Source organism: Hypanus sabinus, chromosome 12 (assembly GCF_030144855.1).
Source record: "Hypanus sabinus isolate sHypSab1 chromosome 12, sHypSab1.hap1, whole genome shotgun sequence".
NCBI lineage: Eukaryota > Metazoa > Chordata > Chondrichthyes > Myliobatiformes > Dasyatidae > Hypanus > Hypanus sabinus.
Window position 1 is genome coordinate 23391770 of NC_082717.1, and position 144179 is coordinate 23535948.

General features: G+C 42.0%; 2 long non-coding RNA genes across 3 annotated transcripts; both read left to right on the plus strand.

Moving 5' to 3' along the window:
- The first annotated feature begins 11965 nt into the window (after positions 1–11965).
- On the plus strand, positions 11966–20136 carry LOC132402459 (uncharacterized). Its single transcript, XR_009514906.1, has 3 exons — positions 11966–12063; positions 13299–13384; positions 19923–20136. It is a non-coding gene; the product is annotated as an uncharacterized LOC132402459 (long non-coding RNA).
- An 11495-nt stretch (positions 20137–31631) lies between these two features.
- Positions 31632–87521, plus strand: LOC132402458 (uncharacterized). Of its 2 annotated transcripts, none has more exons than XR_009514904.1 (2): positions 31632–31687; positions 86960–87521. It is a non-coding gene; the product is annotated as an uncharacterized LOC132402458 (long non-coding RNA). The 2 variants fall into 2 exon arrangements; XR_009514905.1 differs by lacking the exon at positions 31632–31687 and adding an exon at positions 53923–54040.
- The last annotated feature ends 56658 nt before the right edge of the window (positions 87522–144179 follow it).

Consider the following 144179-nt stretch of genomic DNA (forward strand, 5'->3'; position numbering starts at 1 on the left):
ATCACAATCTGGTATTGGGGGCGGGGGAGGGGGCCACTGCACAGGATCAAAATAAGCTCTACAAAGTTGTGAACTCAGTCAGCTCCATTATGGACACCAGCCTCCCCGGCATCCAGGACACCTTCAAGCAGCGATGCCTCTTCAAGAAGCAAAATTGCTTCCAATTCACCAAGCCTCAGCGTTACATCCTCCACTTATATTCTTAATCTTCTCAAAATGAATGCTAACGTGGCATTTGCCATTCTTTCACCGACTTAACCTGCAAGTTAATCTTTAGGGAATATTGCATGAGGACTCTGAAATCTCTTTGCAGTTCTGATTTCTGAATTTTCTCCTTGTTTAGAATATCATTTTCATCTTTATTCCTTCTACCAAAGTGCCCGATAGTACACATCCCTACACAATATTCCATCTGCCACTTCTTTGACCATTCTCCTAATCTATGCCCATCTGCAGACTCTCTGCTTCCGGCTTCTTCAACACTGAATGCCCCAGCACCTGTTTTCATATTTCCTGCAAACGTGGCCACAAAGCTATCAGTCTCCTGTACCCAAATCAATGCCACATATCATTGAAAGAATCTGTCCTAACACTGCCACAGGTCCCACCTGACCTCGAAAAGAGCCCACAGTTGTCTCTCTGAAGCCTTCCCTCCTGCACCAGCTCCCTAACCACATATTCAACTGCACTATTCTTATTTTTTGGTGAAAGTAATTGTTGGGGTCCATCCATCTGCCCTGTCTCCTGCTGGGATTGGTGGGTAAGCTGCGGAGGGGTTGTAAGGGAGGTGTTCAGGATACTAGGGGCAGGGCCAGCCCTCATTTTTAATAAAGGAAAGTTTCAGGCCTCTTCCCTTCATGCCTTCCCTCCCCATGACCTCACAAAGGGAATTGTGATCTCACAGAGCTGATGGCCCTAGTAACAGCTGGAGAGGAGACGCACAGGACAGATGTTCTGGTGTGAGCCTGATGAGTGAGGGGCATCACTGAGCTACTCTCTATCCACCCCTGAACACAAACCAACTTGGAACCATAGAACCACAGAACATTACAGCACAGAAATAGGCCTTAGGGCCCTTCTTGGCTGTGCCGAGCCATTCTTCTGCCTAGTCCCACTGACCTGCACCTGGGCCATATCCCTCCATACACATCTCATTGAAAAATAGAAACATAGAAAATAGGTGCAGGAGTAGGGCATTCGGCCCTACAAGCCTGCACCTCCATTCAGTATGATCATGGCTGATCATCCAACTCAGAACCCTGTACCTGCTTTCTCTCCATACCCCCTGATCCCTTTAGCCACAAGGGCCATATCTAACTTCCTCTTAACTATTGCCTCATCCATGTACCTGTCCAAGTTTTTCTTAAATGTTAAAAGTGAGCCCACATTTACCACTTCATCTGGCAGCTCATTTCCCCTAATGTTCCCTTTAAACTATTCCCCCTTCACCCTTAACCCATGTCGTCTGGGTTTTTTCTCCCCTAGCCTCAGTGGAAAAAAGCCTGCTTGTTTTCACTCTATCTATAACCATCATAATTTTATATACCTCTATCAAATTTCCCCTCATTCTTCTACGCTCCAGGGAATAAAGTCCTAACCTATTCAACCTTTCTCTGTAATTCAGTTTCTCAAGTCCCAGGAACATCCTTGTAAACCCTCTCTGCACTCTTACAACCTTATTAATATCCTTCCTGTAATGTGGAGTCCAAAACTGCACACAATACTCCAAATTTGGCCTCACCAATTCCTTATACAATCTCACCATTACATTCCAACTCATATACTCAATACTTTGATTTATAAAGGCCAATGTACCAAAAGTTCTCTTTATGACCCTATCTACTTGTGACGCCACTTTTAGGGAATGATGTATCTGTACTCCCAGATCCCTCTGTTCTACTGCAGTCCTCAGTGTCCTACCATTTACCTTGTATGTTCTACCTTGGTTTGACCTTCCGAAGTGCAATACCTCACACTTGTCCACATTAAACTCCATCTGCCATTTTTCTGCCCATTCCTCCAACTGGTCCAATTCCCTCTGCAAGCTTTGAAAACCTTCCTCACTGTCCACTACACCTCCAATCTTTGTATCATCAGCAAATTTGCTGGTCCAATTTGCCACATTATCATCCAGATCATTGATATAGATGACAAGTAACAATGGACCCAGCACTGATCCCTGTGGCACACCACTAGTCACAGGCCTCCACTCAGAGCAGCAATCCTCCACTACCACTCTCTGGCTTCTCCCATTGAACCAATGTCTAATCCAATTCACTACCTCACCATGTATACCTAGCGACTGAATCTTCCTAACTAACCTCCCATGCGGGACCTTGTCAAAGGCCTTACTGAAGTCCATGTAGACAAAATCCACTGCCTTCCCTTCATCCACTTTCCTTGTAACCTCCTTGAAAAACTCTAACAGATTTGTTAAATATGACCTACCACGCACAAAGCCGTGTTGACTCTCCCTTATATGTCCCTGTTTATCTAAATACTTGTAGATCCTATCTCTTAGTAATCCTTCCAATAATTTACCTGCTACTGACGTCAAACTTACCGGCCTATAATTTCCCGGATTACTTTTAGAGCCTTTAACCTCAGACATTACTTTTTCCATGGGATGTTTTCTTATCACTGTGAAGACCCAACTGCAGCCTGCCAGACAACGGAGTAAAGGTGAGAGCAAGAGACAGGTTCTTGTAGCTGGAGCAAACTCTGCCTGGAGGTTGGTGGCTAGTCGTGTGCTGTGGCGATCTGTTCTGGCAGCCCAGCTCTTTGGGATTTTCATAAATGACTCAGATGTGGAAGGATGTGTTACTAAGTCTGCAGATGACAAACTCTTGAAGAGTGGATAGTGTAAAGGTTTGTCACAGGTTACAATTTGATAAAGACAGGATGTAGAGCTGGACTGAAATGTGGCAAATGGGGCTCATTACAGAAAAATGTTAAGTGTTTCACTTTGGAAGATCAAACTTAAAGGCAGAGTACAAGGTTACTGTCAGAATTGTCAGCAGTGTGGAGGAAGAGAAGGACTCTGGGTTCCAGGTCCACAGATCCCTCAGTTGACACATAAGTTGATAAGTGTGGTTAAGAAGGCAAATGGTATGCTGGTCATCTTTAGTCATGTCCACGAGTCATGTGGTAATGTTGCAACTTTATAGGACTCTGGTTAAAAGTATTTGTTTTGTTCTGGATGCCTCATTAGAGGAAGGATGTGAAAGCTTTAGAAGGACTGCAGAGTATATTTACCAGGATGTTGTTCAGATTAGACAATACATCTTATGAGGAAATGATAAGCAAGTGTGAGCTTTTCTTTTCTGAACGGTGGAAGATGAGAGGAAACTTTATAACACTTGTAAGAAGATAAGAGATAGTGTTCATAGCCAACAACTTTTCCCTGGGTTGCAATGCAGAGGACATCGTTTAATGGGAAATGTCAGAGGTAGGTGTCTGCACAGAGAGCTTGGTGTCTGAAACATACCATCGGGAGTGGTGGTAGTGAATGATACAAAAGGGGCATAAACTCTTCAATAGGCACAAGGATGTAAGAAAAATGGAGGGTTATGGATTGTGTAGGAGGGACGGTTTAGATTGATCATGGACGTTTAAATTTGTCCACAAGACATTGTGGCCTGAAGTGCCCATACTGAGCTGTACTGTTCTATGTTCTAATTCTCCCTCGGATGATATTACCCTCAACTTACACTAAGACATTTAGTTAACTGTGTTTATTGTGGCAAATATATTATGTATAGCTTATATTAATGTTTGTGTAATCTATGTTTTATTGTGATCGTCATGTATTGTATTGCTGTTGCAAAAAGCTAATTTTTCTGTCCTATTTACCCTGGTTATGTCTGCTCATGATGGTAAACCTTAATTTGAACTTGGTGCTGCAGAGATAGCAAACATATTGCAAACAATTTTCCAGGGTTCCTGTTTGCATGTTGCTGTAATGGTGAAACAGAGTGACTCACTGAGAAATTTCAGAGGGTGTTCAAGAACTGTTGGGTCTGGAGTCACGTATTGGCCAAACAAAGAGAGGACAGGGGGTCTTCTCACCTGAGAGACAAATGAACCTGATCTGTATTAACCCACTTGTTCCCTGGTCATTGTTACTATGGTGACTGGTGGTTGTTTTGCAAAATCTGGAACGAGAACTGACCTTACATTCTAGTGTGGTGATGTCATGAGGCATCACAATGGAAACCATGACAGTGGTGAGATGAGGGTCAGCTCCAGTTGGTAAAAGCCAGTGGACAAGGAAGGAACATTTTAGTTCAAAGAATCGTGAAACAGTCAAGTCTCCTGTGAGTGAGACAGAGGGGACAGTGGTCAGCAGCTAGAGGTCACCTCAGTGTGCTGAGTTCATTGGGGAGACCAAGCAGCCAAATAATTTACAGAATTAATTTCTTCAAACCTTGGCAGAAGTGAAACAGCGAGCAGTTGCATGAGTGGCCTGGGGTAGTGAGGAATCGATTATGAAGGAAAAACAGCGAATGAAAGAGAGACTGAGATGAGAGAACAATGAAGCCATGAGTGCGAAGAGGAAGTGAGAAAATGGGAGAGTAATTACAAAAATAGTTTTGTGTAAACATGTGAGAGAAGGGAGAGAAGGGAGAGAAGGGAGAGAAGGGAGAGAAGGGAGAGAAGGGAGAGAAGGGAGAGAAGGGAGAGAAGGGAGAGAAGGGAGAGAAGGGAGAGAAGGGAGAGAAGGGAGAGAAGGGAGAGAAGGGAGAGAAGGGATAAGAGAGTAGAGAGAGGACAGTTAAGTAGAGTGAGTGACCCAGAAACAGTAAGGGAATGAGAGCCAAGCCCACGTAAGGGGAGGGATTGAATGAAATCTTTACTTCATTTGGAGTTTGAAGAGATTTGGTATGTCAACAAATTCACTCAAAATCCTCTATAGATGTACTGTGGAGAGCATTTTGACAGGTTTCATCACTGTCTGGGATGGTGGGGGGTGGGGGTTGCTACAGCACAGGACTGGAAGAAGCTGCAAAGGATTGTAAATTTAGTCAGCTCCATCTTGGGTACTAGCCTACTAAGCAGCCAGGACATCTTCAGGAAGCAGTGTCTCAGAAAGGCAGCATCCATTATTAAGGACCTCCAGCATCCAGGGCATGCCCTTTTCTGACTGTTACCATCAGGTAGGAGGTACAGAAGCCTGAAGGCACTCACTCAGCGATTCAGGAACAGCTTCTTCCCCTCTGCCATCTGATCCCTAAATGGACATTGAACCCGTGAACAATACCTCACTTATTCATATACAGTAAGTCTCATGCTCTTGCACAAGGTTTGTATAGATATAACTGGACAAATATTTCTTTCTTCACTGCAGTCGCCCAATGTTGAATCAGAGAGGGATCCGGTCACTGCACAAGAGGAGTTTGGACAGGGCCAAATATGGAAGCTCTCTCACAGAGAAGCAAGTCCTGCTTCTCACTGAAGAGATTTCAAATTATATTATCATAAAATCATGGAGATTTACAACATAGAAGGAGATTGTTTGACACATCATGTCCATGTTAGCCACTAAAAATGCTATTTAGGCTAATCCTACTATACAGTTCACTTAGGTCATGGTTCTTCAGGAGCTTGTCAAAGTACTTTCTAAATGTGGTGAGATTTTCTACCTCTCTTGCCTTTTCACTCAAATGAACTGCACACTGGAGAACATTCTTTTATTCAACACCTTTGAATAAATTCCTTCTACCTTGTATCCAGGACAATGATTATTGATGTCCCTGCTGTTGGAAAGGGTTGTAAGCTGTTTATCTTGCTTCGGTCTCTCATAATGGAATATACCTTTGTTAAGTCTTCCCAGAAACTCTGATGTTCTAAAAGAAACACACACAGCCAAGGCAATGTCTCCTTATCACTAAAATGCTTCACTTTCGCATTAGTTGCCTCACAGATTCAGCCAACCTTCCCTCCACTTAATTGCTCGGTTTCCTAAGTCTCACTACAATATACAGTATATTATAAATTATACTATGGGGCTATGGAGCAGAAATTGTTAAGTAATGTCCCAAAATATCAAATTTGGCTATGGGAGTGACTGAGGCTGGCTTTATGCGTATAATTTATATAGAACCAACCTACTTTCACTGAATTTCTATGGAGAAATTATGCTGTATTTTTTCAGACAGAAGTTCCTTCAGTTTGTTGCTTCTGTGCTTTAAATAGAGCTTGTTTACACAGGAAAATGATTTTGTCTGCTGTGTATTGCGTTGTTTCCGGTGAGTCCACCATCAACCCCCACTCCCTGCTCACTGTCTCGCAGAATGTTGATAATATTTCTTGATTAGGTTACCAGGAGAAGGCAGGAGAATGGGTTTGAGAGGGATAATAAATCAGCCATGATCAGACTTGATGGAACGAGTGGGCTGCACCCATGTCTTTATAAATGCAATTATATAAAACCACAGATAAAATTAAGGTTCCTAGAAAGACTTCATGAGCAGACACACCTCCTGAAAAAGGATTGGGCACTTGCCTTCCAAACTACCTCAGCAAAAATTCAGAAACAGTTATCATCCTTCAACCATCAGGCTCCTGAACCAGCAACCTCTCACATCAACTCTGAACTGACACCACAACCGATGGACTCACTTCCAAAGACTCTACAGCTCATGGTCTCAGTATGATTTATCTATTTATTTGATTGTTTGTTTGTTTGTTTGTTTGTTTGTTTGTTTGTTTATTTATTTATTTATCTATTTATTTATTTATTTATTTATCTATCTATTTATCTATTTATCTATTTATTTATTTATTTATTTATTATTTTTGTATTTGTGCATTGGTTGCTTGCTAGTCTTTGTGAGTAGTTTTCCATTGTTTCTAGTGTTTTTGCTTTGTTCTACTGTGAACGCCTGTAAGAAAATGAATACCAGGGTAGTATATAGTGACATATATCTGTTTTGATGATAGATTTACTTTGTACTTTAAAAATGGGAAGTGGATGGTATTGAGGCCAGATTCAAGATTTTCTTTATTTTTAATGCTCAAGGGTTAATTGTCCCACGTGATGTGCCTGAGTGAGACAGTAGGATGTATTGTAAGATGAGGGAGTGGGAGAACATGATGAACAGTGAATGCACCAGTTGTGAATATTGTTTTGATATTACAGGTTAGACAATTAATATTTTCAGCAAAATGCATCACTGTGATGAATGATCCAAAACAATGTACAAGAGCAGCACCAATATGTTTTAGTGCATATTTAAACCACCTTGGTGAAGGTAATGAAGCATTTACAAATTATTTTATTGGATTCAACCATCATTGGTGAACCCAGCCTGAATTATTCATCCCTAATTGGCCTGGGGAAGGTGATGGTTCACCACCTCCTTTAATTCTAGTGAAGGTACTGCTATGGTGCTGCTTGGTCGGTAGTTAGACAATGAATTTACATCATTAGCAACACGCACAAAATGCTGGAGGAACTCGGCAGCTCTGGCAGTATCTATGAAAGGAAGTAAACAGTCAACATTTTGACATTATATTTCCAAGTTGGTAAAACGTGTGACTTGAAAGGGTTGAAATTTCCATTGGCCTGTGTTCCTTTACCATCTTGGTGGTTGATGCTATAGTTGGAAGGTAGCCTAAACTTGTAATTACTATCTTGTGTGCAGACAGGATACACTGCAGCTATGGTGACAGGGAAATGAATGATGAGAGTTGTGAATGGGGTGTATTTTCCTGGAGAGTTTTGAACATTTTGAATCTTTTTGGAAAAGACTAAGGGGTTATGAGGTGAGTGACCTAGCCTCTGATGTACTCTAAGAGCCACAACACTAATAAAATTGATCCAAGTAGGTCAGCTTTGATCAATGGTGACCTCAATAATGTTGATTATTGGAGATGTAATGTGGCCTTGAAGATGAAAGGCAAGCGCTAATGTTCTCCCTTGTTAAAGACTGTCATCGCCTTGTACTTCGTGTTTCACGAACACTATGATGACTAGAATATAAAAGCAAGGATGTATCATTGAGGCTTTATAAAGCACTGATGAGGCCTCACTTGGAGTATTGTGAGCAGTTTTTGGCCCCTTATCTTAGAAACAATGTGCTGACACCGGAGAGGGTTTAAAGGAGATCCATGAAAGTGATTTCAGGACTGAACGGCTTGTCATATGAAGAGTGTTTAATGGCTCTGAGCCTGTGTTCACTAGAATTCAGAAGAATGACGGCTGATCTCATTGAAACCGATCAAACAGTGAAAAGATTTGGTAGAGTGGATGTGGAGAGGATATTTCCTGTGGTGGGAGAGGCTAACACACAGCCTCAGTTTAGAGGGACATCCTTTTAGAATGGGGATGAGGAGGAATTTCTTTAGCTAGAAAATGCTGACTCTGTGGAACTCTTTGCCAAAGGTAGCTGTGGAGGCCAAGTCTTTATGTATATTGAAAGTAGAGGTTGATAGATTCTTTATTGGTCAGGACATGGAGGGATACATAGAGAAGGCAGGAGATTGGGGCCGAGGGGAAAATTGGATCAGCCATGATGAAATGGAGGAGCAGACTCAGTGGGCCAAATGGCCTTATTCTGCTCCTATGCATTATGGTCTTGTTGTCTATCTCTTTCTACTTGTTTGAATATTCCTCAATGTTGTTCAGATTTTTTCACCTTCAGTCTTCAGCTGCCTTGTTCTCTCATGAGCTGTTTGCAAGAAGCCTATATTCACATAGCTTTTGTTGATTGTGATCTGAGATGATGAGTGAAAGGAAGACAGATTTTTATCCTAACACCCTGTTAATGCAATGGATACTGACAACAGGTTTGTTCAATGTAAATCAGTGAAAAAAGACAAAATCTATTTAAAAAGATTTATTTTGAGATACAGTGTAAGACAGGCCCTTCCAGCCTAATGAGCTGCACCACCCAGCAGCACTAGTCTAGTCACAGTACAATTTATGATCCATTGGCTGCAAATTATCAGCTGGAATTTCAGTAAATATCCTTCGGAGGTCAGGAATAGAAAGGGCAAGCAGCTTCAAGTTCCTGAATTTCAACATCTCAGAGGATCTATCCTGAGCCCAACATATTGATGCTGTACAACAAATGGCTGTACTTCATCAGGAGTTTGAGGAGACTTGCAATGTCATAGAAACATAGAAAATAGGTGCAGGAGTGGGCCATTCGGCCCTTTGAGCCTGCACCGCCATTCAGTATGATCATGGCTGATCATCCAACTCAGAACCCTGTATCGCTTTCTCTCCATACCCCCGATCTCTTTAGCCACAAGGGCCATATCTAACTTCCTCTTAAATATAGCCAATGAACCCGCCTCAACTGTTTCCTGTGGCAGAGAGTTCCACAGATTCACCACTCTCTGTGTGAAGAAGTTTGTATACCAAAGACTCCAGCAAATTTCTACAGATGCACCATGGAGAGGATTTTGACTGGTTGCATCACTCCCTGTGGGGGGTTGGGGGTTATATGCACAAGGTTCTAAGAAGTGTCACGTACCCCCTGACCAGGTTAAAGAACCAACAGAAATGGAGCACGCACTGGAGTCTGGTAATGCTATAAAGTTTAGTGTTTATTAGTAAACTACTCAATACAGTACCATAAATGCAAATATATCAACTGGGTCAGCAATGATATACATAGGCTCTTTCAAACCTAGGGGTAAATGGATACAGTCTTACGATGATGAAGAGAGTTCAGTCCAGTTCAAGGTAGTTAGTTGAGTAATGTTGGAGAGAGAGAGAGAGAGGTGATGCCATCAATCTTCCTGCTGTCTTCTGAAGTCCTGTTGTGGTCACCGACTATGACCATGATACATATGACCATTCGTCAGTGGTGGAATTATCACCCAGGCAAGGATGGACACACGAATAATTCCCCACTGGTCGCACCTTTTCTCACTGTGAGCCACGGGTCGATTTCCCAAATCGTTCCTCCAAAACCCCACCTTCTTGTGGGTGCAACAAAGCTCGTTCAGTGTCCAAACTGTGTGTCTCGTGATCTGTCTCCCTGTGTAACAGCGGACCTGGGTTTTAACTCCACATGTTGGACACCAGCTGTCCATCAACCTGCTCTGCCCTCCTCTCTTTGCAAGAACTTTAACAAGCAGGCAAATGACCTCAGTGAAAGGTAAATAACTTTCAGAGAAACTGTAACATCAATCTTTTGAGCAGTTTCTGTCTCTCTCTCATTGCGCTGGACACCTCCCTCACTCTCTCTCAATAGCACCACAGTTCCTGGGGTCAATTCTGAACCCTGTTCCAAACTAGGGTTACCCATGACAAGCTGTAAATGCAGCCAACTCCATCATAGACACAAGGCTTCTCCACCATCATGAACATCATCATTTGCTGACCATGAAGTTCTAAACTTAAATGAAGACCTTAAGCCAATCTGAGAAAGATAGCTATAGGTACTATCTTTAAAGGAGATTACACTGTAACTAGCCAATCTTTGAATACAAATTCACTTTACTCGATGGCGAATTTAGCTGCCAATACCCACAATTTGACTGCTGGGTCCACCCTCCCTACCAAAAAAATATTTCAAGCTAACAAAGAAGTTTAAATACAGTTCATTTCCTTTCAGGGATACATGCTTGAATTCAAACAACATTCTTTAAACACAATTAAAACTCACAAATGATTTCTATCTTATGAAAGATTTCCAAATTACAAACCTTTTGTGAAAACACAAAGGATTTCCAAAACACAGGTGCATTTTCCACAAGCTACAATGACAAAACATCATGCCACCAATGAACTAATCGTTCGTCACAGTAAACAAAGACTGAGAAATGGATTCAACATCAACCTGTGTTTCTATTGCTGTTCATGATGTTCCCAGAACCAATCCTAATAAGCCTGAACTGATTTCTTGATTTGTATGTGCTCTTGCTACACTGGAGACTTCATACACATGGGATATTTTTCAGATACCTTTTAACATAAGCGGTCTAAAAGCGTCTGGAGCCAGCGATCCCAGGTATCCACAATTAATGGTGTGAAACCGACTCTTTAAGTATAGAAACATTCCAACTTATTAATAGATCAGCTGTTGATAAGCTAAATGATATTATCCAACACGTTTTCAAACATCTTTGAGCTAAATAGCTTAAGCAGCATTGTTTGTTTTGAAACAAGCTAAATAAAACTAGCCCATTGTCTTATATTACACCTCTTTATCAATTAGCACAAGTGCTTTGAGCCAACATCCTGCTCCAGTGACAGTGCTTGTTTGCAAAGCTGTGTTTTTAACTTTAAACTGAATACTGCCTGCCATTTATATTAAGAACTGAATACTGGCTCCTATTTATGGCCAGAAGGTAAAAAGGGATATTACATGGGACATAGAAAATCTATAGCACATTACAGGCCCTTTGGTCCACGATGTTGTGCCGACCATGTAACCTGCTCCAGAAGCTGCCTAGGATTTCCCTACCGCATAGCCCTCTATTTTCCTAAGCTCCATGTACCTATCTGAGAGTCTCTTAAAAGACCCTATTGTATTCACCTCTACCACCTTCGCTGGTAGTGCATTCCATGCACCCATCACTGTGTGAAAAACTTACCTCTGACATCCCCCTTGTACCTACTCCCAAGCACCTTAAAACTATGCCCTAATGTTAGCCATTTCAGCCCTGGGAAAAAGCCTCTCCAGCGCTATGGTGAAGGAGACAGAGTTCTGCACACTGCTTCCAAAATGCTCTCCCACCAAGTGATCTGACACCTGACCAGGTTCATGTCTCAATACCAGATCAAGTACAGCATCTGCTCTAGTTGGCTTATCTACATATTGCATTAGGAAACCTTCCTGAACACACCTAGCAAACTCCACTTAGTTGGAAGTTTAACTTATTAAAAAACAACACTTTGACTTTTATAAGTGACAGCTGCTGTTTTTAGAAAATGGACCTTGGCAAAATCAAGACTCCCTGACCCAAAGACTTTGAATATTCATCACACAGGAAGAAGGTACAGGAGATTGATAATACTCACTTAGTATTTCAGCAACAACTTCTTACCCTCTTCCATTGGATCTCTAAATGGTTCCTGACTTCATGAACATGACCTCTTTTGCAGTATGTAATTATTTTGTTTTTTATTGTAACTTATTTTTATGAGCACCTCTGGCCTGTGCAGGGTGCTGGAGAGTGTCAGATCCTTGGTTTCTCGAGCACCTAAATGTGTTAATTGTTGTTTTAATGAGAGTCATTAATCCCTTTTGTGCTTCCTGTTTACTCATGTTGCTAATTTCACTTGCACAGGTTTTCCACATTCTGTGATTATTTAAGCAGACTCTTGATTAACGCTTATTCCAGGGTCCTAGTTTTGAGAATGATACGTCTCTCGGTTTTGCTTTGCTGAGCAACAGATGTTTTGTTGGAACTCTTGTGAATAAACTCCAGTCACCATCTCCACAAGGTAGTCTGTATTTCCTCTGCACTTGTGTTCAATCATTGCCAGTGCACACTGTGACAAAAGGACTCACAATACAATGGACCCAATGGAGGTTGTGTAGTGTCATCTTAACATCAGTTGGCTTCTGAGTGTTGCTGGTCTACGTTCCATGGTTCTCTGATCTGTGTTCCAAGTTCACATTCTGAGCTTCCCTAGTCTACATTAAAGGCTTTTTCTAAGGTTTTCAATGTCATCTCCCGTGGCCCTCCGGGTTTCTGAGGGCTATTGGTTTACAAGATATATTCCATGTTTCTTAGGTTTATTCAACGTCTTAAGTTCCCCATGTCTGTCTAGACTTCTCTAGGTCTGCCTCGAGTTCCCCAGGTCTCATTGGGCTGTCAGGTGCTGGCCATAGAAAGGAGGACAAAGTTATGAGCTCCTCTGATCAGTGTGGGGAGCTAGGGAGCGTTGGGCACTGAGGTTTCCAGAACACCTGAATTTGTTATTTGTTGTTTTAACAAGAGACATTAATCCCTTTTGCGTTCTGTTGAATTTTGTTAAGTTAATTATAACAGTCATGGGTTGCTTTCTGTGATTATTTAAGCGGACTCCTGATTAGTGCTTACCACAGGTCCTAGTATGAGAATATTACATGTTATGGAGTCATTTTGCTGAGCCACTGAAATTTGCCAGAACTCTTATGATTAAACTCTGGTTGTTGTCTTCACACAGGAGTCTGTTTTTCCTCTGCACTTGGGTTCAGTCTTCGCCAGTGCACACTGTGACACTTACAGTAATTTTTAAAAAATATTGCATACTGTACAGAAACACTCACAAAATAACACATTTCACAACATACTGCATGTCATTGAAAAAAACTTGACGCTGATTCTGTTTCACTATCTTGCCCCTACAGACATATAACCATCCTACATTCCTCGTGGTGTCAGGAAATGTAGAGGTGTCTGGAACCAAACACAGAGCAGCAGGGACAACGTAACAGTGAGTGATCACTTTAATAATAAACTGCAAAATAATAAGCCTTTAGGGACCTCAAAACTAGAGAGAATGGATACACAGCCTGGCATGGTAACAAGATAACTGAAGGCTCGGAGCAACTGGTTAAGGCTGGCTGGTTTGATGGGTGAAAGAGGACTGTGGATGAGAGCTGGGTTCAAATAGGCTGCCGGTGATGAGATGGAAATGAGTGGCAGGTGACTCCTGTTTGCTGGGTGGAGAATAGGAGTTCCTACCTGTGCAGGCCTGACATTGAGATGTCTCAATCGTACTCAACACCACTAATGCTTAGTCTCCTCAGCAGTGGGATCCATTCACTAAACCTTGCTGCATCTCTTTCTCCTACTTTGCTGGTCATTAAAACAAAGTGATCTAAATGTCCTTGATCAACTATTTGGTCATCCATTCTAACATTTTTTAAGTTGGTTTGATATGTTTACAGTTACAGTTACTATGTAAATGCAGTATATAAATTTAAGTTGATTTTAGTAAGAGTAAGTTCCCTTAATGGGAGTTACAGAGCATGTGAACAGTATGGTTTAATAATTTAAATGGTACTGTATGTTAACTAAGCTGTCTATGGTGGGAAAGAGCTAATCAGCCATTTAAGACATGATAACAACAAGTTATTGAAGCAGTTGTTGTCAACAGATAGAATGTAAGTTTTCTTTTAAATGCTACACTAATTGCTCTCTTAAACCAAGTTCTCTAATGCTTGGCAAACACCTGCTAACAAGATGTAGTTAGGCATCACTAAGTAAGGCTCTAGGGCTTTAGGAAATATAAACATCGCTGTAACAGTTGCTGACTTGGATCACAGCCCTTCAGCATATGTAGCAACCTTCAGGCAAAGTAAATACAGATGGTGCTTCTGTCAGCCATCACTTAAACCTTTCAGATTACTTAAGAAAGAATAGTCTGCTGAGTGAATAACATGGAATGATTTAATTTTTAGCAAGTTAATGGAGACAGATGAAAGGTAAAAAAGACTATAGTGTTTGAACAAGAGTTGCATACTGCTGAATACAAATGTTGTGATAGGGAAGGCTATAGCTTAAGTGCTGAAAAATGGAATGGTTACCACAGACTTGCTGGACTGGAGGACCTGCCTCCATGCTGCACGACCCTCTGGTAAGCAAGTTGCAGGTGATGTAGACAAACAAGACAGGTGAATTTTTTTTTCAGAATATACTTTAATGTTTAAATGCACTTTCCACTGTTAGCAATTGATTGCTGGCTACCACAGAGTTGCTGAACAACAATAAAGAAATTAAGTCAGAATCAGAATCAGGTTTATTATCTCTGACATATAGGTTGTGAATTATGTTGTTTTGCAGCAGCAGATAATCAAGTCATAGAGAAGTACAACACAGAAACAGGCCCTTCAGCTCATTTAAAAAACCATTTAAAACTGCCTATTCTCATTGATCTGCACTGGCCCTCCACATCCCTACCATCCATGTACCTATCCAAACTTCTCTTAAATGTTGAAATTGAGCTTGCATTCACCACTTGTCCTGGCAGCTCATTCTACACTCTCACCACCCTCTGAGTAAAGAAGTTTCCCTTCATGTTCCCCTTAAATTTCTCTTCTTTTACCCTTAACTCATGACCTCCAGTTCTAGTCCCTATCTATACCCTTCATAATTTTGTTTACCTTTATTAAATCTGTCCTCAGTCTTCTACATTCTGAAGAATATAGTCCTAACCTGTTCAGTCTTTCCTTAAACTCAAGTTCTCCAGACCCAGCAATATCCTTGTAAGTTTTCTCTGTACCCTTTCCTTGTTTGTATCTTTCCTGTAGGTAGGCACACAATACTCCAAATCAGGCCTTATGCAAATTCAACATAACATCCCATCTTCTGTACTCAATACATCCATTTATGAAGGCCAATGTGCCAAAGGCTTTCTTTAAAACCCAATCTACCTGTGACACCACTTTCAATGGATTATGGACCTGTATTTCCAAATCTCTTTGTTCCACGACACTCCTCAATGCCTTTTAATTAAAAAAAAGGGGGCACATTCGCAAACTCCCACAGCCCCTGATGACTCTGTGATTTCAGTCTCTGAAGCCAAAGTGAGCCCATCCTTTAGGAGATTGAACCCACAGAGAGCATTGAACCCAGACAGGGAAGGTGGTCAAATACTAAAGACCTGTGCTGATCAAATGGCTGGAGTGTTCATTGTTATCTTTAAATTTCAAGTAGACTTCAATTATACTGATGGCCAAGAAGAATTTGGTAATCTGCCTCAATGATTATCATCCAGTAGTACTTACTTCCACAGTGATGAACTGTTTTGAGAGATTGATGACGAAGCATATCACCTCCTGCCTGAGAGGTGACTTGGATCCTCTCAAATTTGCCTACTCTTACTGCAGATCAAAAGTAGACGCCACTTCGTTTGTTCTTCACTCAATTGTGCAGCATCCATTCTTCAGGAGACTCTTCATTGACATTCACTACTATCATCCACTCATAACTAATCAATAAGCTTCAAGTCCTTGGCCTCAGTACTGCCGTGTGCATCTGGATCCTCAATTTCCTTACTTGCAAACCGCAGTCAGTTCAGATTGGCAACACCATCTCCTCCACAATCAATATCAGCATAGATGCACCACAAGGTTGTGTGCTTAGCCCCCCTGTACAACTTGCTTTATACTTATGATTGTGAGGCTGGGGACAGGTCCAAAGCCATATTTAAGTTTTCTGATGACACCACTGTTGTTGGCCCAAGCAAAAGTGCTGACAATCAGCATATAGGAGGGAAACTGAAAATCTGGCTCATTGCTGCCATAACAACAACCTCTCACTCAATGTCAGCAATATCAAGGAGATGATTATTGACTTCAGGAGGAGGAAATTAGAGATCCATGTGCCAGCTCCCATTAGGAAATCAAAGGTGGAGAGGATCAGCAACTTCAAATGCCTCAGTTTTATAATTTCAGATGATCTGTCCTGGGTCCAACACTAGGAAGAAATTAGGAAATTAGGAAATTAGAGCCATTAGGAAGAAATGTCTCTACATGTCATCTAAGATTCTGACAAACTTCTATATATGTGTGGTGAAGAGTATATTGACAGCTGGCATCACAGACTGGTATGGAAACACCAATGCCCTTTAAATGGGAAAATCTACAAGTAGTAGTAGATATAGCCCAGTCCATCATGGGTAAAGCACTCCCCATTATTGAACACATCTGCACAGACCACAGTTGCAGGAAAGTAGCATCTATCATCAAGGACTCCCCACTATCCAGCTGATGCTAACTTCTCATGGTTGCCATCAGGAAGAAGATACAGGAGCCTTAAATCCCACACTACCAGGTTTAGGAACAATTATTACTCTTCAACCATCAGCCTCTTGAACCAGAGGGGATACTTCACTAAACTTCACTCGCCCCATCATTGAACTGTCCCCATAGCCAATGAATTCACTTTCAAGGACCCTTCATCTGATATTCTTGATATTTATTGTTTATTAATTTATTACATCTTCTTTCTTTTTGTACTTATACAGTTCATTGCTTTTCAATTTTTTTTTGCACATTGGTTGTTGTCCACCCTGTTTGGTGAAGTCTTTCATTGATTCTATTGTATTTCTATTGTATTACTGTGATTGCCTACAAGAAAATGAATCTCAAGGGTATATATGGTGACATATATGTACAGTACTTTGTACTTTGGTCCAGCTTGCCCAAGTTTGTTCAAGATATCTAGCTGCACATTTAGCCCACGTCTCTTTAAACCTTTCCATTTTGTTGAAATGTTGTTCAAGCATTGTAATTGCACCTGCTCCACCACTTCTGCTGGCAGGTTTGAGTATCTTGATGTAGAGTTTGACTGAAATATTAACAATATTTCTCCTCCCATATTCTCCTCCCTTGGCCCTCTGTGGTCCTCTAGCAGACTGTTTCTTGCTCCCTCTAGTTTGAGTTTTCTCTCCTGATAACTCAAGTTCTCCAGGCAAGGCGACATCCTTGAGAATCATTTCTGCTCTCCCACTAGCTTATGTATAGTTCTATAGTTTCCTATAGCTTGGTGAGTGGAGCTGCACACAATATTCCAGATGCCATCTAACCAACAGACCACACAGCTGTAACATGACATCCTAAATCTTGTACCCAGTGCCCTATCTGATTAAGGTGAATCTGCCATAAACCTTCACCACCACTTTCGTCTACCCATTTTGCCATTTTCAGCAAACTTTACACTTCTGCAGCTCTATGGCTCTGATTTACAATGTTCCCCAAAGCTCTGTCTTTTAAGTTGAGTAACAAGTTGTGCCCTGGTTTAACTTCCCAAGGGGGGAGAATAAAATGGGATTACTGTAGAATCAGTGTAAAATGCGTAATTGATAGCATGGACTCAGTGCTGCCTTTTTAGCTTGCAGCCTGAGTTCTGGTAATTGAAACCTATAATTGAAGACTTCCTCATGATTAACAATGTTATTAAGGTTGTTAACTTTTAAGATCTAGACTGCAAGGATCCATTAAATAATTGATTTGTGTTTGGAAACTGGGTTGTTCATTAAGTGCTAAATTTCCTGATTGGTCTAGTTTGAATGCTCAAAACAAATTATTCAAAACAATACTGCACGTAAAAATTTCACACCTACACTTGGGTGTCTGGCACAATGTTACTTGTAACTCAGCAGTAACAGTTGTTAATCAATAACCATATAATTGTTGAATGAGTATAAAACCAGGCTCTTTGACCCATGAAGCACACTCTTACACAAACCTAGGCCAATTGCATTTGGTCTGCCTGCAGTCCCATTGACTTGGTCCAGATTCTCCCATCTACTTGTACATTGAAGGCAACTTGGTGCGTGTGACCAATCAACTTACCAATGTGAACATTCCTAGGATGTAGGAGGACAACAACATAGCTGAAGGAGCCTGCCAGGGTCACGGGGAGAACAAATAAACAGTTACATAGGCAGCAGCAGAGATTAGGAATGAACCTAGGTCCATGGAACTGTGAGACAACAGCACTACTAACTTCACCACTGTGCAGTCCCAGAAAAGGGCCATTCAGCCCATTTACTATATGCTGACTCCTTGTAGACTATTTAATTATGCTCTTGAGTGGAATGCCCTGCTAGTGGTGGTGGTAGAGGCAGATACATTAGGAGCATTTCAATAAACTCTTGCTAGACACATGGAAAATGGAGGGTTATGCAGAAGGGAAAGGCCAGATTGATCTTAAAGTAGGTTAAAAGGTCAGCACAGCATCATGGGCTCAAGAGCCTATACTGTTCTACGTTCTATGTCATATGTTCATTCCCCATCACTAGTCCAGTAGCCCATCAAGTTATTTCGCTTGAGTTCTTGTATCAAATGGTAAATGTAATGTGTTATCCCTGTGGAATTCTGCTTTGAAATAAATATTGTGTGGAAATGGAGAAGAGAATTGAAAATAAGTGCACACAGTTGGCTAGGCAGCATCTATGGAAAAAAGTAAACAGTCAACCTCTCAGGTCATGTCCCTTCTGTCCTGATGAAGGGCCTCAGTCCGAAATGTTGACTGCTTACTCTTTAGCATCAATGCTGCCTGACCTGCTAAGTTCCTCTACTATTATTTATGTGTTGCTATGGGCTTCCATCAGATTTTCTCACATAAAATGGACTCAACTCAGTTCTGCCATGATAGCCTCTTTCCAAAATATTTTCTGATTTAATGCAGCCAGAGAACAACCAAAAACCCATGGGAAATTGTATATTAAACAGTGAAAAATAATTTCAAGACTTTATAATAAGGATTACTTAGCTCGTGTCATACTGATTCGTTCAAGAAGAAACTATTTGTTAGAGTAACTTTAATAATGCCAGAGGGAGGGTAATTACTCAAAATGGTGCCGAATACAGCATCTGTGTTGCGAGCTTTGTACCAACTTTATAGTGTACTGTTAATTTTTGCAAGTTCCTTCACATTTCTTGTTCAAGAAGCTGATCAGCATATCAGATATGATAGGCTGGCTCTTCTGAACAGTGGGAAGATGGCATTTATCCACAACGTGCCGCCTTTCCTACACTAGGAATCCCTGCTTCCGTGACTCATCGGAAGCTCATTTATTACACTGCCGTTACCTCGGAAGTGGCGCTGGAGGGAAAGGAGAAGGGCAGGTGTCCTGGTGAGGCTGAGACAGCGTGCTAATCAGATGCTGCACCCTAGCACACTCCTGGGTAACATTCAGTCGCTGTGTGAACTGAGAACCAGAATCGCCTGTCAGCGGGAAACAAAGGAATGCTTGGTGGAGACCTGGTTGACAGAGGAGATACTGCATCATGTCATTGAGCCCTTGGTGTTCTCCCTGTCCTGGCAGGACAGGTGTAAAACCCTCTCTGGGAAGAGTAAGGGAGCTGGGGTATGCTTCATGGTCAATAATATGTGGTGAAACTTCTCAGAATGTGTATGCGCTCAAATAATTTTGTTCCCTGGATCTGGAGTACCTGGTTCTGCTGTGTAGACTTCTCTGGCTGCCTAGTTCATGCACAACTGTGTATATTCCGCTGCAGGCTGATACTGACCTGGCTCGCAAGGAACTGGATGAGACCATTAGCACCATGGAGACTGTACGCCCAGAGGCTGCCTTCATCGTCGCTGGAAACTTTAATAGAGTGTTGCAGTTTAAAGTCTCTCCAAAGTTTTGTCAACACATCCAGGTGAGCACACAGAGAGATAGCATACTCAATCACTACTACTCACCCTTCTGCAACGCTTTCAAAACGCTTCCTTATCCACCATTTGGGAAGTCGGATCACTCCTCCATCTTGCTTCTGCCGACATACAGGCAGAAGCTGAAACAGGAGGTGGCCATAGTTAAAACCGTCCACTGTTGGTGGGACCAATTGGTCGCCATGCTACAGGACTGCTTTGATGGTGTCAACTGGAATGACTTTCGTGATGTGGATGTCTCCAAGTTCACGGATGAGATCACGAGTTTCATCCAGAAATGCATAGAGAATGTTGTCACTCAAAAATCAGTCAGGGTCTATCCAAACAAGGAAGCTTGGATCAATAGTTCTGTGCGAGCAGCACTTATCATGCGACGCAGAGCTTACGCTGCCATCGCAGACTTCAGTGCTAAACGCAGCGGAGTTTCCAACATTGACGCCTGTCTCCCAGATGAGCTAAATTTTTTTTACACTCGATTCAACGTTGCCAACACTGAGCCCCTGAGGAGAGTTGTCGAAGTGACCTGCACCTTGGGCATCTCTGAGGCTGAGGTATGCAGGTCTTTCCAATGAGTGGACTGTCGCGAGGCCATGGGACTGGACGGCATCCCAGGGTGGACACTCAGGATGTGCGCAGCACAACTGGCAGATGTGTTTATAGGCATTTTTAACCTCTCTGTCCCCCAGTGTAGACTGCCATCCTGCTTCAAGACATCCACCATTGTTCCTGGACATCAAATGACCGAGGTAACATGTCTGAACGATGGGTGTCCTGTCACACTCACCTCAATAATAAGCAAATGCTTAGAGAGGCTGGTCAAGGACTACATCTGCAGCTTGCTACCACCCACACTGGAACCCCTACAATTTGCCTACCGACACAACTGATCGACAGACAACGTAACAGCCACCACTCTACACACCATCCTTATACATCTGGAGAAGAAGGATGCTCATGTGAGAATGCTATTCTTGGACTACAGTTCAGCGTTCAACACCATAATTCCCTACAGGCTTGTCAAAAAGCTCAGAGACTTTGGCCTTCACCCTGCCTTGTGCAGCTGAATCCTGGACTTCCTGTCAAATTACCGGCAGGTGGTAAGAGTGGGCTCCCTCAGCTCTGCCCCTCTGACCCTCAACACAGGTGCCCCTCAGAGCTGTGTCCTAAGTCCCTTGCTTTACTGTTTCGATACCCATGACTGTGTTACCACCCACAGCTCCAATCTGCTAATTAAATTTGCTGATGATACTACATTGATTGGCCTTATTTCAAATACTGGCTGTGTGGTGATAAAAGCACGACAGTGCCTCTTTCACCTCAGAGAGTTGAAAAAGTTTGGTATGAGTCTCCATATCCTAAGGACTTCCTACAGGGGCACAATTGAGAGCATCCTGACTGGCTGCATCACTGCCTGGTATAGGGACTGAACTTCCCTCAATCACAGGACTCTGCAGAGAGTGATGTGGACAGCCCAGTGCATCTGTAGATGTGAACTTCCCACTATTCAGGACATTTATAGAGAGACAGGTGCGTAAAAAGGGCCTGAAGGATCACTGGGGACCCGAGTCACCCCAATCACAAACTGTTCCCGCTGCTACCAACTGGGAAATGGTACCGCAGCATAAAAGCCAAGACCAGCATGCTCCAGGACAGCTTCTTCCACCAGGCCATCGGACTGATTAATTCATGCTGATACAATTGAATTTCTATGTTATATTGACTGCCCTGTTGTACATGCTATTTATAATAAATTACTATAAATTGCGCATTGCACATTTAGCCAGAGACATAGCGTAAAGATTTTTACTCGCCATGTATGTGAAGGACTTAAGAAATAAAATCAATTCAATTCAATTCAATTCAATTCAATTCAATGTGACTAATGGTGAAGTTGGTAAGGGAATTCAGAAGGTAGAGTTGTTGTACATTAAAATAATTATGAGATTCTTACAGCAGGAGGGGACGAGAAAAGAGACGGCAGAGTGAGTGAACAAACTGACCACAGCTCTGTGGTGCTGGGGATCATTCAAGTTAGGGGAGATGGAGGTGGAATTCAATCTAAAAATCTAAACTCCCCTGCGACTGTTGACCTAGATTTGTTTTTATGTGTACATAACACAACAGGACCATCGAATGATTAAACATAATATCAGAAATAAGAACAATGCCTTGATAAAGCTATTGGGGAGATCATTAAGTAAGTTCAGCTATTTCTATTATGTATGCAGAAGTGGAACATTATTGAGTGTACTGAATTATCATCTTTGTATTGAGTAAACAAAACCCAATAATTATCAAAAGCTAACAACACCTCTGTCTTTTCCGCACTTTTATAATAATCCTCTAGTTCCTAGTTTTGAAGGGACTATGCCTCACTGGAGCATTTAATGGTAGATGACTCTATTTAAGTGCTTACTGTATTGAAGTGAATGAATAGCATTCGGATATACTAATTCCGAGTAATCCCAAATGAGTCTACAATCCCAAATGTTTATTCTTTGTGCACACGCAGGACAGTGTTGCTGACTGTTCAACAGTGGAAGTCACTACAGGTAGTGGATGTGATGCCCTCATCCAACAGTCACATCTACTAACTTTCTGCAAAACTCACATTATGATAAAGAACAAGAATTGAGACTTACTTTGTTTTGCTTTGAGTTGATCAGCCGTTTCAGTCTATACTAAAATGTTGACCTAAATGTGCATATACATACAAACCATAAACCACAGTATAAAGATTAGATTTATTTATCACAGGTACATCAAAACGTACGGTGAAATGCATTATTTGCATCAACGATCAACACAGTCTAAATAAGCATCGGGGACAGCCCACAATTGTCATCATGCTTCTGGCATGCCCATGACTTATTAACCCTAACCTATACATCTTCGGAATGAGGGAGGAATCCAGAACAGCTGAAGGAAACCCACATGGTCAAGGGAAAACGTACAAACTTCTCACAGACAGCAGCTGCAATTGAACTCCAATTGCTGAATGCCGACACTGTAAGGGTGTTACACTAACCACTATGCTATTATGCCATGTGTGTGCATAACTACAGCACACAGTTGAAAGCAGACCCTAATTTTAATGCTGTGGTCAAGCTTACAGTCACCAGCTTTACCTCTGTTAACAGCTCTCTCCCCTGGAAATCAAAACCTACATTGGGATGAGCTCAAAGATCAAGATTGTTGTTCTGGAGCAGATGAACCATAGCACTGTCTGCATGGGAAACAAAACCAATCGCTGACTAGTCTTTACAGAAGAATATGTGGCACTAAGGCACGATTTCAGGAAAAATTGTCCAAAATTACTTCTCCCCCAGAATCACTGCGACACTGCTGTTTATACTAAGTGCATTTCACAAAGTTTTAAATTGCATTGGAGTTAATTAGTAACTGGAAGGCACCATATAAATGTCACCTTTTTCCCCCTGACTAAATCCTTTTGGTCTTGCTACTTTTTAATAACTTTACTATCTGTAATGATCTATTATTTCTGAATTTTGCTGAGCTATTTTGTAATTCAAGTAATCCATCATCAGAAATATTCACGCTTGTCACATATAATTGAACCGTAGGGAACTTGCTGTTATGCAGCACACACATACCCAAGTCAGTGCTATGCCGAACTATTACTTCCAAAAACAGAAATTTGGTATCTGGAAAACAATGGGTATATCTGGAAAACATTGAGGTGTAATTTATGCCTGTTTTACCTGGCCAATCACCAAAGCTTTTTTCTTTATACTAACTTTAATTTAGATCAGTAAGTAAAAGCTTCATACCCAAAGGTTCACATGAAACTTGTTATCTTTTGCTCTGACTTTCTCTCAGTCCAAGCTGTTGAACAAAAGGAATGTCAAGTATCCCAAAATTATGGCATTTTATTTCATTACCTCTTAAATCAATTATGTCCGGTGGTCATAAAGGAAAGAATGTGAGCAGCAAATTTTATGTGGCTTTAAAGTTCAAAGTTCATAGTAAATTTTATTTTCAAAGTATATCTATATCACCATATACAATCCTGAGATTCATTTTCCTGTGGTACTGCAGCTCCATAGAAAGTCAATGATGATTGTCGGTGTCCTCTTGTTTCTCCAGCAGTAGATGTGTTGTGTCACTGCTTTGAAGATCTGGCAAACCTATTCAGTTGGAGGTTTCAGTTGAAATCCTAGTAAAGTAACAGAGAACAGGATCACTGTATACACTGACTAGCACCAGGGCTCTGCCTCACTCTCTGACTCAGGAAGCCCAGCAAATATAATATAGTGCAGCAGAGTGTCTCAGTGGCTCACACCTCCAGCTACTCAGTTTCAGTCCTGACCCTGAGTGTGGTGTGTGTACATTCTCCCAATGAATACATGGATTTCCACCTGGAGGTCCCAGTATCCTTCCGCACCAAAGATTTGCTTGTTGGTAACTTAATTGGCTACCACAAGACTCCTCTTATTTAGCTGCATGGTGAAAGAATTGGGGAAGAGTCGTAGTTGAGTTTTGAAAGATCACTACTAATGCCTCCACAACCTCTTCAGCTACCTCCTTCTGAACCCCATAGTGAATCCATCTGGCCCAGGTGACATATATTTTCAAACCTTTCAGCTTCTGAAGCATCTTGTCTTTAGTAATAGTAACTACACTCACTTCTGAACCCCGAATATCTTGCATACTGCTAGTGCCTTTCACAGTGAAGATTGATGCAAAATACTGATTAAGTTGGCCTGCCATTTCTTTGTTCCCATTTCTATCTCTTCGTCATACTCTAGCACTCTGATATCCACTCTCAACTCTCTTTTATTCTTCATATATCTGAAAAAACTTCTTGTATCCTCTTTTATATTATTGACTATTTAATCTTTTCTCTCCTTATTGCCCATGTAGTTGCTTTCTGCTTTTTTTAAAAGCTTCCCAATCCTCTAACTTCTCACAAATTGTTGCTCTATTATATGCCCACTCTTTTGCTTTTATGCCGTCTTTGACCTTTTGTTGTTAGTCTTCCCTTTAGAATACTTCTTCATCTTTACTGGACTGGGCTGTATTGACTATTTTTTGTAGTTTTTTCTGTTCAAGGACATTGGTGTTTCCATACCAGGTTGTGCTGCAGCTAGTCAGTCAGTATACAATGTGTATCCTTGGATGTTAGGCTTCCAATTATGATCTTCTTACAGTCATGGCTGAGCGATGCCCTATCTACCAATCTCTAACTGCACTTCAAGAGTATCTGCCTTATTCTGTAAACTGTGTGCATTCAAATATAACATCTTCAGTCCTGTTTTATTTCTGATTTTGCTCCCATGTTACACTTCAACTCATTCCACTGAGTGCAATTTTGCTCTGTCTGCTTGTCCTTTCTCATAATCTCATGATACACTGTATCCTCAGCCCTGTTGCTCAGGTCCCCACCCTCCTGCCAAATTCATTTATACCTTCCCCTACCAATCCTCCCTGTATGGCTATCGGTCTGGCTGTTCTTCATGTGTAACACATCCTTTTTGTTCCGGTCGGAGCGTCCCCAGAAGAGACCCCAATGACCCAGAAATCTAAAACCCTGCTCCCTGCACCAATTTCTCAGCCATACAATCTGCCAAAACATCCTATTCTTACCCTCACTAGTGTGTGGCACAGGTGGCACAATCCAGAGATTACTACTCTTGAGGTCCTGCTTTTCAGGTTCTACTTAGCTCTCTAAGTTCCCTCATCAGGACCTCATTCCTTTTCCTAACTATGTCTTTAGTCACGTCAAGTCAACTTTTATTGTCATTTTGACCATAACTGCTGGTACAGTGCATAGTAAAAATGAGACAACGTTTTTCAGGACCATGGTGTTACATTGCACAGTACAAAAACTAGACTGAACTACGTAAAAAAAAACACAGAGAAATCTACACTAGACTACAGACCTACACAGGACTGCATAAAGTACACAAAAACAGTGCAGGCATTACAATAAATAATAAACAGGACAGTAGGGCAAGGTGTCAGTCCAGGCTTTGGGTATTGAGGACTCTGATAGCTTGGGGGAAGAAACTGTTACATAGTCTGGTCGTGAGAGCCCGAATGCTTCGGAGCCTTTTCCCAGACGGCAGGAGGAAGAAGAGATTGTATGAGGGGTGCATGGGGTCCTTCATAATGCTGTTTCCTTTGCAGGTGCAGTGTGTAGTGTAAATGTCCGTGATGGCAGGAAGAGAGACCCTGATGATCTTCTCAGCTGACCTCACTATCCGCTGCAGGGTCTTGCGATCCGAGATGGTGCAATTTCCGAACCAGGCAGTGATGCAGCTGCTCAGGATGCTCTCAATACAACCCCTGTAGAATGTGATGAGGATGGGGGGTGGGAGATGGATTTTCCTCAGCCTTCGCAAAAAGTAGAGACGCTGCTGGGCTTTCTTTGCTATGGAGCTGGTGTTGAGGGACCAGGTGAGATTCTCCATCAGGTGAACACCAAGAAATTTGGTGCTCTTTACGATCTCTACCGAGGAGCCGTCGATGTTCAGCGGGGAGTGGTCGCTCTGGGCCCTCCAGTACCAATATGTATAGTACCACATCTTCTGGCTGTTCACACTCTGCCTTTAAAATGCTGTGGACTTGATCTGAGACATCCCTGACCCAGGCACTATCCCAGTGTCTCACTCATGTCCAAGAAATCTCCTTTCTGCTACTCTAACTATGGCATCCCCTATTACTACTGCACTCCTCTTCTCCCCTCTTCCCTTCTGAGCTGTGGCTTCCCCCCTCCTAACAACAGTATCAAAAATTGTATACTTATTATTGAGGGGAACAGCCACAGGAGTACTCTGCACTGGCTGTCCATTTCCCTTCCCTCTCTTGACAGTCATTCAGGCTGCTGCCTCCTACAATTTAGGAGAGTCTACCTTCTTGTAATTACTATCTATCACTTCCTGGTTCTTCTGTATGAGCTGAGGTTCAGCCTGTTGCAGCTCTAGCTCCTTCACATCTCTAAGGAGCTGCAGCTTAATCAACTTCATACAGATTTAGTTAGGGAGAGTGGAGGTCTCCCAGAGTACCCACATCTTGCATGAAGAACATACCACTACACCGGGATCCATTCTTACCACAGTAGTTGTGTACTAATTAACAGAGGAGGAGAAACAAAAAAATACTAGAAACTTAGAGCCTTCACCTGTCCTTGCCTAAGGCAAAGCCTGGTCATTCCAACACTGGCCCACTCACATTATGGTCGCACCCGAAACATCCAGTCTACTTACACCTTTAAGTGACCCATCTACTAGAATATGATGATGTGGACTAATTAGGATGCTGGATAATCATTAGTGATTTTAACATAAGGTTTCTGCCAGAAACTGACATTTTCATCATTTCATGAAAAATTGAACAGACTAAAGTGCTTTTTTTGTAGATTAATAAGTATGAAAGATGACTTGAGGAAATCTTTAGGACAGGTAACAGCCTTGATGAGGCAGATGCAGAAAAAATATCTGAATTGGAAGGCACACCAAAATAAGCATTGTAAGTATAAAACAGACACCATAAATCCAATAATGAGACACAATAAATCACAGCTGCTGAAATCTGGACCAACAGACATCCTGCTTGAGGAACACAACAAATTGAGCAGCATCTGTGAGGAAAATGGAATTGTTAGTAATTTGGGTTGAAATCAAACATCAGGACTGTAATTTCAACAGGTAATTCAGAATAATATGTCTTTAACGAAGTGTTGATTTAATCCTGGACTTTATGCTATAGGAAAATTTGAAAGAGAGTATATAGAATCCATTATTGAGCATTGAAAGATGAAAAGCATGGAACTTTAGATGAAGGATAGAGTTAGAAGAAGCTTTAATAGGATATATTTAACCAGGTGACTGTTGAATATCATTTTTTATTGCTAAAAACAGCTGCCTGTGTCTTTAAGAGAAAATGGTGATGTCATTTTGTTTGGGTGAAGTAGAATGAAGAGTTGGCATGTTCTAGAAAGGATAACATTTGAATGCTTTTCCCAGGTTTGGTGAGGAAAGGTGAATAATGTTTGATAATTTCCATGTAAGTTCATTTTGTACTTGTTTGGAAATCTAGAATATCGATAATATGGCATGTTTTACATGTGGATGGTTTAGATTTTCATGAATAAATTGATCAGCGCTGGATTGTGTGATTGCGTGACATTCCTTATCAGCCTACTAGGTTAGTCTTTTTAGTAATTTTTATAAGATATTATATTGTAAAAGTTTGCTTGTCTTTCTTTATTGTTTCATGACTGTATGTGAGCATAACAGAGTGATGTAATCTAGCCTATGTGTGTTTGGAAGTTAAGCATGTGTGTGCCAAATGTGAATATATCTCTTAGATAAAACAAGATGTATTTATTCATGTTTTTGATGTTGTGTATAAAGTACAGGGTTGGTGGGATTCTAACAATGTTTGTATTTTTTGTAGAATTGCCACTACAGTGTTTTGTATATTTTGATTTAGTTATTTTCATATTGCATTCATAACAAGGATATAGTCCAAAGTTAAGTTGAGATTGTAATAGCGGGAACTGATTTTTAAAATTTATTTTGTTGATTTTTATTTTGATACCCTCTTTCTGCAATAAAACGTCAAAAACAGATAAAAGAATTTTAGACTCAAAAATGTATCTGTTGTCCTGCGTATGTATTTTCCCCCAGGCTACAAAAATATAAATGCAAACATGAGCAGATAGATCAAAAAAATCTTTTTTTGTACTATGGGAGCAATAAAACTATATATGATTATTTCACAATCTGTGCTTTTATTACTGGTTGGGGGATGTGAAGATTTATAAAAGAGAATAATAAGGCAATAAACACGCTTTAGATGAGAATTTTCCAAATATTGTCATAAATTACAGTAAGTACAAACATACTTATTGAAGTTATGTTTTAAAATATGATCGTAAAGTGTTAAAACTAATCACAGGCAGAAATTATTCATGGATGTTAGAAGATCTGGAAGATGAAGTCAGTGTGCCCAACTCCCACTGATGGCTATGGTTCTGACAAAGAGCAAATGTATTCAAATTCATCAGCTAATAACCTTAAAGATTTCATTTTAATCTTCTTTTTCATCAATTTGATCATATTTGAAACAGAAAATGCTGCTTCAATATTTTCTGTTTTTATTTAAGTACTCATTGTGCTTTGTTCTAGCCAAAAATATATAATGCCTCCAAAGAGCTAATAAGAACTGAGACATCACTGATGTTTCTCTGGTCGACGGAACACTTTACTACACCTGCTACTTTGTGTGAGTATTCAGTGTTCCCATGGCAGAGAGAATTACTGCCTGGTATGCACAGGATCAATAACAACTACAAAGAGTAGTATGAACTCGGCCAGCTTCGATATGGGCCCTAATCTCCCCAGCATCGAGGACACCTTCAAAAGACAGTGTCTCAAGGTGACGGCATCCATCATTAAGGATACCCCATTGCCCAGGACATACTCTCTTCTCATTACTACCATCAGAGAGGGGGTACAGAAGTCTGCAGTCATACAGTACACTCAGTGTTTTAGGAACAGCTTCTTCCTCTCTGCTGTCAGATTTCTGAATGGATGATGAACCAACCCATAATGATACTTAAATACTTTAGTTCTCTTTTACATTACTTACTTAATTTTTATATGTATTTTTCTTGCAGTAATTTTATGTATTGCACTGTACTGCCGTCGCAAAACAACATGTCACCAGCACTGATGCTGCCCTCACCTGTATCTCCTCCGTTTCCCAGATGTCCGCGCTTACCCCATGCTCCCACCTCCTCAACAAGGAAAGAGTTCATTTGTCCTCACCTGCCACGCCATGAACCTTTATATGCAGCACATCATTCTCTGCAACTACACTCATCTTCAATGGGATCCTACCACCAATCTCATCTCTACCTTTGCCCTCCCCATCTCTCCACTTTCCACGAGGATTTCTTCCTCCATGATTCCCTTGTCCATTTGTCCCAACCCCCATTTTCTCCCTGCTAGTGACCAAAATGCTACACCTGCCCATTTACTTCCTCCCTTGCCTCCATACAGGGCCCCAGACAGTCCTTCCAGGTGAGGCAATACTTCAGTTTCTAACCTGTTGGAGTCATCTACTGCATATGCTGCTCCTGGTGAGGCCTCCTCTGCGTTGTGAAACTCAATGGAAATCAGGGAATCACTTTATCGAGCACCTCTGCCCCATCTGCCAAGAGCAGAATTTCCTGGTGGCCAACCAGTGTAATTCCTATCCCCATTCCCTTTCTGACATGCCAGTCCACAGCCTCCTCTTTTGACAGGATGAAGCCACTTTCAGGGTGAAGGAGCACCACTTTATATTCTGTCTCGGTAGCTTCCAGCCTGATGGCATGAACATTGGCTTTCCCTTCCAGTAAAAATCTCCATCACCTCTTCCCTCTTTTTCTGTTCTCCACTTTTGCTTCTTAGTTCTTCTCCTCACTTGTCTATCACCACCCATTGGTGCCCTTCCTCCTTTCCTTTCCTCTATGGTTCACTCTCCTTTCCTATTAAGTTCCTTCTCAACCAGCCCTTTACCTTTCCCACCCATCTGGCTTTACTTTCATCTTTTAGCTACTTCCACTTTCCCCCACACTTTTACTCTGGCATCTTCCCCCTTCCTTTCCAGTCCTGATGAAGGATCTCGGCCTGAAACGCCGACTGTTTATTCATTTCCATGGATGCAGCCTGACCTGCTGAGTTCCTCCAGCAACTTGCGTGTGTTGCAACATTTGCAGGTTCTTGTGTTTATATTTCATGACATACATCAGAGATAATAAACCTGATTCTGATTCTGATTCAATGCTGAAGTGGGCTGAGACAGTCCAAGTTCACTCTGTGTCAGAAATTTCAGTTAGATAACATTCCATCAATCTGGTTAAATTCAAATTAATTGTGAAAGGACATTGTGCTAAAACCACTCCAATATCAATCCCATCTGTTCTCCCATATGTTTAAACTATCAGCATTCTTGAGATAAAAATTGCAAGATATAGAACCTTAATTATGAACATAGGAGAGCAAAGGGACATATCTGTTACAAGTTCATAAGTAGTAAGTAACAAATAAAATGCTTACTGAACCACGGCAAAGTAAGAGCACAGATCAAAATAGGTTTGAGATGACACTAGAGTGTAATTTGTTCAATTATTCTTTAAGGGCTGCATATAATTCCTCAATTCATGGCCTGAAAATGAGCACATTTATTAGTTTTAAAAAGTACCTCTGAAATTTCCCCTTCTAGCATCTTGTGTTAATATTAAATATATTCCCATTTCTTTTCATCTCCTACCATCTCTCAAACTTCACACAAGCTTGTTTTGCAGAATGGTTTGAGATAATTGAAAGTAATGAGCCCCTGAAGACAGAAAGCAATGACTGGGGTGGGAAGTAATTTAGCCTGATGACAGTAATGTTGAGGGTTTAAGGTTTAAGTATTGATTTGGATCGATCAATGCAGCTTCTCCTGGGCGAATGCTGAAAGACACCAATTAATAGAGAGCTGAGTTAATAGAGCACAGGAGGTTACTGTTTGTCAATGAGTAAATAGAAGATGGTAATACGCAGCAAAAATTCCTTACATTTTGACTTGCGATCGAGAAACAAAACAAGTAAGTGTTTTATCATTGGTGTTTGGAAAGCATGATTAGAAATAATTCATTACACTGCAGTACTTATCTACTAGTTATATAATAGCATAAACAGAAATTTTCAGCAAGGTTTTGACTCTCTTCCTGCCTACATGAAGGGAATTAAAGCATTCTAAAAATATCTTGTCTCTGTTCTGCTTTCTAACCCCAGAACATTAACTTAATTCAAAGGAAAGCAAGAAAGCCGAGAGGTATGAGTCTTAGTTTGTTCTTTACTTTAAGTGAGGTGTGCACGTATCAAGTGGAATGTCATAATGAATGGAACTCACTTTGTTACGTACCCCATAACTGGGTCACTTACCAGCAAAGATAGAGAGGTCCGTTGAAGTCTGATGGTACTATTTTTAACAGCATTTATTGATAAAATACACAAAAATAATATCAATGCAAACATACAGATAATATACGTCGTCAATACTAAATCTAAAAGCGCGGGTATAATAATAATCAATAAGAAATAGCTCTATTGTTGTCTAGGGGACAATGTATTGTCTGATGGAAATATAAAAGTCACTCAAGTTCATTCAAGCTGCAGGCTGCAGCCTTTGGTTGGAGTCAAAAGAGAGAGTTTAAACTTGCCCATTTCTTTTATGATGTCAATCCTTCGAGAGTCGGTGGGAGCCGATTTCTCGTTTGTTTTAGCTAAAGCTGTTCTTCCGTGGCAAGGCCCACCAATTCTGAGGCAAATGGAAAAGGACGCACGTGGACCTTCTACTGGCTTTCGCTATTTCATTGTTACAGGATTTCTAGCGTTTCTTCTGGTGCGTCTAAAGGGGTTGTTCCCACAGACCCTCTTTTATCCTGACTCACAGGGTCTCAGACGTCAATCAGGTTGGGGTGATGCAATCCCTCAACCAACCCCCCCTCAGTTCATTGCCTGGGGGTTTCGATCAATCGTACAGTACTCAATACACAATTCCGCCTCCAAGAGATAATGACCGTTATCCGTGGCTTTGTCTCTCGGAGGCCCAGGACACATTCCAAACATTGAGGAATCTGCGTGTCTCTCTCTCATTTCCTGGGTCTCCTGACCCGAATCAATTGCGATCCCGCGATTCTCAAACAGGAGGGGGCCATGGGCGTAACAACTTACTTTTACAAATAACCCATAGTGAATTATTTAAACAAACAACAATGCTTAATCAAACAATATATTTACAATATTACTAAAATAATCAATGCACAACATCTCTGATTTTATAATGTCACAGAGCACTACAGCACAAAATCACTCTTCTGTGATTTTGTAAGGTCACAGAATCATAGAGCACACAGAATCAGGACTTGTCTAAGATATAATCAAGAAAGTGGATGGTTGATTTTAAAGTTATCACTGAAAAAATACAATTTAGCATTAACAATATTTTGCAGAAAGGATCACAGCATTATTGCATTAAATCTATAGTGCAGTTCCTGAAGAATTCAAGGCTTTTTCATAGAATTTGATACAGGCATAAATATATAGTATTTAGATATCCTGACCCTCCCTCCAGTTCAGAAGGTGGTGGTTATGCACCTTAAAGCTGTTTGCCAACCACCATAAAACCTCAGAAGAAGAAGAAGCAGGCCCTTCTGTCCATCTAGTCTATGCCAGCCTGGTCTTTTGCCTAGTCTCATCTACCTCCTTGTTTTTGTCACTTTAAGTTCCCTATTTGAAATATTTGAAATATTGCTGGTGTTCTTTTAAGAGCAGCCAGTCAATTGAATTGAAACTAATTGGAGAAAAAAGGGTTTCCTTGGGAACAAAGCGATTGATTCTTTTAAGATCCATAGAGGGAGTGGAGGGGTGTCACTGCAGTTGGGTCTGAGGCATCTTTATTTTCTTAGCCTATGCAGTAGTTTACAGTAGATCTGAACCACAGTGTTTTTGACCTCCTTACTGATGCATTCACTGCAGAATTTTGTTGGGTGCACCCAAATTATAGTATGCTGATTTCTATCTCACTTATGCCTTTATTTTTGACTGGCTTCATGTGACCTCATAACCACATGTTGTGGTTGACTTTCAACTGCCCCTCAGTGCAGGAGACAACTAGTTATGAAAAATACATGTGATGGCCTTCTCAGCCACATGCAAAAACTGTGGATGGATAAATTGCAAAAAGCACTTCTTCAGGAAGGAATTAGTGATATGCGTATAAAGCATTTAAGATTTTTCTCTTGTTATAAAGTCATAAGGATAAGTGCCAGCATAAAGTATCTATTAATCCTATTACTCAGTGTGTGGCCTGTAAACTTCTGTGCTTCAAGTGCTCAGCTGAACACGTTTTAAATGTTCTTTGCTGTGTAATCAGAATCAAAATGAGGTTTAATATCACCAGCAAATATCGTGAAATTTGTTACAATGAAATACATGATAAATAACTACAGAGAAAATAAACTGATTTACATACGTATGTCCATTAAATAGTTGAGTTAAAATAAGTTGTGCAAAATGACAAAAATAAAAAGTAGTATTCATGGGTTCAACATCCGTTTAGAAATCGGATGGCAGAGAGGAAGAAGCTGTCCCTGAATCACTGAGTGTGTGCCTTCAGGCTCTGTACTCCTTCCCGACAGTAACAGTGTGAAGAGGGCATGTCCTGGGTGGTGAAGGTCCTTAATGATGGAAGCTGTCTTCCAAAGGCACCGCTCACCACTCCTTGAAGATGCCTAGGGAGGCTGATACCCTAGGATGATGGAGCTGACCAGTTTTACAAGTTTCTGCATTTTACTTGCACCTTGTGCAGTAGCACCACTCCCCCTCCCACCCCCCCCCCCCCCCCCCCGCCACCATAGGGTGATGCAGCCAGTCAGAATGCTCTGCACGGTACATTTGTAGAAGTTTTTGAGTGTTTTTAGTTGACAAATGAAAGCTCCTCAAACTCCTAATGAAATATAGCCACTGTCTTGCTTTCATTATAGCTGCATTGATATGTTGCTTCTAGGTTAAGTCTGCAGAGATATTGACTCCCAGGAACTTGAAATTGATCATGCTCTCCACTGCTGATCCCTCAGTTTGTGCTCCCTTGTTCTAATCTTCCTGAAGTCCACAATCAGCTTTTTGGTCTTGCTGACGTCGAGTCAAGGTTGTTGCTGCGATGCCACTAAACTAATTGATAAATCTCGCTCCTGTACACCCTTTCATCACCATCTGAAATTCTGCCAACCTGGTTAAATCATCAGCAAATCTGGATGCTGTTTCTGCCTGGAGGAGCAGTTTACCAGTATCTTACCTAAGCCATTCACAGTTTTGTATCCCTCAATCAGATCGCCCCATCCTCTCACCTCAGCTTACTCCGCTCCTTGCTGTGATGAATGAAGACTTTTATATCACCAGCTTCAGTGTCTCTCTGGTGTCTATGATCATCATCACAACAGCTGTGGCCTCAATGATATCTTCAGGGATTCTAGTGCATGTACACCAAATTCCCTCTGTTGTGTTGGCTTTCTCGCCATCTCATCTGCCAGTGACATCCTCGAGAGGACAAAAGACACTGCAAATGTTGGAATCTGGAATAATAATCAGAACACTGGATTAATACAGCAGCTTAGGCTGCCTCTCTGGAGTTGCAGGGTTTGAGTCAAGGCCATTGGATCATTGGTCCTGCCGTTGTCAAGTCATCGTTGTGTCAGAAGTGTGTCTGTACGATAGGAGGACTTGCCTTCTATCACACTCATCTCAGTGCTCGTTCTGAACTGCAACAAATTCCCAAACAGCAAACAAACTGCAGCTGAGGAAATGTGAAATAAAAATGGCCAGTGCTGGAAATACTCCACATGACAGCTTTACCCACTGAGTATTTCCAGCCCTGTCTGTGGACAGTGTAGTAACAAAGTATGATGCTTTACACGCCAGCATTTGGAAGATTAAGTTTTGATTCCCATTGCTGACTGTAAGGAGTTTGAATGTTTTTCCCATGACTGCTTGGATTTCCTCTGGGTGCTCCAGTTTGCTTCCTATGTTCCAAAAAAAGGTGTACAGGTTCTGGATAATAAGTTGTGCACTAACTATACTGGCAACTGAAGCATGGGACCACTTGTGGGCAACCCAGTGTAACTTTGGGCTGTGTTATTTGTTGATGCAGATAATGCATTTCACTGTAAGCTTTGATGTTTCAATGCACATGTGAGAAATAAAGCTAATCTTCAGTCTTTATTGCAACTAACTTCTTCCTTGATCTTTGAATGTTCTATTCTCTTCGTAGGTCTGTTTCTGTTCTTGTGAAAACCATTCTGGTTAATTTCTCATTGTCATTGAAAGGGTGCCAAAAAGATGGACATGGTTGTTACCAGGACAAGAACATTAGAAAGTTTAGAAAGCTTTTGACAAGAACATTAGAAAGCTTAGACAGTTTTTGACAAGAACAGGCCATTTGACCCAACAAATTTGCCAAATTCCTGTTTACATAGTGTGTTGATAAGTCAAGTTTAGAGTTGAAAGTCCCTCAGGTACTACTCCCAACTATACAACTAGGTAGTTTGTTACATATGTTTTCAACTTGCTTTGTAAAGAAATGCTTCCTGATGTTAGTCTGAAATCCCCCTTTAAACAGTCTCTACATATGGCCCCCTGTCCTTGATAATGGATTAATTCTGAAGTAGCACCTGGCATCCACCTTATTTATAGCCTTCATGATTTTGAACACTTCTATCACGTTTCCTCTCATTCTACATCTACTTAGGCCAAAGAAATGTAATTATTTATATCTTTATCCATAGCTCATTCCCTGCAGACCTGGAATGAGCTTAGTTGCCCTTCTCTGGACTCTCTCCAGTGCCTTCACGTTCCTCACACAATATGGAGACTAAATTGTACACAGTTTTCAAGATGTGGCCTCACACGTACATTATACAACTTAAGGTGAATGTCTCTAGACTTGAACTCCACTGAGTGCATTATATCTCCCAACATTCTGTTAGCCTTCCCAGTTGCTTCTGTGCATTATCCAGATGTTGATAGTAAGGTGTCTACCAGGATGCCCAAATCTTTCTCATATAACTATATAACCATATATGATGCACTTTTGAACTCAAGACACAGAAATATAGAAAACCTACAGTACAATACAGGCCCTTTGGCCCACAATGGTGTGCCAAATCTGTATTTACTTAAGAAAATACCTAGGGTTACCTATAGCCCTCTACTTAAGACCCCCTATTGTATACAAATACCTAACATTTCTACTGTATTTCCTATATGTAAAACTTCACACATACTTACATTAAATTTCATCAGCTATTTATCTGCTCACATCTGGGTTTTGCTTAGATCTAACTGTATTGATTCTGCTGCCTGAACGTTATCAGCCCATCTCCCTAATTTTGTCTCATCAGCAAACTTTACTAGTTTTATTTGTTATATGCTTACACGATCATTAATGTAAATTTATAACAGCAGCAGTCCCAAAACCGATCCCTGTGGAACCCCACTTTTAACTTCTTCTCAGTGTGAAAATGGTACTCTCACCAAAATTCATTGTTATCTGTTTTTGAGCCAGTTCTGCACCCATTTCCACACCTTAATATGAATTCCTACCTTCTATGATGTGATTCTTAACCTCAGTGGGATACCTTGTCAAAAGCCTTCTGAAAGTCCAGGTAAATGATATCGCATTACTCTATTGTTATCATAAATGCAGGTGAGTTGTAAGGAGAGGCCAGATAGTTTAGGGTTTTTTTTCTCTTGAGTGTAGGAGGCTGAGGAGTGACCTTAAAGAGGTTTATAAAATCATGAATGGCATATATAAGGTGTGTCGCCATAGTCCTTTCATCAGGTAGGGGAAGCTAGAGGGCAAAGGTTTAAACTGAGAGGGGAAGTTTTAAAAGGTTCCTCAGGGACAATTTCTTCACATTAAGGCAGGTGCATATATGGAATGAGTTACCAGAATTGGAGATACAGGTGAGTACATTTTTATGGCATTGAAAAGCCATTGAGACAAGTATCCGTATAGGAAAGATTCAGAGAGATATGGCCTATGCATGCAAGCTAGCTCAGTTTAGCAACTTGGATAGGATGGATGATTAAGGCTGAAGGGTCTTTTTTCCTATCCTGTATATCTCTATGACAACAGAGTTCTGGACTCAAGGGAAGAAAGATCAGAATCAGAATCAGAATCAGGTTTATTATCACCGGCATGTGACGTGGAATTCGTTAGCTTAGCAGCAGCAGTTCAATGAAATACATAATCTAGCAGAGAAAAAAAATTAAAAATCAAGTAAATCAATTATGTATATTGAATAGATTACAAAAAAGTGCAAAAATAGAAATACTGTATATTTGAAGAAAAGCGAGCTAGTGTCCAAAGCTTCAATGTCCATTTAGGAATCGGATGGCAGAGGGGAAGAAGCTGTTCCTGAATCACTGAGTGTGTGCCTTCAGGCTTCTGTACCTCCTACCTGATGGTAGCAGTGAGAAAAGGGCATGACCTGGATGCTGGAGGTCCTTAATAAAGGATGCTGCCTTTCTGAGGCACCGTTCCTTGAAGATGTCCTGGGTACCTTATCGGCTAGTACCCAAGATGGAGCTGACTAGATTTAAACCCGTCCATAGCAGACAGTGATGATGCAGCCTGTCAGAATGCTCTCCACAGTACAGCTATAGAAGTTTTTGAGTGTATTTGTTGACATACCAAATCTTTTCGAACTCCTAATGAAGTATAGCTGCTCACACAAAGTAGACTGCAGATGCTGTGGTCAAATCAAGACGTACAAAAAAGCTGGATGAACTCAGCAGGTCGAGCAGCATCCGTTGAAATGAGCAGTCAACGTTTCAGGTCGAGAGCCTTCGTCCTGCTGAATTCATCCAGTTTTTTGTATGTCTTGAAGTATAGCTGCTGTCTTGCCTTCTTTATAACTACATCGATATGTTGGGACCAGGTTAGATCCTCAGAGATTTTGACACCTAGGAACTTGGAGCTGCTCACTCTCTCCACTTCTGATCCCTCTATGAGGATTGGTTTGTGTTCCTTCAACTTACCCTTCCAGAATTCTACAATCAGCTCTTTCATCTTACTGACGTTGAGCGCCAGGTTATTGCTGTGGCACCACTTCACTAGTTGGCATATCTCACTCTTGTACACCCTCTTGTCACCGCCTGAGATTCTACCAACAATGGTTGTATCGTCAACAAGTTTATGGATGGTATTTGAGCTATGCCTTGCCACACTGTCATGGGTATACAGAGAGTAGAGCAGTGGGCTAAGCACACACCCCTGAGGTACACCATTGTTGATCATCAATAGTTGTGACTGCTTCTCCTTTTTTACCAAGTAATTTTACATTTCCTAATATTGATTGGCATTCTCTTAGCACAAACGGTTTAGATGGGCTGGAGTTTGTTAGGTGCATTCAGGAAGGTTTCCTAACGCAAGAAGCCAACACTGGGAGAGGCTGTACTTGATCTGGTATTGGGAAATGAACCTGGTCAGGTGTCAGATCTCTCGATGGGAGAGCATTTTAGAGGCAGTGACCACAACTCTCTCTTCTTCACCATAGCGTTTGGAAAAATATTGAATTGGGGTAGGGGGAAATATAATGCTATTAGGCAGAAATTTGGGAGCATAAATTGGGAACAGATGTTCTCAGGGAAATGCATGTAGAAATGTGGCAAATGTGCATGGCATTCCGCACAGTTATGTTCCACTGAGGCAGGGAAAGGATGGTAGGGTTTAAAAAGGATGTAGAAAATCTAGTTAAGAAGGAAAGAAAAGCTTACGAAAGTTACAAGTGCTGTTAGAGCTCCAGAAAATTACAAGGTTACGACAAAGGAACTTAAGAATGGAATTAGGAGAGCTAGAAGGTGAGCCTTGGTGAGCAGGATTACAGAAAACCCCAAGGCACTCTACAAGTATGTGAAAAGCAAGAGGATGAGCCGTGTGAGAATAGGACCAATCAGGTGTGATAGTGGAAACGTGTGAATGGAGTGGGAGGAGGTAGTGGAGGTACTTAATGAAATACTTTGCTTCAGTATTTACCAGGGAAAAAGATCTTGGCAAATGTTGGGTGACTTACAGCAGACTGAAACGCTTGAGCATATAGACATTAAGAAAGAGGATGTGCTGGAGCTTTTGAAAAGTATTAAGTTAGATAATTCACTAGGACTAGATGAGATATACCCTAGGCTACTGTGGGAAGCAGAGGAGGAGATTGCTGAGCCTCTTGTGATAATCTTTGCATCATCAATAGGGATGGGAGAAGTACCAGAGGACTGGAGGGTTGCAGATGTTGTTTCCTTGTTCACGAAAGGGAGTGGAGATAACTCAGTAAATTATAGATCAGTGAGTCTGATTTCAGTGATGGGCAAGTTGTTGGAGAAGATCCTGAGAGGCAGGATTATGAGGATTTGGAAAGAGTTAAACTGATCAGGGATAGTCAGCATGGCTTTGTCAAAGGCAGGTCATGCCTTACAAGCCTGATTGAATTCCTTGAAGATGTAACCAAACACATTGATAAAGGTAGAGCAGTGGATGTAGTGTATATGGATTTCAGTAAGGCATTTGATAAGGTTCCCCATGCAAGGCTTCTTCAGAAAGTAAGGAGGTATGGGATGCCTGGAGACCTTGCTTTGTGAATCCAGAATTGGCTTGCCAATAGAATGCAAAGGGTGGTTGTAGATTGTTCATATTCTGCATGGAGATCGGTGGCCAGTGGTATTCTGCAGGGATCTGTTCCAGGACATCTCCTCTTTGTGATTTTTCTCAATGACCTGGATGAAAAAGTAGAACAGTGGGTTAGCAAGTTTGCTGATGACACAAAGGTTGGTGGTGTTGTGGATAGACTGAGGATTGTCAGAGGTTACAGACAGCCATCGATAGGATGCAGAATTGGGCTGAGAAGTGACAGATGAACTTCAACCCAGTTAAGTTTGAAGTGGTTCAGTTCAGTAGGTCTAGTTTGAAGACAGCATATAATATAAATAGTAAGACTCTTGGCAGAGTGGAGGATCTGAGAGATCTTGGGGTCTGTGTCGATAGGACACTCAAAGCTGCTGCGCATGTTGACAGTGTTGCTAAGAAGGTGTATGGTGTTTTGGCATTCATCAAACATGGGATTGGGTTCAAGAGCCGTGAGGTAATGTTATATTTATATAAGACCTTTGTCAGATCTCACTTGGAGTACCGTGTTCATTTCTGTTCACAGTACAGGAAGGATGTGGATACTATAGAGAGAGTGCAGAGGAGATTTACAAGGATGTTGCCTGGATTGGAGAGTGTACCTTATGAGAATAGGTTGAGTGTACTTGACCTTTTCTCCTTTGGAGTGACAGAGGATGAGAGGTGACCTGATAAAGGTGTATAAGATGTTGAGGGGCATTGATTGTGTGGATAGCCAGAAGCTTTTTCCTGGGGCTGAAATGGCTAACATGAGAGGGCATAGATTTAAGGTCCTTGGAAATGGGTACCGAGGGTATGTCAGGGGTAAGTTCTTCACAGTGGTGGGTGTGTAGAAAGCACTGCCAGCGCCAGTGGAAATGGATACAATGGGGTCTTTTAAGAGCCTCTTAGGTGGGTACATGGATCATAAAAAAAATAGAGGACTATGCACTAGGGAAGTTCTAGGCATTCTAGAGTAGGTTACATGGTCCTGTAATGAGCTGCAGATTTCTATGTTCTATTTCAGCGTCTGTTGTAGTGACTAACAGGGAATTGTATTGTGATCTGCATGATGACAAAATGTAAGCCCTGTTTTTTGTTCTCAAGGATTTGATGGGGGAACAACCACCTGCATGTTTTGTCCAGGACCACAATAGAAGAAATTATGTTGACTGACGGTAGAATCGTGCCATAACAAAGGAAACTGGTTTGAAAGCTGAATCCAGGCCATTACATCTCTCTCCAGAAATACCTTCTTACCTGCTGAATCATTCATGCACTTTCCACTGTTATTTTTTAAAAGCAATCAGATAAAGCATTAATGTTCTGAAGTTTCATTGTACTGTTTTGATCCTCTATGTGCAGTGAGAAGCTCTGGATTAATCTGACTAGCAATGAGAGCTTGGTTTATTCACAGATTTTCTTAGCATGATATCAAAATGCTTCAGTTGTTCTGCAATGACCCAGTTGACCCAACATTAAATTGTTTATTATCTTCAAGGTTTTCTGTGGAATAATTATGTGAAACTCATATATCGAGTAGTTTACTTATGCATACTTTTCTTTTTTCCCACTATTAATCTCTATTCCAATATTTATGTTGATTTAAATGATGTCCCACTTTCAAATCTTCATTAGAATGATGGCATCTGGCTTCTGGCCAAGGTAAAAATTGCCTTTCCTGCTTTGCAGAATATCTTCGGAATTCTTTTGATATTAAAGTGTTTGGTAAATGAGAATGTTACATCGTCAGGAAGACCATGATCGCCCACATCATATGGCACAGCAGATAATGAACAAATGATACAGTAAGGGTAACCAGTTGCCTTGATATCCTACTTGGCTTTACAGTAAACCACAATGAATCTGTCCAGACACTCAAATCCAGTTTGAACTCTTTTGATTCAATTGAAAACCACGTTTACTCCAAAATATTCCGAAAAGATGGCTAGAAATTGTGACACAATGTGTGAGCGAAATAACTATCTTGATTTGACAAATGAACATACACTCAGAGAAGACTAGGATCAAACTGCTTTATTTACAAGATGTATCATGGGGTGCCCACCTCATGACCTTGCATTCCAAATAAGCAGTGGAAAGTTCCTTCTTATATACGGTATGGAAACAAGATGTTCATAATTTTAGTCTTAACCACACAAAAGAAAAAGTCAAATCAAGTCAGGTCAGGTCAGTTTTTATTGTCATTTCGACCATAACTGCTGGTACAGTACAGAGTAAAAACGAGACAACGTTTCTCAGGACCATGGTACTACATGAAACAGTACAAAAACTAGACTGAACTATGTAAAAAACAACACAGAAAAAAACTACACTAGGCTACAGACCTACTGAGGACTGCATAAAGTGCACAAAACAGTGCAGGCATTACAATAAGTAATAAACAAGACAATAGGCACAGTAGAGAGCAGTAAGTTGGTGTCAGTCCAGGCTCTGGGTATTGAGGAGTCTGATAGCTTGGGGGAAGAAACTGTTACATAGTCTGGTCGTGAGAGCCCGAATGCTTCGGTGCCTTTTCCCAGATGGCAGGAGGGAGAAGAGTTTGTATGAGGGGTGCGTGGGGTCCTTCATAATGCTGTTTGCTTTGTGGATGCAGCGGGTAGTGTAACTGTCTGTAATGGCGGGAAGAGAGACCCCGATGATTCTTCTCAGCTGACCTCACTATCCGCTGCAGGGTCTTGCGATCTGAGATGGTGCCATTTCCGAACCAGGCAGTGATGCAGCTGCTCAGGATGCTCTCAATACAATCCCTGTAGAATGTGATGAGGATGGGGGTGGGAGATGGACTTTCCTCAGCCTTCACAGAAAGTAGAGACACTGCTGGGCTTTCTTTGCAAAGGAGCTGGTGTTGAGGGACCAGGTGAGATTCTCCACCAGGTGAACACCAAGAAATTTGGTGCTCTTAACGATCTCTACCGAGGAGCCGCTGATGTTCAGTGGGGAGTGGTTGCTCCGTGCCCACCTGAAGTCAACAACCATCTCTTTTGTTTTGTTCACATTCAGAGACAGGTTGTTGGCTCTGCACCAGTCCGTTAGCTGTTGCACCTCCTCTCTGTCAGCTGACTCGTCATTCTTGCTGATGAGATCCACCACGGTCGTGTCATCTGTGAACTTGATGATGTGGTTCGAGCTGTGTGTTGCTGCACAGTCGTGGGTCAGATGCTCATCTGGTGCTCATCTCTGTGACATTGCTGTAATAATCTCAGGTGAGGTAAATAATCTCTGTGCCACTATTTTGTGGAATGCTTCACTTCTCTTAGTTTCCAAAGATTCTTATCCAATATAGACTCAGTAGCAATAAGCCAATTTTGTCAAAGAAAAGACAGATCCAAAGAATAAACCATAAAACAAAAAGTTATGAAAATGTTGTCAAGACTTGAGGTCCTCAGCTGGGAAGGAGAAATGGGCAAGCTAGGATTTTAATTCTTGGGGCAATCTTGTAGAGATATATCTCGCGTCAATACTTGCAATCTTTTTCCCAGGGAAAGGGAACAAAAAACTACAGGATATAGTATTACAGATATAAGAGGGGCAACTTCTTCATACAGAGGGTGCTGTGCATATGGATAAGTTACCAGAGAAAGTGGTTGGGACTGTTACGAACCCCGTAACTGGGTCACTTACCAGCAAAGATTGAGACATCCGTTGAAGTCTGATGATACTATTCTTAACAGTATTTATTAGTAAAAATACACAAAAATAATATCTATGCAAATATACAGATAATATACGTCATCAATACTAAGTCTAAAAGTGCGGGTATAATAATCAATAAGAAATAAGCTCTATCATTGTCTAGGGGATAATGTATTGTCCGATGGAAATATAAAGTTCACTCAGTTCATGCAGGCTGCAGCCAATGGGGACCGCTGTGTTGCAATGGTTGGAGAGAGAGAGAGAGATTTGGCAAAAAACTTGCCGTCTTTCCTTCTATGATTTCGATCCGTCAGGAGTCCCGTTGGTGTGGCTGTTCACTTGTGGCCTCTCCTTTAGCTAAATTGTTCTTCCGTGATGAGCCCGCCACCCTGGCAAGGGAGGACGCACACGAGCCCCCACTGGCTTTTGCTATAAACGCTGTCACTGGATTTCCAGCGTTTCTCCTGGTGCGTCTGAAGGGGTTGTTCCCCAGACCCTCTTTTATCTTTACTCATGGGGTCTCAGATGCCCACTCTGGTTGTCCCCTGAGGGGTTTCAATGAATAGTACAGTACTCAATACACAATTCCGTCTCCACGAGACAATAGCCATTATCAGTGGATCCGTTTCGCTGAGGTCAGGACACATTCCAAACCTTGTGTATTCTGGACATCTCTTTCTCATTTCCTGGGTCTCAGACCCAAATTAATAGTGATATTATGATTTTCAAAAGGGAGGGGGCGACTTTGTACCCTTCGGCCCCTCAGAGTTGCTTCACATTCAAAACACCCTCTTCCTTCTAAGATTTTTACCACATGTAAAAATTAATTAATACAGCATCTTACAGGATTTCAGAATCTAACACAATACAAAAGAGTTTTTTTTCACTACAGAGTAATACAGTTATACATTCAATTCAGCATCTAAACAGTTAGTGATTACATTGTCACTTCCTTTAATATCTTAACATCTTGTACCTTAATAAATTCTTGTAGCATCAGACTCCAATTTAATAACCACCTATTTTTTTATTCCCTTTTCTTCAGCAAACAAAAACTAAAGAGTTGTGATCTTAGCTTACGTGTATATTACAAAAGTTCATGCAAATACTAATCTTTATTTTACTTTCAAACTTAACAGTCAATCTTCCATGGGGATTGTCTTTATTATTCACATGCTTGTCGAAATCCCTTAAAACCAGATCCTGTTATTTAAAATGGCATCCCATTAACCCTCGCCCCTTTTCCAGTTAACTCCCATGTAGTTAGCTTGCGCACCAGTGTGGAATAGGCTTTTGCATGCTCCTTTCATAGGAGTTATTTTATCAACAATGTTTTCCAAAGGTAGCCCATTGGCTGAATCTCCACACAATTCTTTATTTTTAAGCAAGTCGTTAATTTTATCTTCAGGACCCTTCATTCTATTAGTTTTCAATTTAAGATTTGCAAGCGATCCCTCTTTGTCCAAAAAGCATTTCAAATTCTGCCTCTTCACAGCACATTCTTGAATAACAATAGCGTGTAGGGATGCCTTTACATTCCAAATCAACAGGCACCGTGTTAACAAGCCATTGTCCCTTCAGCCTGGTTGCTGCTTCTGACATCAATCCAGACTTTAAATTTTCTTCATTCAATTTAGGAACTACACTTTTCCCTTCTCCTTCAATAATAAGATTCACATCACCACCTTTTATCTCCTCACTAACTTTTAACACACCTTCGAACACAAAAAACTGGGAATTCTCACTTCCCTCTAGGACCATGGTTAACCCTTTCTTCACTGAACCACGTCCATCTGACCCACAAGGACTGCATTCCTTTTCAACTGAATCAAATACCTCAGACTTTTTCTGAGTTCCATTACTAGGTTCAGTACCACGTGCATCCACATATTGAACACACTCAAACGGGACATCTGCCTCTTCCAGGCTTTCAATACCCGTACCCTTTTCAAATTCTAAGTTCCCCTGATCCTCCCAGTTACTCTCTGGGCAACTCCCTTCTGGAGTAAACTCAACCTTTCGGGCTGAAACAACCTCATCTGCCACCCCAGCAGACTCCTTCAAGGTAATGGCATCCTTTTCATCTAGGACTGCCCTCATTTCATTATCGGGAACACCTTTAGAATTTTCAACTTCTTCAAAAAGTTCTGTCAAACCAGACAGATCATCCATGCCCAACCCTGGACCTTCTAACAGCCTTATCTTTCTCATTTTTACTCCGTGCCTCTATAAATCTCCTCCTGGCTAAGGGCAGGTCTACCTCCTTTCCCTTACTCTCACCTCCCAATTCTCCATTTTACCACCCTCTAACCCCTCTTGGTACAGCGTCGGTAAAAACGTCTCAGCCAAATCGATACTGGCCTCTTTCTCAGCTGCCTTTCTCGACATGCTGCGAGTGGTCGCGCATGCGGGATAGATCTTGGAATCTAGGGGCGGGTCCTCAACACTTACAGGCTGGCTTGTCAGCTCCATGGCCGACCAAATGTCACCACCAGCTAAATTGTTACCCAGAAGGAGGTTTACGTCAGTTCTTGGAAATTCTGATCACACCCCTATTTCAAATGGTCCAGATACCAGCTCACAATTTATAATGATCCTATGCAAAGGCACAGCTTCTGTCCCTTTTCCTATGCCTCTCAAAGCTACCTCTCCAGTCTCTGGACCAAAATCTGGTACCGTACTGTGAATCAGTGACAGCTCAGCTCCAGTGTCTCTCCAGATCTGCACTGGAACTGGTGTGTCTCCCTTTCACAGACACGGTTCCTTCTGAAATAAATTTCTCAGGCCCCTCTCGTATTCTGTCTACACCTGGGGCTTTCTCACTGATTTACTGATCACCACAATACATCCTGTAGGGACTGCTACTTTCCCTTTTCCTATCTCTTTCCTCGGAGCAAGGCACTTAGTTGCAATATGACCCACCTTTCCACAATTAAAACAGGTCAAGCCAGGAACCCTCCTGCCATCTTGTCTTTCCTCCTCCTTATTTTTACCACTAGCTACTGGCTGGATCTCTGCCTCAGCCGGCGGGCTTTCTCTACCATTCCCACGGTCTTTCTGGTAACTTTTATTTGAGGAAAACTTTGTCTTGTGGGTTAGGGCATATTCATCTGCGAACCTAGCAAATTCGGAGATGGACTTATTCGGCTTCTTGTTCAAATACATACAGATATCATCCGAAACACAACCTTTAAATTCCTCAATCAGAATTAACTCCCTGAGACACCAAAAATCCTGTTCCACCATTTCTGCTGCACATCAACGATCCAAGAGCACACCCTTCTCATAGGCAAACTCTGCATACGTCTGATTCCACACTTCCTTTAAATCTCTGAACTTTTGTCTATAGGCCTCAGGTACCAATTCATAGGTCCGAAGAATGGCCTCCTTTACTTTCTCATAATTCTCCGACTCCTCCTCCTCCATGGACAATGCCGCATATGCCCATTGTGCCTTCCCTTTTAATGCACTTTGTAACAACGCCACCCGCTGATCTCTGGGCCACTTCTGACTCACTGCCACCTTTTCAAAATGCAAGAAATAACTATCAACATCCAGCTCCTCGAACGGAGGTACTAACCTAAACTCCCGACTAACATTAAATCTCTCCTCTCGGTCTGACCCTTGAGCTCTTCGCTCTTGCCTTAACTTCTCCAGGTTCATCTCATGTTGCCTCTGTTTCTCCTTCTCCCCATACTCCCTGTCCTTTTCGGCTCTCTCCTCTTTTTTGGCCTTTTCCTTCTCTTTTTCAGCTGTTTTCAGCTGTTTTAACTTAATTTCATGTTCCAACCTTAATTTCTCCAACTCTAACTGAGCCGTCCCACTAGATGGTACCTTGTCAGGGATACTTTCCAATACCTCAACTGAAAACACATTCTTCACAATATAATACTGAGTTATGGCCCTCCACACCTCCCGCGTTTTCATCGACAACCTCACCTCTGCGAGATTTAGTCCTTTCGCAATATTTATCAAGTCTGAATTTGCGGCAGCCTCTAGCGCATCCAGAGTTGGGTTTTCTATAAATTCATCTACATCCATCTTTGCTGGTTTCCCATCTGGTTACCTGCGCAACCAGACTCACGTATGGACTAAAAAGCCTGATTTACTGGCCCTCCAATTTGGTATCAAATCCCGGATGAGCCCCCACATTGTTACGAACCCCGTAACTGGGTCACTTACCAGCAAAGATGGAGACTTCCGTTGAAGTCTGATGATACTATTCTTAACAGTATTTATTAGTAAAAATACACAAAAATAATATCAATGCAAAAATACAGATAATATACGTCGTCAATACTAAATCTAAAAGTGCGGGTATAATAATAATCAATAAGAAATAAGCTCTATCATTGTCTAGGGGATAATGTATTGTCCGATGGATATATAAAGTTCACTCAGTTCATGCAGACTGCAGCCACTGGGGACCGCTGTGTTGCAATGGTTGGAAAGAGAGAGAGATTTGGAGAAAAACTTGCCGGCTTTCCTTTTATGATTTCGATCCGTCAGGAGTCCTGTTGGTGTGGCCGTTCACTTGTGGCCTCTCCTTTAGCTAAACCGTTCTTCCGTGATGAGCCCGCCACCCTGGCAAGGGAGGACGCACACGAGCCCCCACTGGCTTTTGCTATAAACGCTGTCACTGGATTTCCAGCGTATCTCCTGGTGCGTCTGAAGGGGTTGTTCCCCAGACCCTCTTCTATCCTTACTCACGGGGTCTCAGATGTCAATCAGGTTGGGATGATGCAATCCCTCAACCAGACCACTCTGGTTGTCCCCTGAGGGGTTTCAATGAATGGTACAGTATTCAATACACAATTCCGTCTCCAAGAGACAATGGCCGTTATCAGTGGATCCGTTTCGCTGAGGTCAGGACACATTCCAAACCTTGTGTATTTTGGATGTCTCTCATTTCCTGGGTCTCAGACCCGAATTAATAGCGATCTTGCGATTCTCAAAAAGGAGGGGGTGACTTTGTACCCTTCGGCCCCTCAGAGTTGCTTCACATTCATAACAGTGTAGTGGTGTGCTACACGCAGCGCTAAAATTACGACACGGAGTTGGTAACTGCAGTCGAAGGAAAAAACTTTATTCAAAAACTTCAGCCTCACTTTTAAGCCTCTGTCAACCGGCCCCCCATGGCGCAGAGGCTCCAAAGCTCTGTGCTCGCAAACCTCCGTAGGCTATCTAATTGTGAGTCGGTTCGGATACGCCAGGAAATGGGTCACCACATAACCCCCCCCCCCCCCCCCAGAACCGGCGATACACCCCCCAATGTCCACAGTCTGGGCCAGAACCTGCTTGGGAGGTCGGCCTCTGCGCCGAGGTGCCGGAAACTTGGCCGGTTGCGCCAGGTCCACATGGGCCGGTTTGAGGCGGTCCACGGGGAAAACTTCCTCTTTCCCCCCAACGTCCAGCACGAACGTGGACCCGTTGTTCCGTAGCACCATAAACGGCCCCTCGTATGGCCGCTGCAGCGGCGGCCGATGCCCGCCCCTTCGTACAAACACAAACTTACAGTTCTGTAGGTCTTTGGGTACGCAGGTCGGGTGCCGCCCGTGCTGTGAAGTGGGTATGGGGGCCAGGTTACCGAGCTTCTCGCGTAGTCTGCCCAGGACTGCTGCGGGTTCTTCCTCTTGCCCCCTTGGGGCTGGCAGGAACTCCCCGGGGACGACCAGGGGCGCGCCGTATACCAACTCGGCCGATGAGACGTGCAGGTTGTCCTTGGGCGCTGTGCGAATGCCGAGTAGGACACAGGGAAGCTCGTCCACCCAGTTGGCTCCTCGCAGGCGGGCCATGAGGGCCGACTTCAGGTGACGGTGGAAACGCTCCACTAGCCCGTTCGACTGTGGGTGGTAGGCAGTTGTGTGGTGCAGCTGAGTCCCGAAAAGGCTGGCCATAGCTGACCACAGGCTGGAGGTGAACTGGGCGCCTCTGTCGGAGGTAATGTGGGCTGGTACACCAAAGCGAGATATCCAGGTGGCGATCAGGGCTCGGGCACAAGATTCGGAGGTGGTGTCGGTGAGCGGGACCGCCTCTGGCCATCTTGTGAACCGGTCCACGATAGTCAGGAGGTGCCATGCTCCGCGCGACACTGGCAGGGGGCCCACGATATCCACATGAATGTGGTCGAAACGCCGGTGGGCAGGATTGAACTGCTGCGGTGGGGCTTTGGTGTGCCGCTGCACCTTGGCCGTCTGGCAGTGCATGCACGTTTTGGCCCATTCACTGACCTGTTTGCGGAGTCCGTGCCAAACGAACCTGCTGGAAACCATCCGGACAGTTGTCTGGATGGAGGGATGCGCCAAGTTATGAATGGAGTCGAAAATGCGGCGCCGCCATGCTGTCGGGACGACTGGACGGGGCTGGCCGGTGGTGACGTCACAGAGTAGGGTCCTCTCACCTGGGCCCACGGGGAGGTCCTGGAGCTGCAAACCGGAGACTGCGGTTCTGTAACTTGGAATCTCCTCATCTGCCTGCTGTGCCTCTGCCAGTGCCTCAAAGTCTACCCCTTGGGAAAGGGCATGAACGGTAGGGCGAGAGAGCGCATCCGCCACGACATTGTCCTTACCCGAGACGTGCCGGACATCCGTCGTGTATTCAGAGATGTAGGACAGGTGGCGTTGCTGGCGGGACGACCAGGGGTCGGACGCTTTCGTAAACGCAAAGGTAAGTGGTTTGTGGTCCTTGAATGCGGTGAAGGGCCGACCTTCTAGGAAGTACCTGAAATGCCGGATTGCCAGGTAGAGCGCCAACAGTTCCCGGTCGAAAGCACTGTACTTAAGCTCGGGTGGTCGCAGGTGTTTGCTGAAAAACGCCAGAGGTTGCCAGCGACCTGCGATGAGCTGCTCCAGCACCCCACCGACTGCCGTGTTTGATGCGTCCACTGTGAGGGCGGTAGGGGCGTCCATTCTGGGATGTACTAGCATTGCGGCGTCCGCCAAAGCTTCCTTTGTTTGAACGAAAGCGGCGGCGGACTCCTCGTCCCAGGTAATGTCCTTGCTCGGACCCGACATCAGGGCTAACAGGGGGCGCATGATCCGGGCAGCTGAAGGGAGGAAGCGGCGGTAGAAATTGACCATACCTACGTATTCCTGAAGGCCTTTGATCGTGGTGGGTCAGGGGAAGTGGTGGACCGCATCTACCTTAGCGGGCAGAGGGGTTGCCCCGTCTTTAGTAATCCTGTGGCCCAGGAAGTCAATGGTATCGAGTCCGAACTGGCATTTGGCGCGGTTGATTGTAAGACCGTACTCACTCAGTCGAGCGCAGAGTTGACGGAGGTGGGACAGATGCTCCTGACGACTGCTGCTGGCTATGAGGATGTCATCCAAATAGATGAACGCGAAGTCCAGGTCCCGTCCCACCACGTCCATTAACCGCTGGAACGTCTGTGCGGCATTCTTCAGGCCGAATGGCATGCGGAGGAACTCGAAAAGGCCGAAAGGGGTGATGAGTGCCGTTTTGGGGACGTCGTCAGGATGCATCGGGATTTGATGGTACCTTCGGATGAGATCTACCTTGGAGAAGATCCGTGCGCCGTGCAGGTTTGCTGCAAAGTCCTGAATGTGCGGCACAGGGTAGCGGTCCGGTGTGGTAGCCTTGTTCAGCCTGCGGTAGTCGCCGCACGGTCTCCAGCCCCCCGTCGCTTTGGGCACCATGTGCAGGGGGGAGGCCCATGGGCTGTCGGACCGCCGGATGATCCCCAATTCCTCCATCCTCTTGAACTCCTCCTTTGCCAGTCGGAGCTTGTCTGGGGGAAGCCGCCGAGCGCGGGCGTGGGGGGGTGGTCCCTGGGTCGGGATGTGGTGCTGTACGCCGTGCCAGGGCATGGCCGCTGTGAACCGATGGGAACTCCGCCAGGACCCTGGTGAAGTCGTTGTCGGACAGCGTGATGGAGCCGAGGTGAGGGGCTGGCAACTGGGCTGCACCCAGGGAGAACGTCTGAAAGGTCTCGGAGTGTACCAGTCTCTTCCTGGGCAGGTCGACCAGTAGGCTGTCAGCCCGCAAAAAATCCGCACCCAGAAGCGGTTGGGCTACGGCGGCCAGTGTGAAGTCCCACGTGAACTGGCTGGAGCCGAACTGTAGCTGCACCTGACGGGTGCCATAGGTTCTTACTGTGCTGCCATTCACGGCCCTCAGGGGGGGACCCGGTGCCCTGCTGCGGGTGTCGTAACTCGTCGGAGGTAAAACACTGATCTCAGCCCCAGTATCGACCAAAAACTGGCATCCCGACCTTCTATCCCACACATACAGGAGGCTATCCCGATGGCCAGCCGCCGTAACCATCAGCGGCGGCTGGCCCTGGCGTTTCCCGGGAACTTGCAGGGCGGGCGACAACGGCGGGCTTCTGCGCCCCACCGCTGGTGGTAGAAGCACCAGTGTTCATTGGGCTTGGGGTTGGCGGGCTCTGTGGCCGGGCCTGGACTGGTTTGCTGCTGGGAGCGTGGCTGGGTGATCTGTGTGATGGACGCCCCGCTCACCTTTTTGGCGTTCCACAGCAAGTCCGCCCGGGCTGCCACCTTCCGGGGGTCACTGAAATCCGCGTCGGACAGCAGCAGGCGTATGTCCTCGGGCAGCTGCTCCAGGAATGCCTGCTCAAACATGAGGCATGTGTGTCAGTCGGCCAGAGACAACATCTCATTCATTAAAGCCGATGGAGGTCTGTCGCCCAAGCCGTCCAGGTGCAGTAAACAGGCAGCCCGCTCACGCTGTGAGAGTCCGAAAGTCCTGAGGAGCAGAGCTTTGAATTCTGTGTACTTGCCGTCTGCCGGGGGCGACTGTACGAACTCCGCGACCTGGGCCGCTGTGTCCTGGTCGAGGGAGCTCAGCATGTAGTAGTAGCGGGTGTCTTCTGAGGTGATCTGGCGAACGTGGAATTGTGCTTCGGCTTGCTGGAACCATAGGTCCGGGCGCTGTGTCCAGAAACCCGGCAGTTTCAACAAAACCGCATGAACAGAGGCGGCGTCGGTCATTTCTGGTCCAAAAATCGTTTGGACCGTCGGGGTCACCAATTGTAGCGGTGTGCTACACGCAGCGCTAAAATTACGACACGGAGTCGGTAACTGCAGTCGAAGGAAAAAACTTTATTCGAAAACTTCAGCCTCACTTTTAAGCCTCTGTCAACCGGCCCCCCATGGCACAGAGGCTCCAAAGCTCTGTGCTCGCAAACCCCCGTAGGCTATCTAATTGTGAGTCGGTTCGGATACGCCAGGAAATGGGTCGCCACAACAGGACAATATTTAAAAGATAAGCACATGGATAGGAAAGGTTTAGAGCTGCGGTTCCCAGATTGAGGTCCACAGAGCCCTTGGTTAATGGTAAGATTTCATGGCATTAAAAAAAGGCCTGGGACCCCTGGTTTAGAGGGATGTGGATGAAATGCAGGCAAATGTAACTAACTTAGGTGGACATCTTGGTGAGCATGGAAGAAGTTGGCTAAAGGATGTACAGTTGTTCCATGCTGTAGAACTCTATTACTGTATGATTCTATGTAAGGGTAGAAAGTGGAATATTCCTGGCATTCTGCATCCCCTTAATTCCAAAACTTCGCTCAGCCATGCATGTCACAATAACATAGTCCAAATTATATAATTTGAACTCAGTCACCCTTTTAAATTTGTAAGTCTCTTGTACATCCAAGTTCACAGGCTGCAAGGATAATGAAGACCATTTCTTTCATATGGCTTGCAAAGCTTGTTTGAAAAACTCAAATAACTTTAATCCAATTATTCACCATCAAAAGCTAATATTTATATAAGTGCAATATAACAAGATGTAAGTATCAACTCTAGATTATAAAAGCAAAAAATAAAGGAAATGTATACATCTTTTCGTGAAATCCTGCATGCAGAATAGAAAGGAAGCATTTGTGGAATTACACAAGCAAAGGTTAATTATTTTCTTGATAAAACCCAATGCATTTCTGCTTCTTTGCTACATAATATTCAAAGCAGAGTACTGCTAGTCTACAGAGAACACCTGCCAGATTTCACAAGAGAGTTATTTGAAAATGCTTTTATCTGCTTCTTTTCATTCACTCAAAAGTCACACACTCACTCAAGCTGCTCCTGCACCATCGGATTATCATGTATGTACTTCAGCTTTAATTGTACCAGCATGTTCTACAAAGAGCAATGATAGGCAATGGGGGTGGGGAAATCTCTGCTTTTATGCTCGGTCGCCTGTCATGGGAGAATGTCAGGAATGTGTCCGCGTTAAGGTTTGTGAACATAAGCACCAAAATTGAAGTCACAATGTTTGAGAAGCAAGGATGGGAAATGCTGAAGGACTCCACAAGTCAGGGAGCATGTGTGAAGAGAGAATCGGGGTTAATGCTTCAGGTTTCTGAAGGAGGTCAACAAACAGTGCTTTTATGCCTGCTGCATGTCAGTGATTCTCCTGAAGGAGGGGGTGTCTCTCAATCTTACGAACGAGTAAAGGTTGGCTGAAGGCGACATATCAGATTCTTACTTCTATGCGGGGAATTATTAAATACTTCTCTCATCCCTTTCAAATAGAAATTCCTTTTTTTATTCATTTGTGGAGTAAGACTGGTGAATCAGCCCTTTGTTAGCCTCCCTGATATGTTGCAATACCAATTTTTCCTTCATTCTTTTCCTTCTTCTATCTGTTCGTTCTTACTGTATTCAGCTTTCTTTTCCTTTTCCCATCTTCTTCCAATAACATTCCCATCTCCACTGAAGAAAGCTTTGCCCATCAATTCCTCACATTCAAAGCTATATTAGAATGAATGTCATAATTCAGAAGAGAAAATCAAATTCCTGATAGTCAGCGAGCTTCTATAAAATACGTAAGTGTCGCTGACAGAGACCTTACATTCAGACAGCAAGAAAGAAATTCTAGAAAAGTTATAAAGGTGAGATTAGCCATTAAAAACTGCTGTATAATTTTTAAAGAACAAAAGAACATAAGAAATAGGAGCAGGAGTAGGCCATCTGGCGCATCAAGCCTGCTCCACCATTCAGTAAGATCATGGCTGAACTGACAATGGACTCATCTCCATCTACCTACCTTTCCCCATAACTCTTAATTCCCCTACTATGCAAAAATCTATCCAACCTTATCTTAAATATATTTACTGAGGTAGCCTCCACTGCTTCATTGGGCAGAGAATTCCACAGATTCACCAGTCTCTGGGAAAAGCTCCCCTTCATCTCCATCCTAAATCTACTCCCCCGAATTTTGAGGCTCGTTCTAGCCTCATGTACCAGTGGAAACAACTTTCCTGCTTCTATCTTTTCTATCCCTTTCATTATTTTATGTTTCTACGAGATCTCCTCTCATCCTTTTGAATTCAATGAGTACAGTCCCCGGTGACTCAATCTCTCTTCATTGTCTAACCCTCTCATCTCTGGAATCAACCTGGTGAACCTCCTCTGCACTGTTTCCAAAGCTAGTATATCCTTTCTCAAGTAAGGAGACCACAACTGTGTGCAGTACTCCAGATATGGCCTCAGCAGTACCCTATATAGTTGCATTATAACTTCCCTGCACTAAAATTCAGTCATTTGAGCCAATAAGGCCAACATCCCACTTGCCTTCTTCATAGACTGCTGCACCTGCAAACCAACCTTTTGTGATTCATGCACAAGTACTCCCAAGTCCTTCTACACAGCAGCATGCTGCATTCTCTTAACATCAAAATAACAATCTGATCTTCCATTTTCCTTCCAAAATGGATGACCTCACATTTGCCAACATTCTACTCAATCTGCCAGACACTTGCCCACTCTCTGAACCTATCTATATCTCTCTGCAGACTCCCCATATCCTCTGCACAATTTGCTTTTACACTCAATTTAGTATCATCAGCAAATTACACATTCTAATTGTCAGTGTAGGTCGTGAACAGTTGTGGGCCCAGCACCAAACTCTGTGGCACACCACTCACCAATGACTGCCAACCAGGGAGACATCCATATATCCCAACTCAACACGCACAAAACTCAGCAGGCCAGGAAGCATCTAGGAAAAGAGCATAGTCAACGTTTCAGGCCGAAACCCTTCGGAAGGACTGAAGAAAAGTATCCCAACTCTCTGCTTTCTATTGGTATGGATCCATGCTGATACATCACCCCCAACTCTGTGCATCCTTATCCTTTGGATAAGTCCTTTTCGTGGCACCTCATCCAAAATCTTCTGGAAATCCAAGTAAATAATGTCCATCTGTTTCCCTCTATCCACAGCGCTTGTATCCTGAAAGAACTGCAGTACATTTGACAAACAGGACCTGCCTTTGCTGAATCCCTGCTGCATCTACATGAAGGATCTATTTCTTTCCAGATGCCTTGCTATTTCTGCTTTACTGATAGCTTCAAGCATATTCCCAACTACAGATGTTAAACTAATTCTTCACTCATTGCACTGAGAATCTTGCATTTGTCTACTCTCAAGGGCTGTGAATGCATGATCAATGTATACGTTTAGGATGAGATTGAAATATTACACAGGACAACACATTTCTTCAGAAGTTTTGCATCTCAATTTTTTTTGATTATGATAGACTTATATAAATTATAAACACAAATATAATTTCAGCCTACTTGTATCATTGAGGAATTTGGAGACACAAGAAATTAACTTTTATTGAATATAATGCATCTAATTGCATAATGGTTCTGATCTTTGTAATGGTTCAACATGTTTTGTTGATGATTTTCATTTGTGCTCAGTCTCTGAGGCTTCTTACTTAAGTGTCCAATTATAATCAGTCAGCATTGCTGGATTCCAAGTGCCCTGATACGATTTCCCCATGACCATAATATGATCACAATGACCACAAAACCTTTCACTATGCTTGTCACTGACACCATCAAGATTTGCAGGGAAGAATTCTAAATAGGAATGCAGAAAACAAATCTATAATGACATGCTGCACTTCATGGTTTGTGGGCAACATTTTAATTGACTTGAACTATGAATTGAAATAACAAATGTAGGTGATTTTAAAAAGAATGGTGCATGATGGGGAAATTCCATGCTGATTTTCATGATCAGCAGCTGAAAATCCATGAGATACACTGAAATATTCAGGAATCAAAATCTTGTCCAGTGATATTTGACACTGAGATAGCCGGGAGATTTGGGGTGAGACTACATTTTGCAAAACCCCACTCTCTATTTTGAAAGGTCTGTAGGAAGTTCGATGAGACTGCCTGGTAAACAGAATAGTTCAAGTTTCAGAAAGAGGTTAATTCTGCAGCTTGACATAGAAGGAGAATTGCTGATGTAATAGGAAAGCTGCTGTATTGTTTGGAATATCACAGCAGAGACATGGGCCTCACTGCCTCCAAAGAGGATGAGTCAGAGGCCTTGATATTGGACTTGTATCAGAGGAATATTTGGATCGGGAAGTCTGCCTCTGACAGGTGTCAGTTGTTTAGAAGGAGTTTTTTTTGTCTGAGCTAGGCCAAAGCAGTCACTCAATAAATATGCATTGAAACTGCTTTATCGAGGAATTAATTTTTTTATGTTTTCACATTGTTAAAGGGGGCATTGTATCCTCCTGGTACCTCCCATGATTTTGCTTCACAACTGAATTTTTTTCTTGGAAATGGAGGCAGCAGATGAGGGTTAAACAAGCAGTGCTAAATTCACCTTTCACTCCTGCACCTGAGAATAACAACTTTCAATGCCATACCTCCTTTAACACAATCTTAACATTGTGAAGATTTCTCAAGGCAATTCACAGCAGCGAAGGCAAACAAAATCTGATGATGGGTTATAGAGGGAAATCAAAGCTTTCGACAAGTCTTGGGCCTTTGCACCTCCCTTTGCAATTGGATCCTCGACTTCCTAACCGGAAGACCACAGCCTGTGTGGATTGGTGATAATATTTCCTTGTTGCTTGACTATAACACTAGTACACCTCAGGGGTGTGTGCTTAGGCCACTGCTTGACTCTCTCTATACCCATGACTGCGTGGCTAGGCATAGCTTAAATATCCATCTATAAATTTGCTGATGATACAACCATTGTTGGTAGAATCTCAGGTGGAGATGAGAGGGCGTACAGGAGTGAGATATGCCAACTAGTGGAGTGGTATCGTAGCAACAACCTGGCAGTCAATGTCAGTAAGATGAAAGAGCTGACTGTGGACTTCAGGAAATGTAAGATGAAGGAATACATACCAATCTTCATAGAAGAACCATAAGTGGAAAGAGTGAATAGTTTCAAGTTCCTGGGTGTCAAGATCTCAGAGGATCTAACCTGGTCCCAACATATCGATGTAGTTATAAAGAAGGCAAGACAATGATTATACTTCATTAGGAGTTTGAAGAGATTTGGTATGTCAACAAATAAACTCAAAAACTACTACAGATGACTGGGGAGAGCATTCTGACAGGCTGCATCACTGTCTGGTATGGGAGGGAGGTGTGTGGCTACTGCATAGGATTGAAAGAAGCTGCAGAAGGTTGTCAATTTAGTCAGCTCCGCCTTGGGCACCAGCCTATAAAATAGCCAGGACATCTTCAGGGAGCGGTGTCTCAGAAAGGCAGTGTCCATTATTAAGGACCTCCAGCACCCAGGGCATGCCTTTTTCTCACTGTTACCATCAGGTAGGAGGGACAGAAACCTGAAGACACACACTCAGTGATTCAGGAACAGCTGCTTTCCCCCTGCCAGCCAATTCCTAAATGGACATTGAACCTTTGAATTCTACCTCACTTGTTCAATATATATTATTTTTGTTTTTGAATGATTTTTAATCTCCAATATGCATATACTGTAATTGATTTACTTATTCTTTTTTCTTCTATATTATGTATTGCATTGAACAGCTGCTGCTAAGTAACAAGCTTGCTGTTGATAATAAACCTGATTCTGATTTACAGGGTGGTGGAGAAACAGGGAGATTAGAAGAGAAATGATGAGGGCTCAGAAGCTGGAGGCAAGGTTTCAGAGAAATGGAACTAGGAAAGCTGGAGATGCTGAACAGCCGAGAATCACAGGAGCTTGCCATTCTCAGTGGAACCAGAAGCAGTGGAAGCAGTGGAGATCCATGCACACTAAACAGGAAATTATAGGCCAGTTAGCCTGACTTCAGTGGGCGGCAAGCTATTAGAATTCATTATTAAGGATGACGTTTCAGAGGCGCACAACAAAACAAGTGGAAGTCAGCACGATTTCATTAAGGAGAAACCTGGCCTGTCAAATTTGTTGGAATTCTTTGAGGAAGTATGACAAGAATGATATTAGAGTGGAGAGAAGACTGGCTGACTAGCAGAAGGCAAAGAATGGGAATAAAAGGAGCCTTTGAGGTTGGCTGCTGGAGACAGGAGGTGCTCCAGAGAGGTCAGAGTTCATATTATACGTTAATGATCTGGATGATGGAATTGACGACTATGTGGCCAAGTCTGCGAAGGATACAAAGATAGATGGAGCAGGAGGAAACGGGGAGTCTGAAGAGATTAGGAGAATGGGCAAAGAAGTGGCAGATGTGATACAGTGTAGGGAGTATATAGTCATACACTTAGGCCGAAGGAATAAAGGTGTTGACTACTTTCTAAAAGGGGAGTGAATTCAGAAATGAGAGTTGTAAAAGGAACTGGGAATCCTCGTGTGGAAATCCTTAAAAGGTTAACTTGTAGATGGAGTCTGTGGTAAGGATGGTCAATGCAATGTTATTATTTTAAGAGGACTAGAACATAAAAGCAAGGATGTAAGGCTGAGATTTTGTAAGGCTCTTGGAGTTTTGTGAGCAGTTTTGAGCACCATATTGAAGAAAGAAAGCATTACAGAGGGTCCAGAGGAAGTTTACAAGAATAATCCCAGGAATGTAAATGTTAATGCACGAGAAGCATTTAATGGATCTGGGCCTGTTCTCACTAGAGTTTAGACAAATGGGGGAGTGAGGAATCACAGTGAAACTTACCAAATATTGAAAGACTTGGATAGAGTGGACATGGAAAGGATGTTCCCAACTATAGGGGGATCTAGGACCAGAGGGCAGAGCTCAGATAGAAGGGCAGCCCTTTAGAGCAGAGATGAGGAAGAATTGTTTTAGCCAAAGAGTGATAAGTCTGTAGAATTCATTGCTACAGAGTCCAAGTCATTGGGTACATTTAAAATGGAGATGGATAGGTTCTTGATGAGCAAGGGTATCAAAGGTTACATGGAGAAGACAAAAGAATGTAGTTGAGAGGAAGATCATACATAATCCAATGGTGGGGTAGACTCCATGTCAGTGGAGGAGGCAACTGGCATGTCACTGGAAGAGCCATACAGTTTACGGTTCAGAGGATCTACCTGCTACTGAAAGGCATCAGATTTGGAGCACCAAGACAATGTGCAGTGTAACAGTGGGTGATTGTCTTGGACAGTTCTCTTGCTGTTGGCCATTGATAACGTAAGATGCCACAGGACTGTTCCCCTTGTTTGGTGGCGAGGTTTGCGGCGTGGAAGCTGCATAGCCTCGGATGCAATGTGGACCAGGCCTCAAGCTGCAGGCTTGCCTTCTGCTGTAGGCCAGGTGAGAACGCGCCAGAGGCGGTGCAGCATGGGGGCTGGCCTCTGCTGTTGGTGCTACCCTCCAGTGTTCGGTCGGTGAAATGAGAGGCTGGATTGTGTGCATCTGCACACTGCCGGGAGACTGTATCATTGATTTTTCAGGATTTGTCACTCAGGGTCTTGGACTAAATATGTGTGTTTTTTTGCGTAACAATGTTTTTTTTTGCTCGCTCTTTTAAATGTGCTCCATATGTTTTACATCTTGGTCCCAGGGGAATGCTGTTTCTTTGTCTATATACATGAAAAGTTGAATGATGATTAAACTTGACTTGATTTGATTTTGATTTGACTCAATGGGTTAAATGGTCTAATTCTGCTATGACGTCCTGTGGTTTTACGGTCTTACACAAATTTTTTTCCAAGCGAACAATGATTAAAAAGCTTTTGCTCGTATATAAACAGCATAAATATTGGAGTGGGAAGGGCAAGAGTCAGATACTAGGGTGTACCCCTGTGGCTGCTCCTCTTGATAATAAGTACTCCTGGATGAGTACTGCTGAGGGGCAGGGGACAGCCTACCTGGGAGAAGCAAAAGTGGCCATGCCTCGGGCACAGATTCTTGCCCTGTGACTCAGAAGAGTAGGAAAAGGAAGAAGAAGGCAATAGTGATAGGGGACTCTATAGTCAGGGGGTCAGACAGGCGATTCTGTGGACGCAGGAAAGAAACTCAGAAGGTAGTTTGCCTCCCAGGTGCCAGGGTCCGGGATGTTTTCAGATCGCGTCCAAAATATCTGCAGTGGGAGGGAGAACAGCCAGGAGTTGTGGTACATATTGGTGCCAATGAAAAGGGAAGAGGTCCTGAAAACAGACTACAGAGTGTTAGGAAGGAAGTTGAGAAGCAGAACAGCAAAGGTAGTAATCTCGGGATTACTGCCTGTGCCATGTGACTGAGTATAGGAATAGAATGAGGTGGAGGATAAGTGCGTGGTTGAGGGATTGGAGCAGGGGACAGGGATTCAGATTTCTGGGTCATTGGGACCTCTTTTGGGGCAGGTGTGACCTGTACAAAAATGAGTGGTTGCACTTGAATCCAAGGGGGACCAATATCCTGGCGGGGAGATTTGCTAATCATACTGGGGAGAGTTTAAACTAGAATTGTTGGGGGGTGGGAACTGAACTGAAGGGACTGGGGAAGAAGTGGTTGGCTCACAAACAGAGAAAGCTTGGAGACAGTGTGTGAGGGAGGATTGGCAGGTGATAGAGAAGGGATGCACTCAGACCGACGAATTGAGATGTGTCTATCTTAACGCAAGGAGTATTGTGAACAAAGCGGATAAGCTTAGAGCGTGGATCAGTACTTGGAGATATAATGTGGTGGCCATTACAGAGACTTAGATGGCTCAGGGACAGGAATGGTTACTTCAAGTGCCGGATTTTAGATGTTTCAGACAGGACAGGGAGGGAGGCAAAAGAGGTGGGGGCTTGGCACTGTTGATCAGAGATAGGTCACGGCTGCAGAAAAGGTGGTCATCATGGATGGATTGTCTACAGAGTCTCTGTGGGTGGAGGTTAAGAACAGGAAGGGGTCAATAACCTTACCTGATGTGTTTTATAGGTGGCCCAATAGTAACAGGGATGTTGAGGAACAGATAGGGAAACAGATCCTGGAAAGTTGCAATAATAACAGAGTCGCCGTGATGGGAGACTTTAATTTCCGAAATATCAATTGGCATCTCCTTAGAGCAAGGGGTTTAAGTGGGGTAGAGTTTGTTAGGTGTGAAAGTTTCTTGACACAATATGTAGATCAGCCTACAAGAGGAGAGACTGTACTTGATTTGGTATTGGGAAAGGAACCTGGTCAAGTGTCAGATTTCTCAGTGGGAGAGCATTTTGGAGATAGTGATTATAGTTCTATCGCCTTTCCAATAGCATTGGAGAGAGATAGGAATAGACAAGTTAGAAAACATTTTATTGGAGTAAGGGGAATAATGAGGCTATCAGGTAGGAAATTGGAAACTTAAATTGGGAACAGATGTTCTCAGGGAAAAGTACAGAAGAAATGTGGCAAATATTCAGGGGATATTTGTGTGGAGTTCTGCACAAGTATGTTCCAATGAGACAGGGAAGTTATGCTAGGGTACAGGAACTGCGGTGTACAAAAGTTGTAATAAATCTAGTCACGAAGAACAGAAAAGTTTACAAAAGGTGCAGAGAGCTAGGTAATGTTAGAGATCTAGAAAATTATAGGCTAACAGGAAGGAGCTTAAGAGGGAAATTAGGAGAGCCAGAAGGGGCCATGAGAAGACCTTGGCAGGGAGGATTAAGGAAAACCCCAAGGCATTCTACAAGTATGTGAAGAACAAGAGGATAACATGTGAAAGAATAGGACCTATCAAGAGTGACAGTGGGAAAATGTGTATGGAACCGGAGGAAATAGCAAAGGTACTTAATGAATACTTTACTTCAGTATTCACTATGGAAAAGGATCTTGGTGATTGCAGTGATGACTTGCAGTGTACTGAAAAGCTTGAGCATGTAGATATTAAGAAAGAGGATGTGCTGGAGCTTTTGGAAAGCATCAAGTTGGATAAGTCACCAGGACCAGATGAGATGTACCCCAAGTTACTATGGGAGATGAGGGAGGAGCTTGCTGAGCCACTGGTGATGATCTTTGCATCATCAATGGGGATGGGAGAAGTTCCGGAGGATTGGACAGTTGCAGATGTTTATTCAAGAAAGGGAGTAGAGATAGCCCAGGAAATTATAGACCAGTGAGTCTTACTGCAGTGGTTGGTAAGTTGATGGAGAAGATCCTGAGAGGTAGGATTTATGAATATTTGGAGAGGTATAATATGACTAGGGATAGTCAGCATGACTTTGTCAAGGGCAGGTTGTGCCTTACGAGCCTGATTGAATTTTTTGAAGATGTGACTAAACACATTGATGAAGGAAGAGCAGTAGTTGTAGTGTATATATGTAGTGTATATGGATATCAGAAAAGCATTTGATAAGGTACCCCATATGAGGCTTATTGAGAAAATAAGGAGGCATGGGATCCAAGGGGACATTGCTTTGTGGATCCAGACCTGGCTTGCACACGGAAGACAAAGAGTGGTTGTAAATGGATCATATTCTGCATGAAGGTCAGTCAGCAGTGGTGTGCCTCAGGGATCTGTTCTGGGAACCTTACTCTTTGTGATTTTTATAAATGACCTGGATGAGAAAGTGGAGGGATGGGTTAGTAAATCTGCTGATGACACAAAGGTTGGGGGTGTTGTGGATAGTGTAGAGGGCTATCAGAATTTACAGCAGGTCATTGAAAGGATGCAAAACTGGGCTGAGAAGTGGCAGATGGAGTTCAACCTAGATAAGTGTGAAGTGGTTCATTTTGGTAAGTCAAATATGATGGCAGAATATAGTATTAATGGTAAAACTCTTGGCAGTGTGGAGGATCAGAGGGATCTTGGGGTTCGAGTCCATAGGATGCTCAAAGCAGCTATGCAGGTTAACCCTGTGGTTAAGAAAGCATACAGTGTATTGGCCTTCATCAATTGTGGAATTGAATTTAGGAGCCGAGAGATAATGCTGCAGCTGTATAGGACCCTGGTCAGACCCCACTTGGAGTACTGTGCTCAGTTCTGGTCACCTTACTACAGGAAGGATGTGAAAACCATAGAAAGGGTGCAGAGAAGATTTACAAAGATGTTGCCTGGATTGGGGAGCATGCCTTAGGAGAATAGGTTGAGGGAAATTGGTCTTTTCTCCTTGGAGCGAAGGAGGATAAAAGGTGACCTGGTAGAGGTGGATAAGATGATGAGAGGCATTGATCGTGTGGATAGTCAGAGGCTTTTTCCCAGGGCTGAAATTGCTGCCACAAGAGGACACCATTTTAAGGTGCTGGGGAGTAGATACAGAGGAGTTGTCAGGGGTAAGTTTTTTTATGCAGAGAGTGGTGAGTGCGTGGAATGGGCTGCTGGCAACGGTGGTGGAGGAAGATACGTTATGGTCTTTTAAGAGTCTTTTGGTTAGGTACATGGAGCTTTGCAAAATAGAGAGCTATGTGTAAGCCTAGTAATTTCTAAGGTAGGGACATGTTCGGCACAACTTTGTGGGCCAAAGGTCCTATATTGTGCTGTAGGTTTTTTATATTTCTAACTAGATGAGCTTTTACAGGAGACTTCATCTCTTGTAAGACACTATTCTCGTAAATGGGTAACACAAACTCTGCTACCTTCCCTATCTGAAGTTTGCTTTCCCGAAGCATCAGGTGAATGCAGCAGTCTTCCTCAAGTAGCACCAGAACATATTCAGAATGCACAATTTAGTGTTCCATTGGTAAAATTAAATTGTTTAATGTGACTTTGAATCAAATCATTTTATGTGCTGTTGTGATATTGGGAAAAAACAATGCTCAAATTATGACCCAACTAGAATCAAACATTGCTGCTTTAAAGAAGGACTTCATTTAGCTGAATATTTTAGTTTGCCTGCCTATTGAACTTCCCTCCCTTATTATCTGTCTCTATTACTTCACTGGTCCAATGAAGTTCATTGAAATCTCATGGAGGCACACGTATATTTCAACTGGATATATTACAGCCTTGCTGACAACACTGAGGCAAACAATTGCAGGCTTCACTGCTCTTCTCATTTGTATTTCTCCTAGACCATCTCCTATGTCTTTGTCCTTATTGTACCACTAGGATCAAGAACGTCTTCTGTCCCACTGTTATCTTAGTAAGTGAACCTGTTGTACAATAAGATGAACTATTGGCCTGTTATATTCTCGCACTTTACTGTTTCATTCGCTACACTTCCTCATTAGCTTTTATGTTATATTCTGTATTGTTATTATTTTACCTTGTTCTACCTCAAAGCACTGTGTAATACTTTGATCTGTATGAAAGACAAGTTTTTCAGCATAACTTGGTACACGTGACATTATAAACCCATATGTTGTCACAATATCACCTTTTTTTCACCCGGCATCATCATCAATTCATCTTTTCCACCCTCCAGTCTGTCACAGACCTTCCACTTTATGCACTCCTCCTCTTCTTTTCTCTAAATTTTAAATCTTCCTCATAGTTAGTTTTACCAGTTCTGATAAGAGAACATCAATAGGAAACTGCAAAGCCACTTTGACTTCTACAGACACTGCTGGTCCACTGTGTATTTTTTCCGTTTTATTTCAATTTACTGGGAATTGTAATATTTTTCTTTTGGATCACACTGATAAGATTTCCACTTAAGGCAGGGAGAGAGTGGGGAGGTTTGGAAGTGACACAGTGGCACAACTCAGAGAAGTGCTGTTTTACAGCTTCAATCAGCCAGCATTAATAATGTACTGTCTGTGAGAAGTTTGCATGCTCTCTCCCTGTGACTGTGTGTGTTTCCTTTGTGTGCCACAGTTTCCTTGCAGTTCCCAATGACATAAGATCATAAGACATAGGAGCAGAATTAGGCCTGCACCACCATTCTATCATGTCTAATTTATTATCCTCTCAAGCCCATTATTAATCAAGAACCTACTTTATTAACCTCTGCTTTAAATATACTCAATGACTTAGCCTCCACACCCATCTGTGGCAATGAATTCCACATATTCACCATCCTTTGGCTAAAGAAATTCTTCCTTATCTCTGTTCTAAACGGACATCCTTCTATTTTGAGGCTGTGCTTTCTGGCCTAGATTCACCCACTATAGGAAGCATCCTCTCCACATCCACTCTGTCTAGGACTTTCAATACTCAATTGGTTTCAATGAGATCGCCCCCCCTCCCCCCAGCCCTCCAGCCCTCATTTTTCTGAATGCCAAAGGACATCAAATGTGCCTCATACATGAACCCTTTCCTTACCAGAATCATTCCAGTGAACATCCTCTGGGCCCTCTCCAATGTCAACATAAAAATTCTCATATAAGGTGCTTAAAACTGCTTACATACTTGCTCTTATATTCTGGTCCTCTCCTCACCACTGACTCAACCTGCAAGTTAACCTTTAGGGAATCTTGCAAAATGACTCCTAAGTCCCTTTACACCTCTGATTTTTGAATTTTTCCCCCTTCAGAAAATAGTTTACACCTTTTTTTCCTTCTACCAAAATACATGACCATGCATTTCCCTACATTACATTCCATCTGTCACTTCCTTGCCCATTCTCTCAATCTGTCCAAGTCCTTCTGCAGACTCCCGGTTTCCTCAACATTACCTGCCCATCGACCTATCTTTGTATCGTACGCAAACTTGGTTACAAAGCAATCAATTCTGTCATCCAAATCTTTGACATCTAACTTGAAAAGAAACGTTCCCAACATGGACCCTTGTAGAACACCATATGTCACCAGCAGCCAACCAGAAAAGGCCTCCTTTATTCCGACTCATTATTCCCTGCCAGTCAGCCAATCTTCTATTGAGGTCAGTATCTTTCCTGTAATACCATGGGCTCTTATCTTGCTAAGCAGCTGCATGCGTGGCACCTTCTTAAAGGCCTTCTGAAAATTCAAGTAAATAACATCTACTGACTCTCCTTATCTACCTTCCCTGTTATTTCCTCAAAGAATTTCAAAAGATTTGTTTGGCAATATTACTTCATAAGGAAACCATGCTGATGGCCTACTTTATCATGCACATCCAAGTACCCTGAAACCTCATCCTTAATAATGGACTCCAACATCTTCCTAACCACTGAAGTCAGGCTAACCAGCCTATAATTTCCTTTCTTCTGCCTTCCTCCCTTTTTAGTGACATTTACAATTTTCCATTCCTCTGGAAACATTCCAGAATCTGGTGATTTTTGAAAGATCATTGCAAATGCTTCCACAATCTCTTCAGCCACCTCTTTTGGAACCATGTAGTCCATTTGGTCCAGATGACTTACCTACCTTCAGACCTTTTCAGCTTTCCAAGCACCTTCTCTTTAGCAACAGCAATTACATTCACTTCTGCCCCGAGACTCTTAAAATTTCTGGCATACTGCTAGTGCCTTCCAAGTGAAGACTGATGCAAAATACTTATTACATTTGCCTGCTATTTCTTTGTCCTCCATTACTAGCTATCTGGTATCATTTTCTGATATCCACTCTTTTACTCTTTACATATCTGGAAAACGTTCTGGTATCCTCTTTCATATTATTGGGTAGTTTACCTTCATACTTAATCTTTTCTCTGCTTATGTGCTTTTTTAGTTGTCTTCTGTTGGTATGTAAAAGCTTCCCAATCCTCTAACTTCCCACTATTTTTTGCTGTATTATATGCTCTAACTTTTGCTGTTATGCTGCCTTCAATTTCCTTGTCATACAGAGTTGACTAGTGCTCACTTTAGAATATGTCTTCATCTTTAGGAGGAGTCAATCCTGAACCTTCTGATTTGCTTCTAGAAACTCCAGACATTGATGTCCTACCATCATCCCTGCCGGTGCTTCTCTAATGCCTCTGTAATTTCCTTTATTCTGCTATAATACTGATACATCTGACTTAATCTTCTTCCTCTCAAACAATGGGGTGAATTCTATATTTAATATCCTTGCCTCCCAAGGGTTTCCTTTTCTTAATCAAATTTGGTTCATTACACAACACCCAATCCGCAATTGCCTTTTCCCTAGTGGGCTCAGCTACAAGCTGCTCTATTAAGCCATCTCGTATTCATTCGACAAATTCCCTCCCTTGGGATCCAGCACCAACCTGATGTTCCCAAACTACTGGCATATTGAAATCCCCCATCACTGTTGTAACTTAGCCTTTATTACATGCTTTTTCTATTTCTCATTGAAATTTATATCCCACATCTTGACTACTGTTTGGGCTACTGGAAATAATTCTCTTCAGGGTCTTATTAGCTTTTCAGTTTCTTAACTCTGCCCAGAGGATTCCACATTTTCCAAACCCATGGCTCCTCTTTCTAAGGATTTGATTTCATTTTTTTACCAACACAGCCATCCCACCTCCTCTGCTTATCTGCCTGCCCTTCTGATATAATGTGAATATTTGGATGCTAAGTTCCAGACTAGAATTTTCTTTCAGCTACATCTCAATAATGCCCAAAATTTCATACCTGCCAATTCTAATTGTGCTGCAAAATTATCTACCTTATTCTGTATATATGTTGATTGATAGACTTATTGGCTACTGTAAACTTCTTCTAGTGTTTTGGTGAATTGGTAAATTGGTACAATGTTGTCACGTGTTCCACAGCACAATGAAAAACTTGTTTTGCATACTGTTTATGCAGATCAATTCATTACGACCATGCATTGAGGCAACGCAAGGTAAAAGAGAGCATTGAATAAATTGTTACAGTTACAGAGAAAATGCAATTTAGGGAGACAATAAGGTCCAAGATCTTAACAAGGTAGCTTATGAGGTCAAGCGTCAATTTTGTTTTGTCCTTAGGTAGTGTTCAATAATCTTATAACAGCAAGATAAAAGCTGTTCTTGTACCTGGTGATATGACCTCTCAGGCTTTTGTATCTACTACCCAGTGGGGAGAGGAGAAGAGAGGACGGTAGCTGCTTCACCAAGGCAGCAAGAACCATAGTCAGAGTCCATGGAGGGGAGACGAGCAATCTGGGTGGAGTTGATGAGATGTGGGAAAAGGAAGAAAACATCACTAGTTTAATTTGATATAATTGTCAGTACCCCTACCATGTATTTTTCCAGAAGTCATTGAAGACTAGTGAAATCCCTATGCACTGGGATATACCCTCCCGGTATATAAGAAGGGTGGCAGCACTGACACTGGTAACTATAGACCAGAAAGCTTAATGTGTATTGTAGGTAAGACAATGGAAACATTAATAAAGAATGAGATGGAAAAGCAGCTTATAAGAACAGGCATGTTAACAGAAAGCCAGCATGGGTTGAAAAAAGGGAAAACATGTTTTACCAATATGCTGGAGTTCTACCAAGAGGCAACTGAAGTTTATGATAACAAGAGAGTGACTGATAAATTTATCTGGACTTTCAGAAGGCTTTTGACAAGGTGCCCACGGGAGGTTAATAAGCAAATTACTGGAAGTAGGGATTTAGGGTAAAGTGTGCCAATGGATGTGGAATTGGCCTAAAAGCAGAAAACAACAAGTCATGGTGGGAGTATCAGTTGCACACCTAGAAGATGTTAATTGGGGTTCTGCAGAGATCATTTTTGGAGCCACTGTTGTTTCCAATTTACATTAATGACTTGTTAAACACATAAGAAATAAAACGAGTCATGTTTTCTGATGAGACAAAATTAGTGGGTCGGGCTGATAAGGTTCAGACAGCAGAATCAATATAGTTAGATCTAAACAAAAAGAAGATAAATGGCAGATGAAATTTAATGTAAGTATGTGTAAAGCATTACATAGAGGAAGTAGAAATATCAGATACAATGGGGGGAGATCTGGAGTTAAAAAGTGCACTGTATGAGAAGAGCTTCGGCATCCTGGTGGACTCATCACTATCAACATCTCAACAATGCACAGAAGTGATTAGGAAGGCTAATAGAATGTTGGGAGATATAATGCTCTCAGTGTAGTTCAAGTCTAGAGACATTCTCCTTAAGTTTGTATAATGCGAGTGTGAGGCCACATCTTGAATACTCCTGACAAAGGGTCTCGGCCCGAAATGTCGACAGTGCTTCTCCTTACAGATGCTGCCTGACCACCAGCATTTTGTGTGTGTGTGTTGTCTGAATTTCTAGCATCTGCAGATTTCCTTGTGTTTGCCCCTGAACCCTGAACACTGTGTACAATCTGGTCTCCGTATTGTGTGAGGGATGTGAAGCTCAGGATAGAGTTCAGAGAAGGGCAACCAGACTCAGTCCAGGTCTGCAGGGTATGAGCTATGAATAAAGATAGAAATAATTACATTTCTTTAGCCTAAATAGACGTAGAATGAGAGGAGGCATGGTAGATGTTTTAAAAATCTTGAAGGGTGAAAGTGAAGTCGACGCCAGGTGCTTTTTCAAAATTAATCCATCATCAAGGGCAAGGGACCAAAGGTGTAGAATGGGTAAAGGGAGATTTCAGACTCACATCAGGAAGCAAGTTGTGGGTACCTGGTACAAACTACCTAGATATGTAGTTGAGAGTACTGCCTTAGAGATATTCAAACCTCAGCTCTGTAGTTATTTCTGTGAATTGGAATTTGACAAGCTTTGTTGGCAAAACATTTCTAATGTTCTCATGTGAAGACATGTGAGCTGGAAGGCTTGTTTCTGTGCTGGACTGATCTGTGGTCTATGTAAGCCCTACTTGTAAATGGGTGCTTGATGGTCAGTGCCAACTCAGTGGGTCTGAAGACCTTGCTTTTTTGCCATGCTCTATGACTCTACGATTCAGACTTCATCAGCTGGCACTGATGTCTTTTTGTCTTGTGCGTTGTTGTGTAAGCAATTTCCTTTGCAAGCATTCCTGGTGAAGCTTTATTGACTTGGAATTGCAATACACGAGTGACATTTATGGGACCTGACACATTCAATTTGATCACTTACCTGCCTTGAAGTTAAAGTAGTCTGAACATTGAATGATATTTGTGTTTCTGGTTCTGCTTAATCCATTTGAATAAAGTAGTTCAAAAGCAATTCAGCCCAGATCTCACTGAACTTGGGCTGCCTGTAATAGTCATCTGCAACATCCTTCATCCTAAGTTTGACTGATCAGTTGAGTAATAAAGCTTTGAGAGCCAGCAGGGAATGTATGTCACAGTGCAGTGATATGGGTGAGCCAGAACAAACCCAGCCAACAGAATTCTTCTGGAATCCTTTATCAATGGTCAAGACCTGTGGAAGAAAAACAAAAATGCAGATGCTGGAACTCTGCACATGTGCAAAGAGTTCACATTGAAGATACTTTGCCAAAAACAGTTATGTTGACTGTTAAACTTTTGTACACTTTCAAAATGTCCCTGACATTTGGAATCATACACACCAGATAAATATTATGCATATGCCACAATAATTCTCTTACTGTACCTGGGATAGTAAATGGCCATTGTGTGTTCTTCATGTCAGATGTTGGAGTCCTGGGAGACCCAGAGTCTCCCAGGGAACTACATCTGTGTGAAGTGCATCTGGCTGCAGCTCCTTGAAGATCGTGTTAGGGATCTGGAGCAATAAGCTGGATGACCTTCGTCTTGTATGGGAGAGTGAGGAGATAATTGATCAGAGTTACAGGGATGTAGTCACCTCGAAGTTGCAGGAGGCGAGCAGCTACGTAACTGTCAGGAGGAATGGAAATGTAAATAGGCAGTTAGAGCAGAGCACACCCGTGGTCATTCCCCTCAAAAATAAGTATACTGCTTTGGGTATTTTGTTGGGGATGACCTCCAGGAGAATGCCACAGCGACCAGGTTACAGACACAGTGCGTGGGTCTGTGGTGCAGAAGGGAAAGAGAGAGAAGAAGGCAGCGGTAGTGATAGGGGACTCAGTAGTGAGGGGAATAGACAGGAGACTCTGTGGACATGAATGGACACCCAAATGGTATGTTGCCTCCCAGGTGCCATAGTCAGGAATGTCTCAGGTCACATCCACAACATTTTGGAGAGGGAGAGAGCAGCCAGATGTCTTGGCACATACTGGTACCAATGACATAGGAAGGAAATGCAAAGAGGTCCTGAAAAGAGATTTTAGAGAGCTAGGAAGAAAGCTGAGGAGCAGGATCTCCAGGGTAGTAATTTCTGGATTTTTGTCTGTGCCACGCGCCAAAGAGGGTAGAAACAGGATGATTTGGCAGATAAATGTGTGGCTGAGAAGCTGGTGCAGGGGGTGGGACTTCACATTCTTGGCTTTTTGGAATCTCTTCAGGGGGATGTATGACCTGTTCAAAAGTGGCGGGTTGCATCTGAACTCGAGGGGACTAATATTTTCATGGGCAGGTTTGTTAGAGCTGCTGGGGAGGGTTTAAACTAATTTGGCAGGAGGGTGGGAACCAGAATGAAGGGACTCAGGATAGGAAGGATGGTAAAAAAGTAAAGGTAGTGTGCAGTCAGACTGTCAGGAAGGGCAGGCTGGTGATAGGACATAGTCGCAGCCAACAGAGTGAATATCAGTACTTTAGGGATGCAAAATCAAAAAGGGTAGCAAATACAGTACTCAAAGTGTTGTATGTCATTGCGCGAAGTATAAGAAATAAATTGGATCATCTTGTTTCACTATTACAGGATGATGTTGGGACCATCAAGGAATCATGGCTGAAGGATGGTTGTAGTTGGGAGCTGAATGTCCAAGGTTGCACATTGTATCAGAGGAATAGGAAAGTAGGCAGAGGGGGAGACATGGCTTTGCTGGAAAAGAATGGCATCAAATTAGCAAGTAAGATGTGACATAGGATCAGAAGATGTTGAATCCCTGTGGGTTGAGTTAAAGATCTGCAAGGGTAAAAGGACCCTTTTGGCAACTATATACAGGCCTCCCAACAGTGGCTGGGAGGCGGACCACAGATTTCAACAGGAAATAGAAAAGGCATGTCAAAAGGGAAATGTTATGATAGTCATGGAAGATTTTAGCATGCAGGTCAATTGGCGAAAATCAAGTTGGTAATGGATCTCAGCAGAGTAGGTTTGTTGAATGTCTAAGAGGTGGCTTATTAGAGCAGTTTGTCATTGAACCTACAGGGGGATCAGCTGTACTGGATTGGGTGTTAAGTAATGAACTGGAGGTGATTAGGGAGCATATGGTAAAAGAACCATTCGGAACCAGTGGCCACATTATGATTGAGTTTAACTTGAAATTTGATAGGGAGAAAGTAAAGTCTGATGTAGCAGTATTTCAGTGGACTAAGGGAAATTACAGTGGTATGAGAGAGGAGTTGGCCAAAGAAGATTGGAAGGAGTTGCTGGCAGGGATGTCAGCAGAGCAGCAATGATGTGCGTTTCTGAGAAAAATGAGGAAGGTGCAGGACATATGTATTCCAAAAGTGAAGAAATGCTCAAATGGCAAAATAGTACAACTGTGGGTGACAAGGGAAGTCAAAGCTAATGTAAAAACAAAAGAGAGGGCATACAGCAAAGCAAAAATTAGTGGAAGATAGAGGATTGGGAAGTTATTAAAAACCTACAGAGCAACTGAAAAATCATTAGAAGGGAAACGATGAAATATGAAAACAAATAATATCAAAGTGTATAGTAAAAGCTTTCTCAAGTCTGTAAAAGATAGAAGTGTGAATATAGGACTGCTAGAAAATTAGGCAGGAGAAATAGTTACAGGAGACAAGGAGATGGCTGATGAACTAAATGAGTATTTTGCATCAGTCTTCACTGTGGAAGACACTAGTAGTTTGCCAGATGTTGTATTGTGTGAAGGAAGAAAAGTAGGTGCAATTACTATTACAAGGGAGGTGCTCAAAAAGCTGAAAGGTCTAAAAGTACATGCCACCTGGACCAGATAAACTGCACCCTAGGGTGCTGAAAGAGATTGTGGTGGTATTAGAAATGATCTTTCAAAAATCATTGGACTCTGGTATGGTGTCAAAGGACTGGAAAATTGCAAATGTCACTCCACTCTTTAAGAAAGGAGGAAGGCAGCAGAAAGGAAATTATAGACCAGTTAGCCTGACCTCAGTGGTTAGGAAGATGTTAGAGTTAATTGTTAAGGATGAGGTGATGGAGTATTTGGTGACACAGGACAAGATAGTACAAAGTCAGCATGGTTTCCTTATGGGAAAATCCTGCCCGATGAACCTGTTGGAATTCTTTGAGAAGATTACAAGTATGATAGATAAAGGGATGCAGTGGATGTTGTATATTGGGACTTTCAGAAGGCGTTTGACAAGGCGCCACACATGAGGCTGCTTACCAAGTTAAGAGCCCATGGTATTACAGGAAAATTACTAGCATGGTTAGAGCATTGGCTGATTGGAAGAAGGCAGTGAGTAGGAATAAAAGGGTACTTCTCTGGTTGGTGGCCAGTGACTAGTGATGTTTTGCAAGGGTTGGTTTTGGAACCATTTCTTTTTATGTTGTAATTAAATGATTTAGATGATGGAATAGATGGCTTTGTTGCCAAGTTTGCAGATGATACGAAGATAGGTGGAAGGGCAGGTACTACTGAGGAAACAGGTAGGATGCAGAAGGACTTCGACAGATTAGGAAAATAGGCAAGTCAGTGACAAATGAAATATAGTGTTGGAAAATGCATGGTTATGCATTTTGTTAGTGGAAATAAATGTGCGAACTATTTTCTAAACAGGGAGAAAATCCAAAAATCTGAGACGCAAAGGGACTTGGAAATCATTGTGAGAAACACCCTAAAGGTTAAGTTGAATGTTGAGTTGGTGGTGCAGACGGCAAATGCAGTGCTAGCATTCATTTCAAGAGGTCTAAAATACAAGCGCAGGGATGTGGTTCTGAGGCTTTATAAGGCACTGATGAGGCCTCAGCTTGAGAATTGTCTACAGTTTTGGGCTCCTCATCTTAGAAGAGATGTGCTGATATTGGAGTAATGGGGGACAATGAAATGGCGGATGAACTGAGAAGTATTTTATATCAGTCTTCACTGTGGAAGACACTGGTAGTATGGTAGAAGTTCCGGGTGTCAGGGGGCATTATAGGGAGAAGGTTCTTGGGAAAATGAAAGGTCTGAAGGTAGATAAGTCACCTGGACCATATGGTGTACACCTCAGAGTCCTCAAAGATGTGGCTGAAGAAATTGTGGAGCTAATATTAGTGATGTTTCAAGGAACACTAGATTATGGAATGGTTCTGGAAGACTGGAAAATTGCATATGTCACTGCACTCTTCAAGAGGGGAGAGAGGCAGAAGAAAGGAAACTTTAGGCCAGTTAGTCTGTCCTCAGTGGTTGGGAAGATGTTGGATTAGGTTGTTAAAGATGAGGTATTAGAGTATTTGGAGGCACATGATAAAATAGGCCATAGTCAGCGTTGTTTCCTCAAGGGATGATCTTGCCTGATAGATCTGTTGGAAATCTTTGAAGAAATAAAATGCAGGATAGACAAAGGAGCTTGGATTGTTGTGCACTTGGAACTTCAGAAGGCCTTTGGCAAGGTGCCAGACATGACACTGCTTAACGAGCTATGGGCCAAGGTACTACAGGAAAGATATCTAGCATGGATAAAGCAATGGCTGACAGACAGGAGGCAAAGAGTGGGAATAAAGGGAGCCTTTTCTGTTTGGCAGCCGGTGACTAGTGATATTCCACAAGATTCTGTGTTGGGTCCAATTCTTTTTTCATTATACGTCAATGATTTTGATGATGGAATTAATCCTTTGCTGCAAAGTTTGCAGACAATACAAAGGTTGGTTGAAGGAGAGGCAGTTTTGAGGAAGTAGAAAGGCTACAGATGAACTTGGACAGATTAGGAGAATAGGGAAAGAAGTGGCAGATGGAATACAGTGTCAGGAAGTGTATGGTCATGCACTTTGGTAGAAGAAATGAAAGGTGTAATTATTTTCTAAATGGAGAGAAACTACAATAAACTGAGGTGCAAAGGGACTTAGGAGTCCTTGTGCAGGATTCCTTAAAGGTTAATTTACAGATTGAGTCTGTGGTGAGGAAGGCAAATGCATTCATTTCATTTGTGAGCAGTTTTGGGCCTTTTATATTAGAAAGGTTGTGCTGAAACAGGAGATCGTTCGAAGGAAGTTCACAGAAATGATTACAGGATAAAATGGCTTGTCATATGAAGGACATTTGATGGCTCTGGGTTGTATATACTAGATTCTGAAGAATGAGTGGTGTCCTAATTGAAACCTATCAAATGTGAAAGGCTTTGATAAAGTGGATGTGGAGAGGATGTTTACTATGGTGGAAGATTCTAAGACCAGAGGACACAAACTCAGAAGAGAGCGGTGTCCTTTTAGAATGGAGGTGAGGAGGAATTTCATGAGCCAGAGAGTAGCGAATCTGTGGAATCAATTGCCGCAGCCAACCAAGGAGGCCAAGTCTTTATGAATATTTAAGGCAGAGGTTGATAGGTTCTTGACTGGTCAGGGTATGAAGGGATACAGGGTGAAGGCAGGAGATTGGGACTGAGAGGAAAAAATGGATCCGCTATAGTGAAATAGCGGAGCAAACAATGGGTGGAATGGTCCAATATTGCTCCAATATCTTACGGTCTTAATATCGCCATTTTTGCATTAAATTTGAAATAAATGCTAAGTTCAACTTACAAAAGGAAAGACTTCCAGTTGATTGACTGCTTTGAGTGGTTATAGCATATTATTCAAATGTGTTGAAACATTTTTAAAAAGGCCATCAATGTGATTAGCTAAGAACCACAACAACTGTCCTTTACACATTATCAAACAGGAGAGAATCTGCAGTTGCTGGAAATGTGGAAGTCGAATCCGGATAAACTCTCAGAGACTATTTAAGCATAAACCCTTTATTCAAAGCCTCCGGGGCACTTCAGTTAGTCGCTTAAACAGGAGCAGTAACAGACAGCTTGGTCCACCAACTAACTGGCAGTTCCTCTTACAGAAAAGATATAGTAATTCACATACCCAGACACAAAACAGGCTGGAACCAGACTTATCTATGTGCATGACAGTACTGAGAGGCAAATTACAGAATAGATATAATGGCTCCCATACACAGAACAGGCTGGACGCGACTCCCTTGTCTACTCGTCCCCCCAATCCCTTCCCACCGATCTCCCTCCTGGCACTTATCCTTGTAAACGGAACAAGTGCTACACCTGCCCTTACACTTCCTCCCTCACCACCATTCAGGGCCCCAGACAGTTCTTCCAGGTGAGGCAACACTTCACCTGTGAGTCACCTGGTGTGGTATACTGCGTCCGGTGCTCCCGGTGTGACCTTTTATATATTGGAAAGAACGCATGCAGACTGGGAGTCCGTTTTGCTGAACACCTATGCTCGGTCCGCCAGAAAAAGCAGGATCTCCCAGTGGCCACACATTTTAATTCCATGTCCCATTCTCATTCTGATATGTCTATCCATGGCCTCCTCTACTGTCAAGATGAATCCAAACTCAGGTTGGAGGAACAACACCTTATATACCGGCTGGGTAGTCTCCAACCTGATGGCATGAACATTGACTTCTCTAACTTCTGTTAATGCCCCTCCTCCCCTTCTTACCCCATCCCTGACATATTTAGTTGTTTGCCTGTTCTCCATCTCCCTCTGGTGCTCCCCCCTTCTTTCCTTCTCCCGAGGCCTCCCGTCCCATGATCCTTTCCCTCCTCCAGCTCTGTATCACTTTCGCCAATCACCTTTCCAGCTCTTAGCTTCATCCCACCCCCTCTGGTCTTCTCCTATCATTTTGCATTTCCCCCTCCCCCCACTACTTTCAAATCTCTTACTATCTTTCCTTTCAGTTTGTCCTGACAAAGGGTCTCGGCCTGAAACATCGACATTGCTTCTCCCTATAGATGCTGCCTCACCTGCTGTGTTCTACCAGCATTTTGAGGGTGCATTCCATCTGGTCCAGGAGATTTATCTACCCTTAGACTATTCAGCTTCCTGAGTACTTTCTCTGTTGTAATTGTGACTGTGCATATTTCTCTTCCCTGACACCCTTGAATGTCTGGAATATTGCTTATGTCTTCCTCAGTGAAGACTGATGCAAAATACTCGTTCAGTTCCTCCGCCATCTCCTTATCTCCCATTACAATTTTTCCAGCATCATTTTCTATCAGTCCTATATCTACTCTCACCTGTCTTTTACTCTTTATATACTTGAAACAGCTTTTAGTATCCTCTTTGATATTATTTGCTAGCTTCTTTTCATAGTTCATCTTTTCCCTCTTAATTACCTTCTTAGTTTCCTTTTGTAAACTTTTAAAAACTTCCCAATTCTCTGTCTTCCCACTAATTTTTGCTTCCTTGTATGCCCTCTGCTTTGCTTTTACTTTGGCTTTGACTTCTTTTGTCAGCCACGGTTGCATCCTTTTTCCGTTCAAAAATTTCTCCTTCTTCTTTGGAATACATCTGTCTTGCAGCTTCCTCACTTCTTGCATAAACTCCTGCCACTGCTGCTCTACCGTTATTCCCGCTAGTGTCCCTTTCCAGTCAACCTTGGCCAGTTCCTCTCTCATGTCACTGTAATTTCCTTAACTCCACAGAAATACCGACACATTGGATTTTGGCTTCTCTTTCTCAAATTTCACGGTGAACTCAATCATGTTGTGATCACTGCCTCCTAAGAGTTCCTTCACTTCCATCTCTCTAATCACCTCTGGTTCATTGCACAACACCCAGTCCAGTACAGCCGTTCCCCTAGTGGGCTCAACAACAAGCTGTTCTAAAAAGCCATCTCGTAGACATTCTACAAAGTCTCTCTCTTGAGATCCAGTGCCGACCTGATTTTCTCAATCCACTCGCATGTTAAAATCCCCTACAACTATCATAACACTGCCCTTCTGGCAAGCCTTTTCTATTTCCTGTTGTAATTTGTAGTCCACATCACTGCAGCTGTTTGGAGTCCTGTAGATAACTGCCATCAGGGTCCTTTTACCCCTGCGATTTCTTAGCTCAACCCATAAAGATTCTGTACCTTCCGATTCTATGTCAACTCTTTCTAATGATTTAATATCATTTCTTACAATTAAAGCCACGCCACCCCCTCTACCTACTTGCCTATCCTTCTGATACACCGTGTATCCTGGGACATTCAGCTCCAGAGACATGCATCCTTTAGCTACGTCTCACTGATGGCCACAGTATCATATCTGCCAATCAGTAACTGTACAACAAGATCATCCACCTTATTCCTTATGCTGCGTGCATTGAAGTATAACACCTTAGGTCCAATATTTGGTACTTTTTGCATTGATTGCACTGCAACTCATCCCAATGGCTACAAATTTGCTCCATCACCTGCCTGTCCTTCCTGACATCCTTACTGCCCACTACCTGAGATTTATTTCTGTTTTCCCTATCCTCTGCTCCATCATTCTAGTTCCCATCCCCCTGCCAAATTAGTTTAAACCCTCCCTAACAGCTCTATTAAACCCTCCTGCCAGGATATTGGTCCCCCTAGGATTCAAGTGTAACCCGTCCTTTTTGTACAGGTCACACCTGCCCCAAAAGAGGTCCCAATGATCCAGAAACTTGAATCCCTGCCCCCTGCTCCAATCCCTCATCCACACATTTATCCTCCACCTCATTCCATTCCTACTCTCATTGTCGCGTGGCACAGGCAGTAATCCCGAGATTACTATCTTTGTGGTCTTTCTTCTCAACTGCCTTCCTAACTCCCTATATTCTCCTTTTAGGACCTCTTCCTTTTTCTTACCTATGTCATTGGTACCTATATGTACCACAACCCCGGCTCCTCACCCTCCCACTTCAGGGTATCTTGGACGCGATCAGAAACATCCCAGACCCTTGCACCAGGGAGGCAAACTACCATCTGGGTCTCCTGATCGCATCCACAGAATCGCCTATCTGACCCCCTAACTATCGAGTCCCCTATTACTACTGCCTTCCTCTTCCTTTCCCTAACCTTCTGAGCTACAGGGCCAGACTCTGTGCCGGAGAAACGGCCACTGTCACTTCCCCCGGGTCGGCTGTCCCCCCAACAGTACTCAAACAGGAGTACTTATTATCAAGGGGTACAGCCACTGGGGTACTCTCTAGTGCCTGTCTCATCCCCTTCCCCCTCCTAAACGTGACCCATCTGTCTGCCTCCCGAGGCCCCAGTGTGACCACCTGCCTGTAACTCCTCTCTATCAACTCCTCACTCTCCCTGACCAGGAGAAGGTCATCGAGCTGCAGCTCCAGTTCTCCAACACGGTCCCTTAGGAGCTGCAGCTCAGCACACCTGGTGTAGATGTGGACGTCCGGGAGGCTAGGAGACTCCAGGACCTCCCACATCCGACACCGAGAACAACAAGCTGCCCTCACACTCGTACTTCCGCTTTCCTCAAATAACAGGAAAAACTGGAACCTAAACCTACCTCGCCTCGCCCGCTTCCGCTGAAGCCCATTGAGCCAAAGCCCTTAAGCCTACACTCTGCTCCCGGCTCACTCCTCTGCCCGCGAACGACACTGCCCACTGTTTAAGGCCGAGTCCTTTTTAAATCTTCCCCGCTTCACTGCCCGACATCACACACCTGCGCAGTCCCTCCTCTCTTAACTCCGTTGAGAATAAGAGAAAGTCAAAATGGCTCCTGCCGCACTTCCCGTTCTGACCCTCCGACTTCCTTCTCCAAATGAAAAAAGGGAAGCATGGGACTTTATTTTTCAAGTTTTTCTGAACAAGAGTACAAGTAAATTGCAGCACTGATCAGGCAATTCAGATGAAGTGACTGCATTCATTGACATGAGCTCCATCCTCTGCTCATCTCTCCTTCCTCGTTGTGTAATATCCAGATTCTGCATACTTCCCTTAACTACTGCGTGCAGCAGCAAGTTCTACATCCTCACCACTCTCTGGAGGAAGAGATTTATTGGGAATTGCTGATTGCATTTGTTGATTAGAAAAGTCAATCGGCATGGAAACAATGCTACTGAGTCCCCAATGACTATCAGTTATCCACTGACTGACACTAATCTTACACTCATCCCATTTTGTTCTCCTCAGAAACAACAATGCAACAACACTCAGTGGCTACTTTATTGAGTACTGTGTCGCCCTTAAGGCATTTGTTTAGTTTATTATATTTTCGCTTTAGTAAATCGTTTGTAATCATTTTCTAGTTAAAGCTAAGGTTGTTGAAAGTAAATTCATTGTCTGTGATATATCGCGGCATGCGATGACGCCACACCCAGTTTTGCCGCGCCTTGTGGGAAAATACCGGTTTGCAGAAACGGGAAGGAGGGGGCTTGTGTGTGCAGGATCAGCGCTAGAAAAGTTTCTTTCTACGCACTAGAAACTTCATAGAAGCAACGCCGTAAGTTCATAAGATAATTGATATGTTGAAGTAAAAATTCTGTTAAAAGTAATGACGGTTGATAAAGTTTATGTTCTTTGTTATTTAAAGAGTTGTGGATAGTTTGTGTTGAAGTATTTAAAGCAGTTGATGGCATAGGTAGATTCTGACTGTATGTTGTACTTTAATGTAATATAGTTTGTTGTAGTTTTATTTTTCCAAGTATTTATGATGTAAATGTGATGCCAAGAAGGAAACAAATACTGTATATATTTTGTATTGTTTTATCAACAGTTTTTACCATACGTTAACGTGGAAGAGTGAACAGTAAACGGATAATCTTACTGGGATCGCGCCTCATTGACCAGTTTATACTTGGTGTTTAGTTCAGAGTTTTTACACATATGCGAGAACACTATAAGTACACCTGCTCGTCAATGCAAATATCTAATCAGCCAATCATGTGACAGCAACTCAATGCATAAAAGCATGTAGACATGGTCAAGAGGTTCAACTGTTGTTCAGACCAAACATCAGAATTAGGGAAGAAATGTGGTCTGAGTGACTTAGATGTGGAATGTTTATTGGTTCCAAATGAGGCAGTTTGAGTATCTCAGAAACTGCTGGTCTCCTTGAATTTTCACACGCAACAGTCTCTGGAGTTTACAGAGTCTGGTGCAAAACACAAAAAAGAGCATCCAGTGAACTGTAGTTCTATGGGTGACAATGTCTTGTTAATGAGAAAGTTCAGAAGAGAATGGCCAAACTGGGTCAAGCTGAGAGGAAGGTGACAGTAACTCAGATAACCAAGCTTTACAACAGTGATATACAGAAGAGCATCTTTGAATGCACAGCATTTCTAAGTTTGATATGGATGGGCTACTTTAGCAGAAGACCACAAACATACACTCTGTGGCCACTTTATTGGACACAGGAGTCATCTAATAAAGTAGCGACTGATAGTAATTCAAATGTATTAGGGGAAATCTACAGTGGCTAATTAGCCTACCAACCAACTTATAAAGTCAAGATTGGGGTGCTGGAGAACACCACATGATCACAGGAGAACAAGAAAATTCAAAACAAGAGAGCTCGGAGATTGGAATTAAGCTCAGGTAACTGGAGCTATGAGCCAGCAGCTCTACTATCTGCACTTTCATGTTCTCTTTGAATAAACATGCAAGAAGTTCAGCAGAAGAGAAATTTGCAGAAGTAGGATATGTAGAGGTGAGCCAGAGAGGTTTAGGTTGAAAAATCTATTGGTGGAGATCTTGGCAGGTAATGATCAACAATTGTTGGGTGTTTACATTCGGTGGTGATCCAAACTCTAAAGTTGGAGGAGAGCAGAGAATGCAGGAAACTGCAGAGAGTTGTGGACATAGCTCAACACTCACGAAAACCAACCTCCCATGAACTCTGTACACATTTCTTGCTGCCTCAGTAAAGTGGCCAACACAATCATAGACCCAACCTAGCCTAGGCATTCTCCTTTCCTGTCAGATCCTCCTTGCCATACTGGACAAAAGATGTCTACCTTGATATGGATTTGCATGTTATTGTATGCCTGTGGTACACATTCTCTGCAATGGCAATGCTTTATTTTGCATTCTGTTATTGTTTTTCCTTGTCCTTGGCATCAAAGTGTGACTTGAAAATGATGTCAGAAGTTTTAAAATCAAGATGTTTATTAACTGGGAAGCCAGATAAGACAGCAAGCACAGCAGAAAATAAATTGGATGATTGGATTAGAACATGGGTGGTTAGGATTTAGAATGACCTCCTATGGAAATTGGGACGAGGAGGGCCAGCACTGGGATTGTCAAGCTTAAGTGAAGCAATGAGCCTTTCAGCAAAGAAAGAGGTAAGTCAGTAACTGAGTCAGGTATGTTGCCCAGTTGGAAATAGGTTCTGCCTGCGATTGTGCTAATATGTGGTCTGAAGGGACTAGGCAGAATAACAATCCGGCATGAACTAGGTGAGCCAAAGGGCACGTTTCTGTGCTGCAGTGCATTATGACTCCATGATATATGACAACAAGATTATGAACTGACTGGTTTTGCCTCGTACAAATTCCAGAGAGAAACTGGCAAAAAAAAACAAATTGTTTCAGGGATCACAGACCGTGGCTTTGTTCTTTATCATATTTAGTAGAAGAAAATACCTGTTCATCCAGAACTAAATATCAGATGAACAGACTGCAAATTTTGAGATTGGGGCTGGTGATGAAGGAAGTTTTACATGGATAATTATGTATTCTGTGGAAGTAGGCTACACGGGTAATGCCATAGAAATATTATCCTGGAATCCAAAGATGCCGACCTCAATGGTCGGAACTTTATTATTTGATTGATATCATTGTTCCTTTTATGGTCACCAAAAATCTATACAGCACTTTATCATTGTTTGCATGGGTCATTAAATAAAGTGGATAATGTTGCACTGCAAATTCTGCCTATTCAAAATTTTGGTTAATGTTACTGCTTTGAAATTCAAAATAGGAAATAGAACATTCCAGCTTCAGTTAAGAAAGAAAATCTGGTTAAACATTTTGCAAAGACACAGGCTGATTGAAATACAAATCAAGACATGGTTGTGATTTATTATTAATTTAATGTAAGAGCATTGCAAGTAACTGATATTATCTGTGATGACATGTCCTTTTATTTTATGCTGGCAAAAAAAATAAGTTTGGAAGATTTTTTATGCAAAAGAAACATTCTTTGCAATGTTAGTTAGATAATCAGTCCAGGATAGATATACTTCAGGGTAGAGAGTCACTCACTGTCTTTTAACCAAAGTGGAATTATTCATGTACAGGGTCACAAGAGGCTGCAGAGGTTTATAGACTCAACCTGCACCATGATGGGCACAACACTGTCCACCATTGAGGACATCTTCAATAAAGCAAAGCCTCAAAAATGCAGCATCTATCATTAAGGACTCTCACCGTCTGGAAAGTACCCTCTTCCCATTACTTCCATCAGAGAGGAGGTACAGCAGCTGGAAGTCCCACACTCAACAACTTAGGAACAGGTTCTTCCCCACTAAGTCCATATTACTATCCTTGTTATTCCACTCTTTGAAATTTTTGAATGAATGAATGAATAAATGAAATCTTATAAACATAAGTACAAAAATAACAAAAAGCATCATTTTCAATAAGCTGAAGCTACAGCTTATTATGCCTACCCCTCTTACTTATACAAAAACATATTTAGTGTCAATCATCACATCAAAACAAAAAAATTTCATCATCTTTTAACACAAAATCAATTCCAAGTGTCATTTATTTACACTGCTCCCATTCATTTTAAATTGTGTATTTTATATTTGTTCATTAAATTATTTTTAAGTAATTTTTAAACTTGTTAAGTGTGGTACATGTTTTTAAATTCTTACAACTGTTCCATATATTCACCCCTCTGACTAATATACAATGATTTTTTTACATTTGTTCTTATCCTTTGTTTTGGAAATATACATGTTCCTCTCAAATCATGTTGACTTTCTCTCATTTTAAACAATCTTTGGATACTTTGTGGTAACTGTCCATTTTTAACTTTATACATATTTATGTATTATTTTAAAATCTACAAAATCTCTGAATTTTGAATCTACGAACCTCTCTGATGGTGGTGTCGGAAAAGAGGATGCTGTCCAAGTTGCCTGCCATCTTGGACAATGTCTCCCATCCACTCCACAATGTACTGGTTAGGCACAGGAGTACATTCAGCCAGAGACTCATTCCACCGAGATGCAACACTGAGCATCATAGGAAGTCATTCCTGCCTGTGGCCATCAAACTTCACAACTCCTCCCTCGGAGTGTCAGACACCCTGAGCCAATAGGCTGGTCTGGTACTTATTTCCACTTGGCATAATTTACTTATTATTATTTAATTGTTTACAGTTTTATATTGCTATATTTCTACACTATTCTTGGTTGGTGCAAGTGTAATGAAACCAAATTTCCCTCGGGATCAATAAAGTATGTCTGTCTGTTTAAAGTGTTTAGTTGAATTTAGTGGATTGGTTGGCTCATAATAACTTGTCTTATTTGCAATTTGAATGGCTTTCTTTTAGAGTAGAAAAATTGAGTTTGTATATGTTTTGTATGTATTTCCCCGTACCTCTACACAGTAAGTCATATATGGGACTATAAGTGAACAGTATAATGTATACAAAGATTCCTGATTTAAGAAATCTTGTGCTTTGTATTGCAATAGATTTTGACATTTTTGTTTTGACCTAATTTATATGTGGTTTCCAGCTTAATTTACTATCTATTACCACTCCTAAAATTTTTGTTTCAGATAGCTTATCAATTTCAACATTGTTTATTCTAAGTTTTCTCTGAGTTTGGTACACGGTTTCCACATTCTTTGAAATTTATAGATTTATGTATTTGCACCGTACAGCTGTCACAAAACAACATATGTCAATGATAATAAATCTGATTCTGACAAGAACATGAACATGCAGTGAATAGAAAAATACAGACCACGTACAGTCAGGTGGGATTAGTTTGGATTGGCATCATGGGTGTCATGGGCATCACGGTCTGAAGGGTATGTTCCTGTGCTGTATTAGTTCAAAATTCAAAGTAATTTTTTTGTCCAAGTACACATATTCACCATGTACAACCCTGAGATTCATTTTCTTATGGGCATTCACATTGAATACAAAGAAATAATAAATAATAACAACAATAATAAATAAGCAAAAAATATCAAGGACATGAGATGAAGAGCCCTTGAAAGTGAGTCCATAGGTTATTGGGACAGTTTAGTGTTGGGGTGAGTGAAGTTCTCCCCTCTAGTTCTAGAGCCTGATGGTTGAAGGTTTAGTGGTTCCTGAACCTTGTGGTCTGGATCCTTCAACTCCTGTTCCTGATGGCAGCATGCTTGAATGGTGGGAGTCCTTGATGATGGATGTTACTTTCCTGTAACAGTGCAAGTAGATGTGCCCTATGGTGTGGAGGGCTTTATCTGTGATGGACTGGGCCATCTCCACTACTCCTTATAGTTTTTTTGTTCAAGGACATTAAGTGTTTCCATACCAAGCTATGGAAGTAGAGGTGCTTCCGTGCTTTCTTCATAATTGTAAACGATCAATATACTCTCCACTGCAACTCTAATAGAAGTTTGTCAATGTTTTAGATGACATGTCAAATCTTTGTAAACTGCTAAGAAAGTAGAGGCGATACCTTACTTTCTTTGTAATGGCACTTCGTGCTGGGCCCAGGACAGATCCTTTGAAATGATAACACTGAGGGATCTGAAGCTGCTGACTGTCTGCACTTCTGATCCCCTAATAAGGAATTGCTCATGGACCTTTAGTTTCTTCATCCTGCAGTCAATAATCAGCTCCTTGGTCTTGAAGACATCGAGTAAAAGGTTGCTTTTGTGTCACTACTGAGCCAGATTTTCATCCTGTTTCCTATATGCTGATTTGCCACCCCCTTAGATTTGGCCCATGATGGTAGTGTTGTCATCAAATTTAATATGCAAATGGATCATGCTTAGCCACACAATCATAAATGTAAAGCGAGTAGTGCAGGGGCTAAACACAAAGCTTTGTGGTGTCTCTGTAGTGATAATGATTGTGGGGGAGATGTTATTGCTAATCACACTTGACTGGGATCTGCAAGTGAGGAAATCGAAGATCTATCTGCACAAGGTCTCTCTCCCCCTCTCTCTCTCCCTCACACTCTCTCTCTCCTTCCCTCCCACTCACTGTCTCTCTCTCTCTCTCTCTGCCTTTCAGACTGGATCCTGAACTTCTTGACAGAAAGGTGATCATCAGTCCATATTGGTAACACCATCCCTAGGTCCATCTCGCTGAGCACCAGCTCCCCCCAGGACTTCATCCTCCGTCCACTGCTGTCCATGCTCCTGACACATGAATGTACTGCAAGATCCAGTTCAGACTAACTGGTGACACAACAGTGGTTGGCCTCATCAAAAATGATGATGACATGGCTTACAGAGAGGAGGTTGAGCAGCTGGTGGAATGGTGCAAGCACAACAACAATGTGGACAAGAGCATCCAGATGATTGTGGACTTTAGGAAGCTGCAGATTGACCACTCCTCCCTGCACATAAGTGGCTCCTCTGGTGAGAGAGTTAGGAGCACCAGCTTCCTGTGAATGCATGTAATGGGGGGATCTCAGCTAGTCCTTTACTTTACTTTTATTGTCACTTTTACTTTTGATGTCCTTTACTTTAACATCACCTCTTTCGTCAAGAAGGCATAGCAGCATCTCCACTTTCTGTGGAGATTGAGGTGAGCTAGGCTCTCCCCCCCTCCCCTACCATTTTTTTTACAAGTGCATCATCGAGGGTGGTTGCATCATCATCGAGTACGGAAATCACGAGGTATCTGACTGCAAGTCCTTGCAAAGGATTGTGAAGCCTGCTGAGAGGATCAGGGTCTCTCTTCCACCCATCAGAGATATTTATCAGGAGAGTGCATCGACATTGATGCCCCCTATCCATCCAACAATCTCTTTGACAAATACCATCAGGAAGCTGATAAGACAAGAACTGTTAGGATGTGAAAGTTTCTTTCCCCAGGCCGTAGGATTACTGACCTCTCTGCCACCACCCAGGTCTCATCACATATGAAGCGCCAGTTGCATTATACTGTTTATTTTTTTAACTTGTGTTTAAATGCACCTTATTACTTGTTAACTTGTTTGTGGTAATATCATTTTACGTGTTGTGTGCGAGTTATATGGACTGTGTTGTGTACCTTGAGTGGAAGAACTTGTTTCATTTCATGTATACACGCGTAACATTGAATGGCAATAACCTCAATTTGAAAATGGAACTGTATGTTTTGGTGGGCATGCAACAAATAAAGCTAATCTTTAACCTCTGATGACATTGTGCGTACAGACTCATTTCCCAGGAAATGAAACATATAATTTTCAGCATTCTCTGTCAGGTCACGGATAGATCTTAAAGCTACCTAAAATTATGTGGCAATGTTCTGTGGGGGCAAAGGAATGGTCAACATTTTGGGTGGTATCCCTGCATCAAGTTTCACTCTCCCTCAAATGCTTCTCAGCCTTCTGAGTTCCTACAACAGATTTTTTGGTTGCCCCTGATTCCACCAGCTGCAATCTCTTGCGTCTCGATGCTTCAGGTGGGAATCTTTCTACCTGGAACTTGGCGGCAGAAAAGATAACCAATCATAGCTCAAAGGCAGAATGCCACGCTCCTCTTGATAAGGTGCCACACGGCAGCACTTTATATGGAGTTCTCAATTGGACTCCATTGCAACTCCACGTAAGGAAGGAGAATTGATCTGTAGGTGTACCGTGAAGTTAAAATGTTGTCCATTTAATGGCTTCGCAGGAAACGGTCCAGGTGAATATTCATCCCTGTTGATGAATCCACGCTGCTCTCTGATTAAATTGATTCCACCAGGCTGAAAATTCGCCAAGAAAGCTTCAGGTGAATTATAAGCATTTTCCCCATTTATCATCGCTGTCAACTGTTTATCGGGAAATCTGGAACTTGTTAAGCAACCTTGTCTGTTCTTGCCTAGCACGAGTGCGCTGTCAGGTTTATTTTGTATGCAAAAGAAATCCTTTCAGTGTGAACCGTCGATAAAAGAAGATTTAAGCCAAGGGAAAAATAACTGCATTTACAGTTCTGGCAGAGTCACGGATGACGGCTGGGGGGAGTCTCAATCTGAGACACCAAGAGAATCCGGAGCAAAGGAAAGAGAAGAAAAGTTTAACTGATGTGGAAGAACCCGAGGAGGACCTTGAGGTGAGTCAATAAACTCTTTACTGCTCGCGTCTTGCGTGGCGCCGTGAAATAGAATACACCTGGGTGAGCTACTGCCTGCTGCCGAGCCATTGATGAAGGTCAGCTGAGAATGGTTTGCAGATGACCACCCCCCACCCCGTTTAAAGTGAATCAAAGTGGTGATGTGTTATCACAGCTCCCACTGTTAATAGTAGAGACCAGTAATCGTTTCACTAAGATGCGGACGTGTTTGCTTGTTACCCGTCCATGACCAGTATTGTTGACAGCAAGTTATCACAAGTGTAAATTTGCCACAGTACTGGTGTGATCTTTGTTTGTTGTTGAGGGTGCTATTATTTAGTCTTTTTTATTTAAAGAGCGAGGTTCCTGACAACATACATAAAATACCGGAGGAACTCAGCAGGCCAGGCAGTATCTGTGGAAAGAGTACCGTTGGCGTTTCGGGCTGAGACCCTTTAGCAGTCCCTGAAGTCGTTTTGTAGATGGCGGGGGGAGGAATTGATTGGGAATTCCCTAAAACTAATGCAAGATACCTCTGTAAAAGTTACTGTCAGAACACCCTCGCAGCTTTTGACTATAAAGTCACTATAAAGCAGAAAACAGCTTTGTGTTGTAGCGGTAAAACCGCGTTCTCAATTTGTCAGAAAACCACGGAGTTACCTGCAGAGACTTGCTACCGAACTTTGCCGCACGTAGTTTGAAAGTATTAACGAATTAATTTCATACCCTTTCCTTTTTTCCCCCTGTTGTTCTCCAGCTGATACTTTCTCCTTTTTACTTAAAACGTAATTAAAGAGTGCATAGATGAAAAGAATTGAGTTTCATCATACATTATTCAATAGTGCAAAGACAGGCATGTATCAGTTTATATAAATGTCTCAAGGCCATGGAGTATTTTAAAGGAAAATGCAAGATTATAGACTCTATATACAGAACACACTATGAAGTGGAGATGTTATTCTTAACCATGACAGATGAACGCTTTAGAAACCACTATAAATGCTGAAAATTCAGGATTTTAAAAAATGCTGGAAGCAGTTGAAGGCACTCCAAGTAACATTTATTATCAGAGTAAGTGAATGTCACCACATATACAACGGAGATTCTTTTTTTCTGTAGGCATACTTAGTAAATCTATAGAACAGGAACTGTTAACTGTATACAAACTGTGCAAATGCAGATATAAATAATGATCATGAAATAACAATACAAGAGTCCTTAAATGAATGTAGCTGTTCCCTTTTGTTCAAGAGCCTGATGGTTGAGGGGTGGTAACTGATCTTGAACCTGGTAGTGCGAGTTCTGAGGCACCTGCACTTCTACCTGATGGCAGGTAAGCAGCTTTGATGGGTGCTGCTTTCCTGCGGCAGAGTTTCATGTCCGTGTGAACAATGGTTGGGAAGTTTTTACCTATGTTGTAATCGGTGGAATCTACGACCCTTTGTCGAATGTGTTGCTCAAAGGCGTCGTTGTTTCCATACTGGGCTGTAATGCAGCCGGTCAACACACTGTCTACCACACATCTACAGAGGTTTGCCAAAGTCTTCAATGACATGATAGAACTCCACAGATGCCTGAAGAAGTATAGGTGTTTCTTGGCAATAGTATTTATATGCTGGGTCCAGGACAGGTCCTCTTTGATGGTGATAACCCGGAATTTAAAGTTACTGACCGTCTCCACCTCTGATCCTCCAATGATTATGTCTCATGGACCTCTGGTTTTCCCCCTCCTGAAGTCTACAATCAGTTCCTTGGTCTTATTGACATTAACTGAGAGGCAGTTGTAATTACACCACTCAGCCAAAGTTTCATCTCCCTCCTGCATACTGATTCATCAGCCCCGTTGATATAGGCCACAACAGTGACGTCATCAGCAAACTTGTATATGGTGTTGGAGCTGTAATTAGCCTACAATCATTGATGTAAAGCAGATGGAGCAGAGGATTAAGCACACAGCCCTGTGATGCTTCTGTGTTGATGGATATTGTGAAGGAGATGCTTTTGCCGATCTGAGCTGGTTCACTAGGTAAAATGGACTAAAGAACTATGAATTACAAACTGTTAACTCTGTTTCTCTTTCCACAGAGCCTTTCTGACTTGTTGAGAGTTTCAAGCACTTTTTTATGTCTGTATACAAAGGATAATGAGCCCATTTTTCTTTTTTTTTTGTTAATGTGTTGGGACTCCTGGTATAAAGTGAATTGCAACTGTGCAGCCTTCTGCAATTTATTCTTTCAAATGGGCTGTACTTTCATCAATCATTCATCTGGTGCTATAGAGTTCTATGATTCTCCCCATTTTATTTTGCATTCACTATTTTTCTTACAACTACATCTCCTCAAATGATTTGAAATTGAATCTTTTTTTTCCCACTCTAATTGCTTTTAGCAGAAGTTAACAATATTGTTTGGCTACTATTTTGCTTACCATCTAACCATGGTAAATAGTACTACCATGGGTAAAGTGCTTGTGAATCTTTAATGGATATGCAGAAGATTTGTAGGGAGTTGCGTCAATAATCTATCATTGTATAAATAATAAAGAGACTTTGAAACAGGATGTGCTATCCCTCTGGGCTTTGCCATGTGTACCGGTGTTTGGTGTTTCCTATTGCTACTGTTCATTACTTAAATTCTTGAGAAATATTGTTTTTGCACTATTTTAAGATTAACATGGGAGATGTGTCCAGCAATTTCTTGGAACATAGACCATTACAGCATAGGTGCTGTGTGAACTTTTAACCTACTAAGATCAATCTAAACCTTCCCTCCATTTTTTCTGTCATCCATGTGCATATCTAAGAGTTTCTTAAATGTTCCCAATGTATCTGCCTCTAAAATCAACTTTCCATACAAGAAAAAATAAAATCACCAACATTCCCTTTATAATTTACTCCAATAACCTTAAAATTATGTGCCCTTGCGGTGGCCATTTCTGCCCTGGAACAAGGGTCTCAAGCTATCCACTTGATCAATGACTTTTATTATCTTGTACATTTCTATGAAGTCACCTCTCATCCTTCTTTGCACAACCTATCCTCATAAGACATGTTTTCTAGTTGAGGCAGTATCCTGGTACATCTCCTCTGTATCCTCTGAGGCTTCCACATCCTTCCTATAATGAAGCGACCAGAACTGAGCGCAATATTCTGTGTGACCTAACTAGGGTATTCTCTAGATGTAACACCAACAAATCACATAGCTTTTTAACCACCCTATCAACTTGTGCAGAAGCTTTGAGAGATCTCTGTTCATGGAGCCCTCTGTACTTTAGCACAAAGAATCCTACCATAAACACTCCCCAGACCACCCTCCCCTGTATTCTGCTTCTTGAATTTAGATCATATGACCAGAAGGTATAGAAACTGAATTGGGCCATTTGGCCTATCAAGTCTGCTCTGCCATTTCATCATGGCTGATCCAACTTTCCTCTCAGCCCCAATCTCCTGCCTTCTTCCCATATCCCTTCATGCTCTGACCAATCACGAATCTTCTCACCTTTGCCTTAAATATACATAAAGACTTGGCCTCCACAGCTGCCTGTGACAAAAAATTCTACAGATTCACCACTCTCTGGCTAAAGAAATTCCTCCTCATCTCCATTCTAAAAGGGCACCCCTCTGTTCTGAGGCTGTGTCCTCCAGTCTTAGACTCTCCCACCAAAGGAAACATCTTCTCCACATCCACTCCAGCAAAGCCTTTGGCCTTTCAATGAGGTCACCCCTCATTCTTCTAAATTCTAGTGAGTACAGGTCCAGAGCCATCAAACGCTTTTCATAAGGCAAGCCTTTCAATCCTGGAATCATTTTCATGAATCTCCTTTGAATTCTATCCAGCTTCAGGATATCCTTTCTAAGGTAGGGGACCCAAACCTGCTCCTAATCGTCCAAGTGAGGCCTCACCAGTGCTTTATAAACTTTCAACATTATATTCTTGCTTGTATATTCTAGTCCTCTTGAAATGAATGCTAACATTGCATTTGCCTTCCTCACCACAGACTCAACCTGCAAATTAACCTTTAGAGGATCCTGCACAGTGACTCCCATGTCCCTTTTGCATCAGTGTTTCTATCTTCATTTAGAAAATAGTCAATCCTTTCAATTCTTCTAGCAATGTGCCTGACTATACATTTCCCAGTACTGTATTCCATCTGCCATTCCATTACCCATTTTCCTAATTGAAGTCCTTTTGTAGCTTCTGTACTTTTTCAAAACTACCTGCTCCTCCACCTATTTCCATATCATCTGCAAACTTTGCAACAAAGCCATCAATTCCATCATCCAAATTATTGACATATAATGTATAAAGAACCGGTCATAAAACACAGACCCCTGTGAAACAGCAACTAGCCAGAAAAGGCTCCCTCTTTGCATGCTGCCAATCAGCCAATGCTTTGACCAAGCTTGAATTTGTACTGTAATACCATAGAATCATAGCTTGTTAAGTAGCCTTGTGTGGCAACCTGTCAAAGTCTTTTAGAAAACCCAAGTTTACAACATCAACTGATTCTCCTTTGTCTATTATTATTTCCTCAAAAAGGTTCCAAATTTCTCCGGCAGAATTTTCCTTTGAGGAAACCGTGGTGACTATGGCCTTTTTGTCAGTGCCTCCAAGTACCCAGGGACCTCATTCTTAATGATCAACTCCAATATCTTCCCAGCCACTGAGGTCAGACTAACTGGCCTCCTGTTTCCTTTCTTCTGCCTCTCTCCCTTCTTGAAGAGTGGAGTGACATTTTCAAATTAATGAATTCTGTTTTCTTAATTCAGATTTCTAATAACCTGGATCAACATTTTTTCCTTCAAATGAGATGAAAGGTGATTTTATAAAGCAAAGTGTTATCTGATTACATTTTGAAATGACCAACGCATTGACACTCTGTCCTATGGACCATATCAGCTCAAACTCATGTAAATAAAAATCTCTGGAGTTTGATGCAAATCAATAACAGAGTTGAGCATGGTGGTTTACCAGTATTACACAGACAGTGAATTAATAGCTCAGGAAATTTAGCCAAGTTCTCGGGGAATGATTTCAGCAAATTTGGCCTGATGTAAGTATTGTAGACTTATTCAAGAATGAGGTAATTTTCTTTGCTGTTGGGAAGCATTTGGCATCCTCTGTCTACAGTAAGTTCTATTTTTCTCCACTCTGCACTAACAAGATGCTGTCAAGTTAAGAAATGGAATGCAATTAGGAGAACGATTGAAGAGTTTGATAATGCAAAATTAGTTTGTGTTAAATCAAATTCTTTCTATAACAAAAAATGTTGTCTGTCATGTTTCAAATTTCTGGTTTTAACTGCTCTATCAAGAATAAGCAGTCAGTCAGTTCATGTGTACTGCAGTATTATCAGGTATTTGTTGAAATATAAAGCATAACCTTTGCACTTTTTTCCTTGGGCTCATTGAAATTGATTTCTGGCACCATTGTGGCATCATCCCCCCACCTTCCTTTTGAGCCCTGAAGAAGGGTTTTGGCCTGAAACATCAACCATTCATTCACTTCCATGGATTTTGCTTGACCTGCTGAATTCCTCTAGCATGTGTCTGTATTTCCAGCATCAGAATATCTGATGTTTCTGATACCACTGCTATGGATGGCAGCACTTGCTGCATACTGTTTGGATGCCTGATATAAACACTCATCTGTGGTGGAAAATTGAAACTGTCAAGAACATATATAACTGCATTGTGTGAAATTGCACTTTGCTATGGTAGCCAATGCAGCAATAATTACAAGTGTGAAATATCTTAATAGGATGAAGCAGCAGATATTGTGTAAGCTGGAGAAAGGAATACTGATTGTAATGTGGTATCAATAATTCATCAAGATATTTGATCTTTGATAATTCATCAAACTCGGTTCACAAAACGCCATGGAAATCTGACTATCCATGTTCACTTCCTTTCCAATTCCGAAGGACAGGAAATTGTTATGATTCAGTGTTTCTATTCGTTTTTAGATTATCTCCCTTTGAACTGATTTTCTTTCTATAGTTTGTAAAGACCTATTAAATTTATAATCGGGTAACAGTACAGCACAAGAGCACGCCCATGATATTGGAGTTGAGAATAGTTACTGATGAAACTAAACTTCTATGTGTACATATCATTCCATTTCCTGAATATTCATGAATCTATCTAAAAGCTTCCTAAATGCGACTAAATGCAACAGGGCTCAGGCCTTTGAGCAAGGAGTGACCTGATGTTTGCATGATTTAGATATTCAGCCAGGTGAACTGAAAAGGCAGGGTGTCGAGAGGTAAGGGTCAGCTGGTTTCAGTGGCTCCGAACTCCATGATGTTTTGCTCCACTGTGTAATGAACTGAGTCTGTGGGCTTGCTCCACTGCCGTGGGCTTCATGTCTGTGGGCTTGCTGTCATTCTGAATGCTGTTTGCTTGCTTTTGTTGTTTGCATGATTTGTTTTCCTCTCTGCACATTGGTTGTTTGGCTTTTTTAATGGGTTCTTTTGGGTTTCTTGACTTTTTAGCTGCCTGTAAGGAGACAGATCTCAAGGTTGTACGAGGGGTGATTTGTTAAGTTTGTGGCCTAAGGTAGAAGGAGTCAATTTTAGAAAACCTAGCACATTTATTTTTCAACATAGTCCCCGCCTACATTTACACACTTAGTCCAGCAGTTGTGGAGCATACGGATCTTGGATCTCCAGAAAGTGCCCACAACGGGTGATTGATAAGTTCGTGGCCTAAGGTAGGAGATGAGCTATACAGATCCCATTAAATGCACGTGCAGGTCAATTCCTTGAGTGATTATGCAGAAAGTTTGAAGTTAATAACTCATTCGGCTGATTGATAAGTTTGTGGCCTAAGGTAAGATGAGTTATTAACTTCAAACTTCCCTCATCACTCAAAGTTGACCTGCATATGCATGTAACAAGAGCTGTATAACTCATCTCCTTCTACATTGGGCCACAAACTTATCAATCACCCCTTGTATGATGTATTTGTAATTTGATGATAAATATACTTCAACTTTGCATGTGTTCTGTGTTTAAAAAAAACAAAATTTGCCCTGCACATCATCTTCAAGCTATCTCACATTAACCCTTTTCTTCAGAAAAAGAAAAGACTTTCACCATATACTGTATCCATATTCCTCATAATTTTATGAAATTCTATATTATCTCTTTCTTGGCCTTTGCTTGAGGGGAAAAAAAATCCAGATTTATTCAATTTCTGCTTGTAGCTCATGCCAGGAGGCTGCCTGGATTAGATGGTAAAACTTTTCTGCATTCTTTTCAAATCTTGTCCATGAATCCGTCAGTAAATGAGGGAAAATCTTTCAGTCACTATTCAATGCAAGCGGTGCCATTACCCTTGATGTTGGACTGAATTAAGAACACATTTGTTGAAAAGGTGAATTGTTAATTTTTTTTTGTCTAAAAGAGCACCTTGGCACTGTATGACTCAGATCTTTGTATGGTTGATGTGATAAAGGTTATGCAATTGATTTTTTTTCTTGTGACAGTTGTCGCTCCTTTTGGCTTTGTGCACACTGAGTCATCTTTTTGGCCATGATTAGAATGCTAGTTGAACTTTGTAGAATATTTTTGCCTGAAATGTCAAGCTGCTAATAATTCATCATGTGCTGTCAGCTTGATAGGCGTCACTTTAACCTTTGCAGATAAAGAATTGGTTGGATGGAAGAGTTTGAAAACTGGTACTTATGTTAAGTGGAGGTGTTTTGGCCTATTAATGCAACATGACACAGATTCCTGGAGACTGCCTCCATGACCACTCAGAATGAAAAAGGAACATTCACTGTGGCACTGACTCAAATTCATGAGTCAGATGGATACAGTACACCACCTCAAACCAACAAGAACCTGTGGTTCCCGCGTTAGCCCCCTCAGGCGTCTCGCAATCCACAGAAATAGTGGAAACAAGACCTCGTTGCACAAAGGAGACTATGTTGGTGAAGAAACTCTTTGAAATGTTTTCAGTGAGATTGGGGAGTGTGGTGCCTAGGCTGTGGAAAGACTGAAAATCTGAAACAGAGACACACAGAGAGATAGTTACACCCAAGGTGTAGGACTTGGGGAAACTGGATGACAGTCAGGAAGGGGAAAGGGGATAATGACCCAGTGCAGAATCCCTTAACAACAGGTATATCACTTTGGATACTATTGTTGGGGGAGGGGGGAGAAGAGGCCTGGCAGAGGAAAGTCTGAGCAGTTGGAAATCTGGCTCTAAGTTAGACTCCTGAAGGGAAGGCAGAAGAAGAGGCACTCTGTGGTGATGAGGGAACAGAAATGAGGTTCTGTGGACGAGAGCAAGATTCCCGGATAGTATGTTGCCTCCTGGATACGGGGTCTTGGACATCTCGGATCATGTCCTCAGCATTCTTAAGTGGAAGGGTGAATAGCCAGAGGTTGTGGTCCACATAAGTACCAATGACGTGGGTAGAAAGAGTGACAAAGTTCTGCAAAGGGAGTTGAGTGCTAAGTTAAAGGGCAGGATCTCCAGGGTTATGGTGTGAGGATTGCTGCTCATGCCACATGTTGGTGAGGCTAGATCAAGAAACGTTAACCAGTTTAATACATGGCTAAGGTGTTGGTGTAGGAGGGAGGGTATAAGATGTTTGGATCATTGGGTTCTCATCAGGGAGGATGGGAACTATACAGAAGAGTTGGTTTGCAGCTGTACTGGAGGAGTTTTAATACCCCGTTCGCGGGTACGGTGGGGTTCAAACTGGAATTGTAGGGGGATGAGAGCCAGAGTGGCAGAATATTTAGAGAGGTTGTGAAGACTGATGCTGGTAAGACCAGTAGAATTAAAAGGTTGAGTGTGATGCAACTAGTGTATGAGGTGTGTATATTTCAATGCAAAAAGTATAGAACAATACGGCACAGTACAGGCCCTTCGGCCCACAATGTTGTGCTGACCCTTAAACCCTGCCTCCCATATAACCCTCCCCCACCCTAAATTTCTCCATATACCTGTCTAGTAGTCTCTTAAATTTCACTAGTGTATCTGCCTCCACCACTGACTCGGGTAGTGCATTCCACACACTAACCACTCTCTGAATGAAAAACCTTCCTCTAAAATCCCCCTTGAACTTTCCTCTCCTTACTTTATGTAAGGGGGTTTCTTCTTGGTGTATGGGATTTTTTTTGTTACTGCGTATATTAATCAAAATGGCTTCTTTGCTTTGTTGAAAGTAGGAATGCTTCTTTGTTATAAGTGCTTTCTCTCGCAGTTTGTTTGGGTTAAAATGACTGATAATGAGAATTGTATTCATTTATTAACCAATTGGGATTAATGTTATTCTCCTGGGTCTGTAAATTAGTGTTGGCAGGCTTTTGGGGAGTTGGCATGAGGGGATGAGAGAGAGGACGCAGTTCTGTAAGCTGGGCGATGGAGTGGGCCCTGAGCGGGGGTTCGAGGCCAAGGTTTTCGGCAAGGAGAGGAGACGAAGACAGACGTGCCAGGAGTGCTTGGTTGATCACTTCGGGTGGTCCTGAGCTACGAGTTGAGGAGGTCTGAGTGGATCGAATGGTGGCCAGAAGACTTTGTAAATTGAGCTCCAACAGTTGTGCATGAAATGGTTTGGACTTTGATAAGTTTGGTGCCTTTATTTTCTTTTCCTTCATGTAGACTATTATTAATCACTTAGTTCTAGTAATATCTATAAAGTGTAATCATTTAATTGCATGTGGTGTACTGTCTGTTATTTGGTGGGGTGAGGACATCACACAGCATCCACACAAGCTGACTACCCAGTTTGGCGGGGACGAAGGCTGCTCTCCCTAGACCAGGGGTCGGCAACATTTACCACTGAAAGAGCCAATATGGACCCATTTCCCACAGAAAAGAAAACACTGGGAGCCACAAAACCTGTTTGACATTTAAAATGAAATAACACTGCATACAACAGTTTTTTTGCCTTTATGCTATGTATAAATGAACTATAATGTGTTGCATTTCTGAAATTGATGAACTCCTGCAGAGAAAATGAAATTACATTTCTGCATGCAACAAAAACATTTTGAACTCCGAAAAAAAGACGTTGGGTTGAAGGTTACTCCATAGTTAGCCTACCTTGGATCGAAGAATTAAAAGAAAGCGCGCACTGGCGGGTGTCAGGCATTGGCAGTGGTGATGTATATTAATAGCGATTTAAAAAAAAAACACGTTGTAGCGGTGTGCTACATGCAGTGCTAAAATAAAGACACTGCAGTCAAGGTAACTTTATTCGAACTAAACAGCCTTGTTTTAAAGCCTCCCTCAACCCGTCCCCGTGGGCGCGGATGCTCCAAAAGACATGTACTCACAAACCCCCGTAGGGTATCTCCCTTAGCCGGAACGGTGGCTAATTGTGAGCCGGTTTGGATGTGCCAGGAAATGGGGTCTCCACAACGTTTTTAGATTGTACAAGATCACCATAATCTTCAAATTTCGAATTACATTTCAAAAACTAACAAACCACAGGGAGCCGCAGCACAGAAATCAAAGAGCCACATGCGGCTCCGGAGCCGCAGGTTGCCGACCCCTGCCCTAGACGGAAGCGAGCTGAGCGAACCTGAGGTTTACCGGGGGCTACATTTTTATAAAGTCCGTCACAACTGTGTGTATTCATTCAGATTATGTATTGAGAAGCCCTCAATGTTGTGCTGACCCTCAAACCCTGCCTCTCACATAACCCCCATCTTAAATTCCTCCATATACCTGTCTAGTAGCCTCTTAAATTTCACTAGTGCATCTGCCTCCACCACTGACTCAGGCAGTGCATTCCATGCACAAACCACTCTCTGAGTAAAATAAAACCTTCCTCTAATATCCCCCTTGAACTTCCCTCCCCTTACCTTAAAGCCATGTCCTCTTGTACTGAGCAGTGGTGCCCTGGAGAAGAGATGCTGGCTGTCCACTCTATCTATTCCTCATAATCTCTTGTATACCTCTACCATGTCTCCTCTCATCCTCCTTCTCTCCAGAGAGTAAAGCCCTACCTCCCTTAATCTCTGTACCATTTCCAATGCTTCCATATCCTTCCTATAGTGAGGCAACCAGAACTGGACACAGTATTCCAAGAGTGGCCTAACCAGAGTTTTAGAGAGCTGCATCATTACCCCATGACTCTTAAAGTCTATCCCTTGACTTATGAAAGCTAGTACCCCATAAGCTTTCTTAACTGCCCTATCTACCTGTGAGGCAACTTTCAGGGATCTGTGGACATGTACCCCCAGATCTCTCTGCTCCTCCACACTACCAAGTATCCTATCATTTACTTTGTACTCTGCCTTGGAGTTTGTCCTTCCAAAGTGTACCAACTCACACTTCTCCGGGTTGAACTCCATCTGTCACTGCTCAGCCCACTTCTGCATCCTATCAATGTCTCCCTTCAATCTTCAACAATCCGGAACACGATCTACAACACCACCAACCTTTGTCTTCTGCAAACTTGCCAACCCACCCTTCTACCCCCACATCCAAGTCGTTAATAATAATCACGAAAAGTAAAGGTCCCAGAACCAATCCTTGTGGGACACCACTAGTCACAACCCTCCAATCTGAATGTACTTCCTCCACCACGACCCTCTGCTTTCTGCAAGCAAGCCAATTCTGAATCCAACTGGCCAAACTTCCCTGGATCCCATGCCTTCTGACTTTCTGAATAAGCCTACTGTATGGTGCCATGGGAATCATGGTGAACTCAGGGCATAGATCAACCCTTGGAAGGACTGGGCCGGCAGCTCAGTACCTTGGGGTTCCATTTTAAAAAAATTATTAGACATGACAGTGGGATGGATTAAAGAATGAGGAAGGGTGGTGTTAGTAATCAGGGAAAATGTCACTGCAGTTCTCCGAGGATAGACCAGTGAACTTGTCTGGTGAGGCTTGATGGGTGGAAGTGAAGAATAAGAAAGCTATGACCTCATTAATGGGGCTATGTTACAGACCACCTCACATTCCTAGGGATTTTGAGACTGTTGCAAGAAACATAAGGTTGTTATACCAGGTAATTTTTAACTTTCTACCCAACTGGATCTGGAATTGAGGAATGAGACAAAAGTTTGTGTAGGGGAACACTTTGCATCCAATGATCACAGTGCCATTAGTTTCAAAGTAAGCATGCAAAAAGATAGGTCTGGTCCATGGGTTGAGATTTTAAATTGGAGAAAGGCCAGTTTTGATGATATCATAAATGACCTGGGAAGTTTTGATTGGGACAGTGTGATTTCTGGCACAGGTGTACTTGATAAGAGGGAGGTTTTCAAAAGTGAGATTTTTGAGAGTCACAAAGCTTGCTTCTGTCTGTCAGAGTAAAAGATAAAAATAATAACTGTAGGGACCCTTGGTTTTCAAGAGATTTTGGGGCTCTGGTTAAGAGAAAAAAAGAGGTACATAGCAGGTATAGACAGGTAGGAAGAAATGCCAGGAATCACTTACGAAAGAAATCAGTAGGACTGAAAGAAGGCATGAACTTTGCCCTGGCAGACAAAGTAAAGAAAAATCCTAAGGGATTCTATGGATTTATTAAGAAGCAAAAGATTGCAAGGGACAAAATTGGTCCTCTGGAAGATCAAAATGGTTATCCATGCATGAAGCCCAAATAGATGGGGAAGATCTTAAATAATTCTTTTTACATTTGTATTTACTCAGATGACAGATACAGTAAATAGAGGTGAGGTAAAGCGGCAACAACTTCATGAACCCTATAAAGATTACAGAGGAAGAGGTGTTTGCAGTCCTGAGGCAAATCAGGGATGATAAATCTCCAGGACTGGACAATGTGTTCCCTTGTATCATACAGGAGGCAAGTGCAGAAATTGCTTGAGCAGAGCTATTTAAAACATCCTTAGCAACAGGAGAGGTACTGTTGTACCACTATTGAAGAAAGGCTTTAAACATAAACCAGAAAATTATAGGCTGCTGAGTCTGACATCAGTTGTGGGGAAAGTAATTGGAAGGTATTCTAAGAGACTAGATATTTAAGTATTTGGATAGATGTGGACTGATTAAGAATAGTCAGCATAGCTTTGTACATGGTAAGTCATGTCTAAACAATCTTCTAGAGCTTTCCAAGGAAATTAGCAGGAAAGTGGATGAAGGCAAGGCAGTGGATGTTGTCTGCGTGGACTTTAGCAAGGTGGTTGACAAGATCCTACATGGGAGGTTGGTCAAGAAGGTTCAGTCACTTGGCATTCAAGATCAGGTAGTAAATTTGATTAGACATTAGCTTTGTGGGAGAAGCCAGAGTGTGGTAGTAGATGATTGTCTCTCTCTGATTGGAGACCTGTGAATAGGGGTGTGTGACAGGAATCAGTGCTGGATCCATTGTTGTTTGTCCTCTATCCGGATGATGTGATAAACTGGATCAGCAAAGCGGATAACGTCAGGATTGGGGGATAGTGGACCACTAGAAAGAGCATCATGGATCTGGATGAGATGGAACAATGGGCTGAAAAATGGCAGATGGATTTTGATGCAGACAAGTGTGAGGTGTTGCACTCAACCATGGTAGGCTTTACACACTTAACGGTGAGGCACTGAGGAATGCAGTAGAACAAAGGGATTTGGGAGTACAGGTCTATTATTCATTGAAAGTGGCGTCAGAGTTTGATAGGGTTTTAAAGCTTTTGGCATGTTGAGCTTCATAAACCAATGTAATGAGTATAGGAGATGGGATGTCATGTTGAAGTTGCTTAAGACATTAGTAAGGTGGAGTTGTGATATTGTGTGCAGTTTTGGTCACTTACCTAAGGGAAATATAAATAAAGTTGCTGAGAATACAGAGAACATTTAAAAGGATATTGCTGGGTTTGGAGAATCTGAGTTCTATGGATAGTTTGAATAGGTTAGGATTTTATTCCTGGGAACATAGAAGATTGAAAGGAGATTTGACAGAGGTTTACAAAATTAAGAAGGATATGAGGTAAAAACCTTTACTGGGGTTGGATGGAACTACAAGTAGAGGTCATGGGTTAAAGGTGAAATGTGAAATGTTTCAGGGAAACATGGGGGGGGGGGAAATTTCCTTATTCAGAGGGCTGTGAGCATGTGGAATGAACTGCCAGTGTGTGATGCATGAAAGCTAGTTTTTGGAGTTTAAGGGTAGTTTGAATAGGTACATGGATTGTAGGGGTATGGAGGGCTATGGTCCCGGTCAAGGTTGATTGGAATAGGCAACTTAAATGGATTTGGCAAGGAATATATGGCCCAAAGGGCCTGTTTCTGTGCTATACTTTTCTGTGACTGTGTCTGTAAAAACTGAACTCTGGAATACTGAGCAGATCAGGTAGTATCTGTGAGGTAAGAGGCAGGAGGAGGAAGGAGGTAACATTTTGGGATGAGCCAGTTAAGTCCTGCAGACCAGAAGTTGCACATTGTCAGACAAGGATAGGATGGTGTATTATTGACAGAAAAGTGTTTTGTGGTCACTATTGCTATGTTTTGTAACTCTAAAATGTACACACGAGTTACTCCCATTCCTGTGTTTTTCTTTTGAAAAGTTTTAATTTAGCAATGTGTGCACAGAGGACAGAGTGTAATGACATGTGCCATTCAGATACTTTACATATAACCTGTAATGAGCCATTTAAAAAAAACAGACTGCTTAATCAACGGTATATTTACAATATTATTCATTTTTCCTTTCTTTATATCTTTACATCTGCTCAGCTAGGACAGTAAAGATGCCAGACAGGATAGCGAAATGCTCCTCTTGTGGGATGTGGGAAGGCAGGGAGCCCTCCAGTGTGCGAGAAGAGCATCCAGCTGCAGCTTCCAACAAACCATGTTAAGGAGATGGAGCTGGATGAACTCTGGATCATTCAGGAGGCTGATCGTTTGGACATATAGAGGGGTTGGTGTACACAAAGTGCAGGATACAGGAGACTGGGTGACAGTCAGGTAGGGGAACGTGGTTAAGGAGCCAGTGCAGAGTACACCTATGGCCATCCTACTCAACAACAGGTATATGACTTTGGATACTGTTGGAAGTAGGAAGTCAGAGTTCGGGTCTCTAGCACTGGGCGTGGCTCTACAGTTCAGAAGGCACGTTGTGATGATAGGCGATCCTTTTGTTAGGGGAATGGACAGTAGGTTTGTGGGCGAGAATGAGATTCATGGATGATATGTTGCCTCCTGGATGCCAGGGTCTGGGATATTTTAGATCGAGTCCTCAGCATTCTTAAGTGGGAGGGTGAACAGCTAGAGCTATGGTCCATGTGGGTACCAGTGACATGGGTAGGATGAGTGATGAGGTTTTGCATAGAGAGTTCAGGGAGTTGGGTGCTAAGTTAAAGGGCAGGACCTCCAGGGTTGTGATCTCAGGATTGCTACCCATGCCATGTGCTAGTGAGGCCAGAACTAGGAAGAGTATACAATTTAATACATGGCTGAGGAGTTGGTGAAGGAGGGATAGCGTACGATTTTTGGATCATTGGGCTCTCCTCCAGGGAATGTCAGACTTGTACTGGAGCGTAAGCTTGCAACTGAACCAGAGGCGGACTACTATACTAGCAGGAAGGTTTGTTAATGCTGTGCGGTGGGGTTTAAACTAGAGATGCAGGGGGATGGAACCAGAGTGCCAGAACCGTCAGTGGAGAGGCTGTGGAGGCAGATGGTAAGACCTCAGACAAAGTTAGGAATCAGAAGGTTGGGCAAGGTGTGACTAGTGTCCTGAGCTGCATATGTTTCAATGCAAGAGATATCATAGGGAAGGCAGATAATAGTGCTGAAGATGAGGTAGCTGGTTTACAAACAGATGATGTGTTGTGAGGAGAGGCTGTTGATAGGGCAAAATTGCGCTCAACAGGATGAGTTGCAACGTAAAATGCAAACAAAATTGAAAAGGGTGAATACAAGACTGAAGGTGTTGTATTTGAAAGTGTGCTGTATTTGGCATTGGGTAGATGGACTTTTAGCACATTTGCAGATTGAGTGTATGATGTTGTGGGCATCACTGAATCATGGCAGAAAGATTCTAGCTGGGAGCTTAATGTCCAAGGATCTGTATTGTATGAAAAGGAAGGCAGAGGGGGCAGAATTGCTCTGTTTGTTTTTATTAAAAAAAAGAAATGAAATTATTAGAAAGAGGTGACATAGGGTTGGAAGATGTTGAATCATTGTGGATAGAGTAAGGAACTGCAAGGGTTAAGAGACCCTGATGGAAGTTGTATACGGACCCCCAAGCAGTAGTAAAGATGTGGTCTACAAATTACAACATGAGACAGAAAATGCATACCAAAAGGGCAATGTCACAATAGACAGCGGTTTTCAATATGCAAGTAGATTGGGGGAAATCAGGTTGGTGCTGGATTCCAGGAGAGGGATTTTCTTGAGTGCCAATGAAGTGGCTTTTTAGAACTACTCATGGCTGAGCTTACTAGGGGATCACAAACAAGAGAAAAATCTGCAGGTGCTGGAAATCTGAGCAACACACACAAAATGCTGGAGGAACTCAAAAGGCCAGGCAACATCTTTGTGGTGAGGTGGGGGGGGGGGGGGGAAGAAAGTCCAGCTGACATTTCATGCTGAAACCCTTTGGCAAGACTAATGGTGAGAGAGTCTAAGGCCAGAGGGGACAGTCTCAGAATAGAGTGGCATCCTTTTAGAATGGCAATGAGGAGGAATTTCTTTAGCCGGAGAGTCATAAATCTGTGGAATTCTTTGCCACAGGCAGCTGTGGAGGCTAAAGCCTTAAGGCAGATAGATTCTTGATATGGGGAGAAGGCAGGAGATTGGAGATGCAAGGGAATTTGTATTGGCCTTTATGGGCCTAATGGTCTAATTCTGCTCTGATATCCTGTGGTCTTATTACAGAAATATTAAATAAGCAGCATCCATGACTCGCATAAACATGTTATTCCAGATGTATTAGAGTAAATAAATTGAAATTCCTTTGCTGCCAACTTGCGATTCCTGATTCAACGGTCCACACTTCTGGGAACGAGTTCAGACAATTGAGTGTCTTCCATTTGAACAATGTGTAAGCCAGAAATTGATGTCCAGGTCTGTTTATCTGAACAATGAGAAAGCCAAGGCAGAAATTAATGCCCAGTTCTGTCACTGACAGCCCAACAAACACCTTGATCCCCTGATTAACTTACTGACATTTTTTTGTAGAATATCAGGGTTGGTGAATGATTCTCAATAGGGAAATGGTGTGTTTACCAGAGGTGGCAGAGTCCTCACCTGTGTACTGCTTCAGTTGGGTAGCTGTAGAATATTAGACTATCAACTTCCTAGCTCTCTGCTTCATCCCTCCTCCTCCAAGTTTCTCTCTCCCCTACCCCACCCTTCAAATCTACTACTCAGCTTTTTAACTCCTGTCCTGCTGAAGGGATTTTTTCCATAGATGCTGCCTGGCTTGCTGAGTTCCTCCAGCATTTTGTGTTTATTACTTGGATTTCCAGCATCTGCAGATCTTCTCTTGTTTGTGTAGAATATTGTTTGTTCAATGCTTATCAGGAAATTCTACCCAGTGTAATAATAAAAAAAAATCACTTCTGGAGAACTGAAACAATATGAGTTTCTGTTCCTGGGCATACTCAACTTTCTGATGTTTGCAAGGAAACTTTGCTTCTTATTTAGTCATGCCTCCAGCATGTGCCAGAAGTCATACAAGCCCTTGGAGCATGCTCCAGACACTTCTAGTCAATGGCAGTCCGATATCTGATGGAACAGTTTAAATGACCATAAACTTCACCAGCTGTGGGTTCTTAACTCATCCAATCAATGAAGTGCCAGACAATAATCTTGGAAGGAAAACATGGACAACCATCAATCATGTGAGGACAAGCTGGGGCCGTTGTGACCTCCTGTACTACAAATGGAACAACTTGTCTTGTGACTCGGTCCATCCAAGTCTGACCATCCCCCACCAACTCGTGTTCTGTTCAGTGAGGATCCTACCTCGTAGCATCCGAAGCATTCTCACTGCCTCACCTGAAGCCATGGAAATGGAGCGCTAACCTTAAAGTCAAACCACAACTGAGTTTTTGATTTTAAAAAAAATTGTGCCTCCTGTGTAGTGTTCAGTAATATGAACAGTATTAACTTTATAAATACAGTGACACTCAGTAAATATTGACATACTGACATATCTCTTTATTACAGGGGCCACTTCAATTTATAAACCCTCTGTCAGCCTGCAGAGATATCCCATTTCTATTCAGAGATACAGCATGGTAACAGGCCTTTCCGGCCGAACGAGCCTTCACCGCCCGGTTACACTGATGTGACCAATTGACCAAGTTTAGAATGCAGAGGAAACCCATGCGGTCATGGTGAGAATGGACAAACTCCTTCGAGACAGTAGTGGGAATTGAACCTGGGCTGCTGGAACTGTAATACCGTTATGCTGCAAGAACCTCCATGCAGTCTATTTTCCAACTCCCCCACCCCCAGTATTGCACCTTGTGCCTAAATACAAGGTGCATTTTGGTTAATATTTAACATACTAACCTGCAGAGTGTTGGGATGTGATCAGAAACCTGGGCGGGAAAATCCCACGCAGTCACAGGGAGAACATACAAATTCTACACAATTGGGATAAACCTGACTGATGCAGAAGAATCTCTTGGCTGTGCCATTGTGTTGTCCATAGCTATTGAACCTATTCCTTTGATCATGAGAGACTCTGTAGGTGCTGGAAAGCCTGAGCAGCGCGCACACAATACTGGAGAAACTCAGCACGTCAGGTGGTATATGGGGAGGGGAATAAATAGTCTTGGGGCGACACCGTTCATCAGTTCTGAGTTCCTCCAGCACTTTGTTCTTTTTGTCATGTCTATTTCCACCCGGCTAAAACAACCTTTATTTTGCAGTTTGATAAGGGGAGTGAGTTTAGAGAGGATCTGGTATTAAAATTCTACTCTGACTGCAAGGTCCTATGAATACATGCAATAAAATGAACTGTTCAATTTTCACCAAGCCTTTCTGTGGTGTTTAGATCTACAAGTTAAATAAACGACCTCTTTAATTGATGAAATGGTGATGATAGCATTTAGGTAATTGAAGCAAGTCAAAGCATTCTTGGCTGGAATTGTCCTGAATTACGAACAAATGTTTTTGCATCTCTGGATCAAACTGAGTCGGAGTTAAACAGCTCGTGTATCTGCAGCCAGACAAATGTCATCAGGAGCTTCGACAGTGTGAAGTTGTGACTGTAGGCTGCGAGTGGGTCTGTTCCTCGGATGACATCTCCCAAAATGGAGATGGAATGTTGCACAACTTTGTAAATAATAAAATGGGTTCATACACAAAAAGAAGGGATCACATTTTAGACAGTTTTTTAAAATATTAGATCCATTGAAAAATTTGAAACAATAACAGCGGTTGCCAATAATGAATAACAGCTGACCTGAAATAAGCCCTATTTGATGGTCTGATGGGATTAATTTTTATCCACGGCAGCTTTTTTTTTTGCTTCTGTAAGAAGTCCGCGTTAGAAATACAAAAGAGCAGGAAAATCAAAAGGGGAAGTAAAAAGTGATTGAATCAAGATGGAAATCATGGCTGTTTTATTATTCTTCTTGACCCCATTATCCTGCCTTCTCTCAATAATGTTTGATGCCCTTACTAATCAAGAAGCTATCAACCTTCTCTACCCTGTGACGTGTCCTCCATGGCCATCTATGGCAATGAATTCCACGGATTCATCACCCTCCAGCTTAAGAAATTCCTCCTCGTCTATTCTAAATGAACATTTCCTCTATTCTGAGGCAATGCCCTCTTGTTTTGCCCCCACCCCTCCACTACTGGAAACTTCCTCTTTACATCAACTCTGTCCAGGCCATTTAGTATTTGATAGGTTACAATAAAATCTCCCATCTCTGTCTTCTACACTCCATCGAGTACAAGCCCAGAGAGTCATCAAACACTCCTCATATGTTAACTCTTTCATTCCCTGAACCATTCTTGTGAACCTCCTCTGGACCCTCTCCAATGACAGAACATCCTTCCTTAGATATGGGGACCCAAAACTGCCCACAATACTCCAAATGTGATCTGACCAACAGCTTGTAAAGTTTTGTATTCTAGTCCTCTCGAAATGAAAGCTAACCTTGCAGTTGCTTTCCTCACCTCTGACTCAACCTTTAGGGAATCCTGCATGAGGACTCCTGAGTCTTTTTGCACCTCTGATTTCTTAATTTTCTCCCCATTTAGAAAATACTCTGCACCTTTATTCCTTCTGCCAAAATGAATGACCATCCAGTTCTCTACGCTATACTCCATCTGCCACTTCATTGCCTATTCTCCTAATCTGCCCAAGTCCTTCTGCAGACTCCCTGCTTCCTCAACACTACCTGCCCCTCCACAAAGTCTTTAATTCCTAAGACCAGATGGCACAGCCTCAGATTAAAAGGATAACCTTTAGAGCTGAGATGAGGAGGAATTTGTATATCCTGAGGATGAGAAAGTGTGAAGTATATTGTCTCAGACAGCTGTGGAGGTAAAGTCATTGAGTATATTTAAAGGGGAGGTTGACACCATTACCAATGTTGAACCTATCAAGCATAGAGCCAGGTTTTGTAGACAGAATACAGAAGAAGATGGTGAATTGAAAAGTTTTCCCACTCCTCTTGAGACCATGATATTGGAGTAGAATTATGCTATTCAGTCCATAGTCTGGTCTGCCATTTGATCATGACTTACATAATTTCCTACCTGACCACACTCTGCTGCCTTCTTCCCATAACTTTTGACACCCTTGCTAATCAAGAACCTTCACAGCCATATGCAGCAATAGATTCCCCAGATTCACAATCCTCTGGCTAAAAATTTCCTTCTCAGCTCAGTTCAAAAGGTATGCCGTTCTATTCTGAGGCTGTGTTATCTGGTCCTAGACACTTTCTACATTGGAAATATCCTTTCTGCATCCACTCTAAGAACTCAATATTTGATCTTTCAGTAAAGTCCTTCCTCACATTTTCTAAACAGGCCCAGAACCAGCAAATGCTCCACATAAGTTAACTATTTAATTTTCAGGATCATTCTGTAACACTTCTCTAGACCCTCTCCAATGCCAGCACAGCTTGAATAGGAGACACAGAATTGCTCTCAATACTTAATAGGGGTATGGTCTGACCAATGCCTTATAAAGACTGAGCATTACATCCTTGCATTTATATTCTGGTCCTTTCATAAGGGATGCTAACATTGCATTTGCCTCCCTTACTACTGACTCAACCAACAAATTGACCCTTGTGGAATCCTGCTCCAGGACCAAACAGCACACACACAAAATGCTGGAGGAACTCAGCAGACCAGCCAGCATCTATGGAAAAGAGTACAGTCGATGTTTCGGGCTGAAAACCTTTGGTATGGTTTTGGCCAGAAATGTCAACTGTTCTCTCTTCCATAGACGCTGCCTGGCTTGCTGAGTTCCTCCAGCATTTTGTGTGTGTGTTGCTTGGATTTCCAGCAGCTGCAGCTTTTATCTTGTTTGTGCTAGAACTCCCAAGTACCTTTACACTCTAGATTTCTGAATTTTCTCCCCATTTAGATATCAATGCCTTTATTATTTCTTCCAAAGTGTGTGATCAGGATCTTTTCCTTCAATGTATTCCATCTGCTAATTCTCCAATTCTGTCCAGGGCAGCCGGAACTGTGATCTGAATATGTTTGGCAGCATGATGAATTTTTTTAGTCTAGTATTTAAAATCTAGATCAACAGTAGGAAAGTAGGCTACAACTGTACAATTTTTAATCAGATGTTGCCATATATGGTTGTTGCTGGAGAAAGAATAGCGCTTTCCTTTACTTTTTGATTCACTTATTCCTAATGGTCTCAAAACAGAATTGATATCATAAACACAAGAAAATCTGCAGGTCAAACAAGAGAAAATCTGAAAATGCTGGAAATCCAAGCAACACATACAAATTGCTGGAAGAACTTAGCAGGCCAGGTAGCATCTACGGAAAGGAATAAACAGTCGACATATCTGGCTGAGATCCTTGTTCAGGACTGAAAAGGAAGGGAATGATGCCAGAATAGAAAGATGGGGGGAATGGGAAGGAGACTAGTTTGTAGGTGATGGGTAAAACCAGGTGAGTGGGAAAGATCAAGGACTGGAGAAGAGAATTAATCTGATAGGAGAATGGATGACAGGAGGAAAGGAAGGAGGAGGAATCCTGGTGGAAGCATTTGGCAGGTGAGAAGAAGTAACACATCAGCATGGGGAATTTGTTTACTTGAAGGAGAAATCAATATTCTTGTTGAATCGGGTTGGAATACAAGGTGTTGCTCATCCACTCTGTGATCTGTCTGAACTTTTACATCATTTAAAGTGGTATCACCAGTGTTGAAAATGTATACAATTTTAATTTGTTTAATTTCACAAAAGCAACCCAGGTGGCAACACTTTTAAATGTGACCTGTTAAATGTGAATGTTCCCACAATATTGAGGTTGTTAGGCTGAAGAAATTGTTTACAGTTGAAGACCTATTCAAACAATAGGTCAAGATTCTAATGATTATACAAAAATGTTTTAAAATATTCTAACCTGATCTGGATATATTTGATTCAAGTTCCACTTTGTGCCAGGATCCTATCAGTCATCAAACTGAGGCAGACTAAATGCAATCTATCATCAATCATCCCTTCCTTTTCCATTCCCTTTGGTTTATACAATGCCATCTGTTATGTTTTGAAACATCAAAAGATCAAACTAATTCAAAGGGAGACAATGAGTTTATCTTCAAGTTTACTTCAAACAATGTATGCCTGTTTTGCGTGGTAACATGATGACATATTCAGTTAATGCATTTTTACATATAATTTATTAAACAACCAAGAATGTTCAATTAAACAATGTATGTACAAGATTACTCAAATGTTATCAAAACATAAATACACAACACGGGTCGGTGCTGGACCCGCAACTGTTTACCATTTACAATGATGATTTGGAAGTGGGGACTGAGTGTCGCAAAGCAAAATTTGCAAAATTGCCACTAAGCTGAGTGGAAAAGCAAATTGTACAGAGGATGTGGAGAGTCTGCAGAGAGATATAGATAGGTTAAGTGAGTGGGTCAAGGTCTGACAGATGGAATACAACGTTGGTAAATGCGAGATCATCCACTTTGGAAGGAATAATAGAAGAGCAGATCATTATTCAAATAGTGAAAGATTGCAGCATGCTGTTGTGCAGAGGGACTTGGCAGTGCTTGTGCATGAATCACAAAAATTTCGCTTGCAACAGGTTATTAAGAAGGCAAATGGAATGTTGGCCTTCATTGCTCAAGTGATTGAATGCAAGAGCAGCGACGTCATGCTGCAACTATACAGGGTAATGGTGAGACTGCACCTGGAGTACTGTGTGCAGTGCTGGTTTCCATACTTGAGGAAGGATAGACTGGCTTTGGAGACAGTGCAGAGGAGGTTCACCAGGTTGATCCCAGTGATGAAGGGGTTAACCTATGAGGAGAGATTGAGTCGCCTGGGACTGTACTCGCTGGAATTCAGAAGAATGAGAGGGTTCCTTATAGAAACATGCAAATTTTTGAAAGGGATAGATAAGATCGAAGTAGGAAAGTTGTTTCCATTGGTAGGTGAGACTAGAACTAGGGGACATCACCTCAAGGTTCAGGGAGGAAGATTTAGGATGGAGATGAGGAGAAACTGCATTTCCCAGAGAGTGGTGAATCTGTGGAATTCTTTGCCCAGGGAAGCAGTTGAGGCTTCTTCACTAAATATATTTAAGATACAGTTTGATAGATTTTTACATAGTAAGGAAATTGAGGGTTATGGGGGAAAGGCAGGTAGATGGAGCTGAGTTTATGGACAGATCAGCCATGATCTTATTGAATGGTGGGGTAGGTTCGATGGGCCGGATGGCCTACTCCTGCTCCTATTTCTTATGTTCAACACCTTCAGTTCTCTTGCTCAAATATTCTGTGTTATAATTCCTGATGTGGAAAAAATGGAATCAGGGGATCTGAGTACAGCCCCAATAATGGGCATATTTGTTAGTGGCTGGAAGATGTGGAGGGAATGTAGATGTGTGAATCTTTATGCCTTGTCCATAGAGACCTAATCCAGCAGGATATTTGAAATGAGCCATTTACTTCAGGTCTGAATCCCCAAAATATTGCAGTCGGCTGTAAAACAACATCAGGAGATAAGAATTATTGCTTTGAAGCAAGATCAAAGTCATTTAAGCTGTTTGGCTCATATCTACTAGTCCTGCAAAAGCAGAACAGGAATTAGGAAAACAAAAATTGGCAGAGTAGGCCTCAGGCATAAAATTGATGGACAGAAATTCCTACAGGGCTTGTTGACCTCTCTATCAGTCCTGAAACTAGAGAGCAGTGGAAGCTAGTTCTTAAATCTACTATTTCAGCTCATTGCACTATTGAAAGTTCAGAATAAAAGCAGAACTCTTATAATTTTTACCCTTTGTGCTTTTAGCTCTGATTGCTTTTGCTTCCTACCGTGTTCATTTTCTGTGTGAGGCAAGTTTTACATTATTATTTAAAATAGGTTTAGGTCTATTGTAGAAAGGGCATGTACAGTATATAACCGGTTGAAAGTGGGAAAGGAAATGTAAATGGCTGCTTTTACCCATGATAGAAACAAGCATCAGTACTTTAACCTTTTAAGTGCACTTGTTTAAGGTACTTGCTTAACATATCAGGCATAACATTTTTTAATAATCCATAGATTAGAGAACTGCACAACATTTCAGCGGCACATATTAAAATACACAATATTTTGTAGTTTAAGGCAAAATATAAATCTTTGAGGCACTTCCATTTTGAAAGATTGATGCTTCTTTTCAGCTTGTTCTACAGCTACCTGCCTCGAAGGATACTAGCAGCAGCTGTTCTAGGCATTTTTTAGTACAAGATGCAGCATGTGTATATGTTTGAATATCTTTCACTAGTATCAACGTATTCCTAAACTATTTTTAATTCTCAGGTTCTAGGATTAATTGTTAGACCCCCATTTCTACAAACCTTACTTTCCAAATTTTCTGCCATAATTAATTCTGCCTTCAACATTGAAGGCAAGTGGCAGAGCATAGCTGGAATGCCTCTGACAGATATTCTCTGCTGACGTTCTGGATCGTGCCCACACCAGCTGCGCATATCCTGCTCTTTTCAGAGTATTGGTGCTGAGCCCAACTGCAAAGGAACCCATCAGAGCTCTAGCTGCTGTTTGCTCACTTAGAAACCAGTCTGATGTCAAACATGACCCCCTGAAGCAAGAGCATGATCTTATAACCCACTGGGAGATGACATTTCATGGAGAGCTTGATATGATCATTCGGCCTCTTTCCTACAGAACTGACTATATTTCTTGTCCATGAATTCAGCGAAGCTCGTTATTTGGTTCTGGCCAGGTCCAACAATGATGTAATCACTATTTACCAGAAAATTCAACTAATCTATAAAAGTAGTTTCAAAGATAGAAACATGTTTGCACTAATTGACTTGTAACTAATTTATGTCAAGAGTTTGCAGATTTCCAAGGACAGAGTTTCAACTTCACTTAAAGACTGGGCTATCCAAGTTTTATGTTTTTTTTTAAGTGGATGACTTTTTCAATCAAGCAAGGTACAATGCTTGACAAATACTGCACACTATTTTTCTTCCATTTTTTAAGTAGTTCTTTGGTGTTGATTATCTGGTTTCCTTGTACTTGCCTATACAGTTACACACAGATATAGAAGGATTTTTCATTGTTATTTCTGTAACAATTGTTTTTGACCAGTCAGGGTTGTTACATACCTCGGGGGTATGACTGTCTTTTTGTGACTGTCTTATGAACATGATGTAATTGAATATCTTGTGAGCATGATGTAATTGTCTTGGGATGGTGGGGTGATTTTCCCACCAGTGTAAGGTCACATGATGTAATTTTCCCATCAGTGTGAAGTCATGTGATGGCCTGTTACAACAGGTATAAAATGGGAAAGCGCTGCTGTGACACAGGAGTTTTGTGTTGGTTGGTTCATCAGTTACTTCATTAGTTTTTAGTTTTGCTGCGTATGATGCACTTTTGTTTTAAAGTGGAGTTTTACTTTCTATTGTAAGGTAAAATCATTGTGCCGGCAATTTCTCCAGTTGCTGCCAGTTTTGTTTGGGGTATCTTTGATTTACTTTTATGGTCCAGGATTGGAGAGTGAAGAAAGAAGTGGGGAAAGTTGGTGTCGTTTGGCGGTTTTATGAAGGATCGATCTTATTGAATCTTCATTCAGGAATAGTGGTCTGCATCTGAGATAACCTCTGCAAGAGTAGGAATGTTTGGTGCAGTGTCCATCCTCCAGAATAAAAAGGTCAGTTCCTTTAAGCCATTTTATTTCCTTCATTGTGAATCCTTCGGAGAATGCATATTTTGTCTGGGATCAGCAGTAATGTCACATCATCAAGGAATTATTTACTTCAGGAAAGTCTCTCCTAATTGACTGTATAAATCACTTGAACTTTTGAATTTACCACCTTGAGACTGTGTTCGCATTTACCACTTTAAGAACTATTCCAGTGTTGCCGTATAGCAGTTAACTTCTGGTTAAGTTAGTCATTTGAATACTTTTTGCTATTGAGCAGAGCTTAATAAATGTTTGTTTATAAAACTTGTCTCAATTATTTATTCATTGTTGCTGGTCACATGACAGGGTTGTTAGCCCTGAGCTGAACCCCAGAACCTGGAGGACTGGTGGACCTTAGTCTGCCCTCTACCAGTTGACCTATTTGACATGGGTGACCTTACCAGGAATCAAAGAACAAGACCTGACTCCAGCCAACATCTCTCTCTGGGTCATTGAGGTGTGCAAGCCTCCAAACCCTACAATAAGATTGTCATGCTCTTAGAGGTGTTTTCTCTTGTGCTCTATGGTGGCAAAGGCTAATGTGGGAACTGCTTCAACATTGCCACAGGTGGGAGAGAAGGCACTCGATGGGATGGCAGGTTGTTCGTTCTGTCCACTGTCTGCCCTTCTGTATGTTCCAGACATGAGCCTGAGATCCCAGAGCTCATTGGGCATTTATGGGCTATGGTTTCAATAGAGAGGTTTTATTCTTTAGTGTTTCCTTTGGCTGCCTGATCTGTATACAATGTTGCTTGCTCAATGGAGCTCAGTGGAGTATAATTTCATGCCAATGTTGTTTCAGGAACTTACAAGTGATGTGTCCTGTCATTGAGCCAACTTAGCTGTTAATTATTGTTTTGGCACTGGAGGTGTTGTCTATGTTCATGTTGGTTGGCTGATGCTGTTGGTGGATATACCAATTAAACACCAGTCAGATTGCACATCTTTGCCTGCAGTAGGGTGTTAAATTCTCCTCTTGCCGAATGGTGTGACTGATGTAAAATTGTCTGCTCTCAATTGTTCTTAGCAGAGATCATCAGGTGGCGATTGATGCTCATTAGTACCATATGCAAAGTCAACCAAGCAATTTTTGACTTCAGGCCCATGACTGACTGTTTGCTATTAGCTTTAATTCCAACTTCTACCTAAAATTATCATCTTTTCCCCCATCAGCTACAAGACTTGTTGACTTGCTGCTTAATCTACAGATGCTATGGACATGGCAATTTTAATCAACACTGCACCTCAGTATCACATGTTAAAATGCACAAGATTTTGTAATATATGTAATTTTTTTGAGACACTTCCATTATAAATCTTGAAATTCCTGTTTTGTACATTTGATGCATCTTTTTGGCTTGTTCTGCAGATATCCACCTTGAAGGATGCTGGCAGGGGCCATTCTGGCCAATGATTCATTGCTACCTGATACTTTGTGGTGGTGAAATGAAAGCAGGAATTATTCCAATATGAAGGCATCAGCATGTTTCAGGATCAGCACATTTTAACCTATTTCAGATATGGTTAATTTTGGTTGAGTGGGTTCTAGTAGATTGATAGGAATGTAAGTGATAGAATTTTTTTTTGCTAAAGATTGTAATGAGGGCACCGCACTCTGATTTCAAGATGTGTTCTTCATCTTCAAAGGTCAACACTGTATGTGAATCATGGACAGTTTCATGGGCTTGCAGACCCCATCAGGTCCAGTGCACCACTTTCACAATCTCCATCAGCTCAGGCGCACCACAAGGTTGTGTGCTTAGCCCTCTGCTGTGCTCACTTTACACTTGACTATGTTTCTAAGTGCAGCTCCAATGCCGTATTCAAGTTTGTTGAAGACACCTCTGTCATAGGCCGAATCGAAGATTGTGTTGAATCAGCATATCGGAGGGAGATTGAAAATCTTTGAGTGGTGCCACAACATCCTGTTACTCAATGTCAGCTGATTATTGATGTGAGGAGGAGGGATCCGGACATCCATGAGCCAGTCCTCATCAGAGGTGGAGAGGGTCAGCAACTCTTAAATTCCTTGGTGTTATCATTTCTGAGGACCTGTTTTGGGCCCAGCCCATAAATGCAATTACAAATAAGGCAGAGACAATACCTCTACTTCCTTGGAGTTTGCCAAGATTTGGCATGACATCTAAAACTTTGAGAAACTTCTACAGATGTGTGGAGGAGAGTATATTGATTGGTTGCATTCCAGTCTGGTATGGAAACACCAGTGCCCTTGAATGAAAAATCCCACAAGAAGTAGTGAATATGGCCATCAAGAGTAAAGACCACCCCACCATTGAGCAGATTGAAACGGAGTGATGTTGCAGGAAAGCAGCATCTATGATTAGGGACCTCCACCACCCAGGTCATAGTCTCTTCTCAATGCTGCCACCATGAAGAAGGGACAAGAGCCCCAGGTCTCACACCACCAGGTTCAGGAACAGTTATTACCCTTCAACCACTGGGGTCTTGAACCAGAGGAGATGACTTCACTTGCCCCATCACTGAACTGTTCCCACAACCTATGGACACCTTCAAGGACTGTTCACATCACGTTCTTGATATCTATTCCTTATTTATTGTTATGATTGTTACTTTTTTGTATTTGTGTAGTTTGTTGTCATTTGCACTTTAGTTGGTAAGATTATTGGATTTACTGAGTATACCTAAAAGAGAATAAATCTCAGGGTTTTATTTGGTGTTAGACATGTTCTTTGATCTTTGAATTTCACTGGGATTGCCCTGTTGCTATCTGACTGATCCAGTTACACAGTTCTTTGGTGCTGAATATAAAACATGTTTTCTCAGAATCTTTGAAATCTATTACACAAAACAAATTGCTAAATTTGGTAGACCTGTCAAAGAAAATCCAGTACAGCTGCTAAAATAATCTAACATGTGCTACTCTATGAGCAGCTTGTGAATAATAGTGCCTTCCAGGCAAATTATGAGCTTGTGCTGGAGGAGCAATTTAGTCACAATACCTAATACTCAACTTCCAAAATTATATTCCCTTAATGTTAATCTGGAGACCTACCATGATATTACATGGTAGTGTAGTGGTTATCCCAATTGCTTTACAGCACCAGTGATCACTGATTCCCATCGCTGTCTGTAAGGAGTTTGAACATTCTCCCCGTGACAGTGTGGATTTCCTCTGTGTACTCTGGTTCCCTCCCACATTCCGAAGATGTACATATGACTTGGGTTTGTAAGTTGTGAATGTGTAAGTTGGCAGTGCAAGTGTAGTGACAATTCTGGGCAGTCACCAGCGCAATCCTTGCTGAGCTCATTTGATGCAAATAACACATTTCATCATATGTTTGGATGTAAATATGACAAATAAATTTAAACTCTTAAACTCTATCTCAGTGTAATGTAGTTTACTCGTAATGCTGTAGAGACAGCTGCAAATTCTGCCTTGTTATTATTCAATATTCAAATAGCAGGTACCGTGGAAGAGATGTGTAAAAACCACATGGTTTTTGTTGTCTTTAGTGAATAAAGTCCCATCAAAGAAATGTTGTAAACGTAATCAAACTTTCCAAATTTCATTTTGGATGACAAACTTAATGGATATGAATGACAAACATGAGAAAATCTGCAGAAGATGGAAATCCAAAGCAACGCACAAAATGCTGGAGGAACTCGGAAGGTCAGGCAGCATCTATGGAAAAGAGTAAATAGTCGACGGTCACTCGTTTTCCATAGATGCTACCTGGCCTGCTGAATTCCTTCTGCATTTTATGGATATGAATAAAGGGTCAGGAATGTTGTATGGATAGTTTGCTTAATAATAATGTCAAAGCTAAAGTGAAAACTAGCTTTGATTTAGATTAGTAACACTCTCAAAAAGCTGGAAGAACTCAGCAGGTCAGGCAGCGTCTATGGGGTGAATAAACAGTCAACGTTTCAGGCTGAGACTCTTAAGGGAGGGTTTCCAGCATCTGGAGAATTTTTTTAAAATTCGTGATTTAGATTAGTGAAGTTATTTCTTAAAATGAGACAAAAACATGCTCGTACTTAATGAACCCTCTAACAGTAATGACAGTGTTAGATTGTCAATCAAGTATTAAGATCTAAGGTAATGTGTAGTTCTCAGGGAAATGTAATCATTATGTAGAGTAGTGAAACAAAATTGGCTTAAGTAATTTTGGGAATGGATTTGCAAAATTACATTTGGAGAGGTTTCATGGAGCAATATATTAAAACATAACAAGGGGTTGACAGTTTTAGACCTAGAGAGAGGTCCTCTAATTAATCCTCTCATTGAGCTTACTAAGGATCACAATTTGATAAAACTTTATCAAAGAGAAAAATGCTATTTGGACAGAAACTTGAAGTGTCAATTTTGAAGAAAGCAAGTAATGTAGATGTAATATGTCTTTGGGAAATTTGTAGTTAGAATGCTAAGTTATGAACTTTTCAAACTGTATAATGTCTCTTTAGGTGTATTTTTGTTTTATTTAAAAAGATAAAGTTGATGATCAGAATCCTTTTCCCACAACAGGGAGAGTCTAAAACTGGAAGGCATAGGTTTAAGGTGAGAGATGACAAATTTAAAGAAAATGAGGGTAAAGTTTTCACACAGAGGATCATGGCTATATGGAAGAACTGTCAGAGGAGATGATGGGTAGTTACATAAAAGAGGAGTACAGAGATATATCACTAAAGCAGGCAAATTGGAAATGTTAAGGGGGGGGGGGGTGCGGGAGGTGGCTGAGATGAGAGATGGCCCGATTCAGAACACTGCTCCACAACTTGGCTCTGTGCTGAACTACGCTGAACAATGGGTTTCTCTTTGCAGACCAATTCAGAATGCTATTTGCTTGTGGTTATTGTCTGCATGATATGTTTTGTATCTCTGCACATTGGGTACTCAGCAGTCTTTTTTTTAATAGGTTCTTTTTTTTATGGGCATGGTGTGTTTTTATTCTTTGCACATTGGGTGTTCAATGGTCTTAAAATATAGGGTTTTTTTAATGTTTCTTTGTTTTGTGGCTGCCTGTCAGGAGACCAACTTCAAGGTTGTCTAATATATGCATACCTTGATAATAAATGTAGCTTTGAACTTTGAAATACATTAGTACACTCAAGTATCACTGTTGCCATGGATGAGATGGGCACAATGGTGCATTTCTATGTGATACAACTTTAACATTAATGCCGAGTACCAAGTGGACTTCTTGACTAGATTAGAAACTAAAAGGGTTCTTCATTCTGACATCGTTGTTTGAAAAAAAGAGCTAGAGTGTTCACTTGGTATGCCTATCCGAGCTGAAAGCGGTATCTTTTTATTAGTGAAAATGTGTTTCTTTCACATCTTGGAGAAAAAAAAATACTTCCACTGTGCTCTCAAGAAGCTACAAAAATTTTCAGATTGATGTGCATTTCAAGTGTAGTCAGGTGAAGGTGTATGAAGTGCAGCAACCACTGTGCATGTAACAAGCTGTCACAGGCAGAAGTATGACAGTGATCTGGTAACTCGATATGGTAATAGTTGAGAAGTAAATATTGGCCCAGATACTGGTGTTAACTCCCCTGCTTCTCTTCAGATCACTGCTGTGGAATCTTCTGTGTCCTCTTGAGAGATCAGTTTGATAGTTCATCTTTTTTCTTCATGAAGGTATCACTTCCTGAGTACTGTAACTACATGAACCTATCAGTCTAAGTTCTCATATTAAATTTTGGAGTGGGGTTTGAACCTGCAAGTCTCTGACTGGGACATGTTTGCTACTAATTGAGTCCTGATTTACCAAGCTTGCCTCCAAAAGTATAAAGAAGAAAATGGGCGCAGACCACAAAAAGAACATTGATATTAAGAAGAAATAAATTGCAAAATCTGAAAATAGAATCACTGGCGTTTGTCATGTAATTTGTTAGCTTTACGGCAGCAGTGCAATGTAATACAAGATAAATATAGGAAAAACTTGCAGTAAGTTCATGTTGCATATTTATTAAATAAATCAAAATAAGTAGTGCAAAAGCAGAAATTAAAAAGAAAAGTAATGAGGTAGTGTTCATGGACTCATGTCTATTTAGAAATTGGATGGTAGAGGGGAAGAAGCTGTTCATGAATTGCTGAATGTGTGCCTTCAGGCTTCTGTACCTCCTTCCTGATGGTAACAGTGAGAGGAGGGCATGTTCTGTGTGGTGGGGTTCGTTAATGGTGGACACCACCTTTTTAAGGCTCTGCTCCTTAATGATGTCTTTGATACCACAGATGCTAGTACCCATAATGGAGATGCCTAATTCTACAACACTCGGTGGGTCAGGTAGCATCTGTGGAAAGTGAAACCAAATTGATATTTTGGGTCAAAGATACTTCATCAGAAATGCTGAGTGTGTGGAATGTTTTCTTATTTTTAGATTTCTATTATTGGTGTTTAATTGAGAGGGTTGTTCAATGGCCTGAAATATTAGTTGTATTTTTCTGTTGACATTTGTTATAGAGTAGGGTGTTCTAAGAATTAGTATGTAACACATTCATCCCAGCAGAAAATGAAGATTGATTGTAAGTGGTTTATTATTGCTATGTGCACTGAGATGGGTAAAACAAAATGTTTTTTACTGTCAACCATACAGATTAGTTCAGAACATCAGCATATTGAGGTAGTACAAAGGTAAAAATGCAGTAACCATGCAGAATAGTAATAGAGGGATGGAGCAAGAGCAGGGCAGGTTGACAATAAAATGCAAGGGACATTAAATGGTAGATTGAGGTTGAGAGTTTATAATGGAGTGGTCTTTTCAAGAGTGGAACCACTAGCTCAGGGGCAGCAGTTATGTATCTTTTGCCCAATAAATGGGGGAGAAGTGACTGCCTGTCGGTGGTGAGTAGGGTTCCTGACGATGTTAGCTGCATTTGAGGCAGTGAAGCGTAGACAGAGACTATGGAGGGGTGGTTGATTTTTGCGATGGTCTAAACTGCATTGACTTGAGCAATTGCTATACAAAGCTGCGATGCCTTGAATAAACATCAATTGTCACTGCCTTTACTTGGCATTAGTGAGCAGTTTCTCAAATAATCTACAAAGGAATATACTTGTTATCAATCACTAATTGACCTTCTTGATGCACAGTAGCTGGGCACACAAAGATGCTCCCGTAGTATTGTGAGGACAATTCCTAAATTTAAAACTGACAATATTTTGAAGCCTATTCTACATCAGCAATGCTACAAATATGGATGGGTCCATTTTGGCAAGCTGATTGGCCTGCTTTAATATGGAATTCGAATACTTACAATTTAAGGATTTCTTTGTTCAGAGCTGGTGGTAGCTCTGTGCTGTGCAGATTTAAAAGTGGTCTATGACGTGAGTGATCTTGGTCTTTCCATGACCATGATTGCTCTTGGCAAATTTTTCTACAGAACTGGTTTGCTATTGCCGCCTTCTGGGCGGTGTCTTTACAAGATGGGTGACCCCAGCCATTATCAATACTCTCCAGAGTTTTGTCTGCCTGGCGTAGTTGGTCGCATAACCAGGACTTGTGATGTGCACCAGCTGCCCATATGAGCATCCACCACCTGCTCCTATGGCTGCATGTGACCCTGATCAGGGGGCTAAGCAGGTGCTACACCTTGGCTAAGGGTGAGCTGCAGGCTAACAGAGGGAAGGAGCACCTTGCATCTCCTTTAATAGAGGTATACTCCACTCCATAATCACCTTCTGCATAGAATAAGGTCCTTATCCCAAGTATATTTATGTACCCATCAATTTAAATCTCTGTCCCGTCTGCTGAGCTGATGGGAAAAGACAGCAATGAAGCACTCTACACATGTCGCCTCCTGTGTCAAATGCCTCACGGACTCCTTTGATGCAAGAGGAATTATTTTCTGAGAATCCCCAGAGAGAAGAAGTAATGTCAATCACAGCCATCTGGGAGCTCTCCAGGTAAATTAGTCCCAGTCTTCATTGCTGGCTACTTGCCTGGCACCATTGCAAGGACTTTGTCTGGTATGTTGAGGTTTGGAGATTACGGTCTCTTATTCACTGCCAGAATGGGCATTTGGCCAGAACTGCTGAAGTGGGTGAGTCCTTTTTAATGAGTCGAAAATCAGGACTGTTCTGCTTATCAGATCAGCTTGAACCCCAAGGATCTTGCTAGCCGATGAATAATCTCCAGGTCATTCCTACAATAATGCAATAAACATTGGTATATGATAACCTTACAACTGCATGGTTCAAATACAATGAAATTGGAGTATGTTTTAATGATTTTACGAATTTAATCTTTTATATTAGAATGTAAACTAATCTGAAGTAGCAGTAATAAATCTATGTCATTTTGTAACAATGGACAGTGTTGTGTAGCAGAAGACTTAAATTCACTTACTTATAAAAACCTGTACTTATCAATAAGAGCTACACACCAAGAATGTTTTGGCATTGTGTGGTGTTAAATAATGAGATGATAAGGAATCATTTTTAACACATTGAGTGTAAGGAGACAATATTCTTGAGGATTGATGTAGAGTTAGAACTGAACTAAGATCGAGGTTGTTGTAGCATTGGATCTAACATGAGATCCACAACCAACAATGAGTGTGGCACTGGAATGCTCTAGAAATGAACATGTATTCAGATTAAATTTTGAGGGTTTGCCCATGAGACATTGCATCCTCCTTTTGGCTTCAGCAGATAGATGGGTAAGAATAAGAAGAGAGCTATTTTGAAAAACAATTGAAGTCAGTTATAAATGAGGATTCTGCAGATGCTGGAAATCCAAAGCAACACACACAAAATGCTGGAGGAACGAAGTCAAAGTAAAATTTACTATCAGAGTACATACACGTCACCACATACAACCCTGAGATTCTTTTTCTGTAGGCATACTTAACCAATCTACAGAATAGTAACTGTGAAAAGGATCCATGGACATCAAACTGTGAAAAAGTAGATATAAATAGCAATAAATAATGAGTATGAAATAGCAAGTGTAGTGTTGATCTTTTTTGTTCACAAGTCTGATGATTGAGGAGTAGGAACTGTTCTTGAACCTGGTAGTGTGAGTCCTGAGGCACTTGTACCTTCTACCTGAAAGAAGTGGTGAGAAAAAGGCATGGTCTGGGTGGTGAGGATCTTTTATAATGGATGCTGCTTTGCTATGGCAACATTTCATGCAGATGTCCTCAGTGGTTAGGAGACTTTTACCCATGATGTAATGGGCTGAATCCACGACCACTCAAAAGCATTGGTGTTCCCATATCATGCCGTAATGCAACCAGTTAATGCACCTTCCACCACACATCTATAGAAGCTGGCCAAGGTTTTTGATGACACGCTGAATCTCCGCAGAATCCTGAGGAAGTAGAGGTGCTGTTGAGCTTTCTTCGCAATTATATTTATATGATGGGTCCAGGACAGGTCTTCTGAGATGATGATATCCAGGAATTTAAATGTATTAACCCTCTCCACCTCTGATCCTCCTAAGAATACGGGTTCATGGACCTCTGGTTTCCCTCTATAATCAGTTCCTTGGCCTTATTGACACTGAGTGAGAGATTGTTGGATTACACCAATCGACCAAATTTTCAAACTTCCTCCTGCATGCTGATTCCTGCGGTGATGCCTTTGATACGGCCCACGACAGTAGTGTTGGGTCTGTACTTCACCACACAGTCATGGGTGTAAAGCGTGTAGAGCAGGGGCCTGTGCATATCCCTGCAGATGGCCTGTTTCCATGCTGTGATTGTTATATGGTTATATACTCCTTTGCTGATGGAGATTATGGAGGAGGTGTTTTTGCCAAACCAGACTGACTGGATCTACAAGTGAGGAAATCCAGGATCCAATTGCACAATGACAAATATTGAGACCCAGGTCTTGGAGTTTACTGATTAGTGTTGAGAGGATGATGGTGTTAAATGCTGAGTTGTAATCGATAAAGAGCATCCTTAAATGTACATCTTTACTGTCCAGATCTTCTCTGCTTGTGTGAAGAGCTAAAACAATAGCATCTGCTGTAGACTTGTTGCTTCAATAGGCAAATTGGAATGGATCCAAGTTGCCACTCAGACAGGAGCTGATTTGCTTCAACACCAGCCTCAGAAAACTCTTCTTCACAGTGGATGTAAGTGCCACTGGGCAATAGTCATCTAGACAGCTTACATTGCTCTTGGGCAATGGTATGATTGAAGCCTGCTTGAAGCAGGTGGGTATCACACACTGCCCGAGTGGAAGGTTGCAGATATCCATGAATACATCAGACAGTTAGTCAGCATAAGTCTTTAGTATTCAGCTAGGTGCTCCATCCAGACTGGATGCTTTCCTTGGATTCACTCTCTTGAAGGCCGCCTGCACGCCATCTTCAGATACTGAGACCAAAGGATCATTGAGAGACATGGGGGTACGCTGTGGCTTCTCCTTGTTCTGGTGATCAAAGCGATCATAGAAGGCATCACATTCATCTGGAAGCTAAGCTCTGATGTCCACTATATTGCAAGATTTAACTTGGTTAAATCCTACCACTGTACTGCAGCTAAGCTTTCTCATTTGGAAATATATTTTTGATAGAGGAAAAAAAAATCAAAAAACTGCTTAATCTTCCACAAATCCATTAGCATCTGTAGAAAATAAATTATGTGAATGCTCCTAGTTGATAACTTGCATTTTTGTATTTCTGCCAACTCTGTTGCAGAAGCAGGGCAAAAATAGCCTAAGACAAATAGTGCGGTGCCTCAACAGAATCAAAATGGAGTGTAGCTGGATAGCAGTTTTTACCAAGTTCAGCCAATCAACTTGGGGCTTGAACATTGAGGAAATCTTGAAATTCGCTGTGCTTCATAGCAAGGAAGGTCAGTGTGCTTAACTACGAGCAAATTCCAGACCAGAGATCATGACAGTGTGTGGGACAAGTGCCACAGTTCTGAGCAGACATTGGATTTTCTTTGATTCGGCACTTGGCAAGAACCAATAAAAAGAAGTTTGGTTTAAGTTGAGTGGCCATTATGAGAGGGGTCATTGTGTGACTGTGCCAATTTTAGAGTGGAGAGTTCAAGTTTTGGCTCATTACAGCTTCTGTGAGGGGATGTATATGCCATAAGTAGTTTTTTTTTCTCCGTTATTTTTTTTCTTTTTTATTGCACATTTTTAGAACAATGAGAATGCCAGACAGGATACTAGAATGCTTTTGTGTGATGTGGGAAAGCAGGGAGACTGCAGGGAGACTCCCAATGATTACACCTGCAAGATGTACATTCAATTGCAGCTTCTAACAGACTGGGTTAAGGAATTGGAGCTGGAACTGGGTGAACAGATCATTTGGGAGGCTGTAGGGTTGATGGTCAGGACATACAGGGAGATGATTGATGGTCAGGACTGATGCACCATCAATAGCATGTCCAGACAGGTATATGTAGTTCACCACAAGGACATACAGAGATAAGGTGCAAGGCTCGGGTAACTGGGTGCCTGTCAGGAGGGAGGGATGTGGGTAGGCAGATAATGCAGAGTACCCCTGTGGCTGTTCCCCCTCAACAATAACTTTGAATACTCTGGGGAAAGATGACCTAGCAGAAGAAAACCATAATGGTCAGGTGTCTGGCACTGACTCTGTCTCTGTGGCTTGGAATGGAAAAGCGGAGAAGAAGTGAGCTGTAGTGATATGAGGTTTGTTGGTTTGGGGAATAGAAAGATGTTCTGCGAACAAGAATGAGATTTCTGGATGGTTTGTTACCTCACAGGTGGCAAGATCAGTGAAATCTGAGTCCACAACATTCTTAAGTGGGAGGGTGAGGAGTCAGAAGTTGCGGTCTATGTTGGTACCGATGACATGGGTAAGATGGGTGACGAGGTCCTGCAAAACGTTCAGGGACTTTAGTGCTAAGTTAAAGGACAGGATCTCCAGGTGATAACAGGATTTCTTGATGTGCCACATGCTAGTGAGGCCAGAAGTAGGAAGATCATACAGTTTAATATGTGGCTAAGGAGTTGGTGCAGGAGGGAGAGCTGTAGAATTTTGGATCATTGGGCTCTCTTGGGAAAGTGGGATCTGCACAGAAGGGAAGGTTTGCACATGAACTGGAGGGGAACTAATATCTGTGTGGGAAGGTTTGCTAGTGTTGCACAGGGGTGTTTAAACTAGAGTTGCAAGGGTATGGGAACCAGAGTGGAGTGGTTGTCTCGAAAGATGCTGTCGAAAGGTTGAGCATGGAAGGATTAAAGTTTGGAGCTGCATATATTTCAATGCAAGGAATATTATAGGAAAGGCAGATCTTAAATGCCATTAGTTTCAAGGTAATCATGGAAAAGGATAGGTCTGTTCCTCTGGTTGAGGTTTTAAATTGGAGAAAGGCCAGTTTTGATGTCAGAAAGGTTCTGGCAAATGTACATTGGGATAAGTTCTTTTCTGGTAAAGGTGTACTTGGTACGTGGGAGGCCTTCAAAAGTGAAATTTGTGTTGCACAGCTTATATGCATCTGTCAGAATAAAATGTAAAGATTACAGGTTTAGGGAATCTTGATTTTCAAGAGATACTGAGGCCCTGGTTAAGAAATTGGCAGCAGGTGTAGGCAGGTAGGAACAAATGCGGTACTTGAGGAATATAAAAAAAATGCAAGAAAATACTTAAAGAAATCAGGAGGGTGAAAAGAAGACATGAGGTTGCCCAAGCAGACAAGGTGAATGAGAATCCCAAGAGCTTTTCCAGATATGTTAAGAGCTGAAGGATAGAAAGGGGAAAAGGTTTGGTCCTTTGGAAGATCAGTGGGAATCTATGCATGAAGGCGAGAGAGATGGTGGAGTTCTTAAATGGACTTCTTGTATCTCAGGAGAGAGAAAGACTCTAAATGTGAAGCCATACAGCAGTGAGGTTGTAGACTCTGCACATATACAAAGGAGATGTAATTGATGTCTTGAGGCAAATTAGGATGAATAAATCGTCAGGGCCTGATGATGTTCCTTCAGACCCTGTGGGAGGCTGGTGCAGAAATTGCAGGGCCTGAGAAGAGCTATTTAAGATGTCCTTCGCCTTGAGTAAGGTACTGGAGGATAGCTAATGTTGTTCCATTGTTTATGAAAAAGCTGGGAAATTATTGGCTAGTGAGCCTGACATCTGTCATGGCAAAGTTATTTGAAGGTGTTCAATGAGACCTTCAATACGCGAATATTTGGAGAGAGATGTTGGCTGATTAGGAATAGTCAACATGGCTTTGTGTGTGGTAGGTCAGGTCTAACCAATCTTGGAGACTGTCAAGGAAGTTAACAGGAAAGTTGATGAAGACAATGCAGTGAATGTTGTCTGCATGGACTTTATCAAGGCCTTTGACAAGGTCCCAGATGGGAGCTTAGTCAAGACGTTTCAGTGGCTTGCCATTCAAAATGAGGTGGTAAAATGGATTAGACATTAGCTTCGTGGAAGAAGCCAGGGAGTGGTTGTAAATGGCTGCCTCTCTGACTGGAGGTGCACTGTAGAGATCGGTGCTGTCATCTCCATCAGTGATCTGGATGATAATGACGTAGTGAACTGGATTAGCAAATTTGCAGGTGACACCAAAATTTGGGGTGTGGATAGTAAGGGAGATTGTCAAAGCTTGCTGGGGGAGCTGGAGAAATGGGCTGAAAGATAGTAGAAGGTATTTAATGCAAACGTGTGAGGTGTTGCACTTTGGGAAGACCAACCATGGTAGGTCTTGTATGGTAAACGGTAGGGCTCTGAGGAATGCGGTAGACCTAAGACATCTGGTAATACAGATTTGCAATTCCATGAAAGTGGCATTGCAAATAGATGGGGTCTTAAAGATTTCTGCACATTGATCTTCATAAATCAATATTTTGAGTACAGAAGATGCGATGTTATGTTGAAGTATAAAATGTTGGTCAGGTCAAATTTGGAGTATTTCTGGTTACTAACTTACAGGAAAGATGTAAATAAGTTTGAAAGAGTACAGAGAAAATTTGCAAGGATGTTGCAGAGACTTGAGCTTGTGAGGAAAGATTGAATAGGTTAGGACTTTATTCACTAGAATGTAGAAGAATGAGGAGATTTGATAAGAGGTATACAATATTATAAGGGGTATAGATAAGGTAAATGCAAGCATGCTTTTTCCACTGGTTGGGTGAGACTGCTACTAGAGGTTATGGGTTAAGGGTGAAAGGTGAAATGTTTAACGGGATCCTCATTCAGGAAGGGGTGAGAGTGTCGACTAGGGTTCCAGCGCAAGCAGAATATGCGACATTGAGGAAAAATATGGATAGAGGGTTATGGTCTGGCTGCATGCTAGGTAGATTAATGGTTTAGCACAGACTGGATGGACTGAAGGGCTCTTTTCTGTGCTGTTGTGTTCCATGGTTCTCTGACTAAACTGTCTGTAATCCTATTGCAGTGTATCGTATTATGGTGGCTCTTTTAATAGTGTACTTGTCGGTGTTTGAAGATGATAAATTGTTTCATCTGCCTTTTTTCTTGGATTTCTGATCATTAAATAAAAAAAATGATGTTATATCACTGGTAGGGTGATACAGCAAGGTAACTATTATTTTGGTAATATTTCAAAACTTGTAGAAGGTATCTGACATAGTGAAACCAATTTGATTGATTTGAATAAGTATCTTTCTCTTCGTAACACTGAAGTGCATTTTAAATGTGGAAGCTCTGTAGAGAAGCCATGGGTAGTCAGTTTTATTTAGAGATGCAGCACATTAACGGGCTGTTCTGACCCAACAAGCCTGTGCCACCCAATTACACCCTTATGGCCAATTAATCTACTAACCTGGATGTCTTTGGATTGTGAAGTGAAACTGGAGCACCTGGAGGAAACCCATTTGGTCACAGAGAGAATGTACAAACTCATTACAGATGGCAGTGGAACTGAACCCAGTCACTGGAGCTGTAATAGCATTATGCTAACCACTTTTCTACTGTGCTGTGCTACATGTGAACCACTCCTCTCCAGTGCATGGCAATTAAGGCATTCTGAACCAGTTAGGCTAGATATTTGTCAATCATTTTGTACACATTTTCACAAACGTGGAATATGGAACAGATACTAGACCAGGGTTTCTCAACTGGGGTTCCACAAGAGGTCGCTAGAGGTTCCTCGAGATCGTGATTGGGGAAAATAATAAACCATTTTTTGAGCTAGGTGTGATACATGATGCTGGTGCTCACATTGGTGGGCAATGACTGAGTAGACCCAGGCACAGTACAACTCTGTTTACACAAGGAAATCTGTAGATACTGGAAATTCAAGCAACACACACAATGCTGGTGGAACACAGCAGGCCAGGCAGCATCTAGGAGGCAAAGACAATTAAATGTGAGTACCTGGGAGGCAGAGTCCTGACTAAGGGTCTCGGCCTGAAATGTCAACTGTGCTTCTTCCTATAGATGCTGCCTGGCCTGCTGCGTTCCACCAGCATTTTGTGCATGTTGCAGGACTCTGTTTATTTGGTTGAGTCCATTTTCAGTTTTTTTTACATGAAGTAAGGAAGGCCGTTGGTAATTGGTGAGGAACTGTGTTGGCATCTGTATTGATGGTGCCCCATCAGTGGCTGGCTCCATGAGAGGTTTCATTTCCCTTTTTTTTAAATGAAGAAAATGCTGAGATTGTCACAACACTTTGCTTTCGTCACACAGAGGTGCTGATGTCAAAAACTCTTGGGGTGGGGTTGGTGGGGGGTGTTCTGGATGATGCTACAAAATGGTTAACTTTATTAAAGAGAGACCAGTTCACTCAAGAATGTTTTATAAAAAAATCTGAAAACCTGGACAAAGAGCACACCAATCTCCTGTTACATACCGCAATCCGGTGGTTTAGCAGGGGAAGAGTTCTCAACAGGGTGTTTGAGCTGAAAGATGAATTACAGGAGTATTTTCAAGAAAAGAGTAGGCAAGATTTTCCTGAATACTTTGAAGATGAAAATGGCTGCAAAAACTAGCCTACTTAGCGGACAGTTGTCATCATATGAACTAGTTGAACGTGTCTCTACAAGACTTTGGCGAAAATGTTTTAACTTCAAGTGACGAAATTCTTGGATTTAAAAGAAAGCTGAATCTTTGGAAAAATCAAGTTGCAGAAGGAAATCTTGGAATGTTTCCACTGCTGCTTGGGCTTGAGAGTGAGGAAGAGTATCAGAAAGTTTCGATAAACCACCTGGAAGAACTGCTGAACAAAATAGAACAATATTTGTTCCTCCCTTTCAACACAAATGTATGACTGAATGAGGGACCCTTTCTCCAAATCTTCTGCTTAGCCTGAGGACTTTGGGAGAAAAGGAAGAACTTTGCGAATGTAGTATGATCATGCACTCAAGATGAGATTTACTGACCTGTCCCTGGACAAGTTCTGGAAGTCTGTGAAAGAGTGTTCTGCCATTCGTAGGAAAGCAATGTATGCTTTGCTGTAAAGCAAGGTCTTGTAGGTGTGAGCAAGCTTTTTCTTGTTTAACAAGTATCAAGAGCAAGGACAGAAATTGTCTCATTTCAGTTGAAGGTTAAATTCACATGCGCTTGTCTCACATTTGGCCCAGAACTGAGTATTTGTGCAGTAAAAAGCAAGCACAGGTTTCACATGCTAGGCCTATATTTGAGCCTGACCATGTCACTTTTAGTAAGAAAATGTTTTTTCAAAATCTTGTATAAAGTTGTGTCTGAGGCTATATTTTTTTATCAGTATTGCTTTGGCTTACGGTTTTTATTAACTTTACTATTCAACGTTGTCAATAAGTGTTCATATTGTAAATAGCATTACTTAAAATCAATTTACAGCCTTTATTTAAACTAAATCTACAGAGCCTATCTTAATCCCCTTTTGGTTTAAGCCAGTTATTAACAGAAATTTATTATGTTTGTCTTTAAAATTTATGAAGGGGAAAGAAAGATTAATTAGGGGAAAGAAAGATTAATTTCAAGAAAGGTAAGCTAAGCTTAACTTCTAAGAAAGGTTGGTTAAATATTCATTTTCTACTCAAAAGAGCATTGACAATTATTTTTGGATCATTATATCTGCAACTTACTGATTGTGCTAATGTACCGTGAGCTGTAGATATAATAATTTTCATGCAGGGGTTCCCTGAGACCTGAAAATTATTCAAGGATTCCTCCAGGACAAAAAAGTTGACAAAGGCAGTACTAGATGTGCATCACATGAAGGTGAGGCTCACTTAAGGGAGCATACAAATACACAGGAAAAAGTTCACTGAGGCTTGAGTTGTAGCTGTCAATGTATATTTCAACTTGGTTAGTATTGTAATTGTATTTGACAAGCCAGGTGAAACAGAAAATATACAGGATTCTGTTAATTTAAAAGGAAAGTCATAAGAAAAGTTCAAATTTGTACAAGGCTGTTGACCTCGAACTCTCCGAATACCCTTCCATCCAGTGAATTAACTTTGATGGGTAGCCTTTACTGCTAAATATCAAAGATTAAAAGTTAGATAATTCAAGGAATATACTGTATCTGGTCAATAATTGCTATTGAGATCCAAAGTTTCAGGCAGGAAGTGGAAAGGGAGACCCTGCGGCCGTTCCCCTCAACAACAGGTATATCACTTTGGATACTGTTGGGGGCGATAACCTGAAAGAGGAAAGTCACATGGTCTGCCTCTTTGACTCAGAAGGGAAGGGGTCAGGGGCCCCTTCTGTGGTGTTAGGGGAACGGGCAGGAGGTTCTGTGGGTGAGAATTAGATTCCTAGATTGCATGTTGCCTCCTGGGTGCCAGGGTCAAGGATATCTCACATTGAGTCCTCGGTGTTCTTAACTGAGACGGTGAACAGCCAGAATTCATGGTCCATGTAGGTACCAATGACGTGGGTAGGACGAGTGACTGGGTTCTGCAAGGTGCATAGTGAGTTCAGGGAGTTCTGAAAGAGGTGGCTGAACAGATTGTGGAGGCATTAGAAATGATGTTTTGTGAATCACTAGATTCTGGAATGGTTCCTGAGGACTGAAAAATTGCAAATCTCTCTCCACTCTTCAAGAAGAAAGAGAGAGGCAGAAGAAAGGAGAATCGGTTGATGTTACATACTTGGATTTTCAGAAGGCCTTTGACAAGATGCCACAAATGAGGCTGTTTAACAAGCTACAAGCCCATGGTATTACAGGAAAGATTCTAATATGGATAAAGCAGTGCCTGATTGGCAGCAGCCAAAGAGTGGGAATAAAGGGAACCTTTGCTGATTGCTGGTGACCGGTGGTGTTTCACTTCGTGTTGGGTCCAATTCATTATGTCAATGATTTGGATGATGGAGTTGATGGCTTTGTTGCAGAGTTTGCAGATGATATGAAAATGAGTGGCAGGTAGTTTTGAGGAAGTAGAGGGGCTGCAGAAGGACTCAAACAGATTGGGAGAAAGGGCAAAGAAATGACAGATGGAATACAGTGTCAGGAAATGAATGGTCATGCACTTTGGTAGAAGAAATGAAAGGGTTCTAATAAAGAGAAAATGCATAAAAACTGAGATGTAAGATGAGGAGTCCTTGTGCTGGATTCCTAATGGTTAATTTGCAGGTTAAGTCAGTGGTGAGGAAGGCAAATGGAATGTTAGCATTCATTTCAAGAGGACTCAGATATAAAAGCAAGGATCTAATGTTGAAACTTTCTAAAGCACTGAGGCCTTAATTACAGTATTGTGAGCAGGTTTGGGCCCCTTATGGTTCAAAGGAGGTCTACGAAAATGATTCCAGGATTGAATAGCTTGTTTTATGAAGAGCATTTGATGGCTCTGGGCCTGTATACGGTAGAATTCAGAAGAATGAGGGGTGGCTTCATTGAAACCTATCAAATGGTAATGGGTCTTAATAGAGTGGATGTAGAAAGGATGTTTCCTATGATATGAGAGAGTCTATGACTAAAGGACACAGCCTCAGGATAGAGTGCTGTCCTTTTAAACTGAGATGAGTAATTTCTTTAGCCAGAGAGTGGTAAATCTATGAAATTCTTTGCCACAGGCAGCTGTGGAGGCCAAGTCTTTTTGTATATTTTGAGGCACAGTTTGATAGAATTTTGATTGGTCAGAGCATGAAGGGATATGGGGAGAAGGGATGAGATGGCGAAATGGAATGGCGGCACAGAGTCAATGGGCCAAATGGCTTAATTCTGCTTCTATATCTTATGATCTTAAACTTTGGTGTCTGACTCTGAATGTATGTTGTAATACAGAGGCCCAGCAATGACAAGACAGTGAAGAGCATACACTTGCCTTTACAATAGCAGGTTAACGAGGCTCTGTTTGTCTGTGTGTGTTTACCAAGTGCTCTCCATCACACACTTAATAGTTGTATAGTCAGATTAAAATAAAATATTTACGGGATGTGGGCATTGCTAGCTAAGCCAGAATTGATTGCCCATCTCTAGTTTCCCTTGAAACTAGTTGATGAGCTGCCTCCTTGAACCGTTGCAGCCTCTGAGGTGTAGGTACACCCACGGTGCTGTTGGGGAGCAAAGTCCATGATTTTTGACCCAGTGACAATGAAAGAATGGTGATATGTTTCCAAGTCAGGATGGTGAGCGACTTGGAGAGGGATTTCCCAGTGGAGGTGTTCCCAGGTATCTGCTGTTCTCGTCGATCTAGATGGTGGTGGCCGTGGGTCTGGAAGGTGCTGCCTTAGGAACTTTGGTGTGTTGTTGCAGTGCATCTTGTAGATGGTACACACTGCTGCAACTGTTTGTCAATGATGGAGGGATTGGAGACTAGTGGAAGTGGTACCAATCAAGTGGGCTGCCTTGTACTGGATGGTGTCGAGCTTCCTGAGTGTTGATGGAGCTGCACTCATCCAGGCGAGTGGGGAGTATTCCATTACACTCCTGACCTGAGCCTTGTAGATGGTGGACAGACTTTGGGGAGTCAGGAGGTGAGTTACATGGCACAGGATTCCTAGTCTTTGACCTGCTTTGGTAGTCACGGTATTTATATGGCTGGACCATTTCAGCTTCCTGTCACTAGTAACACCCAGGGTGGTGATGGAAGGGGATTCAGTGATGGTGATGTCACTGAGTGTCAAGGGACAATGGTTAGAGCCTCTCTTATTGGAGATGGTCATTGCCTGGCACTCACCTGGCTCGAATGTTACTTGCCACTTGTCAGCCCAAGTCTGGATGTTGTCCAGGTCCTGCTGCATTTGGATATGAGCTGTTTCATCATCTGAGGAACCATGAATGGTGCTGAACATTGTGCAGTCATTTGCGAACGTCCCCACTTCTGACCTTATAGCGGAAGGAAAATCATTGAAGCAGCTGAAGATGGCTGGTCTATGACAACCAGCTAGGATGTTGGAAGCAGTTGACTGGTGAATCTTGCATTTGATTTTCTTTTGGTTCCTCATTATCATTCCAGTGAATCAGACAGTCCTGACATCTTACCAATGATTGTACAGAGAAGATGTTATTGCATATATTACAGATGACCATGTTTGCATACTGCTGCATGGAAGGACAGAATCATCTGAAGATTATCTGGAAGTGAACTTGTGCACAACGATGCAGGGAACAGTGGTGACAATGATGAGTTTATCAGAGCCGTTCTATGTGCCGTGACTCCTAATCCAGACAGAAGAATTCAAGTTCCATGGAATTTAAATTCAATTAATAATTTGCATTCTGTCTATTGCTTGTATTCCATCAACTTCATTCTTGCACATTGTAGAGTGATGTAATGGTTAATGAAGACATTTTCAAACCTTTCCTTGACCCTTGGGGTTCATCTGGAGAGTAACTCAACATAGTCTCTTTGGCAGCATGTCTCTGTCTCTCTTTATCTCCTAGATGCTGATTTTTGGGCTATTCTACCTTCCATTTATGGCTTATCTATTAATAGCACCATCTATTCTGCAGATTGAGCCATTCTTGTGTACTCTTGCAGACTGGGCTGCTCTGTGTGAATGGTGCCCTTGTACTGACCGTCAGGATTTCTGCAGCAAACATTACTTATTCAGGAGAGTTGTCCTGTGTTCTAATGACTCCTTTGTCTTCTCTACCTCAGTATTCCAGCCTTTACAAGTCCCATACTTCATTAACACCTCCTTGGTAGTTGTCACTTATTGTTTGAATCTTGGTGGTTTGCTTTCAATATAATACTGCAGTCTACTGCTATCTCTCCATATTCAGCAAATAGGTACTAAGCATTATTTTTGAATTATGTAGTCATGCTTGGAGTTAATATATTTAGCAAAGAGATGAAGATGAATTTCTTTTGCTAGAGGATGGTGAACCTGTGTACTGCACTGCCAAAGACAGCTACGGACGCCAAGTCATTGGGTATATTTAAAGTTGAGGCTGATAGGTTTTTGATTAGTAAGTGTCAAAGTTTACAGGATGAAAGCTGGAGAATGGGATTGAGGGGGATATTAAATCAGCCATGATAGTGAAGCAGATCAGATGGGCTGAATGGCCTAATTCTGCTCCTAAGTCTTGTGGTCTCGTGGTTGTTTTAACAATCCATACAACAGTTTTCTATTACAGTAATGACATTAAACCATTAATGTACATTAGGACCACTAAAATATGTTTGTACATCTGGGGGGGGGGGGGTTGGAAATCACCATTTGCTGATGTTGTCTCATACACTACCTACCACCGTCCCCAACTGAAGCAGTACTTCTCCACGCTGAAGGAAGCTTGCAAGAAGCACTGAGAGTAGCGGGATGTACCCTGGGTTGTCGTCATCACTGACCAAGCTGGGTTCAGCCTGAAGGACATAATTGCCAGAGTTGATCTATGGCAGGTAGTGCGTTCAAGGTCTCCACTGCATGGTCGTGGAGACAATGTCATCTTCATCACCAAGGATGCCTTCTGTCATGTTGTCACATCATAGGTGTAGCATATCAGAGAGACTCGGAAAACGCTTTGCAGCTCAGAAGTAGGCATCAATGAGTCTGTGTGGACCATCGGTAGCTGCAGAAATACACTTGCCATTCTCATCTCCACACAACATCTGTTACAATCAAGGAATAAATCCCGTTTCAATGAGGATTATAGAAAGTTGCAGCACAGGTGGACCCACCAGGTGAAGCTGCAATGTTTGACCTGCAACAAGTGGGTAAGTTCAGTCTGCGGTCTGACCACGTCTCATTTGAAAAGTGATTCCCAGAAAAACACCAAAAACATTCCCTCTCGTCTGTGATGCTTTGGTCCAGAATGTGAAGACAAAAGTAGTCTAAAGACATGTGGCAGATCTTTCTCATTAAATGTCCATTCTCCAGCCTATTTCTTTCATTCCATTTGGAATCGAGAACTAGCTGACAGCACGAGATGCAAAAAAATCCTCTCTAACTCCAGGGCAGAAAATTCCTGAAGCCAATCGGATCCAAGTCACAGATGGCATCTCAGAGTTGGGCAGTGGGTCATCATGCAGCAGTGTGGACCGGTGCTGGAAGGTTTAAATTAATTTGGTAGTATTGGCTGAAACGGGTAGTGTGGGCAAGGAAAATAAATGGAGCAAGACTGTTGGGAATAAAATGAATGTTTTTAGACTGGACCACATTTAACAGTGAACGTGAGAGGGTGGAATCTTTGCAGTAGCCATGGTGGTGCAATTAGCTACATGCAATTTCTATGTTATGTAAATAGCAAAGGCCTAGTGTAACAAATGCTAGGAGTAATTTTAGATATTTCTGGAAACCCAGATTGCTCAGCCCTGAATAAGAAAACCAGGTATGACTTGCAGAAGCTATTTCAAGAATGAAGAAGTAATCCCTAGTGAGGGCTCATCAGATGCATATCAACTCTAGCAGGATTTGCAGGCCATGACTTCCTACAGAGCGAAACCCAGTAGCATGAATGGCAGTGATGCTTCACTACCAGATGAGTTCAATGCCTTGTATGCAGGCTTTGAAAGGGAGAATATAACTACCTGTGTGAAGATTCCTGCTGCACCTGTGATCTCTGTCTCGGATGATGTCAGACAGTCTTTCACAGATGGTGTACTTGGTCAGGCTCTGAAGACTGGAGCCAACCAACTGGCAGGTGTATGCAAGAACATTTTCAACCTGTGATTGCTACAGATGGAAGTTCACACCTGCTTCAAAAAAGCAACAAGTACACCAGTGCCCAAGAAGAGTGGTGTGAGCTGCCTAAATGATGAACATCCAGCAGCACTCGCATCTATGGTGATGAAATGCTTTGAGAGGTTGGTCATGGCTAGAATCAACTCCTGCTTCAGCAAGGACCTGGACCCACGGCCTATTTTCCAATCACCATAATAGGTCTACAGCAGGCACAATCTCAATAGCTCTTTGAACATTCTCAGATCACCTGGGCAATACAAACATCTCTATCTGGATGCTGTTTGACTAAAACTCAGCGTTTTTAGACCATCATTCCTACAGTCCCAACTGATGAGCTATGGAACCTAGGTCTTTGTACCTCCCTCTGCAATTGGATCCTCAACTTCTTAACCGGAGGACCACAATCTGTGCAGATTACCATTAATTATTCCTCACTGGCATACCTCAGGGATGTGTGTTTAGTCCACTGCTTTACTCTCTCTATCCCCATTACTATATGGCTAAGCATAACTCAAATGCCTTCTGTAAATTTGTTGATGATACAACCATTGTTGGTAGACTCTCTCAAGTGGAGATGGGAGGGCGTACGTAGGCAGCCATCGATCCCGGGAGATCATGGGTTTGCACCTCTGGTGGACTGTGTCCTCTCTGGAGCACAAGCCTCGGTGGGAAGATTTGAAGAACCGGCTGTTGCCCATTCAAAGGCTGCCCCTCTCCACGTCACTAATGTAGTCCAAGGGAAGGGTACACACCGAAACAGTTTGGCATCAGTGTCATCGCAGAGGTTGCCAGAGTGAAGTTGTAATCAAAATCAAACTGCCTTGGGGACCCCGGCTCTGGATTTCTTCCTTGGGGTTTACTCTGGAAACATTCCCAATGGGTGGGTACGGTCACAAGGCAGCAGTGCTTTAAAATCTAAGTTTTCCTTCTCCCAAGCAAGCTGCTGTTCGAGGCTGACGAGCCCCACCTGAAGGCGCACAGGAGCAAGATATGAGGTACTTGAGCGGTGCTACAGCAACAACCTTGCACTCAGTGTCAGTAAGATGAAAGAGCTGATTGTGGACTTCAGAAAGGGTTAGACGAGGGAAGACAGAAATCCTCACAGAGGGATCAGAGGTGGAGAGAGTGAGTGATTTCAAGTTCCTGGATGTCAATATCATATGGTCCCAAAATATCATTGCAGCTTTAAAGAAGGCAAGACAGTGGCTATACTTCATTTGAAGTTTAAGGAGATTTGGCTTGTCACCGAAAACACTCAAACTTTTACAGATGTACTGTAGAGAGCTTTCTGACAGGTTGCAGCACTCTGGTGTGGGGGAAGGGTAGCACTGCTCAAGATCATAAGAAGCTATAGAAAGTTGTAAAATTAGCTGAGTCCATTATTAAGGGTTCTCATCACTCTCTTGCCCTCTCCTCATTGTGGCGGTCAGGGAGAAGGAAGACACTCCAGTAACAGCTTCTTCCCCTCTGCCATTCGATTCTTAAATGGACATTGAGCCCAAGAAAACTACCTTCCTATTATTATTTCTGTTTTTGCACTATTTTTAATATAACTGTTTAAGAGGGGTATATATACTTACTGTAATTAATTTACTATTTTCCCCTATATTATATATTACATTATGCTGCTAAGTTAACAAATTTCATGCAATATACTGATGATATAAATCTGATTCTGAACAATATGGAAGGAAAGAAAAAATTGGAGACAGGGCAGCTGGGAATGGATGATGATTCATTACAGAATCCTGATATTGATGGAGGAGAGTATATATCAGAGAGTCTGGCTGACTTTGACTGATTAAGGACAGAACTTATCTGCCTGGAAGTAAGAAATATGAGGTGCAGTTAGAGAAGTATTTGATGAGTAGCTAGTCTTCTAGGGCTGTTCAATAGTCTGCCAAATGGTAGGACGGAAACTGTAACTTTTAGCTCAATTTCAGTTTTAAAACAATCTAAAAGGAGTGATGTTGGAGGCTTCAGCCATGGTCTTGTGTAGTAAAAACATAACGGGGCAAGGATTGTTGGATTTCTGAAGGTTGTTCCGGAGAAATGTCTTAATTGGTAAATTTTTACCCCAGCACAGAAGACGTGGCTTGGGGACCTCGGCTCAGTGGCTTACCTTTTATCACAATATTTATTTTGGAACTGCAGTACCTGGAGCAAGTATTAATTACTCCGTGGTGGTTGGGAGGAGGTCTTGAAAGCAGCAAAATAAAACAGCAATGGTCAGATTTGGAATAGTTGTGGTGTAAACTGATGGTCCGTTTATACGGCTACACTCAAACAGTTACTTGAATATTGTGTTTTATAGGACTGCTTTTATATTTATTGGTTTTTTTTTCATTGTGTTCTTTATGCTTATTGTGTTCGTTAAGCTTCATTTTGATCTGGAATAACAATCAATTTGTTCACCTTGACACATGTACTGAAGAATGACACAAACCATCTCGAATCCTGAATCTTGAAGAGAACACCTGGGAAAAAGATTGCAGAAAGTGTAAAAAGGAGTCCAGAAGTGTTCTGTCTGGGCTGTGAATAGATAAAGGATTAAGAGGATGGGCTTGGTTGCTCAGAGAAAAAGAGAGGCCACACTGGGAAATGGTTAGGTAAAGTATATGGGTAAAGTGCCGTCAGATGAAATCTAATGTGATACAATATAAAATAGCTCCATTTAGAGTGGAAAATATTTGTCTAATTGGTGAGAAACTGCTGAAGTTAGAATTGCATGAGAGAGTTGTTCTATTTGGCGAAAGCTGTTTCTCATTTTTTAATTTTTTTTTTGTTTTGGAGCATAACATTAAGTCCATAACATATCCCAGCCACAACTTGTCCTCCTCCTCCTAGGATAACTTGTTCTTATTATTGGAATATGATGTTAGCCACCCCAACAGGAGGGCAAATGGGGAGCTCTGAGGGGTTATTCTATTGACTGATTCACAGAAGCATATTGATAACAAAAGAATGATAAAATAGACTAAGCTCCTGGCTCTGCTACCTTTTGGGTTTATCACATTTTCAGTAAATTATCCATGGGGAAGAATATTGTATGTGGAATTGCAACTCCTTTGAAAGAGGAAATTGGAGATTTCTGAATGGGCATTCTGGAATTTTAGCTGATTTTCCTCAAGTCTGTAGTGACACAGATGGGTAGAGCAATGAAGAAAGCTTTTGACAAGCTTTCTGACAAGTGAGGTTAGCTGAGAAGATCATCGGGGTCTCTCTTCCCGCCATCACAGACATTTACACTACATGCTGCACCTGCAAAGGGAACAGCATTATGAAGGACCCCATGCACCCCTCATACAAACTCCTCTTCCTCCTGCCATCTGGGAAAAGGCACCAAAGCATTCGGGCTCTCACGACCAGACTATGTAACAGTTTCTTTCCCCAAGCTATCAGACTCCTCACTACTCAGAGCCAGGACTGACAGCTTACTGCCCTATTGTCTTGTTTATTATTTATTGTAATGTCCCCACTGTTTTGTGCACTTTATGCAGTCCTGGGTAGGTCTGTAGTCTAATGTAGTTTTATTTGTGTTGTTTTTTTATGTAGGTCAGTCTAGTTTTTTGTACTGTTATGTAACACCATGGTCCTGAAAATCATCTCCGTTTTACTATGTTCTGTATCAGCTGTTAGGGTCAAAATGACAAAAGTGACTTGTAGGCTGAGGCATTAAGGAGAAGAGTTGGGGTGTTGCTGTCATACAAGACATTAGTTATGCTGCACTTGAAGTACTCTATATAGTTCTGGTTTCCATGACACAGGAAGGATGTTGTTGCTTTAGAAAGGCTGGAGAAGAGAGTTTCCAAGCTGTTGCTTGGAATGGTGGCAAAATTGAATAGGCTGGGTTTGATCTCACCGGAGCTTACAAAGCTGAAATGTGACCTCGTAGAGATTTATAAAATTATGGTCAATGATAGGATTGATAATCGGACAACCTTTTGTCCCATGGTAGGAGAGTCTTAAAATAGGAGGCACAGGTTTAAGGTTGGGGGGTGGAATTTAAAGGAGAACTGAGGAGTTTTTCCAGAAAATGGTGGTAATATGGAAGTACAATTACACATTTTATTTTGTAATTTTTTTTATTTTTCATCATCAAACAAACATTTCCATAAGATGTATTTCAGACATTGTACATATACATCATATAATCATATATATAACAAATCTCCACATAGTATTTATCTGAGGTATACACTTATAGAAAAGAGTGGAAAGAAGAAACAAGCAAAAGGAAAGAACTATGTATAAGTAGGGAGTGATTTTTTTTTTACAACAGATTCATTGATTTGTGAGAACATTTCCTCTAGCTCAATGCAGGGTCATCTACTAGAGACCTCAGCCTTGGAATCACATGTTCATTGCCATTTTTGTTGTTGTTTACGTTTCTTGGTTCTTATTTGTTCAGGGAGTAGATCGATTTAAGTTTTATTCTAATTTCAATGGTACATTGACAGATGAATACAGATGGCTAAGGACAAGGTAAAATTCATTTCTTTTAATGTCAATGGGCTTATTAAATCCAATCAAACATAAGAGAATTTTATCCAATTTGGAACAATTTGATTCATACTGGGAAAAATGGTTTAACTACATAATGCCTCATAGGCCTGAATTTATTCTCACAATTACACATTTTAAAAAGAAATGGGGCAGGTATTTGGAAAGGAGAAGAGAGAGATGGGCAAATGTGATTAGTGTAAATGTGTCTCCTGGTCAGCATGAGTGATATTGGGCTGTGCTGCTCCATGACTCTTGTGTTGAGCAAAACTGCTTTAGTGCAGTGTCACAAACATGAGAACATTTCTACTGTACTGGGAATCCAAAGCAACACACACAATGCTGGAGGACCTCAGTAGGTCAGACAGCATCTATGGAAAAGAACAAAAACAGTTGACATTTTGGTCTGAGACCCTTCATCAGGGCTGGAAAGGAAGGGGAGAAGTCAGGACAAGATGGTGGGGAGAGGGGAGAAGAAATGCAAAGTGGCAAGGGGTAGATGAAGATGAGAGAGGAGGAGGGGGAGAAGAAAGAGCTGGGAAGTTGATTTGTGAAAGAGATAAAGGGACAGAAGGGGGAATCTGATAGGAGAGGATGGAAGACCATGGAAGAGGAGGAAGGCAGAGGAGCACCAGAGAGAGGAGATGGAGAAAAAGTGAGACAGAAATGGGAATTATGAAGGTGGGGGGAGGGAGGCAATTACAAGATGTTTGAGAAATTAATGTTCATGCCATCGGGTTGAAGGCTACCCAGATGGAATATAAGGTGCTACTCCTCCAACCTGAGGAAGTAGAGGAGGCCACGGATCAACATGTGAGGATGGGAATAGGAAGTAGAATTGAAATGGGTGGCCTCTTTTTTTGTGGCAGATGGAGTGAAGGTGTTCAACAAAGCAGTCTGATTTCTCTCCTGGTACTTGTCCTTGCAAGCAGAAAAACTGCAGCACCTGCACTTGCAGCTCTTCCCTCACCAGCATTCAGGGCCCCAGACTGTCCTTCCAAGTAAGGCGACGTTTGCTGTATCCAGTGCTCATATACATCGGTGAGACCTGACATCGACTGCGAGACCATTTTATCAAACACCTTTGCTTCATCAGCCAAAAAAAGTGGGATCTACTGGTAGCTACTCAGCACCTGTCACCCTGTGCTTCTTCCTCTACTACCCCCCACCTTCTTACTCCAGATTTTCCTCTTTATTTTCCAGCCCTGACGAGGGGTCTCAACCTGAACTGTCGACTCTACTCTCTTCCATGGATGCTGCCTAACCTGCTAAGTTCCTCCAGTATTTTGTGTGTGTTCCTTGAGTGTAGGCAGCTTTGATTATCAATATTGGGTAAGCTTTACATGAAAATTTCCCCAATTTATTCACTCAACTTACTATGTTTGTGATGCTTTGCCGAGCAATCCTTACAACCAAAGTTTTCTGTCGTGGAAAGTTCACCAGGAAAGTTCTGGAACATTTTTGCAGGGTCACTGAG